The 122,565-nt window shown below is 34.6% G+C and overlaps 2 protein-coding genes across 6 annotated transcripts; both read left to right on the top strand.

Annotated features, from left to right (window-relative positions):
* Positions 1–8,252: 8,252 nt before the first annotated feature.
* Positions 8,253–27,325, top strand: LOC149771210 (uncharacterized). Of its 4 annotated transcripts, none has more exons than XM_089948726.1 (12): positions 8,253–8,360; positions 10,479–10,609; positions 11,640–11,781; positions 13,692–13,843; positions 15,461–15,499; positions 16,571–16,718; positions 18,818–18,954; positions 19,404–19,472; positions 22,459–22,869; positions 24,725–24,872; positions 25,954–26,062; positions 26,263–27,325. In XM_089948726.1, exons 2-12 carry the CDS (start codon positions 10,552–10,554, stop codon positions 26,374–26,376), a joined length of 1,527 nt encoding a protein of 508 aa, XP_089804852.1. In that variant the 5' UTR covers positions 8,253–8,360; positions 10,479–10,551; the 3' UTR covers positions 26,377–27,325. The 4 variants fall into 4 exon arrangements, with proteins under 4 accessions (XP_089804852.1, XP_089804850.1, XP_089804853.1 ...); XM_089948724.1 differs by having other exon boundaries at positions 15,461–15,505; XM_089948725.1 differs by lacking the exon at positions 8,253–8,360 and adding an exon at positions 8,373–8,762 and having other exon boundaries at positions 15,461–15,505.
* A 5,811-nt stretch (positions 27,326–33,136) lies between these two features.
* Positions 33,137–63,212, top strand: LOC149771209 (lysyl oxidase homolog 2-like). Of its 2 annotated transcripts, XM_089948733.1 has the most exons (10): positions 33,231–33,557; positions 38,271–38,389; positions 40,286–40,445; positions 43,761–43,912; positions 44,201–44,239; positions 45,303–45,450; positions 48,109–48,242; positions 51,082–51,150; positions 54,057–54,464; positions 62,832–63,212. In XM_089948733.1, the coding sequence occupies exons 2-10, from the start codon at positions 38,332–38,334 to the stop codon at positions 62,996–62,998; spliced, it is 1,335 nt and encodes a 444-aa protein (XP_089804859.1). In that variant the 5' UTR covers positions 33,231–33,557; positions 38,271–38,331; the 3' UTR covers positions 62,999–63,212. The 2 variants fall into 2 exon arrangements, with proteins under 2 accessions (XP_089804860.1, XP_089804859.1); XM_089948734.1 differs by lacking the exon at positions 54,057–54,464 and having other exon boundaries at positions 33,137–33,557.
* Positions 63,213–122,565: the final 59,353 nt, after the last annotated feature.

The following is a 122,565-nucleotide window of genomic DNA, read 5'->3' as shown; positions in this document are numbered from 1 at the left end:
AGAGGCGCATATAGAAGGCCATTGCTTTAGATTAAAGTATGATGTGCCATTTTCCAAACTAAGAATGACAAATTATCAGAAGAACATATACAGTCAAAGCTTAACCATAGAAACATGTATCACATATGTTAATTTGCATTGAATATGTTTGGAGCATTTGATACACGGATATATATTTTTATTTTGGAGCTTTTCCCTTTTAAAGACAGGATCAATACGGTTAGTAATGATGCAAAAAAAATTGCTAATTTCTTATATACACATACATTAAAAAAAACTTGGCTTTTAAAGTGTTAGTATAAAGCAAGTTGACATACCAATACTATTGGTATATCAAATAGTGATATATGCGCAATAATACCCATATATAAACATTCTGCTTGCTTTCGATTCTTGGCCTATACATCAGTGATGAATGTCCACTCATTAATCATTAGTGACGTATGGAAACAAAACCCACGATAAAATGTATTAAAAGTTCCCGTTTTCTAAATTAATTTAACATGGTACACAAATTCATAGCAATCCTTTATGTTTTCCGTTCCCCCTCCCCTCTTATGCATAATAGTAAAAAAACTCAGAAATCTAGAGTGTGTGAGAGAGAGAAAGAATTTGGGTTGGATGACTACCTTGAAACTGAACTTACCATGTAACCTACAAGAATAATGTTTTGTTGTAATGGGATGTGTACACTTTCCTTGGGATTTATCTACAGTGTTTATATATTCAGTGATAAAGACTCGCAATAGCCTGTCAACACTATACTGTAAATCTATTACGAGGAAACGCATATTGTAATGTATTTAAAGCATTGTTTTTATAGTTGCTGTTGTTTATTGAACCTATAATAATGTTTATTGTTAATTAAATACGACAATTATAAAGACCGCTATAACTGTCTCTCTTTGACTTCCTCTGGACCATCATAGCAAGATACTGGCGAAAATCCATGAAAAGACTAGCGTATAGCATTTTCGCAAATGACGATGATTCTGGTCTCTGGAGCTATGGATGATGGTAGAAGTTAAGCCAAACCGACCAAACGAAGAGAGAGAGAGAGAGAGAGAGAGAGAGAGAGAGAGAGAGAGAGAGAGAGAGAGAGAGAGAGAATTTTTTTTTATGATCGCTAGTAATACAAAGCAGAATAATGACTTAGATCAACTGTAAAAAAACATCAACATATTTTAATTACCTCTTGTCTATTCCTCACTAATTTCCATGCACCGGTACGTGAATGGCTGAGCGTTCGCTGTGTTCAAGCAGCTAACGATGTGTTTGTAGTGATCTACTTTCTTTATTAAAACCATCACTCATGCTTAAATCATAGGTGTATTTCATATTGAATTAATGTATGTAAGTGAAAAGAGAAACTCAAGATAGAAAACAATCAACTTATCAATTTGCAAAGATGATTGTGAATATCAACAAAAGCACAGAACTAAATTTTATAGCGGACATACTCAATTCACAGTTGCCAGTGGTCAATTTTAGCTCCGTTCAAAGGACAAATATATGATTTGTATGTGATATAAATGCAATACATGTATAGTATGTACGCTGTATCAATGATATACCACTCGTTGTATAAATGTTTCAAAAACTCTTTTGAACAAAATGCGCTTTCCTACTATGAAGAAAACTAACAAAATTAATTCTAACCTAAAACGCAAATGCAGCCACCATGGTGGAACAGAGAATGTGAAAAGCTAAAACATGAAAAATATGTACGATTACGTAAATTCCAGCTCACTAGTTCCAGTACTGATGCGAGAGGTTACAGAGAGTTCACGAAAAGGTTTAGATCACTGAGCGAGTTAAAAAAAAAATTACTATCAGATTGTCCAAAGTAAGGAACTGCCAATGCGATGGTGTTCTTTGCACGGACGATCACCATGTGCACATCCCAACAAAAGGCATTAATATGCATTAGCGATAGAGCAAGCGCACGTGTTTTAAAACCAAAATAACTTTCCGCAACTCAAAGCTAAGAAGTCGATCTGCATCCTGTACAGGATGCCACCGTAACGCGCTGTGACCTTACTGTACGGTAAGTCGTAGAGCAGGAGGTGCTTGCTGTGGTTGAGGATTGTTATGCCATTGAAAATTGGGTAATTAAACTCATGATTGACCTTTGTGCTTTAGACTGCGAGCAGGTTGCCATCAGATATTTTGTTTTGGATTGGAACTTTCCGTTAAGGAGCCAGACGACACAAAATATCTTTCCCTTTTAATGGCCTTACCAGACCAACGCGAATACTTTTCGGAGTTTCCCATCATTCATGTTGACGAGATTAAAGAAGTTCTGTGGCAACCGGTTCTTAACTGGAATCACTGAAGTCGTTGATCAACTGGATGTATGGGGCCATCCATGCGCTTTTTAGAAACATCGGTTCAGATTGAACGCTGGTAATATGCACCCGGAACTTGTTATAGAGCTGGTTACTGCGATTGTAGTCCACAAACAATACTTGTTCCGTAGATTGGGAACTAGATTGGTACAGCAAGGTAAAATACTTGTAATCTCGTTTGCCCAACCATTCTGATATTCACTCAGCCAGCTTTATCTAGCTAGCATCGTCTCTATATCCAAACGGCAGTATCTTGAGGATGTTTAAGACGTGCTAACGTTTAGTCAATTGCTCGAGGTTAGCGCTAGTCAGTGTCTGATGCGTGTCCATGCTCATGCGGTGTGAGCTGCAGTAATGTCATGATTTGAGACCATAGTCTTTTAGCAAAGCTTCCCTAAACGTCTGCCAGTAGGACAACGTCTGTCGTCAGAAAGAGATTTGTTAATCCTCGAGGTTAGAGTAGCTATAGCTCTTGCAAACATTTTGAGCATGCTTTAAATCCTTCAAAAATACATGACTGTAAAAGAAGTATGTTAGCGTAGTCTATATTTCCTCAAATCGTACCAGGCCATTCGTATACTTGTAGAGGTAAACGTCCTTGATGGTAAGACGACAAACGCTGTAGCTGGTCTTAAATCTCGGGGATATTAGCTGTCAGCTTTTGATAAACTGGGGACTATTCACAAACTATAGATGTTACCGCGAGAACGTAATATCTTCTTTCTATAGTGATCCTTCTTTATTTCTTTTTCAGTCTTTTCTAGTGACATGCATTTTTATGTAACTATCATGGTCTAGCAGGTCATGGACGCTCGAATGGAACCTTCAATTTGATTTCGTTTGTTCCCCTTTTATTGTTCTGGTTAAATCCACAGCTTGAGATTAATCGCGTTATAATGGCACTTTGTGCGTGACCCTCAGAATTAGCAGAGTAAGACACAGGTGTATGTCCGTAATATTTTGGTAAAACAGATAGTGTATGTGCCTTTGCTGCAACCGGAAACGTTAACTGATATGTCTGGATTTTGGAGCCCAAACTTGCTCATGCTGCTAAAGTTCGCAAAAAAAAAACAAAAAAAAAAGTTCCTTCAGAGTTCAACATGCCAACATGCTGGTTATTCACGTCTGTCAGCGTGATACTTTGCACGGCAAAGCACTGACATAATGGCCCGATGGAAACAGCGATATTCTGAATGTTGATTACACACCGATGCGGTACAAACGCTAGCATCCGTATACAGACGGGCCTCGAAAATGACGGTGTTGAAACACTCCAAGATTAGGCTTTATACACCTTGCAAAGGGTAATCCAGACACTTTCAATAATGTTAGCACTAGCTTTGTTTACAAGGTGCTCAATTTCGTCCACATTCAGCATTGTGATGGTTTGCCTCTATATTATACCAAAAGCGACACATCTTTGCAGCATTGCAATTTGTCACATTGCTATTACTTTTGCTATTAGCACTAACATAAGTTTTAAAACTTCACGTCCTCTGTGTTCATTGCCAAAAACAAAGCGAGCGCCAGGCACCAGTGTTAACATACATCCAGACGTTGTCTTCGGACTCATGCATCTGAGACATTATTACGTTATTTTCAATCTTAATCGCGCTGGATTCTCATCATCGCCTTACAATCCTTAGCAGGTTGTGCCACTCAGCGTACAACCTACGCTTGATGCACAGCATAAAGTTTAACTTTTCTACGAGCTGGAACTGGTCGTGCAACATGACATTGTAAAGTCGCATTGTAGTTCAGAATTCAATCTAGAAACGTTTTAAAACTAGTATTCCCTACACCGTGTCATTTTCGATTCCAGGGCAGTAATGTATCCTCCAGTATTCGGTTTAAGTCATGAACTGGTTCGTCCATGATCAGTGTTCATAAACTTCAGGAGTTTAATATGTACATATAATTTTTTTTATACACCTTGTCTGCTATATACTTTAGGTGGTTCAGTATCTTTTGTTATTATTATTATTATTATTATTATTATTATTATTTTATATATATATATATATATATATATATATATATATATATATATATATATATATATATATATATATATATATATATATATATATATTCCATCGTATGTGTTTAAACTATTTAGCATAGCAGTATCGCCCACATGCCCACAAACGTTGCCGGCTTTTAACCAAGCACATCTGTTACCATATGTTGTATGTGCATATCATCATCATCATCATCATCATCATCATCATCACTCTCATGACCTAGTGTGGTCGTCGAGGCACTGTGCTGCTGAACATCTGACCAATTCCCTCCACTTGTCTCGATCATGTGCCAATGCCTGTGTCTCCGCAAAACTTTTCCTGGTCCATTCTGTAATGTTGTCAGTCCACTTTATTCTCTGTCTACCTCTCCTTCTGCCACCCTGGACGCTGCCCTGCAGGACTGTTGTGGATAGACTGTTGGCTCTAGTGACATGGCCATACCATTTCAGCTTTCTCTTTTTGACGGTGGTGAAGAGGTCCGTATATTGGCTTACTTCGCGCATGATGGTATTACGCAGTTCTTCATTTGTGATGTGGTCCATGTAAGAGATGCCAAGGATGGTTGTGTAGCATCTCATTTCAAGTGACTGGATTCTTCGCTGTATTTCTGCTGTCAGGGTCCATGCCTCAGATGAGTACAAAAAGACTGAGATTACTAGAGCTCGCAATAGTCTGATTTTAGTTTTCAGACAGATATTCTTGTCTCTCTAGATGGGTCTTAGCTTTGACATAGCTGCCATTGTTTGTACTGCTCTTGACAAAATTTCTGATCTTGATCTCTCTTCGGCGATTATATAGCCAAGATATTTGGACTGGCTCACTGTTTCCAGTCCATGTCCTCTGACTTTAATCTTGGCTGAGATTTGTTTGCCACTATTTATCATCAGCTTTGTCTTATCTCCATGTCAAATCTGGACGATATTTCATCCAGGTTCTTCGCTAAAGTGGCAAGCTCGTCTTCACTGCCTGCCAGCCCATCAATGTCGTCTGCAAAGCAGAGGTTGGTGATGTTACGCCCTCCAATGCCGACTGTCCCACAGTGGTTTTCCAGGGCTTCGCTCACGATGCGCTCTAAGTAGATGTTGAAAAGCGTGGGTGACAGGAGACAGCCTTGACGCACTCCCACTGTTTTCTGGAACCAGTCCTGCACAGAACATTGGGCAATTACTGCACTGGTAGCCTTGGCGTACAGCTGCTTGATGGTATTGGTTAACGTTTGACCCATGTTATACTTCTTCATTGTGGCCCACAATGCCTCATGCCACACTCTGTCAAAGGCCTTTTGGAAATCTATGAACACATGATAGATGTCTTGTTGGTGTTGCGAGTACTTTTCGGACAGAACCCTGAGATTGAATATTTGTTCTGCTGTGCTTCTTCCACTCCGGAACCCGGCCTGTTCTTCAGCGATTATTTCTTCTGCTTGTAGTTTCAGTCTGTACAAGATGATCTTCAACATTACATTACTAGCAAGGCTGATCAAACTGATAGTTCTGTATTTTTGGCACAGCTGGAGATTGTCTTTTCTGGGAAGTGTTATAATCGATGACTGGGTCAACTGTGTTGGCCATTCACCTGTCTGCCAGATCTTGTTGCAGATTTTTGTTAGTAGCTCTTTCACTGATTCTCTCCCATTCTTGATAAGTTCAGCTGGGATGTTGTCTACACCAGCCTTCCCATTCTTCAGTGCTCTTATTGCTGACTCCGCCTCTTCTTTGAGAATGGGAAGTCATCATCATTTGAGGAGTTTGGAACTTCAAGCACCTCTGGGTCTCCTGTGGACTGATGGTTGTAGAGTTCTTTGCAATACTCAGTCCATCTTTCTGCAATGTCACTCGCTTCTGTGAGGCACTTTCCGTATTTGTCTTGAATGGTACTGACTCTTGGTTGTTTCTGTCTGGAGGGGTCTTTCACAATTTGGAATGCATTTTTGCTGTTATTCTTTATCAGACTGTTCTCCATTTCTGTGCACTTTTGTCCATTCCAATTTGCTTTTGCTTGCTCAATTTGTTTCTGATATTCTTGTTTATTTCTCGGTACCCCATTGCCCCTCTTTTGTGTCTGGTGTTTTTGAGTTCTCTTCGGGCATCACACAACTTCAGAATCTCTTCTGTAACCCAGGGTTTTTTCTTCGGGCGATGGAGGCCAATGATGTCCTTGGCAGCTGCTGTCATGACTGTGTTAAAGGTGTCTGTCATCTCATTGACGTCACCACCCATCACAAGGAGTGGAGCAAATTTTCCTTCAATTGTGGGTTGGAATGACGTGCAGATGTTAGTGTCCTTCAGTTGTTCAAGGTTGAATTTGAGCCTGGTATTATTTAGCTTGTTAATTTTCTTCAGCCTCACTCAGAAGTTCATAATCACGAGGTCGTGATCACTCCCAACATCAGCACCTGGGAATGTCCTTGTTTTTGCTCTATTGATGCCAGATCGGTAATGGTTTTGGACCAGTATGTAGTCGATCTGGTTGTGATGAGTTCCATTTGGTGACTGTCATATCCAACATCGTGAAGATTTATGTTGTCCCAGGGTGTTGGCTAGTACCAAGTTGTTATAACTTGCGAACCCGAGCATCCGTCTCCCTCTTTCATCGGTAAGCTCATTGCAAGAAGGTCCACAATGTTCTTCCCAGTCTTTTAGAGCATCTTTGCCATCGTTGGCATTCCGTTCTCCTTGGACGACGAGGATGTCCTTTTTACTGACCGTGTTTAGAATACCCTGTAGTTTGTTGTAAAACTCCTCTATTTCTTTATCATCATGATCGGTAGTTGGAGCATAGACTTGGATAATTGTGATGTTAAAGGGAGACACTTTCAGACAAATGTAAATGATTCTGCTAGATATGGGGCATCATTCAAGCACATATCCCTTGATGGCTTTGTTTACAAGGAAGCCTACTCCATTTATGGACTTGTCACACTCTCCACTATATTATAATATATGCTCATCTTCGGTTTGGTGTTTTGCTTTCCATCTAACTTCACAGAGTCCCAGAATGTGCCATGTATAGTGTTCCAGCTCATGTGTCAACTCTTGGAGTCTTCCAATTTGCGCCAGAGTTCTAATGTTCCAGGTGGCGATGGCAATGCTGTCTCTCGCTCTGATTTTATGCATAGTACCAGTAGCACACTTGTCACCTCCGTCTTGGTGGACAACGGCAGGCGCGGTCCTTGTTGCTCGGGGCGACGACCGATCTGGTATTGTAAGCTCAGATTTGTCCAGCATTATCAGTGTGTCTTGGGCAAAAGTCGTCTGGCGGAGCCCATCCTTCTTCAGACCAAGGAGTTGCCAGAAGGGGATGTAGTACATCGTCCGGCTGCCTTAGGGTCTCCACTCTGGATTTTCTTATAGGGTTTACTCCCTTAGACTTTGGCTAACCAAAGCCGACCTGCAAGGCAGCAGGAGACTCGTGGATGGGCGGGTGCGTCCATTTCCATAGCAGATAAAGCATCTGCCACTTCCCCAGCTATTTATATATAATTGGTGTGAAATAGATCTATATTATATTATGCATATCTTAGATCTAAATTAGTTTCTATATATAAATTTTGTGTAGCTTTAACGCAAAACACTCCCATTTGTCCAAAACGCATATCTGTGACCCCCCTCCTTTAAGTTTTCCCCTGATGTCAGTCAACCTGCTACATCCCAGTCTTCTCCTGATACACACCCTATTTGCCCTGATATAGTTGGCAGGGTAAAATGATTGTGATCTCCTAACGTAGTCGTTAACAGTCTAAACGTCTATTTCACACCTATTATGTATAAACAGTTGTTAGCAATATAATGAGCAACAATCAACATGTTCTGAAATAGGAAATGAGCAATCAGGAAGAGGAAATTGGCCGTTCGCTTTACATTGTGCCTATAACTATAAACTATAAACCGTGACTTTAGGATGCTGCGCAGTAAACATGTGTCGAAATTGAGTTCGTGATGTGAATGCTGGTTGTTCCTTTGGGAGCAATTATCAGAGAAGCAAATAGGTTTGTGACCTTTCTTACGCTTGTCGAATCGCTCTCACAAATAACTCAACCATGTTCATTTTATGTCAATATCAAAAGTGATACCTTTTAATACCGAAATTTCCAAATAGTTTCCATGTGAAGTTTGCACGGTTGTGCAATAAAAGTGGGAAAAAGATAGTCTCCGCATGTTATAAATCTGGCAGGATATTTAAGACAATGATAATGGATTCAATTTTTTATTTAACTAAAAAATATTGCGTTTCCGATATTAGTGTTCCTTGTATTCATAGTTTATAAAATCAGAATTGCACTTGCGGCAAAACAACATTTCATTGCGGACATTATTAGAGAGCGTGTGAAGAATTAACTCCTACCGTCAACAGGCTGATTCCGCTGTTGATTCTCGACTCCGTTAGAAACGTAAGTACGTGTATTTGTATGTTTCATAAATAAAATATATCATGTATTATATGCGTTGTATCATTGATATGCTATATGATGTATAAATGTTATATTGATATCTATACTTGGGGAGCCTTGTTTCCGTTTAATGAACGTGTATACATCTCTCTCTCTCTCTGATTAGTTCCGATCTTTCACACATTGTCGCATGCGTTGTAATTATTCATTCAATATAAATTAGCTTGATTGATGAAACTGTGATGTCCAGTGGTTGAATATGGTTCGCACAAGAGGCAGGCTCAAACAAACGAGTGATCCAGTGCTTTATTAATTAGTTAGCATCGTCGCAACTTGATGAACACATGAGATATTACCACTGCTTGCTAATTGCATTGAGCAAATGACGGAGTGTTTTGATCATAGGTGGCCCTGGCAAAGTATCTGAAACGAGGGGTATCTAAATTGAATTTTATCACTCGTAAGTCACTGTGTTAACTAATAATTGATGGTGCAAAGTTATGGACAGTGTAAGGAACAATCCATACACATTCACTTTAATAACCGACTAGTTTGGGGTTGTGGCATGCGTTGCCTCCCTTGATGTTGGTTGAACTATTTGGTCTTGATATGTCTTTGATTTGTGTTCATATAGGTGATACTATTTTTTTTACCTTTGAAGGAGCTGCAGTCTCTTACCATTACGGGGTTGTCCTTATTTGGGGTGTTTGAAATGGTTAACCCATGAAATAATACCTGCAGATATGCAAACGTTAACAGCCTAAACCAAGAACTTAAGTAACCATGATAATGTCTCTCGACGTAAAGCCTCAAAAATGCATGCGTACATTACCAAACAGTCAAATGCATTCAACTGTGAGAAATTAAAAAGAAGGAATTTAATCCAAGTGATTTTCCAGATTATATTTTGGTTTCAGGAACATATAAAATGTGGGACTGTAGATCAGGTGGATGCTTAACAGAGGAGACATTTTAACCATATATACATGCATACATACATAGATACATACATACATACATAGAGACACACATACGTAGAGACACACATTCATAGATACATACATAGATACATACACACATACATACATATACACACACATACATACACACACACACACACATACATACATGCATGCATGCATGCATACATACATACATACATACATACATATGAACTTAGTGGCATTTAGAGGTATCTAATCTAAAATGCGATTTGGTGTGAAAAAGCGACTATTCTATGTACAACGTATATACTCATAATACTTCTTGGAAGTTATCCTGTCCCCTGGGTAATATATCAACAAGAAATAGTTTTTTTTTTAAAACTGAAAATTGATGTAGATGATTATATTCATTATTCAGACATTAAGCATATTTCATATCGGAGTTTCCAAGTGGTTTCGAAGTGAAGATCTCATGACTTTGCAATAAAAGCCTATAATAAATATTCGCTAGATTGCCCTATTCTGACAACGTATTCTAAGTCTTCATGCTGAATTTTATGGATGTACTGGTTACATGCGGAATAAATTACGTTCTTCATTGTAAATTATCGTGCAATATGATACAGACTCTATGTTGATAGCAGGCTTGTGCTAATACTCTAATTGCTGTACTCCGAAATATCAGACTGACCCATTCGACAGCCGATTCTCTCAGGTATATAGGACACAATCGTTAACACGTTATATAGTTTTGCAATTCTTTGTGTTTTAGACCTTCCATGTTATTGATCTGTCTATCTGGACTACGAGGAAACTTCTGAAAGAAAACGCTATTGAATATCATCATGCAGATGATCTTCTTCGGATTCCTCTTTATTGTCATAAAAAAAGCTGTTGTAACAGGTATGAACATACATATGTAAAATGAACCACTCATTCAAGCAATTACGTGAAAATGGGTCATAATATTCATGGTTGATGTGTTATATAAGTGATCTGGCCCTGGAAATGAACGGATCTTTTCATTAGAGTTTAATCATATGAACGTAGTGTCGCAGCAACCCATTTTGAGCTGGGGGTATGCTATTGAAAATTCCTAGTCAGTAACATGTTATGTCTGTGAATTTTACTGTGTACTCCACTTTCTATTATGTATCCGATAAGAAGCAAAAGTTAATTTTAAATTTGATTCTCTGGTTAATATATAATGAGTTATTGTTTTTTAATGATGAAAATGAGGTTACGGTGTGTAATGTTATTTAAAGTACATTTTTATGTTCCTATACGTCATCTGATATTGAAAACATATTTTTCTCAAACTAACCGATGTTAGTGAATTAATTCCGAACTGAGGTAATCATATATTACCTATAGGCACCAAAAATGAAACGGAAACCGAAATGAGATGAAGGCGTTAATAAGAAAGTTTCATTTTATATGTAGCTAGGAATGCTTTTTATTAAATTGTATTTTTTTGGTTTAGAGTTTTTGAATTTGAAAGTAAGCCACATAATATTTTAGTCCTCAAAAATTTTCTTTAGTTTATTTTTGGAGAAGATTACTTTGAGGTATTCTAGTATCGAATAACACATGTAGTTTAATGTTTAGTAGGAAAATTATATTGTGGAAAACTACTACTGTACATTACACAGAGCAAATGTTTCGACTTAAAAAGGTATGAAACTACTCTCAGGTTAATCTGGAATGATGCATATCATTGCAAGAACTGTTTCACACAGAATGTTGCACTTGTGTGTGCATTTTATGAGTAAGAGTGTCTCTATTGGATACACATAATTTAAAAATAAAACATTGTGTGGATTAATTTAGAAGTTCGAATACTATCGAGATCAATTACACTTGAGACCAGAACTTTAAATTGTAGGGATTGCTCATTTAGGTGAGCACTATACGAAAGTTTATTTTCTATCAGCTGCAGATATTCGGCTGATCAATGGTGGAAATCCCCTCGAAGGTAAACTTCAGCTATTGAAGGATGGCTTTTGGAGCTCTTTTTGTTATGACTATTGGCGCCCAGAGAACACAAAAGTAGCATGCAGAATGCTTACAAAAAAGTACGTTGATCTCTAATTATATAAAAGGTGTATCAAGACGCTATATTTATTTGCTTCCTACTTTAGTATCGTAGGGTGTAAATGCATTAAATAGTTTAGCGTCATTGTCTGTTCAAAATGACATTTATTGTCATTTTGAATTTACAATTGATTCGTATTTACTTTAGACACTATATGAAAAATGGCATATCCTATTTCATTCGATTTTATTTAACCATGGAAATTGTAACCTTCTGACTATATTTGTGAATACTGTAGTGTTCTTAAACTCCATATCATCAATCTATATTTGATAAAATTTAATATTTGTTGTTAAAACTATAAAAAGATTACTGTTTAAAAACAGTCAAAACATTGTAACTTTAATATCTGTTGTTGGAAATTTGTTCAATGTGAGAACAACCATGTATTATCTTATAAAACCCTATAATAAATAACATCCTCTTACCCAACATTGTAAATGTTTGCTAAAATGTAGAAGCCGAAAACATTGAAAGCAATATAAATGTACAATGTTGCAATATTTAATAACGAAACAAAAATGTTTGAATATAGAATTCATTGACGCAAACAACAGGATAAACGGTGCAAGTAAAATGGGCATGTAGGAGACTTACAAACCTTTAAGCTTCAAAGGTACTTACTACTGAAAGAAATTTAATTCCAACCTGAAGATTTAATAACAAAAACAACGAATCTAAGTTTTGACTAAGGTTATACTCTTTTTAGCGAAAGCTGTGTGTTACTCCAATATTTAGTCGTGCATTTGCGTCTTCCTTTTACCTCCTCCATGCAGATATCATCTAAACATTATAGCATAGAACGGTGCCCATAAATGGTCCCATTCTGTGGGACCTTCTTTAAAAATGTATATATGTGCCAGTCTGTGGCAACATCTTTAGAAATGTATACATGTGCCAGTCTGTGGTAACGTCTTTAGAAATGTACACATGTGCCTTTCTGAGGCAACGTCTTTAGAAACGTATACATGTGCCATTCTGTGGCAACGTCTTTAGAAATGTATACATGTGCCATTCTGTGGCACCGTCTTTAGAAATGTATACACGTGCTATTATGTGGCAACGTCTTTTGAAATGTATACATGTGCCATTATGTGGCAACGTCTTCAGAAATGTATACATGTGCCATTCTGTGGCAAAGTCTTTAGAAATGTATACATGTGCCATTCTGTGGTAACGTCTTTAGAAATGTATACATGTGCCATTCTGTGGCAACGTCTTTAGAAATGTATACATGTGCCATTCTGTGGAAACGTCTTTAGAAATGTATACATGTGCCATTATGTGGCAACGTTTTTAGAAATGTATACATGTGCCATTATGTGGCAACGTCTTTAGAAATGTATACATGTGCCATTATGTGGTAACGTCTTTAGAAATGTATACATGTGCCATTCTGTGGCAACGTCTTTAGAAATGTATACATGTGCCATTATGTGGGAACGTCTTTAGAAATGTATACATGTGCCATTCTGTGGCAACGTCTTTAGAAATGTATACATGTGCCATTATGTGGGAACGTCTTTAGAAATGTATACATGTGCCATTCTGTGGCAACATCTTTAGAAATGTATACATGTGCCATTCAGCTTATTACATGAGCATCACTGCTCTAATTCTAATTTTAAAAATGAGGGAACATCCACTAATTACATTTGCAATACTTTCTTCCGACAGAAATATAATATTTGTTTTCTATCCTTAATTATTGAGTTATAGATACTGAAACCGGTGTAGGTTAAGGGCATTATCATCATTTTCACACTCGACATGTACTAAGATGGATTTTTATTATATTTTCCTGTCGTATTTCATGAAATTCCTTATTAAAACGCGGTTCTTGTGATGAAACGAAATGAGTGTTTAAAACAAAATTCATTTATCTTGTAGTACTTACAGGCAAGATTATTCATACCAACGGTGGGAGGGTGATTGCATGTATAATGTTACCTGCTATGGCAACGAGCAAGCCATCTACGAATGCATGACGGGAGTTATCTACAAACGCTGTTTATCGAACGAGGCTGTCGCAGTTCGTTGTGGTAAGCGATTTAATATGAATGCGATCATAATATGATAAAACATATCTTAACGCTACGACATAGCGTTCTGTGATAGTGATGCTTTTATCTTCTTCACTCAACGCTCGTTGACTGCACACAAAATATGTTTCATATTTCAATGATAGTTATTAGAATTTTACGTCAGTGATTTGCATCCTTTTTTACGAGTATTTAAGGTCAATGAAACTATCACACTACAATTTCCCGTTTCATAGCATAAGAACATGTTGTTTTAATACAAGATTAAGTTGCCACACCATTCTAACATCAAGTTTGCATGTCTAAATATTTTTCCTAATTTTTTTGTAAGCCATTGCTCTTCAAGGAATAAGCACAGCGCTTAACAGTAACGCTACACCATTTCTGTAGGTATAAATTGATTACAAATATTATACATGTGCACATTCAGAACCAAGAACACTATCATTTGATTTGAATGTCATAAAGGAATATTAGAAAGTCTATGTTGATGTATTTTACGACACCGGCTTCCATACATATGCAAGTAAATTGACAAGAGTATAGAAACATAGTTTAGTCAACATCTAAGCGGGCAGTTAGTCATCTAAGCAAACAAGAGCCAGTTGTACATCAAAGTAGTTTCAGCAATTAAATATCAGCCTTATTTGCCATTTTTAGAATGAACATACATTTGTTTTTTCTTTGTCATTTTGGGACATGTTCGTGAAGAAAATATAATCCACAAATATAGAATAATGTTTCAGGCTATTTCTACTTAAGTTATCTTCAATCATGTGCGTGATGTTTCACTGTTTAAAAGGAACAATCACTTGAAGAAAGAGCCAGAAATTGACACGGCCACAACAAATGAAATAATTATATTTCCTCAAGACTTTCGTATGGTGTAACGAATCAGTCATTTTGAAAACGTTGATTATATAGAGAAAATCCTTTTTTATGTACTTGATTGACTGTCGAAATAATTTGAAAGGGGAGAGCATGAAATGCTGAAAAGGAATCAAATAAAAAACATTGCCAAATTGTGTAAATTATTTTTCTATTGTGTTTTGGTTTGGATAGAAAAGGTTCCTCAAACATAAATAAAGGTTGTGTGCTTCGTGCTCCATGTAAGGATATCCCACTCTTAAAGGTAATTTAAGGTATATTATCCGTACATCTCTCTCTCTCTCTCTCTCTCTCTCTCTCTCTTTCTCTCTCTCTCTCTCTCTCTCTCTCTCTCTCTATATATATATATATATATATATATATATATATATATACAATAGCACCAGTAACATGTTAGCTATAGTTTGTTCCGTGCACGAACCAAACCCATGCCGCGAGTAACTGACTTTCGCCTAGCTCTCATCCACCAGTGCTCGAATCCACACGGCCATGCGCGCATCCCCAACGAAGGATTTATAATGTCGAAAATACAGACTAGCTTGCGAGGCAAACGGAATTTAACGCTCAGCTACATGGGCAACTTTATAGAATCGTATTGAGAAATGCAAAGTATATATATTATGTTATAATTTTAAAGTGACTCATATATACCAACAGAGTGTGAGAGTTCAGTGTTTAATTTCTCGTGCTTAAACTTCATAATGCTCTTCGGATTTTGTTGCATTTCAGGTGCGGAAAAAATTAGCTCAAGTAGTCCAAGTCTTTCGGGTAAAGGCACGTATTCTACTTCCTTTTGGAATGAAGCCTGATTTTTGTATGAATGGATAACACAATGAGATAATTATGAAACAGATCAAGTTGACTGCTGTTAGAAAGGACATAATATAGTTGAAAAACACATTTGCAAAGTGTGATACCGTTCTCTCGTTCTAACGTTAAGACTGCATCTGAAAGTACATTTAGTTACAAAACCTACAAGATTATTGACATATAAAATTTCTCCCCATTAACACTAACCATGCATCGATCTATGAACACAACGCTTAGTTCAATAGTTAAATGCTTTTAATATACAAAGGTTGCACAATCTATCAGAGAATTCTATGTGCTAATGCAGTTCCCCATTGTTTCGTAGGATGAAAAAAATATAGACATAAAATTAGTGAGGTAATCAATGACTTGTTAAATACTAACTTCAAGTAAATATTTGTTCATTGAGCAATAGAACGTCCAATTTAGTAATCATGGTAAAAACTATCACCGATGATGCTAATTAAATGTGAAGGTAAACGTGATGAAATATGAATGAAAATAATCTAAAAATAGGGAAACATAATTTATTATATCATGTACGATATCCAACAATAAGACTGTTGGCAAAATGCACTTTAGTATAAACATGTGAAAGACACTATTGGACAATGAGGAAAATATACAACTTCCATATCAATATCTGAAAGAGGTACACTAGAGGAAACGTATAGATGTTTGCATGGGCATGATTGAAAATGTAACAAATCAAGAAAAGGACCCTAAACGGGTAATCAGAATATTTGGCAATTATGAGCGTCCGAAAAAAAATCAATCATATTTCATATGTTTCTCAAATGCACACAAAGCAAGGTAACATGGAACGATTTATTTTTTCAGTCCAATATTTAAGCATATGGAAAGCTCTTTTGTGTTATTTTGGGACGCGCGAGTAAAGCTCCACCAAACATCATAAACAGGAAAATAATTTTGAGCCGCATAGTTGGACGTGATGAAGTCTGCTCTGTTTCAGCCCTAAGGTCTACTGTTATTTATTAACGACACATTTATGTTTTGTTTCGTTTTAAGGTATTGGTGTCCGTCTAGTTGATGGCTACACTCAAAATGAAGGAAAGATTGAAATTCTCGTAAACGGAACATGGAAAAGCGTGGCTAATGCTAACAATTCCTGGGGAAACAAGGAGGCTAATGTTATTTGCAGAATGCTCGGATACAGGTATTCAATTCTCTAGCTAAAGATTAATCCATCCATACTAATCCGATATGTTATTAAATTAGCAGCTTAAAAGACGTTATAATCAGAAAAGATCGTTAGTACTTTCCATCTGTTGCAGATAACAAGGATTATATTCTAGGATTTATAATATATTCAGCTTGCTTTTTAATCAAAGAACAAAGCTGCAAAGCATCATTGTATCAAACTAATGAAAAAAGAGACAATCCGAGTACAGCAATTTGTGACTTGAATTTTATTATAAGGGTTGCTTGTACCTCTCAGAGAACGTATAGTCGATTAGAATTTACGTAACTATCTTTTAAATTGTTTTTTGTTGCAGAAGACCTACTGGAATGATACTTACTTTTTGATAAAACAATTGTCCATCCAATAGTTCATTATTTTCATAATCTTTGTGGACAATGTAAATATTAGGATAGTCAGAGTTACTTCATTGTAATATTGGTATGCATATTAGATTTAGTTTATATCTGATTTAATTTAATTGTTATTTCTTTGTTAGTTTTAATTTTTTATTCCATTACATGCTTTTGTAATGTAACTTTATTTACTGGATTTGATATTGGTCAGTTGTGACTAATTTTTTTATTCTTCAAAGTAAACCACTAATAATAGAAACTAATGTATTTAATGCTGACTTAGTTCCTGACCTTGATTCAGAACCAGTAAGGGTTTTAGTAAACAATGTTTTTATATTTTTTATTCTTTCAAGGCCATACTTGGAGTACGTGACAAATAACAGGTGTTTATTGTTACAAACGTTTGGTTTTCCCAGAAGGATGAACTCTTGACCTTAGTCCGCGAATCTGTTTTGCGTTGTAGTTAGATTTATTACTGGTATTTTGCGAAAGAATAGTCATTAGTGCCTTAACACTTGAGACGTATAGGTGTTTTATGTTGTGTCATGTTTGGGCTAATTATTTTATTTTCTTCAAATTATTCTGAAGAAAAGTGATTCTTATCCCTAGAAATACTAGTGCTCTAAATTAATTCTTGCACAAGGACATTTATCGAAATTTGTATAGAATTAAAAAAAAACTGTAACAATATTTTCTGTGATTCAACAAGAGACTGTTGACAATAAAACACTTTACAAGTTTCAAGAGACGTCATCGTTTTCCATTTTGGATTTCACCGGAATTCGATCTCAGTTTCATTTAGGACTTTTTAATAATATTACTTCTATTTTTTAATTCTTTGATTAATTTTGAATTTGATTCGTAAAACCGTAATTTCTTTTTCTCATTTTTACTTTGTTGTTCTAAAGAAATAAATTATTTGTTAAATTTTACAAAGCTTGTTGTTTTCACTTTTTTCTTGTTACGTTTTGTACGAGTCTAAATACGTAACAATATTGTAAGTAAAAATGAAAGACAATAAAAGCAGATCATAAAATCCCAGAATATTTGTATAATATATTGAAACTAAAGACTAAAAGACAAAAAGCACATTCAAAAGAACATGTTTTTAAAGATTACGATACTCATGCATATATTTTACCACTCTATGGTCTTAAACTAAGTAACAGACAAAAGCAAAATTCAAAACGTTTTGTAGAATTCAAAAAATCCTTAATTTCTCTGGAGCACAAATTGAAATATTAAGAAATTAAAGTATTGTGAATTAAATCCAAGATGGTCCTAAAATTTCTAGCACAATTCCAAAGGAATAGAGTGTTTCAAACGAATTCCAGTGGTGTTCTGAATGCATTTAAATCTTTTATGTGCAGATGTGCCAGAAACCTTGAATGTAATAGTGTGTTTGATGTGCCAGTGACTGGATCTATCTACATATCTATCTATCGATCTATCTATCCATTGGTCACTCTGTCTTGCTATTTATCTATTAGATTATTCACAATCAAGTGAAGAACATTTCATACTGGGATTATACTTTATAGGAGACTAAAAAAATTAAGAAAATTACATTTTCAATGAAATAAAATAAACCTTTATCAAACTGAAACGAAAAAGGAGTAAACATTAGTAGCATTAATTATGTATATACATTCAACATAATATCCTTGAGATGCAATATGTTTACCACTTTTCATCAAGTTACATATTCTCACATTTCAGCACTAACAACGCATCTGGCTTTCATGCACCCACACTAATTCACGTTCAGTGCACTGGAATCGAAACTTCAATTGAGCTTTGTTCTTTCAAGAAGGGACATTACTGTGAATTGGATAGGCATGTTTCTCTATATTGTAGTAAGTTTCGAAGATATAGCAATAGTTACTCTTCAAATCTCATAAACAGCTTGAAAGAAAGATTTATAGAAATTTTGATAAAACAAAACAGACATCCATCGCCTTCGAATCATACAGAGTATAACGTAGAATTCACAAATGCAGGCCTTTAGAATTCAAATTAAATGGCCAAGGGTCAAGTGATATTTTCATTCATTTAAAGGTATTTGTAGATAACGTTTACGTTACCAGTAGATTATTATGATACATTTTTTACAGAACACCGGTTAATGGGACATGGACAAAGTTACATTTTGCAGTGTGGTTTTAGCAATACGTGCTTCAAATATTCCTTTACATAGCCGGGCAGATAGTATTGTCATACTTGAAATACCATTTAGCAAGCCTCATGTTTACAACACCCATGTCTTAAGGAATGCATTATAATACTTTGTTACTTACCATTCTAGGCTGTATCGCCACGATGTGCAATGGCAGTACTACTTACTGTGATCTAACCCTTGGTACATGTGAACCAGGTTGGTTTTAAATTGTTTGTTATAACTTTTTATTTATAGTCAAGGTATTGTGCCTTTTCTGAATTATGGGGAAAGTGAGCAGAAATTATTTGGAATGACAATTATTTTATGAATCAAACTCTTAATTCGAAAAACAAATTAATTTAGGCTCATTTTAAACGCCTATTGCCCACTAACACAATCCTTGCATAAATTAGTATTTGAATCCTATTTCGAGGTGTTCATTATTTCAGAATATCTGATCATCAGCAGCATGTGCAAAACTTCTAAAACAAAGTATGAATATTTATAAGCCAATTATGGAGAAACTATTCAATAGTGTTAGTCTATCTTGCGATTGTATAGAACATTACATGTATATTCAAAATCGACTTCTCAGGCTATGTTTAATCCAGCCTAATTCACAAAATTTTACCGTTAACATAAATGAAGAGTTAGGCTGTCCATAATCGTCGATTGCATTAACCATCGTAGCTAACTTTCGGTTTGCTATCATGTGTGACGTTATATTAGAACAAACCGAAGGGCCTTTGATTTAGAAGTGTATTGATTGCACATTCAAATAAAACCAGGAGCTTTTGTGCAGTATATGTTCACAAATTATGGTCACAAGCAAAAAGTACCATGATCTTTGAACATGTAGTTTTGATGCTTTATTTGTCGATGCAAATACTATTCGGGTATAGTGAAGAAGAAAGAGGTCGAAAATAACCATCTTCCTATTATACGGTTTGAAAGACAAACATTTTAAAGATCTTTCCAAGGAGGTCATATTGATTGTTGTCTTTTTTTCCAAACATATTAAAAGTACTCATGTCATAAATCGTTCTAAACGACGAAATAAAGAATTTAGGCATGTCATATAGGTAAATTAGAGATCGAGAGAGAGATAGAGAGGAAAAGATGAGGAAGAGGAGGAGAAATAATGTCCTCCTCTTTTATAGTGGGGAGAAACGTAAACTGCAAATCATATCTTTTATAAACCTTTTTTAAAAGATTGATTACAAAGAAATAAGTATACAAAATATCAAACAAAACGTGTCGAATTATATTATGTAAAGAGAGAAAGGCCTGCATTTAAAGAATGCGAAGTCCACTTTGCACAATTTAAAGAACTCTGCTTGTTTTATTACCAGCCATTGTCAATATTGGTTAAGAAAACTAGAGATCAGATGAACTTTTTTCTGCGCATAGTGTCTTATATAATACAAAATATAAAGCACTCACCGAGATCCAGCATCAGAGTTATAAGACAAAGTGTGTTCTTACTTTCTCGCCATATTTATTATCATATCGATTTTGGCTTTGGTTTTTATCACAGTCCATAAATGATCATGTTGAATGTAGGTGCAACCCTATTTGTGTTATTTCCTTTAATTTCCACAAGACTACGAATTTATAACTTACGACAAATTCCCTGCACTATAGGGTGTGCTTTCGCAAGTTCTTTGTTTAAGTTTGTTGTCACGTCTGCATTCATATTAGGGGCAAGTTATACATGTTCCATCTCTTTGTAAAGGTCACGCTTCTAACACAGGCATTCATTAACTATACAGTATACGTGTATAATAGGAAAAAATATTGGGTTTTCATGTATTACCAGGAATGTAAACAGTTCTCTCACACACTATATTATAATAAAGCTAGATACATGGCTTTGAACCTATATAATTTTGGATGGTTTCTGAGTGTTTAGTTTTCGCCCTGACGTGTGAGGACTAGTTTGCAAGCAATTACATACCAAACTGGTAGTTTTAGTGTGAGCGCCACAGTGAATATGCTTCGTTTCTTATATGCATTTTACATGCTGTCAATCTCTCTCTCTCTCTCTCTTTATATATATATATATATATATATATATATATATATATATATATATATATATATATATATATATATATATATATATATATATATATATATATATAATGTGTTTCCAACATGTAACCCTAGTAACGACATAGATAGATATATAGGTAGATAGATAGTGCACACAATCTGGCAATAGCTAATCCTGGTAGTATGTGCAAATATTATACGCCTGCTTAAATGTTTCTTCCTGCAATTATTGTCTTACAATGTCAACACATTGTGACAATGATTTTGCAACTCTCCTAGAGAGCAGTGGTGAACATATTTTCAAGAAAGCACTTAAGATTAAAACAAATGGGGAAATCCGACAGACAATTTAACATTCAAGCAGATGTAATGTGGTCTTCAGTATATTGTTCGTCATTCACTCGAATCAGGATGTCAACAAATCAGCCACTACGTCATGGTGGCACGTGCAGCTGTACTCGGACAACCAACTTTAAGACGATTTTAACCAGACCAAAAACTAATAAAAGGTGTAACATTATCAATATAATATTAAGAAAACCATTTACACACTGTACACGTTTACAATTTATGAAGTCAAACCGTTATCAAACTATATACGTTACTGAATGCAAATGCTACTAGCTTTACTCCACAGTACAGGGGAACCACAAAAGGTACCGGAACTACTTTAACTACCTAGAAGCATTTGGGTAGAAAACAAAACTCTAAAAGGTACCTAAAAATAACAAGAACATCTTGTTACATTGTCAGATGTTGCAACGAGCACTACGGTATTATTATTTGAGACATGGTATATTGTTAGAGGTGGCAAAGAACGATACGGTATTATTAGTTGAGACATGGGTTTGGGAATAACGTATGAGGCTTTAAATATGCACAAAATGTAAGTCTTACGGTTTTTAATTATTGTTTAGTAAATACATGCTCTGGAATTGGCAAGCTAGATTGCATATTGTAAGTTGGCTATCATCTACGAGGACATATGGTTAAGTCATAAGACAATTCATGGCTTAATCATCTTTGGATCTTTACTTTGAAGTATGTTAAATCAAACATTCGTAAATGACTGCAGTAAATTAAACATTTTCAATTTATTTGTATTCATTACGTGTGTCTAGTTTTATTTTTTATTTCGTATTTATAGCATGCTCACCAGGTCGTTACCTGTCTGGATCCTACTGTCATGCTTGTAATGCAGGAACCTTCCAGCCTGCATCCAACCAGAATAGGTGTTATTTATGTTCCTTTGGTAATTATCAAAATTTGACAGGCCAAAGTTCTTGTAAACCCTGTCCGGTTGGAAAATACAGTAACATGGTAGGAAAAGCAGAATGCGATGCTTGTCCTCCTGGTACATACCAAAACCAAACAGGGCAAATGTCATGCAAACAATGCGATTTGGCAACTTACCAAAATATATCAGAGCAAGCTGCCTGCATGGTGTGTGAACCGGGAAGCTACCAAAATTCGACTGGGAAAACGGCATGCATTCCCTGTACAGAAGGCAAAACCACGATCGGACCAGGATCTATCAACCAATACGAGTGTAACAAAAGTAAGACTTTCTGATACATTTTAAGCAATACATTAACGAATTCAATGATAATTGATATCTCATGAAATTAATTTCACTCAGTGTTTAGTAGAATTTTGTCCACATCTTGAAAAGTATAAAGTAATATACAAAACGACAGAAATATACCTTAGTAGATGGTTGTATTAGATATTAAGATCTCAGATTAGAACATGAAATAGGAACCAAATCATGAAAAATTCTGTACAATTCCAAGGCGTATCGTCTAATTGATAAGCTAATCCAGAGAGTCACCCTTCTAACCAATTTGTGCTTAAAAGTAGGCAAAAAATGTTGGTTTTGTTAATCAATTAGCTATGTTTGGGGTGTGTTTTTAATGTATTGCTTCTTATTTATCAGCTACCTATCTATTAAACCTTAAATCTAAAATACATGTATCTGTGTCTTCATTGTATCTTGCTATCTTTCTTTTTTCTTTTTTTCCTATCTGTGTCTCTGCCTCAGTATATATAGTATGTCCCTCTCTGGTTTTTCATGTTAGTTTTAATCCCTGTACAGTGTCTCTCATTTGTATCTAAGACCACTTGTTTTGTTTATGACACAATCATTAATCGCTCCACAACAATTTCAAAATGAAGTATAGTCACAAAAATTGAGCATTGCTTTTTAGAAATACATTGTACCGCCATGAAAATTATTTGTTTGTGTTCAGTTGAGAACTTAGCAAACGCTGGAGCTAATCGAAGCAGGCTTGGACTATTCCGCCAACGATCGGCACAACATCCAGGAAATACTATAATATTAGCCTGTGCATCATGCGTGTATTTCGGTTTCGAAAAGACGTCATGCGCAAGTCGCAGATCATCACATTGTTCGACTGGAATGATGTATGTGTGGACGAAACATTCCCAAGTTTCTTTACCTAAGCATAAACTCCTACGTCACATTTTCTTAATTGGACGCAGCCAATAATTCCGTAAATGTATCGTAGTGTTTTCGACATGGTTCTATTTAGGCTAGTGTACTTCAACAGGTTGCTTAGTTTTCCATATTTTCTAGCGACTGGAGCCTCATATGACAAAAGTAACCGATGCCAATGATATCTTCAGCATGGAAACTTTGATTGCTGACTTGTACCGTGACGGAACTCGTAAATTAGAAGTAATGTGAGAAATAATTTGCTTCCAACCAAAGGAAACAAGAAATTCGATGCAGTAGTCTGCCTCACCACAACACTTTCTTTCTACTGTTTCTTTTAAAATATGTAATGTGTCATAGTCATTGCGGATACGTCCATTACAACTGGATATATTGTCGAATGCACAAAGTATATTCTTCAAATGAAGCTCACTTGTGGGACACATTTCAGAGAAACGTGAATGTAGCTTGTGAATCCCTTTGAGTTGATTGATAGTTATCTGTTTGATTATAGTGTGCAGAAGAGATAGTGACAGATGGTCCATGAATTTCTTAAAAACTGATAATACGGCATTTTAATGAAACAAACCGACATGCTGCATGAAAAATATTAATGGAGAACAATAATTATTGTGTTTTTATAAAGCCAAACTCGTGTTGTATCAAGCAAACGGATGGTGCAGTGCATATAGTATGGAGTGGCACTCTCTATAAGTCAATCACGTTTACTCTTCTTGAAGTCATTTAACCGTATTCACAGAAACAGAAGTGAAAAAAATCAGTAAACAATTTTTAAAAATAAGCTCAATTATTATAAATATGTCAGTAGACCGAAACTCGATAATAAAAATTTGGTTCGGATTAACAAACGGAAAAGACACTGTCGTATATTTACTCTTTAATTACTTATAAAGCAGACAATTATCGTTGAGGGTGTTGAAATGTTATTTGCTTTTAGGGCAACGAGATGACCGTCGCCAGCAGACCAACTTTGAAATCTTCATAATTGGGGCCACACTTCTAGCTGTTGCAATCAGTTTCGATATAATATCATGCGCAATACTTCTGCGGCGGATGAGCTGGGACAATATTAAAGACAGAAACACGTGAGACTTTTTGAAGAAATTTTCGACAGTGTTTGAACATATTTGTTTTTTTCTGCAGGTTTTGAACATAACCGTAGTCCGATACTCCGAAGTTAATAAGTTCAGTATCGGACTAATGCATTTAATAATTTCGGTAAATCGTCTATTTCCACAACAACATCCCCTTGTATATTTCTTTTGCTGTTAGAAGTTCATTTATGAGCATATAAAACTGTAATGGTGAGAATATCGTTGAAATCTAATGTGTCCTCTATATTATAACATAGGAAATGTCCTTCTGTAGTATTTGTTTTTACATTTGGGTTAGATTTTTCTTCCCAAAAGTAATGCAAAGTAAATCCAAGAAGATTAGCGTTTCAATCATTTTGATCACTTTGAAGAAAACGTGTAATTGCTTGTAGTATTGTCTTTTCATAATATTTAAGTACAGCTTATTGTTTTATGTGAAACATTAATACTTTCACATAAGGTAAATCATTATCATTTAGGGCGGGGTGGGTAGGTAGCAGCAATCATGTAGGACATTACGATTGTAAATTTCTTTTACTAAGTAGCGCACATGTTTACATGCTTTTAATTCTTTACTAGAATCTTCTTTAAGGCTGATAAAGTCATTTATTATTATTATTGTTGTTATTATTATTATTATTATTATTATAATTATTATTATTATTATTATTATTATTATTATTGTTGTTGTTATTATTATTATTATTATTATAATTATTATTATTATTATTATTATTATTGTTGTTATTATTATTATTATTATTATTATTATTATTATTATTATTATTATTCACCTTCCTATAGTCGTGATAAAAGGAATCATGATAAGTCTTATTCGGTTTTTTTGCATGATGCTTATTAACTGGAATATTTGATGTCAACTTCTACTTTAAATATTCAAAAGCTGTGCGATCATTTGTTACTTTTTATTTGAAACGCCAATATAAACTGAAGAAACCCAAAATGTAGAATCAACTGCAGCATCCGTAAATTACAAAATAGGATATGTTGCAATTTAAAAATTGTAATCGTACTGATTTTCGGGACTTTATACTTGCTAGTCTCTTTGCAGAGAAATTAATCTATCATCTCTCAAGCAGAATGAATTTGGGAGCCAAAAGTCCATTAGACATGACACGTTGAATCCCTATCGTAGCCCAGACATGAAAGTCAGCAAAAGGGTACGTAAATACCTAATAATAAAAGGTAATAACAAATGACGATTACCTTGGAAGAATCACATTAGACTATAAATTTGATATATTCTTTTGTAAGTGTTAGTGAGGAAATCAGTTTTGTGCTAATTGTTTAAATAAATAGATGCTTCCTTTCTGACTCTAGAGGAAACAAGCTGTTCTAAATTAACATTGGATCATTCCAGGTATACGAGAATGCTGCACTCCATGCACGCCATGAAAGTTTGGACCAGGAATCAGAACAGTTTCAAGTCTACGCTAATACCGTCGATATGTATGATGTCATCAGTGAAGATTAAAGAGTTTAACTATACATCAACATCAAGATAGTGAATGTTATTATGTTTAACGGGTCGAATTCAAACTGTTTTAAGCTGAGCAATCTATTTGTGCATTTTGTCTGTGAGGTGGTTATGTGTTGAAGTGACAGTTTTGGAGAAGAGAACATTCCACTTTCTAATATTCTTGTTTTACTATCCAGCCAAAAAATGAACTATCTTTATAAGGGTCTTCGCAGACTCCCAGAACCAATATGGCAGCTAAGGTACGAGACACACTCTCATAATATGGAAATGGATTAGCAAATGAAAGGCCCAGTGCTCGCTCTATGCAACAGTTAAATGACATTAAAGATTATAAGGGACTGCCTGATCAATATAAACTAAAATCAGGATGGATCATACTTGTCCAGTTTCATCGTGTTTGGTTTTTGTTAAGTCTATTTCGCGCGTGGTCATATTTTCTTCAGGCCTTTTGGTTTTTTTTTGTAGTTTCAAAAACAAATTGTGTTATTATAATTTCAAATGTGTTTGCTAGCATTTATTATAAAACGTTTCTGAGTCAATGTCATTAAAAAAGGAAGAGATCGAGGAATATAGATCTTATATATGGATTATATTATAGTTTATGTATTATGAGTCTTTATATACTACCCTTCTAGTGTACTTGTATCAATATTTTCAATAAAAAGTAGTTCTATATTTTTGGCATCTCGGATTTTATGAGAATGCATTATTTACAACAGGTAGAATTTGCTGAGTTGTGTAGTAAAGCTAAACCTAGTAATTACCAAAGAGTGTCTAACTGTAGCAAACTTTTGTCAACTTCATGTAGGCACAAATGATTGTCAAATTTCAATAGCTAGGAAACAAAAGAATACTCAATAACATATGTATTTCGCAACGTTATTGAACAAACAATCTTATGGTCACCACATATTTATTTTTTATAATAAAATTATTATTATTTATACATATGTTTGTCAGTATTTGCCCAGAGTTATTTATTTCCTGATCTATCGTTGCTCGTTTCTTAATAAATGTATAGTCATTAAGAATTTTCATGGGTCACTTTACAAACGGGTTTATCGACTTTAACCCATAATGTGTAGTCTGAGTGAGACTAAATGATAACTAGAAAAAATATATGTAATTCATCCGACAACATTGCAGTTAGTCGTTAATTATGGAGTAAGCCTTTGGTCTTCCTGCCAAACAGACCACTTAACCGCAAAGTGACCATGCCTAATAACTACACGTCGATAGCAACAGCAAATACCTAGTACATAATTTCATTGTTATCTACATTCGAAAGAAACAATGCGTTAATAAGATTTATATGCGTTATGGTAGTTCATGACAAACCAGCAGTTAGGTCGCATTGACCAAGTTCCAAACGTTTTATCTTTTAACTTCAAATTTGGCAAAACGGCAACAAATTTAAAATGTGGAAACTGCCGATAGACATTCTTGTTGTCTACTTGTCAGCAAGCGCCTTTCGTATTTAATCATTCACAAATAAGACTGCATTTTTCTTGTCAACTGCAAGCATTTTTTATAATTGGTTTCATTATCATTGCATCTTTAATCTTGTGTTGATAAGTTTCATTTACAGAAATTAATATCTTGTAGCATTAATATTGATATCCTTATCGTTTCGTACGTGTAAAGTTTGTCGAGTATATCGTGCATGTATAATAGAAATTAACATATAATGGTTTTCTATCATATTAAATACATAAAGTGCCTTGAGGAAACTTAAAAGATTCTCCAGCAAAGATCGTTGACGCCATTCAATGGTGCCAGCATATTCGTTGCCCTAAAATGCTTCTGAATAAGAGAATGTGGGTTTAAACATCGTACCGCACTGTTTAATAAATTTGGCATGCTGAAAACCATGATTTATAGGCATTGTGATGAACACGTTCTTAGCTTGGAATGCAGAATAAGCCTTTATGGAATTGTCTACATTAATTTATGTTTAATATATATTTCAATACATTTATACGATAATGGTTCTATTTTGTCACTCTTACGAAACCATTTCTCATTACTACTAAGGAAATAGTGATTACGAGAAATAGTAAGCCTGGTTTTGAAACATCCATTGTTATTTAAATCATCATAATAACATTTGATTGTTTCTGTAGTGATCTAACATTATCACCAACATTTGCAAAATCATATGCGTATAAAATAATAAACATTCTGAAAGCATTTATCAAATTTAAAGACAATTACTTTCAGACTGTTCTATTTCATTGACCAAGTCTTTGATAAAAAGACTGAAAAAAGACTACCTGATGAATATCCGCATCTGGTTTAGATATTGCAAATAAGGCATCCTGTATGTGAGAAATCGCATGTTTTAACGCAGGAGTAACGGTTGGTATACATTGAAATTCAGACCTTCAAAGCAATTTACTATTATACCATTGCATATCTGACAAATTCTTAAATTTATTTGGCTGATATTGCCAAATGCCTTTGAAATGACAACAAAAGATAAACTCTATCTTTCATGTTTTCTTTTCATCGTTAATGTTTAACGGAGTACATTATGATTTGCTGAACTGGATTGATTTGATTCCTTACTATGAATAAAATGACTATTCGTTGCTGAAACAGAAAGATCGAAACTGTGTGGAGTTCAAATGAAATAGTATGGAACAGGACATAAAATCCGTATATGCCGAAACGTTAAACTACGGTAAATAGGAAAATTTCAAAAGTGTTTAGTACAGAACATTATCCGTTCGATAACTGATTCCTTCGGACTGAAAATTAAACATAAAGTTTGTTTCCTAGACCTGAGTCATCTAATACATACATACATACATACATACATACATACATACATACATACATACATACATACATATGGTCATGGAATTATGTATCATCATTTAATTTATAATATAATATATATTTAGGTCGTTTGAGAGTATAAAGTTATATTTTATATTCAATGGTTAGCCATATCGTAAAAAGTACATATATATTCGGTCGTAAGAGTTCAGTTCATGACGATCCTGTTCTCAGGTGAAATACAAACTAAGCGAGTGGAGAGTGATACACGAGTAATGAATATGGGTCGCGTCAACAAGAGTGGGAATCCAAAGTTCAATTGCCCGTGGGAAACTTGAATGCGTGTTGGGTTTGCTTTGTTCTTTTACCCAAGGTCAACCCCCTAGACATTGCAGGAAATCGATGAGATCATCCGAGATTTTATTTTATTTGAAAATATTCAGGATTTGGTTTTAAAAATATTTTCAAGATTTAAATTTTTGAATTTTTCATGTTTCAGAATATTGTTTGTTGATGATTGAAATTCATGATTAGAAATTCATTGTTTGAAATTTTAGTATTCTCTGGTATTTAGAATTAATAGCTGAGAATTAATAGTGAAACTAAGATGTTTTCACTCTGACATTCAAAGTAGAAAACTGTATAGCCGGTCCTACCCATGAGTAATTAGGGACTCATAAATTGACGTTTTCTTTAAACTTGCTAAACATTGTAATCTTGCTGAGGTGAAGCCTTTCAAGAAGAAATAAACAAACAAAAAAAGGAATCTCTTGATAGTTTATTTTGTGATCCAGAACGTTTGCGATAATAATGTTTATGGATAGAGAAAGATCACTCCATCTGGTTTGAGCAGGAGATCAAGTAAAATAAAGTTAAGACTTCAGTTTCGGCAAGAAATGCTAAAGAAGTTTGATAAGGAGAGAGAGAGAGAAAGAGAGAGAAAGAGAGAGAGAGAGAGATAGAGGCAATACAGTAAAAGGATTAGGGAAATACATAAAAGGAAGTAGGAGAGATAATCTTTAAGGTTTAGACCTTTCGTAGGACATACTGTCCTCAGACTATGGAGGAGCATGAGAAGGAAATGTAAATGCGAAGGGAAAAAGAGAGGTTAAATAATTTGGATTTATTGAAGGAGATGGAGTTAGAGTACATAAAACGAATGCAGGACCAAATGCAAATGTCACTGAACGCTTTAGGTTCGGGTCCGTTGGTCGAGCAAGGAAGCTGAGTTATAAAATCTTCTGCTTGAGAAAGAAAAAGATCTGATGATGACACACACATAGGTTGCAGAGTTCAAGAAATGTGTCAGTACTAATGTTAAAACTTACCTTAATGAGGAAGGGGTTGAAGCTTTAGAAAAAAGAACCTAGTACTGCTGATGATTGTTCACTAATTCATAAGGTTGCTCTCAACAGATTTTACTTAAGAAACCATTTCAGTCTCGTTTGAGTACTTGCAAACCTCAAACTGGTATATCTGTGAAGAACCAAAGTTCCGATAAGATGGATGACAAACCCTTATCTCTCTAAAGTGCTCTTGTAAGAGGAAAGGACAAGGCATTTCTGATTATTATAGTGTTAAATATAGTCAACATAATTATAACGGAGCAGATGCAAATGCGCATGCTTCTGAGAGGTCAAGGTTGAGTATTGGAAGAGATATTTGTGTGGGGGCTAGTATACCTCAGTATGACTTTGTTATACAGAAATACGAAAAATTCATGTCAAAGGATTCAGCGTCACTTGTTGGTATCTCAATATCACTTGTTTTTGATTTAGGTCAGGCTACCATAAGTAAGATATTAGAAGACACACGAGATTCTTAGAGTTCATTAAATAATTTGCACTTTTCTGATGAGTGTCCTAGTGAAAATGTTCTAATACAGGGATTAAATTGCCGATTTGTTAATAGTTCTCTCCAATGTGTTCAATTACCTTCAGACTTACTTCTGGGACTAGAGATTAAAGGAGCGCAAACATCTTCTCCCGGTGGGCGTTCATATTTACTAGGTAATGACCTAGTTGGAAATAACGTCGGCGCCAATCTAATTGTAACTGACAAACATTGTGTGGATCAACGAGCTGTTCCCATAGAAGTAGAAATTTCTTGTTTATTTCTAGCTCACTAAGTTACTTGAGCTTTGGCAAAGCATGTTCGTGAGCCTGAAGTTGTTGAATAGGATGTTATTCCTTTAGCGGAGACCTTTTTGGGTCAGGCTTTAAATTAGGTGACTTTTCCTCAACGTTAGTTAGGTCAGTCAGGAAGTATTTATCAAAGTGATACTCCTTTGGCTAAACATTGTCTTAAATCTAATCAGGGTGATAACACCAGTCACTAGTTATCTTAAAGGAAGAAGATCGAGATATATCCTGTTTGTTTCATAGGGATACACGTGAAACTGAAACCACACAAGAAGGAACTGGTTCCTTCTAGAATATTGGGGTTCTTATGGGGAATTGGATGCCTTTCGAGGTTCCCGCTGGTGACGAGTGTTCATTTAGCTATCAAATTGTTGTTCCTACCTCATATCATTAGGAAATCGTTAGTCTATACTTTGAAACGCCGTTGTCTGGTGGTTTAGGAGTAAATAAGACGTATCACAAGATCTTACATTATTTTTATTGACCGAAACATAAAAGGTGATTTTTCTAGGTTTTGCAGACCTTGTCATCCATGTCAAATGGTAGAAAGAAGCCCAATCAGAAGATACAAAAAGCCCATATGTCACCTATTCTTGCGTTTGACGATCCATTTAGAAGAGAAATGGTAGATTGTGTTTGTCCCTCACAAAGTTAGACAACCAAAATGCGTTAATGATTATGTATGCGTTCACAAGTTTTCCAAAAGCTATTCCTTTGAGGAACATTAAACCAGAGAGCGTAATTGTAGCTTTCTTAATTTGTGGGGTTCTTTTTACACGTTGTGGCCTTTAGAGAGATACAGGAAAAAAAACAAACAGACAAAGGTGTTTAGTTTTTGTTGTTTCTTGTAAAGGAATCTGTTCGAGGTTCTCTACATAGTTAGTAGTTTGGTCCGAATAAGGTTAGGAAGAAAGTTAGTGATCAACCCAACCTCCTATCTCTCTCCCTCCATTCCTCTCTCGATACCTACCTATATACATACAAACATGCATGATATGACCCATACTGGCAACTCAGATCGATACTAACATGTATCTAATTTGACAAGAAGTACAAGCCATTCGAGAAATCAATTAAAAATTCACACGAGGATAGTCCACTCACTGGCCTTGTTGGGACGAATTATCAAGTGTCAATTTAAAAGGCATGACTTTTGCATAACAACTATGTCGTTACACGAAGTAACTAGGTCCTAAAATCTTTTATCATGAAAATTGAAACACATTGAAATTGAAACAAATTGGTCATGTTGGTTGTAGGTTACTTTCATTGTTGTATATATATATATATATATATATATATATATATATATATATATATATATATATATATATATATATATATATATATATATATATATATATATATATATATATATCTATATCTATATATATATATATATATATATATATATATATATCTATCTATATATATATATATATATATATATATATATATATATATATATATATATATATATATATATATATATATATATATTTATATATATATGAAGACAAGTGCATTCATGTGTACATAAGTACATACACTTAGAAAGGTTGACGGAAGCTGGATTAATAGCAGCTACGTCGATTTGTCTTGACCAGATAAACAAACATATTTGGTATGCAGCTTTGCATTCTTGACGGGTTCTAAACAACAGGGTCGTATGTGTGTACCTACAGCTTTATTATTCACACCTCTCGTTTGTCAATGATGAGGGCCTAATTTAGCTAACATTAAAAGAAAGCATATATTCATATAAAGTGATATCCAGTTGCAAACTATTTGAATCATGTTTCGTTTTACAGATTAGATTAAGCGCGGCCACGTAATATTTACAAGAAAGGTTCAAAATTCAAGTGGAGTTTCTTGTTTCAGGAAGACGACCTCTCGAGTTATATATTATCTTCACTGATTCATATATAATGCAGCGTAATATAAAATGTACATTGCTTGTCTGATTATAAAGGCTAGTATATACCAGCCTAAAACAGCTTAACCGACGTTTGAAACAGACGTCATAGCTTTGTTGAATGATCATGGTTGGTGTCATATCAGAAGTATTGAGTTATCGATTTATTGTTTACATTGCTTTATATGTAGTGGCAGCAGATAAACAAGACCTGAGAAAGAGCGATTCCATATACCATATTTTGTGACTCCTTACTGATTACAAGTTATCTAAGACGCCAAGCATTCACTGTGTCGAGCTCAGGACTTCGCTGATACAGACAAGGCAGCTGTCAACAGGTTTGTCAAATTACATGCAAATAATATTTAATATTTCTGGATGGTGTGGGGTGGAGTTGCATATATCATTTGTTGCTTGTCAATACTTTTGGCAAATATCAGTTTGATTAAACTCGGAATGTATTGTACATTGTAATCATGGTAAATATAAACAGACTAATTAAGCATTATGCGGTTGCGAATACGATATGACTTCTAATGAACCCAGTGAGGTCTAAAAATGAAGTTGATGAATTGTGAAATAACAGATGCAAGGTTTCCATAATTTACATAATTAATGCTTGTATACATTTGTATACGTTTGAACGCTTAATTTAGTTTACAACATTTTAATTACCGGTTACATCTAGCAATCAAGATCATTTAAAAATTGCATTTTACTATTTCAATATTTGTACCGTTTTATCACATCTTATTCAGTAATGTATAATTAATCATTAAGTCAAGTTCTAAAATATCATCATCTGGTCAGAAAAGTTTAACATATGCTATTCCTGTGAATAATGATATCAGCATAAATAGTTCTCATTAGCTTGATTTTGGGTTGTGGTCGGGGAATAGAAGTTAAAATGCGTTCGTGATCTACCGGTTCATTACTGGGTTAACCACCGTACTCTATCTTAAATCACAAACAGGGGTTCTTCGAGACATTTTATGTTCGACGTTTTAATACGACAAGCAGTAATTGTTAGTTCCTTTGTTTGTCACGTCAAATAACATTTTTCTAGGAACCATTATATTGTAGAAAAAATGCGAGGGAGAGAAACAAAAAATGCAATATAAAAGATTATTTTATTATTTTTAATCAATCATTTCAATATATAAATCAGACTTATAGCCATTTTGAGAAACAATCATTCCATATAAGGGGAATGACATCGCCAAATCTTGCACATTTCTGAAGCAGACTGTAGAAAAACTACGATTCCATTCGCTTTAATTATTTAAGACCTTTCCATTTCAAACAATATCATCTATAGGAGGCAATATGTCAACCACACTCTTTTGTGTCAGATTGTGCATGATAGATTTGTTACTTAAACTTGGAAAATATCTTGTAAAATATATGATTCAACCAGTTTACCTCCGAAGATCATATCTTTCTACCACAGAGATGGCATTTCTGGAGATAAACTGCTTAAATCAGACATATTAAAATAATCTACTATTTTAAAAAAAAAAAGATCCATGTCTTCCAAATTTCTAGAGTTTAAAATGTGTACAGATTACCACTATAAATAGAATACAGTAGTTATTCTAATACAAGATTCCTTATAAATAAAACGCATCCCCCTTGTGTTCCACTAGTTAGAAATTCCTACCTTATCAAGGCTTATAGAACCGTATATATCCGTTATGATATATCCCATAATTGAAACAGTGTATGCGTAATCCAACTGCTGCTAGAAAAAACATAATAACTTACGAACGTTTTCAGTCCTTACGTGCGCGAATAAATAATAGTGGTATGTTGCTGGCTTGTTGCTGGGTTCAGAGTCTATTTTCAGACTGTTTTCGGCAGAATTTTTGGATGATGTTACTAATGCTAATATGTCTCTAATAAATATCCTCCTTTAGAACATGCACCTCCCTAGGGTGTCTATTAGAATAACTACGGTAATCTGCCTGCTTAGCTGCATTTCATTACTATTGAGCTCGTTTAGCACGAACCAAAGTAGACGGTCTGTGAAAAGCTTTTTTCCCCCTAACTTTGATGTTTTAGTTGGGCAAGAAATATATTTTGCATTTGATTTTCTGGTTGTCTGATAACATTAAAAAGAGTTTATGGACACTCCTCTGCGGAACTCATAACAAGTGAATGAGGATTATATGCTTTAAGCTGTTGATTATTTTGAATTTTACTTAGCTGTGATCCTGCATTACTTTTCGTCTTTTTCAAGGATCCAGCTCATGCTAATTTTCACATCTACATAAGTTTATAAATTGCCAATTTACAGTCTGGCATATAAGTATCACATCTGGGATACATCGTAGTATATTTGAAAATAGAAAACTGAGGTTTTCAAAACGTTTAAAGTTGTTGAAACGCACAAGTACTGAGGCTTCGTAAATGAGGATGAATATATACATGCATTTAATGTTGTGTGGCTTGGAGGTGAGGGCCATGTACACCAAGTCTTTTGCAAATCAGGGACAATAGAAAAGGACAATAAGATATCCATACAGGTTAAGTACCAACATTTAGATCTTATGGCTATTTAACTGCAGCTGCGCCTACGACTCAGTTCAGAGTGATTTCGAAATGGCAACCTGACGGTGCCCGGCACAATAACGTCGCCACTGGCTAGATTAGAAATCTGGGTACCAAAACTTGCATTTGGTTGATCACATTTGCTTTGTTAGTTTTACCGATGATACTCAAACACGCTTTATCTCGAGAGGTCAATGGACGAGTTTGTTGAATGAGGCATGGGTCACCTAGCTGAAACAATATAAACTATATTTATCGAGCCCCACAAAAAAACCAGACTGAAAATCATTAACAAAGAAAGGAAATGGAAGACTGCCTTATGAACCTTAAAGCTGATAAATAAATGAAAGGCTTATGTATATCGAATTTGCTCTAGATTACTGCATCCAGCAACAACCGATACAGAATATAGTGGAAACAACCGCACATACGACGTTAATGAGCTTACATTTGAAATAAGCTGATTGACAGACGCCGAGCTACTTACTGCTACGGTCCGAGGACAGGGTACTCAAGTAATCAGTGGCCCATGCACATGGCAGCCTTCAAATGAAGAAATCATTGGTCTAAACATGGCGGTTCAGATGGTCCGCGGCGCGCTTGAAGATAACCTTGCTAAGCTTACATAGCTCGATAGCCACATTACATTATATTAATGAAACCTTATCGAGACGACACGAGTCCAACCAACGAGGAAATAAAAGATATTAAGATAAAGATAAGAGGTCGCATCAAAGACATAGAAAACGAACGCATACCACAGCTAGAGGCTGTCTGTGTTAACCACGAATACCCTCGCAGCCCGATTTATTGAATTCGGGAACCATCACCACATTTCTTCACGTGGAATGAACCTTGTATAAAACCTGCAAGGAAATGTCAAAACACACAGAACGACTGCTTTCACTCGCACGGATTGTTCTCAACGAGCCACTAGCATACCATGTATCTTCACTGACGGAATACCGTGGGCAGTTATCGTTATTCAGTACGGAATATGAATCTGCTGAAGTATGCCGTGAACTATCCATGTCACTGTTAGCATTGTCATTTCTACTGGCAGCGTTGATAAATTGTTCTGCATGCGAAGATCCCTGTTCCTACAACGTCAGAACGAACTATTGTGAATGTCATTAAAGGTACAAGTGTAAATATTACAGCATCCAGTGCACATTCAACCTGCGTAAGAGCTTAGGTGTTTACCAGTGCCCCCTATTGTTCTTATGGCCGGTGTTGGTGTTTGGACCAACGTGGCGATGCGTCCATGTCCTTTAATCTTGGTGCTTTCTGAGCTCTGTCTTCAGCTCCTCAAGCTGCTTTTTCAGATCCATCCTCAAATAATCTTCCCCATTTCTCCACCTCTCCATGCACATATGTGCAAAAATGTGTAAAGGTCCTTCCTTGTTTCAGAGGAGGATATCAATCATACAAGTACGAGATTAGCGTGAATGCATGTATGACGCACTCAGCCTGGCCCTTCGAAGACACGGCAAAAGATGGGTTAATCGCGCGTGCAAAGGCTGATGATACGTAGTAAACAAAGAGACGCCCAGCTGCGATTGTACCGTAAGATGCGTCCAATGAGCGCGTCAGTGTCAATATCAGCAGTATAACGCTTGCAAGTCAAAATAGGGAAGCCAAGCAGGCCTGATTAAGAACAGTGACGGACGGGCAATATGGCATTGATCCAACCTTTTCCGTCTGCTTGTTCTCGTCAAAAGCAACGCTTTCAGAGGTTGGAGAAAAATACTGGTATTTCACCCTACTCGACATTGTTCGCCAAACATTTTCGCTGCGTGTCACAACATGCTGAATACGCGCAGGGAGGCTCAGTTTTGGAGTGTAATATATTGCGTAGCCTTCGCAGTTAGCACTGATAATTTGAAAGCGCTATCGCGTATCACTGGTAACATGCTAACAGGTGCCTGACAGATTGATGGCATAATCCCAAACGTCTCAATAAATTTGCAAATTAGCGATCTTGGCTTCCGGCACGAATACCAATGCTCTATGTTTTTGCAGCGTATGCGTGACGCTGCCTAGCTCATCTACACTCTGCGATATATCAATCAAGATTATAATTTACAGATGTCACGAAGTGTCTAGTTCTTAATGGACCGACAACAGATGCTAGCGTCCACAATGTTCATGGGTGCACACTTGGCGTGCCTCCTGTTGGTTCAATGAATTTTTTTTCCAAAAGAAGGCTCATCGAGGATGAACATTTGATTTATTGCCTATTCATCCACCACAACCTCGTTGTTGTTAGAGTTCGTTAAGGCCATTTCAGTACTAGACAAAGTTTCCTGAATATTCTTAAATCTACTATTTGTTTGATTTATACACTTAATTCTTATACGCCATATATTGCTGCACATGGTACTTAAAAATAAATAAATGCTATCTTCTTTCTCTCTCTCACTATCCGCCTCTGTCTGTCTATTTCTCTTTCTCTATCTCTGTATGTGCGCATGCATTAAACTTTCATTTTTTTTTTCCAGCAATATGTAAAAGGGATCGAAGAGAACAATTATAGACACAAAGAGCAGTTTTACTGGAAACATGACGAAACTATGTATAATTTGCATTTTATGCTACGTGATAGAGGACTGTGTATCAGGTAGGATATGTTAAGTTGAACGCTGGTTATTTGAATCGATCGTTCTTGGGGTCAATGAAAAGAGTATACAAACTCTAAAAATGTATAATACATTTAGCTGCCACACCTGCCAACTAAGATCTCCCGTCCTCAGTATATATATTGGATTCCGTATTTTTAATGTATTGTCATGCCCAATTAGACGAATCGTGTTTACGTTTGCAATTATTAAATGCAAAGAATACGGAATTGCAAAATTGCAGAAAACAATAACGAATTGCAAAAAAGGTTTGTATTTCTTAATAAGACATTAACCCACCGGGCACATGCTATAATGCGTGCATGAAGCAGTGACATATACCGATTCTTTTGTTAACAAACTTTTTTCCCTACTACAATAGAGTCATTTCACGAGTGGAGTTTGCTTGCTGAGTTAAGTTTCTAAAACAGAATATAAATTCCTAGTAAACTGTAACCAAGTAATACGATTTTGTTTATATGCATTCTCCTTTTATATCTAAAAAAATACTAAACTTTTCAGCAGGGGAGACAACCAAATAGAAGAACAATGAACATTTAAAATTAATAATAGACATACATTACTTGCAATGACTTGATCTATTATGTTTGTACAGATACATACACCAGTAAAGGGATATATATTCTAAGGAATACAAGCATAATCGGAGACCGGTCTCAAGCAAGTTTCGAAGAAATATTAAGCTGGCAAGACAATTTGCTGGGAAAAAGATGGAAATAAGTTGGTAAAATAAAATCGAGGCGATAGTAATCACACTATTTGCAAAGAAAGAGGAAGGTTGGAACTACATAAATATGATGATATTGACAGTTGTACTGTCTTCCGTAATGGGTCTTGGTTCTCTATCACTACGTGGCACGGACTATTGGACACTGGCTACCGATGGGGGGGGGGGTAGTGGTCTCTGTCTTTTCTGGGCGCCTTGACACAACAATTTCATATGGAATGCTCTTATTAGACGCCATCCTAAACCTATTGGAAGAAAATAATACGCCAAGCATGGCGAAAGATATATCTCCTCTTAATGGACATATCACTTTAGACACATCCTAGCAAAAGCAAATATAAAGTCATATGGTGAAGAAAATGCCTCCTAAGACCAGAATGAAAACCCATAGAAAATGCAAAGTGGAAACAATTCAGCCTCAGAGGAAAGGTCAACTATCCCTCTATCTCGAAAATGAAACTGTGGCCTCTAACTGGAATTGAATGTTAACATATACCACAATAGTGGCAGGCCAAAGTTCATTACTTTATGGCCAGATTTGGGTGTTTCCATTTTGTGTATCTTCAATTAGAAAAAGACCTTGTATCATAAACTTAAACATGTGCGTGGCTTTAGGTTTCAAAACATATGGTTGTGACCCAGCCTAATAAAATTTTGGAAACTAACAGGCAACTAATTAGGGACAAATACACACTAGAATAATGTATTTAAAATATGTCGCACACTAAAAGATGTACTACAATTTAAAAGAAAACGAACATGGAATTTAGCACAGATGATAAATTGACGGAACATTATATAAAAAATGACCAAAACTTAAATTATCAAGCTGACAAATAATTTTTGTCTGAGACTAAGTAAAATCTAGATTATATTAGAAACTATGGCTCACTGACCAAATCGCATGACGTACAATATCAGACGCTGAAGAAAAAAATAGGAATATGATACTATGATATGAAAAACTAACGTGTGGCTGATAGAGGTCGCAGATGTCCTATACTTTTTCATTTTTTATTTTATTTTATATATATCTTTATATTTAGATGAATAGGTAGATACGCAGTGGAATACGCTGACAAAATAACGTTTGCTTGTAACTTTATGTGGTTAATTATTAGCCAACTAAAATATTTTTCTACTTTCGTAGGGCTTGATATTCGTCTCACAGATCAGCTTGGCATTTCAAGATGGAGTAGTCCTGTAAACGGATATGCTGAGGTTTTTCACAATGGCTTTTGGATCCCTATTTGTGGTAACAACTGGAAAAACACGGGAGCCCAAGTACTTTGCAGAATGCTGGGATATAAGTGAGTGTCCTATTTCGATTCCGTACTAAAATTGCGCAACAAAATGAAAATGCCTATATATATATATATATATATATATATATATATATATATATATATATATATATATATATATATATATATATATATATATATATATATATATTAAATCAAAACGTTCACTAAGAATAATTGTTTTCAAAGGTCTTGATCACGAAAAAGGGGAGATTATTTACACCAATGGGAGCAATTCGAAACGTCTGTTTTTTTGTCAAGGAACATACACAGAGGTTTGTGGAACATAACTATCAATTAAATTAAGCTCTTTGCATGCAACATGATTTCATTCACCATCCAGTGACTAACATGGCAATATAATGCACTCATTTGCCTAAATAAATATATGGTGTAAACTTTTTTTTGCTTCAACAGCAGTACTGCTATAAGAGACCTTCTTCAATGGATATATCATAGTGTTTTTGTGTATTATCTAAGACTTCGTGGGGATATGATGGCATTAAATAATCCAAATTGAAAATCGCCTAACCAACAACCTTTGTATGGTTCGTTTTTCAAAAAAACGTTCTGAAAAAGTGTCAAAACAACTTTATCGCTCAGATTATGATGTTAATTATCGAACGACACAGCTGAACTTTAATTTGAAAAGTGTTTACATTGGCAATAATGGGAAAAACTACAATAGACTCAATCATTTTCAGAACGGTGGTAGAGACATTTCTTGGATTTAGCATGAAAGCAGCTCTGTTGATGCTAAGGAGTATTGTGTCTTTGTTTACATGATTGGATGGTACTTAATTGTAGTCGATAGTAGTCGTATAATACAATAGTACACATGATAAATAAAATGTTGATATTATTATGTGAGTAACGAAAGATGCTGATTTACATATTTAATTAATGATAACTTTATCGAGAAAACCCTGAAACCAAAATAGTTAAAAGAGTACGATATATTGAATGAATACATAATGTTTATGATTTCAGTAATTATTCAAAGTTATACAGGGCTATGTTTATATTAAAACTTGGATATCTTAAAGAATACCTCTAGGCAAATCTGCACCGATTGAACAAATAGAAATATGGATAAAATATAGTCACACGGTGACTCAGTCTATAAAGTAACTGATTTAGAATCAACCACAGAACTGTCAAAGCCTTATATAATACAGAAATCATTCATGAAAAGATTGAAATAACTTTTAACATATTTTAAAAAATAAACCGTCCTGTTCTAGTTATATTTTATGGGGGCATGTTGATAACAAATAAAGACAATTTATAAAGCACAATATATCATCTCTATGTTTTATTTAGTTACAAATGACCGTAGTTGGAGATGACGTAGGTTCACTAATAGTGGACTTTGTACAGCTAGATCAAAGTAATGCTTAGGACATGCTTACTCTAACGCGGAAGGTCCATTTGCTAACACTAATATGAATTATTTCTAGGAGTAACTTTAGTTATTGACTTCGTTGAAAGAAAATGTATGACTATGTTAGTTTCAGAACAACACGAGCTGTATTAGATTCACTCTATACCTGTATATTTCTCTGGCTATTGACTGCTGGTAATTTTGAATTGTTATTGGCTATTCAATATATGTAATTTTTAATATAACTAATTAGAACTTATTATTTCGTATATGTTTCAGATTGTTTAACCTCAATTCATATTTTGTTAAATTTTATAATTTTGAATTGCAGATCTGGCGCACACGTTATGAAATTAAACAGTTTTATATATTATAAACTGTCATAAATTTATGTAATATAAAAGCGTAAGTTGTTTTCAAAGATCATTTCGAAAATACATTCAGAGATATTTTATTGGTCATCTCTATGACCTTACGTTTTTCTGCGACAATGTCAGCTTATTATGACTAGCTGTTATCTCATTTAAGTCATTACTTTTTTGTGGAAACATCATTTGTGAATCTTTTTAAATACTTGATGCTTCTTTTGGATGTCATTAACAGACTCCGATTAAATAGACAAATCTAATTAAACATGTTCTGCACAATTTACAGCCATGAATAAAAATTACAAAACAATTAGATAAAGACCAGGAGTGACAAACTTATAGATATGCTTGACAATGCATATATGCATGGCGGGCTGGCTGGATTGATGTCGGCTTGAATATTTGTTTCCATGTTGGCAGACATACATAAATCAGGTATTGTCTGTTCTTGTCATATACGTTTACACCTGTTCTAGCAGTGAGTCATATCTTCATTTCAAATATCGTAACGGACAGCACACTACAGAAAATTGTCAAATGTGTTTCGTTTTAACTGATACGGTTTCGGAAGTTAAACCATATATTTGTGTATTTTATAGAAACTAAATAAAATTATCATTTTATTATTCAACTGGTCCTGTGGCCTAGTGGTGAGAGCGTCCGACTAGGATGCCAGTGGTCGTGGGTTCGAACCCCGGCAGAGTCATTCCAAAGACTTATCCAAAATGGTACTAACAGCTACTTCGCTGGGTGCTCAGAATTAAGAGGTTAGTGTTAGGACTGTTAGGACTGTTCGTCGTGGCGACAGGATAATGTGACTGGGTGGTTCGTCATGCTACATGTCTGCGGCATGATGCGCCAGTGCTAGACATCGCTATAAACTGTCACAATGCAGACATCGTGTTGTTAAAGCTACGTTAAAAATCCTAATCACACACACTCTTAGCCACATTTAGTCATCGTTAATCTACATTTCGAGGCAACTTCTTACAAACATGGAATTGTAGCAGAATTGCATATTCAATGGATTTATTGTCATATATTGCTACAGAATTAATATAGAAAAGTCTATAGATAAGATTCATAAAATATATGAATTAAAAAAGAACCACACCAAAAAACAAGCAAAACACAATGAATAAGCTGGAGTCAGCGATTCTAGACCTGCCGGAGACATCCCACTACTAACAAGAAAAATAACTTGTATTAGCTCAACAAGACAGTAATATGTATATCTCATGATCATTATTTATAATGTGTATTTGGCTATCTTTTATCGTTCTCTTTACTGAATCAAATGAGTGAAATATGGTATATGTATTGCAGAGATTTAAAAGTGTTCCCGGTATATTATCTTACATGGTCAAATTATATATTCAAATTATATATACATCAGTTCTTATTGTGTGAATGTTTTTTGAAAGTGTATTATTGCTCCTGATGTGCTCTTTTGTATGGTACGTGTATTTATTAATCGGTTAAACCGGCTGATTGTTCCAGAACATTCCATTTTAATAGCCCTGCTTTGCAATGTCGTAATCTTAATAGAAATCTCCTCGGTTCTTGCAGTGCCAGTTCTTATTCTGTAAGGGGCTCATCCATCAACTGTATTTACAATATCAGTTGTACTGGAACCGAAAAATCACTTGAAGAATGTATGGGTGGTATTGGTTATCGAAGCTGTATGTATTCTGACAAGACACTGGCGTATGTTCGCTGTGGTACGTAAGTGATGTTTCTGAACTGAAAAACTTAACGATTAGAGCTTTAATTCAATAATAGTATCTAAGTCTTTAGTTAATTTTCTAATATCCCCGTTCAGTAAGCTTGATTCAATTTTCTTAATATAAATATGTTACGATTTGTTTACTGACACTATTTAAGAAACACGTTCACTAGTTTCCTTTTCAATGTTGGTGAGTACTTTAATTTAGGGATTTTAATGAACTTGATATGATACACTTAAATCGTTACACTGTTTACTCTTTTCATACATTGTGTTTCTTTAGGATCGGGAAACAAGACATCTACAGACGCAAACCCAACAGGTAATTGGCTGCCATTTTAAGGGAACGTAAAAGACATTGAAGAAAAAAGACAATAATAGGTTTCCATAGTAAAAAAACAAACATACGTGGCATCATTTTAAATAATTTAGATGTAAATGTTACTTAAAATAAGCGATACATCATAAGATTGTATAAAAGAAATGCTGATTTTATGTAAAGGAGCATATTATGGGACTGTTGCAAATAGACTCTAGTTCTCTCTGTCTGGAAATATTTACATCAATAATGGTATTGTTATATCTATCTTGTATATACCGTCATGACAAAAGAGTTGCATCACTTTCTAAAAGTTATTGAGTAAATTATACGATTAGATCAAACTGCGTAGCATTTTCGATTCGATGAACATATATGTATAGGTAGGTAAATTATACAAATATTGAATCAGCTATATGAAGGTCATATGATTGTCTTCTTTTGTACATAATGTATGTAAAAAATTGACCAAACAACGCGCAAAAATAAAATTACTATATACTGCACTTTGATTGGTGGAATGAGCATTTGGGCTAAAATTTGATACATATGTTGGATAAATATATCTATAAATGCAGAGGGGCACAGAAGATTTGGTGTTCCATGTGATGGTAGGTGTTTCCTTTATGTACTATAAACATGTGACTATTGGTGAAAATTGATTGCAATTTGAACAGCGATAAACATATTCTAATTCCATAAAGTTATTTACGACTTCTTTACACAAAATACTTTTCCAGCTATAGTTACGTCTCTCAAGATGTACATTGCCCTTCTATTTAGGAATCCGTAGGGACTTTTTAGTGAATGATCAATAATGGTACCAAATAATTTACATGACCATCATTGGGTTGAACTATTTATCTTTTTGACAATATACGTAGGACCACTGCATTCGAGCGTCAATGTAATACCGACGAGGTCTACATATGGCTTCATGGGAAGGCTTACAGTAACTTGGGAGTCATTACTCTTTTGCCATAGGATACAATTATACAAGTTTATTCAAATGCGAATACGTCATAGAGTCTGTAAAATATCGGAATTGTATATTATTTCTTGTAAGGACTGGGGGTACGATTGGTAGGAGCTGCAGGTCAGTACGAGGGAAGAGTTGAATTACTTGCCCTAAATCAATGGATGAGTATATATGTTCCTAACAACACATGGAGTGACAGGGAAGCTGCCGTTGTCTGCCGAACACTTGGATTCAGGTCTGTTATTAGTAATATTTGTATGATAAAACTATTATAAAAGCGATATAGAAATTGCATATCTTATCTATGTATTTCAAATTTACTTTGTTTGAAATAGGACAGTGTCAGAAAATACAAGCGTCGATGGGCATGTGGGCATGTCAGCCGTGCTAAAAAATGTTTTCGGCAATGACAACTTTGTGAATGACAATATTGCCAGAAAATATACGTGTGTTGAATTGTAGTTATAGTTGTTGATGCTAATGAACTATAAAATCTATATCCCACTTGTCTTTAGTTGTAATTATGATTAAAAGTAATTACATATCCTTTGTCCCAATATATATGTGTTTTATGGAAGCGTATGGGTTATATATATTGCGGATGTGTGCTTGTTTGGTCCATAAGTTGGTTTGAGTGACCTTCATCTATCCTCACTCCATCAGCTTGTTTTTTTGCAAGGGTGTGTGTTCTTATGTAAATGTCTGTATTTGCCACGATCGCATGCTCCCATTTACCTCGTCCATTTTGTCTGCATTTGTGTTGGTCCTTAAATATGGTTGCTGCTCAGTGACAGTGTGCATTGTTTAAAAAGCATGGCTTCTGTTTCTTAGATTTGGATGTTGGTCAGTTGTGTTGTTCGTAGGTGTGTATGATAATCAGTTGGTGCGCATGGATGTCAGTGGATGTGGTTGCTAGTCGGTAGCATTGTATATTGGTTAGTAAGTATGAGTCTTGATTAGTAGATTAGAGAGCTAGTAGCTAAGACTGTAATTTGGGCAGTGGATATGTGCATTAATGGCTAGGTGACTAGGTGTATTTCCTAGTCAGTACCTATTCAGTACATGTGACTGCTTGTCAGTAAAACTGTGAACTGGTTAGTGCATAGGTGTTGGTCAGTGGGAGTAGGTTCTGGTCAGTAAGACTGTACATTGGTTAGTAAACGTAGAAGCTGGTGAATACTGTGGCGCGTTGTTCAGTAGGAGTAATTGTTGTTCACTAGACACAGTTGTTGGTCCTTAAAAGTGTATAAGAATGCTTCGGAAATTTGTAACAATGCATTGTCTCTTGACCCTAAATTTATTGTTTTGGATCCCGTATACCATACTAATGTAGATCCTATGAAACGTTTTAGCATTACGTTTGTCCTTTACCCCCATAACAGCTTCATGATGTTAATCCTATTGACTAATAATAAATTCCCACTGGCCCCATATTCAAAATGGAAGTTTTTAAAAAATTTTAATATCCAATTCAGAGCCACACTACTGCCATATTGATCCTACGGTAGCCTGTATAATTACCTACTTGAAATACGTTTTCTGTAATAAAGCCTGCCCCAGCAGATGCATTAAAATCTACTATATATGAGATGATGGCTATGGAAAATAAAGTGTCAATGCTTTCACATGATTCTAAAGATATACTAACCGGTTATTGAATTGGAAAATACTTGCATTGACACAAGAGTTCCATGGCCACTAACAAAATAATTAGTCCACTCGAAAACTTTTTGTAGAAACAATTAAATAACCTATAAAAATATATTTAAGATAATCACCACTACATCGTTAAAAAGCTGTATTTATATCAGACGTTGATTATTCTGTTAATAAGAAAGTATTTTATTATTAAAGAGAATGAAAAAATTGTAGACACTTTAGACAATAATGGGCGAACAAAATTGTGAACTATTAACTTTCTTGGTTCTGAATTGCACGTCTGTGACGATAACATTCCATATCTGATTATGCATTGTACATATGTTACCGACAATCAATAGACTTAGTACCCGCCGAAACTTGGGTAATATAAATTACAAATTTGTGTTTTCTTCTCTATGTTTCGTCTTTTTTACAATGAAACGACATGGAAGCTGTACGTATCTAATTTTGTAAATGTCTAATCTTATTGCTAACCAAACACAGAATGTTTTCTTGTGCTACGAATTTAGTAGAATGCCAAGCCAAGTCGCAAGGCATGGTAAAATATTTAGGACGTGATTCAGAATATTAAATACAACTGTAAACAGATTCGAGCAAACATTGTGAATCTTGGGCAGATCAGTAGAATTTCTGCCATTTTCTGAAGGAATGCGAGAGCTAAAATGTAGGGTAGGTGATTAAACGCTTGTTTCATTGTATTTCAACAACGATGTAAAGACATTTTCTTTCAAGAACTAAATGGAGATTTAAATTCAGTGGAGAGATTACCATTTTATTTTAAGATCATGCATGACTATAGTTGTCAATGCATTTTCAGAAATGGAAACTTATAAAGATAAAGAAAACTAATGATAAATATAGGCATATTTAAAATATCCATCCCAATAGAATTCTTCATTTTTATGTAGGTTTAGAAGATGAGTTGTAACTTACAATTAAACATCACATCTACAATAATCTGAAACATATTTACATTTTACTACAGTGCAAATTACAATACGTTTTATAATTTTATGAATGGAATTAATAATAATAATATTAATCTCTTACATGATTGCTCTCATCATGCAAAATGTGCTAAGGTAAGAGACTTAGTGCGCTAGTCCAAGAATTGTTACCTTTATGCCATATTGTATGCACGTGTGTAGTTTGAATTGGTTAACTATATACCAGTTATTATTATTATTATTATTGTTATTTACTTATTTTCTTTTTTTACATTTTCATTCAGCACCTATGACAGTAAAAGTTTAAACATATATTTTCTAAACAACGTGACGTGCTCTGGACAAGAAAGGTCGCTTGATCAGTGTATCTATAACACAGCTGTTTGTGAAAAGGGAACATTCGTTCGTTTACTGTGTGGTGAGTTTCATCATAACAATCCACTCACTACAAAACACCTGGTAATATTTTAGAAGGTTTTGTAGTGGATGTTAAACTGTATTTAAATGTTACATGGAAAGAAGGACACTGGCACTGCCACAATAGCTTTTTTTATCTCGGCTTTCACTATGTACAATGCAAACGAGGAGCCAGATTTCTATCATTTTGGCGAGGCCCCCTGGTTTTACCCGTGGGGACCCTTGTGAGCACGGCATTAGAAGTAAACTTTTAAACAAGTTTTATATGACATGAACTTAAAAGTTTCTTACATCGTTTTAAAATTACTTTCTCTGTATAGATATATTTTTAACAATTGCTAACCCTTGGGGCCCCTGTGAGAGCGGGGCCTGGGTCAACCGGTTTAAGGGAGGCCCTGCATGTACGAATAATTGCATGGGTTGCATATTCATTCGGCGATGTGAAAGTATACCCTCTTCTGAAACGGCTACTATATAATAAATAATTCTAAATACACCTTCAGATGCGTTGCAAAATAGAAACTAAACCAAGCTGAACTCTTTAATATTTATGGTAAACTCGAGCGATTAGGTAATGTCATGCAGGTGGGCAATATGTCTTAGTTTGACACAATATAGGTAGGTTGTGATAAATAGAGCTTGATTTGGTCCAGTGAATGAAATTTGATTGACTGTATGAATTCATGCAACTAATTTATGATGATGTTTGTATTTTGTGGATTTCATACTAAAGGAGAAAGTATTCACCTCAACCTGATGAGAAGTTTCATAACAAATCAATGTTATTTGTAAAAGAATTGCGATGTTCCACATTCGACATTTCAAAAAGGTGCTAGGCCTTTTCCAAATAAACAATCAATTAAAACTATTACTTTGTTTCTCAGGATTTTTTATTTCTAACAAACCAAGGCAAGAAGTGTCCAAGTCATTTTCACCATTTTTCCCAGTCGACCATGGTGTGTGCGTTTGTCACTGTACAATTTAAGTGATTTGTGTTTTGTAATTCTTTATTTTAACATATATACAATATTAGCTTATTACACTACCTTATATTTAATTTTATTCCGCTAAACGTTCTGCGAAGAATAGATGTATCGTCCCGTTCCCTAGTTTGCAATATATTGTTTGGACTAGGTGTGATACATTCCAGGTTCTTCATTCCATTACGTGATGAACATATTTGTAAGATACACAAGGCATCACTGATCCATATTTGACATAAAAAATGTCCGAAATCCCATCACTGGAACAATGTTTGTGACTTTGAACTCCATTTCACCAGTTCTCTTTATTATAATCAGTACGTCGGCATACAAAACCTTAATAGCTACTCTTTAATAGCAAAGCAACGTCCTAGAATAAGGAACATCCGGTTAGCGGCTCGACATTTAATAATAAGCTGATACAATAACATTAATAAGACTGGCGTAATGCATTATACACTTTCCTGTCGATCTGTCATTACTGTGAGCAGTCATTATCATTGTTTGGAGGTGGCCTTTTATTGGTATAATTTGTGCATATTTACACCAACAAAAAAAAATACTTTTGTCATACTACTTTTAGTTCAATCACCGTTCCCCGATTTTCATTTCTTACATTAATGTACGGGCCAACTTCATTTGATGAAAAATAAGCAGCTTTACTTTAATCGTACAATTTCGCAAAAAATTTAAATAATCTTGACACATGACTTATTCTGAACTATTTAATTGTATCATCTTGTATATTGTGGTAATAATAATAATAATAATAATAATAATGACAATAAATTGGAAATAAAACTCTTCTTCGGTAACTTCATGTTTTTTGATGATTCTTTGCAAATCTTAAGAAAAGAGTCATGTAGTATGAATGGAAGAGCTGAAGTCCCAAACAAGGCATTTAAAACAATTAATCGGGTTTGTTTTTCTACGTTCATAAAGCTAAATCTAATGTTGTCGCCTTACAGTTTTCTTCTTATACCACAGTGATTGTGTTTCCTGTGTTATTCATTTAGGTCTGAGAAGAATTCATTTCGAAAAAAGTTGTGAAAAAAAAATGCCTTCGAGATGTTAAATTGTGTCCCATTGACCTTTCTCAGCCATATATGTTTGTAGTATGTCCAACAGTGTAGCAGGCTGAAGTTGGTTCATGGGATGTTTGTCAAAACAAGGGATATAGCCTGTTGCAAATGTTTTTGCTTGATGAGTTTTCTGTTCCTTTGTACTGCGATTAGCCAGAATTTACCTTTGCTGTCATTATTGATTAACGTCATACTAGAGTATATTATTCTTATACTACCACTACCGCTACTAATGCTAGTCTGTCTGTGTGGTTCGAGTCTCGGATTTGGCCAATGTTGGTATGTGAGGAAGCTTGCCAGTAGCTTCTCATGGGTCGGTGGTTCTTTATGGGGTTTTCCAGGATTCTACCTCCACCATTAATACTGGCCGCCATGTATAGCCTATCGTGTGCTGAAAACTGGCATTAAACCCAACAGCAGCAACAACAACAACATTACTTCAACGAAGTCGACAATGTCATGGATCAAGCAATACTAATGGCGAAATTGTAATTAGAAAGCTCTGCATTCTCTCACTTCTCTGAAATTGTTTATGTTACTATCTTTCTCTCTGTGTTCTGAATTGGTTTTATTTTAATTGCTTTCTTGAATTATTTGTAAATATTTTAATATGATGACAAATAGAAACGGAGACGATACGAAATATTGGACCAGTTTGTATATGCAGGTATTTTCGTTATCTTTGCCCAATACAGAGATGTAGGATTATCTATAATTGTATAAATACATTTTGTGTACCTTACACATAAATTAAAATGACCGTATCTAATTCTAGGTTGTATTGTTTCCGGGTGCATTGGCAGTGGTAATTACTGTGATATTGTTCGTGACACGTGTGTGACAAGTAAGTATATACATATATTATTCTCCTATTTACGCTGAAATATGTGTAAATTATATCTCTGTTTGTTCTTATTTCTATGAATCAATTGATCCATTTACTTATCTGTCTTATACTAATTTGTAAGGCAACTTTTAGAACAGTACTAAATGTTGTGTTTACTTGAAGATCGGCACTCACGTTTGAAAATCAGCCAGTTGTTGTATCCAAATACAGCCATTATCAAATCAGGTCATGCCAGTTGTCGTCCAGGAATTTTGTTTCATACAGGAAATGGTTAGTTGTAAATCTGATACAGTTTCCAACGAGGCAAGGTCCCACAGTAATTTTGTTTCATAAACGAACATCAATAGTCTATGATTCGGATTGCAAGATACATTTACCATATTTGAAAAATATGATGAAAGCATTTAGCAGCCGTAATTTACCTGAGTTTTTATTCTAGTGGCAAAAACATGTTTTTCATTTGTGGCATGTTTTTTATATTGAAATATATTTTTCAAAAGAGGTCTTTCCTGATGTCCTTGAGCATGAAATAATTTTAATATCACACTTTCTTACCTCAGCAAGATACATGGTTCACAAACGGGAATTATACATAAGATAAATATTCGTAAAATATGTATAAAGAAAATAAATGCAATATTTGTTTATATCAAACATATCCAGTCTCCTGCTTTCCACCAATGTAGAACAAAATCTTCAACAGAAATATATGTGCCATATAATAACTATGTTGCAAAATGATATATATATATATATATATATATATATATATATATATATATATATATATATATATATATATATTCAATGTTATCTGTGACAAATGAGAGATAGCTGGCTGGTAATATTGATTTTATGTGTGCTTACATCCGAAAGGAAAAGGTTATGTAGGTAAATTTGGATGAAGACGACTTTCATTTTTGAGTTTTGCATCTCCAAAGTCGATAAAATTTAAATCGAAATAAAAACAATTACTAAAGCAGTTAGAGTGAATAAGTAAGTAATATGCAATATTATCTGCTACAGAGTAAGCAACGGCATTTAATTGCCAATTGTTTCATAACCGTCCGACCTACGACCTCACTGAAATGATAATTACAGCCTTAGTGGAAATCCTTAGAGTCTTGAATTCATGCGTTCATTAGACAGTCAATTTTGACTTTAGAAATTAACCAGACAAAGAGTAACCCCGTAGCAACGATAAACAGATGCTATATGAAACTTACCTAACCCTGTAATTCATAAGTTGTGCAGTTTTGATATAAAAAATCCAGGGATAGCATCTACAGACTGCGAGGTTTTAGGCATTTAGTTAAATCCACATGTAATCCTAATTCGTACTCTACGAACATTAAAATCTTGGTGCGCTGGTAAATGGCTCCCATCGCCTTTTTTGTAAGTACCGATTCCTATACCATCTCGACCATACACACATCACCAAAAACTGATGGTATAGAGTCGGTTGTAGAGGCATTCCTGCGTAGGAGACAAACCCACATGTCGACCTAGTAATTAATTATCATTAGTACACGGTCATTCCGGATTCATATGACAGATATCAAGATATGAAGAAAATATATAGAGGATTGAAAATGTACCCCAAATAGAACGGAAAGTGCTTTCCTTGAATTCTACAAGTGATCGCTTGATAATGACTATATATATATATATATATATATATATATATATATATATATATATATATATATATATATATATATATATATAGAAGGTTTTGTACAGAAGGCTTAACAGAACGTAGCAAAATGTGTCAAGTACTTCATGTATAATATTGGCTACATTATAAGCTTTTCAAAAGCACTTTCCCATTTGCACAGGCAGCATATCTTTTTTTCACGTTAACTGTTCTATTTCTGGTTTCAATCCATTTTTCACCTTTTTTTCTGAAACTCATTATTTCAACCTCTCGTGGCATTAGGCTTTGTCACTTTTGATGTCGTGTACATCAAAATTATATTGTGTTTCTAACTGTTGACCACATGGACGTGTTTCCTTTATAGTTTTCTTTTTAAATATTGAAGAGTTTAGTCTTATTTTAGGAATTTAATGAAACACGAATCATCTAGCCACATACTGTATAGCATTTCAAGACTAGGGGATGCCGAACGCACATGGTGTTGGTGTTAACAAATATTACATATTGCGTTGACGTAATTTTACCAGTTTCATGCATAATCCTTTCTTTTTAAATTTACTTTCTAGACTGCCTCAGATATAGTTTTTTATATTTTAAGTGACAATATTGTTATGATTCTAACAATGCCCATGTTTTATTTGATCGTGTGAATTTCCCTGTCCCATATCAGAAAATTATCAATTTTAGTACATGTTAAACACCAACAGTTTTCAAATGCAAATTTTTTCAAATGAAATCTAGGGTCAGGATATCACTGTAAAGCCCTGACGTAGCCATGGATTTAAACCAAGGACATAAAGAGCTCGACTTAGCCTCAAAAAGTACACTAATATAGTAAAATATTGATTGAAATACGACACTTGTTTAAAAAAATGCCAGTATCGTCTTCTTTCCGACATTGTTCCCACGTTAAATTATACAAGATGTATTTTGTATATTCACTAGAATTACGTTTGCCTATTATAAAGCAAGTATGAAATATGCATTGAGATTTCTTGCTGTTTGAAATTAATTCATATTACATCATTATTGTTGTGTATTCTACGTCCAGGATACAATAAGTGTACACTGCAAATATACTAAGGAACAGCGAAACATGCAACACGGACATGTATTGTTGCAAATATCTAACATACTAAATGTACAAAATGACATGTAAACGGTACTGTGTTAATAACCCCTCAAAGTAGATCAGAAATATTTAATTAGCATACATTTTGTTCAAAAGAATTATTCACATTGACAGAATGTTCACCGGGTTCCCGTTTCATTGGATACTGCGAGCCTTGTTTAGCAGGAACCTATCAACCTTTAGGGCACCAATATTCGTGTAGTCAATGTCCAGCTGGGACATACCAAAATAGGACCGGCCAAACTGTGTGTATTGCCTGTTCTAGTGGATCATACCAGGCCAATGCAGGTCAAACATCATGCGATATGTGTCTCGCTGGTACATACCAAAGTCAAATAGGACAGACTTCGTGTAATCCTTGCCCGGCCGGTACATACCAATATTGGTCAGGTCAAAAATCATGCCTTGCCTGTGAGTTGGGGACTTTCCAGAACTCAGCTGGACAGATCTTGTGCCTACTGTGTGGGAAAGGCATGACTACTGACAGAGCTGGGTCAGACTCGTACTCAGACTGCCACGACGGTAAGATTGTTTTTCTTTATTTTGTGTATGAAGTATGAGTTTCTTAACTCAGAGAAAAGAACAGCAATCTTCTTTGCATGATTTATTTTGCTCTTCATTATATTGCCAAGTAAACCTGATTCCGATGTTCGCACCGAGACAGATGGCATGAAAAAATGTGGCTTGTCGGCATCAATATAAGGTACAAACAACTAATTTAATTCCTATAAATCTCAATTTCGATGTTTTACAAGATGATTCTACTTTGTTGAAAGGTTTCCGCGAAGTTTCCTACGTTGCTGGTGAATCCATACCCCACCTCACTACCACCTAACATCGTTTATTTTAAATGGTTTTGTTGGTTCACTTTCAGGGTCAAAACAGAAGAGGCCGGCCAATAATTAATTGATATTCATTGATATTGCACAGCGTTGACATTTAATCATAGACGAATATTTTGATTTTCTTCTCTGTCTAAAGCGCTTTCCTCATTTGCATCGTTTAGAGTCCTGATATTAGGCTATAATACCAAAATTATACTGTCCCTCTCACATTTCTGTTTTGTTCTGTGGAAATATTCAAAAACTCCATGCAAAAGTAGAATTGCCATGCTTCAATCAGTCTTAATATAAAGTCACAGGCGCGGTGGAATAGAATAATGGTCGTTGCTTTCAGTTAAGACAATTAAATCAGATCGGATTAATCCAGAGGAACGAAAATTGACATGTATGTTCCTTGCTCTTGACTTTTAAAAAAATGCAAATAATTGTATGCTTAACCATGCAATTCAGGTCATTTTTCCTCCCCAAATCAATTGCAAACTAAGATGTTCACCGTGTTCACAGTAGTTCATAACTATTCTCACCAATATTCTTACCGTCAAAGCCATGCAAGAATGTTTAGTTTGGCGTATGTAATTTTGGAGTAACCCTCGTGTTCTGGATTAAAATATGGGCTGATCACACACCGTGATATACAGATTTATAATATGAATGTAAACGTGGAATGTACTTGTGTGATTGTTCTGGAGTTTGATTGATAGCCTCTGCAGTAGAAGATGTTACTGATTGGGCACATATGGTTTTTTATGGAAGCTCGAGTTAATTAATCTTGAGTTGTATAGCTGTACATGACATATTGAACTTTCAAAGTTCTTATTGTTCGTATGAGACGAACAAGGTATTGAAAATCGCAGATTAATTCAAATACTTATCGTTTGAAACTTTACCCGGTTTTCTCCGTATTTCTTGAACTTGGTTTACCTTTTCGCAATGCTGTTTTGCCTTATACTTATCGTTGAGTTTATTGTAAATTGCTATGATAGTACACTGTAACGCTGGTTTTTGTTTGTTTATCAGACAAAAAGAAGATTTCATTATGATAACACTAAATTAAAGACTGCCACGATGCTCCTTTGTAAGTTACAATGTATCGATATTGATTTAAAGTGTCCAGATTATACTTGTCATATGTGTGTGTCATGAGATGCAAAAGGGGATCAGGACTCCTTCCTAGTTAATAGTATTTACATTACCTAATTGAAAGAAGTAATGTGTTTAAAAACTCTGAGAGATATTGTCAGTAAATATGCGATAATAGCCGATTTTGGGCCCCCAAAAGATTCTTGTCAGTCACATAAATAAAATAGGTAAATCTGTCCTCCCAAAATAAGTGTTTATTTTCTTATTTAAGATCGCTTAATAATAATAATGAACTATTCAAACGCCAATGGTTTTCTCCTCTATTGTAGAAACTGTTTTATATAAGCCACACCTACCCTCCCGGCCATTTGTTGATTACTTTAAAGTCTAAGCTTCGAAACATACTTTGAAACTAATAATTTCAAAGTTATTTTTGACTCCTTATTGAAAACATTACATAGATAACTGTTTGAGTTAATCATCCGAACATGCAACAAATAGAAAGTAAGGAAGATAGAGCAATTGTTGTTAACATATAGCGCATAATTTAAAAAAATATACACTATTTTTAGTTAAAAGAAAACTTCTTAGGGCAGAAAATATACAATTTATAAATGGGCTTAAACATTTACTGATTGATATAAGAGGATTAATATTTAATATCACAATCGTTTCTTGTCTGCGCCATCGACATATTGCACACAAATGTACATAATTGACAATGTAAAATAACGAAGGGCTTAATAAGGGACCTTATGGTAATATAGATCTATTCAAAACTTCGATTATCTGCTTTTCACAACTTATTTTTAAAAAAAGAAATCACCAGATTTTAGATATATCGTTGCAGTAGAAGCAAACAAATTGTTCAATATTACTTTCCTTCCATAAACATTTGTTTGAGAATAGCTGCAATCAATAGCTTGTGTTAACAGTATCTCACGGAGTAGGTCTATTTTAAATCCCGTCTACGGATGGTTATTTACATTATGTGCTATAATAATTGATGAAATTAAAACAAACGAACACATACTAATGAAAATTGCATTTTATTTTACTAGATCGAGTGCTGACTGTATAACAGATGTATGTGATTAACACTATGCATATTATGATCCTATTTCTCTGGGTATTAATTTAAAGTAATTTAAAATCATTGGAGAGTACAATAAAACAAAACACGTTCAACTAAACATGGTACTGTAATCAAAAGTACACAGAGAGTATTTCTTAGCATCATTCCATTTTAAAAGACCGTTTAAGTAAGAAACGCATAATTGACTGCTCTTTATTGTTGCGAATATCATTCCTCAGTGCGCCTCTTCTATATTTATCTGCGCCCATCCAATTATTCCAGTTATTATCTGCTCTAAAGAATCTCCTGAAAATGCAGTAAAACCAGAAAAAGAAAATTCACGAATATCAATTGACATTTGAACGCCATTTGTGCGTAAAGAAACATAAGATGGCATTTTGTGTTAACGTGAAGTGACCGCCAAAATAAATTGTGTACCTACAAAAATAGTATGAATGTATGAGTTACTCATTTTGCGTTCATATCTCCGCTCGTTGGTATGAATCGCAACCGATAATGTTTATGTGTTAGATGGTCACAGTATCTTCTGTCAACAAAATTAACGTATTGTCGAATGCGCTGCTAAATTCTGAGGACTTCATAGACTGTAAAATCTGGCAGAATTGTTTTAAAAACCCAAGCTTGTTTAGAAGAAACATAACTGCTGATTTCACACTATTTATTGTATCAAGTGTATATATGTTTCAGTTAATATATAAATTACCAGAAGCAGACGATATGAAACACTGATTTTGTACGTAGTATAGAACGTGGCATCGACGACAGCTGATTAGGTAATGTCTACTGTAGAATAGAAACCTTTTCGTTAAAGTTAACGTAACCTGCATAAAATGCTAAAAGTTGTAGAGATTTCGACATAGCTAGTATGCTAAATGTCTTGAAGGTTTCATGTTGCTTCATAACTGAGGGTCTAGTTTAGTTTGTATAGATGCATTCAAGTCAGTTTCACTTTTCACATCTATCCACACTCTACCGATGACGTGATCGCGATCGCGATAAATATTTAAAAATAAATGCAGAATTTTAAATACTAAGATATATCTATATAAAAATTATATTAAAAAATCTTTTAAAATAAAGAAATTAAATTGTGGCCGTTTTATGAGGCTATTTACAGAGACCGAAAGTCCCTTGTCCCTTAACATTTGGAATAACTAAATTCCTAATCAAATTTTGGTTAAAGGTTTTGGAATTCATCCATTTTGGTGAGTGTATGGCATGTTGGATTCGATACCGTCAAATAAATGCCCTTGGCATCCGTTAATAACTTTTTGTCTTGTTCTGTAGGTGATGGATAAAAATTGGATTGGTGGTGAACAGCGAATTCGGAGACCTTTAATGTTACTAGTATACCATCTATGTTTTCCATTATCTAAAGTATAAGATTTTTTGACCACACATTTCATTAGTAACCAGGGTATAACGTATTTATCATACAGTTTAACAAAATACTTTGGAGCTTTGAGTTTCCCCATTCTTTAAGATGAGGATACGATAGCATATTTCCAGATAGATTGCAAGTTTTCAGAACGGATGGAGTTTTGAAACGAAATCTGAAATAGATACACCAATTCCATGTATGACATTTGGTGGATAATATATCATGTTTGGTTGAATACTAACGATTTATGGTGATATAGGTCCTGTAGAAGTGTCTCACTTTCATGTGCATAAATACATTGACATATAGTTTTTTAATATAGTCTTGTAACTTTATGAATCTACCTTTATTATTCTGCTGTTCAGTTGTTAATATATTTTTGTTTTGTACTTTGATTAAAGTAAAATTCTTCTCTGTGACAGTGTGCGTAGCTTGCAATTGATTCAGTGAACGCCGTTCATGGTCCTAGCTTGTGGGAATAGAATGCACCGATTTTTCCTTTGATAAGTAAGTTTCCAAAAGCTATTCTATACCCACAGTCTCATCGATAGTTGATTTGATATCGTCTCATGAATATCGCTTGTTGCGATATACTTTACCTGGATCCAATTATCATTCTCGCATAATGGTATTTTGGGAAGGGTTGTTTCAGAGGATTAGCCTTGATGTCAGCATTATTGTCCTTGATTCCTCGTACTGCTGAAGTTTTATTGATGATAACTGGATTAGGTGTGAAGAATACATTCCAAATAGTTTGGCCTCTAGCGCAAACTGTAATGTTTTGTTCTGAAAGTTATTAGATGTTTGAATACGATCTCTATATCCAGTTGGATATACAGCAAGGTGGTCTATTTTCTTCTCATGAACCAAAAATGTGAAGTTCGTGGGCCATACTTGCTGATTTATATTATAGTTATATAAGTAAATTTTGTATGAGCCATAAAAAAGATTCCCGTGGGCCAAATGTGACTGCAGTTAGACTACAGTTAGACCAACCGGATATGTAGGGCAGCAATCGCATTAGGCTTGCCAGTGAAGACTAGGAAGATTAAGGTTTCTCACCAACTATATATGACAGTTCATTTTGCACGTAAGATCTAGTAATCTTTTCATTCCGTTCTTGGAGTATGCTCATAACGCTTCACGTCCGTCTTTGTCAACAACAGTCTCCTGCCAATTGTTTCAGAGGTTTGATGGGTCATTGGCTACATTGATAAGCTCGAATTTGACAGGGTTACTATTTAAGGCTATTTGATATAAAGTTCACATTACTCGTACCATATTCGAGAACAAGGAATCTATATATTGTTAAATGTGTTGGTTTTGTACAAAAATCAATCTAAATTAAGTCATCTAGATGGCAGCTAAATTGAATGTCCAGGTCAAAGCTATTTCAATTATCTATATACTTGTTTGCATATTTGTACCTGTTTTGTGTGCGTGTCATCCACATATAAATATGGGAATGCACATACATATTATATATTTTAAACCAGTTTCTTTACATGCTCCATTATATTCCTTTAAGTATACACATTGTTCATTCCGTTGATCGCTGACAAAAGCCTATCTTAGGCTAGTATTTGCAGATGTTTGAAAACACTTTTTGGCTCAAATGGTGTTTAATTCATACAGTCGTAAGGTCAATTCCGCTTAAGGTATAGCACGGCAATATGCATTGGAAGTCAACATTTGCTATTCCATTAAGGCGTTTAGGTATTGGGCAATTAATGCTGAAATACAATCAGATATGGATGCAAATAAGACAAATGTAACACACTTGGAATTGTTGTTTCGTTATAACAACACATTTTGAAGAATATTTGTACATTAGTTAGTCTACTCTCCAGTATGTGTAAGCTAGTTGACTTGTATTTGAGTATTAGGTAGATGTCAGTCAAGTGAGAGAGATCTGTACCATTTGGACCTGATTTTATACTATTTTCTGGGACCTTGCATCTGTCGTATTATTGTTTATTTTGTTGTTTATTTTGAACAATGCTACTGATTATTTTCTTGTTAAAGATATAATATAGTCTAGCTAGCAAGCTATAAAAATGCATGTTCAAGAAAGAGAGTGTGCATTTTGAGGTCTTTTTATTCTATTCAAGTTTGGTCTTAGTTATTCCAAGGTCATCATTTTGACTATTTGGCAGATGTCACATTCCTGTCGTATTTGTATATTATGTTATAATGATGAGTAGGGATTGTTAAAATAAGGTAAAGCTGTATATGTTGAACAATGATGATGTATTAAAGACACTGTATAATCTCGCTAGCAAACACTTATAGCATGCATGATCCATTTCATTACCAGTTGTGGGGGAGTGGCTGGACTACTACAATAATGTATAGGTCGTTCAAGAAAGAGCGTACATTTGCTGTTCTTTCCTTCTAATTGGTTTTAGCTTAATTATCCCAATATGTCTTCAGACTACAGGCGGGTTCTTTGTGCAAGAGTTGACGACAAGCTTAATCATGAAAAAAGCTGCATTTTTACAATTAATGAAGGATTTTCGGACATAAATTATGTCTATTCTCGTTTCGACTAGGGGGCATATGTTGGGATTTCTTTTTAAGTAAAAAAAAAATGAATGTACCTTGGAATTAGATTGGGGCTCAATCAATTGATAATTGACCAGAGGAAATTAATTCTGTACATTACACTGCTGTCATCGAATAATGGTGTTTGAATACCCTAGTGATTGGGTGTGGATCCAGTGTGTGTTGGTTGAATAAGTGGACGGCTCCCCAGCCCTCCAGGAATATAATGACCGGGAGGTAACGATATGTCTTTTTTTAATAATGAAATCGTTAAAATTATGCCAAGGAAACGAATAAAATGCAGGAGCTTCCCATTCTGTAGCTGCCTGCTTGTGATGCCATATTCTGTTTATAATAAAAATTATCATCTATTTTATTATCACCAGGAATTATATACCCCTGACAAAAGCTTATTTGCCTACGCATCGCCTAGCCAACACACACCTCATAGTAATTATTTCTTGATCTGTCCTTGATCTTCGTTTGAAAATACATGTAGCGTTAGAAACGGTCGTATCTACATAAGCAGATTACAAAAGCCAAATTATAGTACTGCCTCATAAATAAACGAATCCAAACACGAAATGCATTTTCATCTCTAACAATGATTCTGAAATAGGTCACTGTACATTTTAGGTTTGTATAAGTGAATTCTAAATCTTGACTTTAAAGTGGAATGTTAGAAAGAAGAAGAAAGGAAATTCACCATAGACTCAAATGAAAATTAATATTAAAGTAAAGTGGCTGAACATAATGTGAAGAATATAAATATCTATATAAATAATTAAACAGGATGAAGACTATTATGACAGCCACCATTATTACATTCGGACACATCTTTCTATCTCTATCATTGTCGAGTAGCGCTAAAACAATCCTACCAGATTAATAGCATCTAGACACATTTTATAAGCCACTCAAACTAGAAACGTCGATAAAGAATCTACGGAGAGATTCTTTGGCGTTCTTGAGTTTGGTGAGAAAATCAACTTATATGTCCTCGTCGCATTAATCTGGATTCCAACACACGATGTATTAAAAAAAGACGTGACAGCTTCAAGCAATCCGAAAATATTATTGATAGATCTCAACAGTAAGACGGCGTAAAAAATATTTTTTGGCAACACGTTTCTGTTTAGTATACAATAACTATAACCTGTTCAATGTCCCTTATCAAAGCTAAACGGATTTAAAGAAAGCTTTAAACAGACGTACAGTCAAACTGTTAATTAGATGTTGACACTTTTTGGGAGACAAAGTTCCATGTACTTTTACATTTGCTGCGCCTACCTTGAGTTAACTTCTAAATTGAACTGACCAAGTTGAAACCATGATTACTCCCATTCATTACCTAATTCACAAATACACTAATAAACTACTAGTAAACACGCTACACTGGAGGTAATACATAATATATCTATATTATATATATATATATATATATATATATATATATATATATATATATATATATATATATATATATATATATATGTATGTATGTATGTATATACATGTTAGGAATCTAGTTGGATTTGGAACAAACAGTGAGCTAGAATTTGACAACATTTACGTGTATTATTAAAGCTCTGGAATTCATGAGGACTTTTAAATACTGCTCAAACTATCAGTTTGCATTCAGGGAGCTTTCGCATTATGCTTCCAGAGATGCAGATGTTTTGAGGATTGTATTATAATTGCGCTAACTAGAGCATACACATATTGTCCGATACGATCTAATAGTGGTGCATCCACTGACAAAGCGTTTTACCTTTTTAATTAATTTGTACTCCGCATCCGAACGTCCATACATAATATACATACATATACATATCCATCCATCCATCCATCAATCTTAATAGATAATGATGCATGTGTTACGTTTATAGCGATATATGTATAATCCCAATATGAATTTACAAATTGTATTCTTTATTTTCACTCAGAGCACCCGGCTAAACATGATGACCATCTTGGTCAGCTGCATATGAACCTCCTAATTATGGGTGGATATCTAATGATTGGTATCGCCGTTTTGAACATCATAGTGTGCATTGCCGTCATGAAGCGCACCTGCCTAAAATCGGGTAAACCAAGAACCCGGATATCGTAAGATTCATTAATTCAAGTTCCGGACTACCAGAAACTGTCAAAGCCATAGTCGTTAAGAACGACAAATGTATTAGCCTTTAATCTGAAGAAACACCATCACTTTTAGACAAATCAGATTAGTTATTGGATAATATAATGAACAATTCTATAAGAAATTTTGTTGAAATGTTTTTTGTTTTGTATATATATATATATATATATATATATATATATATATATATATATATATATATATATATGTCAGTGGTTTATTTTGCCACTTCTGTTATGTTTGTTAGTTTTTTCTTTAGTTCAGGGTTTTTCTATTTTTTACTTTTTCCTTTATGTTTTCGTTTGGATTAAACCATAAAGCATAGCTATATTGCTTCAAAGTCATCAAGAATAGTACCGAAACGGCCAAGATTACATATTCTTAAAAAGGCGAAAGAAATTATAAGCATGAAGAAGAGTTACGGAATAACCAAGAATACTACAGTTAATCTCTTTAGGACAACGGATGTTCATTTAATTATCTTGAATTTGCTAACAGAGTAGATTGCTTAAAGGCATAATATTTAATGATATTTTTATATATGCAGATCACTAGCTTTATATATATTTTCTTAATCTTGTTTCATAAAAAATGCCAGATTCAACATAATTATTCTGGAATGGCTCGTTGTGTTGAACAACATCCATATAGAAACAGCAAATACAACACTGCTCTAAAGACGATTTGATAAATACGAAGAATAATGCCCTAACCAATACTTCGTTAGCTATGAGTTCAAATCAGTAGCCTGCGCTGTTCAAGGACCGCTATTCAATTGACAAGCCAATAGTAAAAGGTGCAAACTCACATAAGAGTAAAGCGAGAAACATACACAACCGTTTAGAAATATATATGACACAAACAATTAATATGACTATTACAATAACGAGAGGTGTTAAAAGTATGTTTTTATCATCATGAGAGCTAACATAAACTGAAGTCGAAGAATAATAAGACCACTTCAGGGTAACCCAGGCAACTGAACTGCAACAAATGCTTCAAACAGAAGTAAACACGATATGCACCATTTCAAGTTATCCAGGTAATTGAACTGTACAAAAAGAAAAATAACAATTAAAGCTAGGAGCATTGTTATAAGTCTTTGGTCTGACTCAGCAGGGTTTCGAATCCGAGACCTCCTGCATACAAGTCGGACGCACTAACAACGTAGGCCACATGAGTTGCTATACATGTCGGTTTTGCTCACTCTTTTTCTCTCTGTCTCTCTCTCTCTCTGTCTGTCTCTCTCTCTCTCTCAATCTCTCTCCCTCTCTCTCATTCCACCTCAAACTATTTGTGTTCATTCCCAAAAGCTAAAGAAATCCAATCTCTGTTCAATTTGTTATTTAGGAAGATTTCTTTGGCTTTTGGGGACATTCGTTCACTTAATTATTTTAAAGCTCGATTCCCACTCCCATTTAATTCCGTACCCATGTTTATTCATGGGGATTTTGTTTCTTAATTCAAAAGGATATGGGTCAAAACTGTATTCATCTTTAAGGGAGGGAACATTTTAAGAGGCGTGATATTGCCGTTTTAGTCAATAATATTGTATCTGTCCACGCAACTAGGCAAACCAGTGTTGTTTTCAAACATCAAACCAAAGGAAACTATAATCTTTGTACTTTGTTTTTGTGGCTCTCATATTTCACTTGTTTTCAATAATTCTAAAATATCTAACATATATTTTCCCCATTTTTCACTTTTTTATTTTTGAAGCTGCTTCTAATATTTAAATCGTGTAATAAAATGTTGCAATCACATCTGCCTCTTCTCGATGCGGATAGGTGTTTTCGTGCATTAGAACAGTTTTGAAGACAAGGTGTTGGTGGTTAGTTAAACCGTTTTATTAATTTTTAAGTTTTACTTAAGTCTTGTATTTAATCTTGATTTGAAAAGTCTTATTATTCTTTCGTGACTTGATATTTATTACAGAAAAATCGCCAATAATAGAAAAGCAAAATGAAAACTTATTCAGCATAGAGACGCAAATTTCCATCAACCGAGCCTTTATCTTCTTTATTGAGTCTCCGGATTATAGTGCAACAAGAATTCACAACCTATAAAAGCGTTAAGGTTTTCTTTAAACACTCTTATTGCAAGGTTTAGAGGCTATGATTTTAATTTTAATGTCGAAGGTGTTTCTTGCAGTCATTATACTTCTAAATGTATCAATTTTCAAATATCTATGAAAACTTTGTCACATTAGTGATTGAAAGATAGTGGGTCAAAACTGAAAACATTTATTTCATTTCTCCAAAGTAAATGTGAAGTTTGTCAAGTTTCAAGACATTACATCACGCATATAAATTCAGCTCAAACATCGCCCATGATCTGACTATAGTATTTGTTCCGCCACGGTGATGTTGGTGAAGACCCGTAAACATGAATATGCCATTGGTATATCATTCAGTACTTTACTTTCCTGCATTAGCAGAAAAACATGTTGTGGTACTTCAGAAATTAAATATCTCAAAACTAAAATATATATCTTACATTATATACTTCAGTGTAAAACGTCGGAACGGTTGTAGTGAAGATTATAACATGCCATTTCAGGCTTCCAATTTCAGTTTTGGCCCGCACATCTGGTGTTTAATGTATCCTTATTTTGATGGGTTCTCTGCTAGGTTTTGATAATCATGTCCCATTTTGACAAACGTTATTACTGACTGTGTTTACCATATTGGATCCCATCTAACTATGTATATGATATTCAAACAGTTAGTGACTCATCATTTTTATATGCTAGAAAGAGCGGATGTATGTATGTCTGGAGTGGTTGAGGTGAGGCCTCCACTTGACGTTTAAAGTTAAAATTGATTAAACCATAAAATTATTGATAATACGCTTCGTATACCCAATTAACATACCTAATTATTGTCACCATTAGTTGCACAATAATTCTACATAAACAATGCTCCAACGTTAGCACAGTTATGATCTCTTACACGTCATTAATCTGTTTAAATAGGTCTTGTCTACGTTTAATGCATGTTAACCATTCTCTCAAAATTAACGTTCATAGGAACATTGAAAAATCGAGATCAAATATTGTTTTCTTTGCAGGAGACTTGTACCAAATGTGAAGCAGTGCTTTTTTGTCATTAAAATTTAGATGTTAACTGAATATACCTTAAAATGATATTATTTGTATCCAGTTATGTACCAGTTGTATATACCAATGTGCATGACACCGAAATGCATTATATAGGGTGTCTTACTAGATATATATAGGATTATTTAACTTACCTACTCTACTGATATATTATTACAATGATTTATATTTCCAAGAATATTCATATGTGTTCTTTGACTATTTAAACTGGTATAAAGGAAATAAAGTATAACCGTATAACGATTTTATTAAATGCTTAAATTAATTCTTGCAGCTGTTGTAAAAAATGATCGTTTCTGTTTAGATGCAACTCTAAAAATTTTCTACAACCTCTAGTTGTTTGACAGACAGGCAAGATACACAACTAGACAGACGTACATCGATGTGAAGGAGAACTCAGTTGCTAGGCAAGGAGAATTTAACACTCAGCTCTATACATAGAAAGAAGCATCTTCTTATTTCATAGGATCAAAAGGCTTCTCGAGCATAAATAACAATATTATAAGCTAGTTATGTAATTAATATAATTTTGGACAAAATAGCCTCGGTTAGCATTTGATTCTAATCTGAACTCAGATTAATAATATATTCAAATTCTTTCAAGCAGCAAAATTATATAATTTATTTTAATTAATAATATCGACATAAATTGGAATCTTATTAACTCGATAAATGAATACTCAAGTGGCCGATATTACGCGATACGTTTCTATTAAAGTTATGTATATATTAGTTGTGGATTAGGATAAGGCCGTCGGTATTTTCAAGCTGATAATCTGCTATATATAATTCCAGATTACATGTTATACAGATAAGTTTGTCCATTAATATGCTTGGTAAAAGATGATACAAAGTGAACAATGCAGTTTACAAATTGGATAAATTTTTTAAAAAACATTATAATAAAAGGCACGGTTTTTCCTCATCACAGAAGAACACGTCAATGCGAAATTTGTAGGAATATAAAGATATATACTTCAAAGTATCATTTGAAATTACTTGGTAAGTCATCCTAATGATTTATTGTAATTTCAAGACATACGTAACGAACAAATGTATGTATGTATGTATGTATGTATGTATGTATGTAGGTATGTGTGTGTGTATATATGTATGTATGTATGTATGACTGACTGACGGACTGACTGACTGACTTTATTTCCTCTTAAAAAGAGATTACATCAGATTAAACAAATTCAAGATAATACAAGATCATAAAATAGAACAGAAAATTGACAAAAATACAATAGTAATACTGTGTCAGCAACCGTATTGACAAAACGAAATATCTCAATACCTGCAAAAATTATGCAAATCTGCAATCATTTGGCGGAGCTAGGCACTGATCTTTTAACAAGTGCTTGATGATCATAATATTTCGAAAAGTTAATACGTCTATAGTGTTATGTGCTTAACATTAAGTTCGAGATAGTAACGAAAATGAAATGAAAAGCTTATAACAGTGTAATTCTATATGAAGTTTTTTTTTCTTCTTCATATGACGCATGTATTTATGCATATATGTACTTGTTTGCGCGTATGCGTGCGTGCATGCATTTATCTATGACTGACTGTCTAAATGACTTAGTTACCTCTTCAACAAAGAGTGTATCAGGTTGCTAAGATACATATTATACAGATCATAGGATTATGAGACACATCATAGACGAGAACGCAAGCATGATATATATCGTCAACTAATGCATTTACAAAATGAGATATATAAATACAGAAAACCATATAGAAATCTCTAGGAAATGAACATAAACAAATACATAAACAAACACATAAACAAATGCATAAACACGCACACAAACAGCTGTCATACAACAAAAATTTGCGGATTTGACAAGAAGACTTTGGCCTTTAATTATTTATTTTTAATGTTAATTTACGAGCATGTTAGAGCATGTTAGTTGATAGTAGGGCACACATTTTATTGTAGAATCAAGCTATGCTGTTTGCGGTCACCAACATGAGCCTATCTGATACATCATCGTCAATAGACGACATGCAGTCAACCCTGCTTCCAAGAAGTGTCTCCAACAATATATCGTCTTCTTGATTGAATAAGTTAACCCCGTCTCTCACTTGTAAAGAGTCAATCACTCTCTCAAAGAAAACGTTTCGTTCCTCAAGCAGCATTTCGCAGCCTAAAATAAGCTGTTTCGCTCTGTCGTCAGTCTCTTTTCCACATAGTTTGCATACCATAACTTTACCAACAGGCATGATATATAGTTTCCTTATTCAGAGAGAGGCCATAACATGGATGGAAATTTACGCCCAAAAACCATATATTAAATATGTATGTATGCATGTATGTATGTATGTATGTATGTATGTATGTATGTATGTATGTATGTATGCATGCATGCATGTATGCATGTGTATGTATGTATGTATGTATGTATGTATGTATGCATATGCATGTATGTATGTATATATGTACGTATGTATGTATGCATGTATGCATGTATGTATGTATGTATGTATGTAAGTATGTATGTAGGACGGATGTATATATGTATATATGTATGTATGTATGTATATATGTATGTATGTATGTACGTACGTACGTATGTATGTATGTATGTATGTATGTATGTATGTATGTATGTATGTATATATGTATGTATGTATATATGTGTGCATGTATGTATGTATATATGTGTGCATGTATGTTTGTATGTATATGTATGTATGTACGTATGTATGTATGTATGTATGTATGTATGTATGTATGTATGTATGTATGTGTGTGTGTGTATGTATGTATGTATGCATGTTTGTATGTATGCATGTATGTATGTATGTATGCATGTATGTATGTATGTATGTATGTGTATGCGTTTGTATGTATGTATGTATGTATGTATGTATGTATGTATGTTTGTACGTACGTACGTATATATGTATGTATGTATGCATGCATGCATGCATGTATGTATGTATGTATGTATGTATGTATGTATGTATGTATATGCGTTTGTATGTATGTATGTATGTGTGTATGTTTTTATGTATGTATGTATGTATGTACGCACCCACGCACACACGTACGTATCCATGTATGTGAGTTTGGGCTCACATTAACGTGTATAAATGTTAGTGTCTTTACCTGCCAGCAACGAAATTCTTCGTTTGACCTCATAACAGAATAAAAATAATATCACATGCACCCGTAGGAATTTATAGCTTACTCTACGATGTTCCACGATATTGTGAAAACCTAAACGAGGTTTTTGCATAAAGGTCAACAACGGCTAAGATAGAATATTAGGCCAACTATATATATGATCGTGTAGGTAATCCAGAAGATAAATTGTACACTTACAAATACATTTTAAGCATTGAACAATACAAATAAGCTGAGCCAATGACGTAAAATGATTGTGCAAGTGTCGCAGATGGCGACGATAATTACAAGCGGATACAGTTAAAGAATTTCTAGGATCTATTACCGCATTTTTAACAAATACCCTGTGCAAGTTCGTGTTGGATATGCTAATACAGATTGTGACCAATAATATGCGGATCGATTTATTTGCACACTTGCAGAACGATTATTGAGACATCATTATCCTCATAAATTGTCAATGAAAACTCGAACCACAGAGTGGTCTCACTACTGGGTAGGAGGACTTTCATAGCAGCATTGAATAATGAAAATAGATGCACATTGACTTAAAACCAGCTGATGCGATCCGACAAAAGTGCGACGTTTTCCACCGTTTGATTGTTGACTAACTTGTCCAAGGACGAATAAAACATTACAAAAAATAGTGCACTGCAGTTGACCCTGACGTAACATCATATATTTGTTCCACGTTATTGAGGAGTATGCTTATCGGTGAGATTTACGCCATGGCTATAGTTTGTATATCAAATGACTATTATACCCACGCATGATTTGAAATTCTTCATAGATGTTTGGGAAAATATTCGACTGTAGATTACTGGCGCTGTGTAAAAGGGAGTGATATGACAATAGTCATGTATACTTTTTATCGGTGTATTGAACATCTATTTCAACTCTTTTACATTAACTGACTGCGGTAATACCAAAGACACTTATCACCAGTCGTAATGATGTGATCGGGTAAATGGACCTGGTGTTGAACGCATTGAGCTTTAAGTTCAATCACGTAACTTTACTTTACTTAAGAATCCCCTTAACTGAATCCCGGCCACAATAACAACATTGTTAGTTCAGTTTTTCCTTCACACTTAACTGATTTATGACAAAATCCGCATGAGACTTATTTAGAAAATTGTTTAGTATGTTGTTGGATGCTTCTTGAAAAGCAGAGCTGGATACCTTTGCGTATCTTTCTGAAACCATGAGACATAAAAGGTCCGGGCAGATGACATAAGCGATTTTCATCTTTCGTTGCAGTGCATTAAATTTTATAATATTTATGCCCCGTCGTAGCATAATTGCTCACTACTGTTTTTCACTCATTCCACCACAGCAAAGATTATCGACATTGAGCAGTTATTGGGTGTTAAAGACAGGCATGCAACGTCTTCATGATATTTCTTACCCTTGTACTTGATGTGTCACTAGGAACGACAAAAAGGCTTGGATTGTCCATATTGTATATGTAGTTTATATTGTCCATGCTGTCCATATTGCAGGCAGATAAAAGCCTTTATCCCAAGTAACACGTTTACAGCGATACCCGTGTTAAGTGTTTCAAATGAGTTTCGTGCGGCCTTAGCGACCTGCTCAGAAAATTCGAAATTGTCAAATAATGAGTTCACGCAAATGTTTCCGGTATTTTCGAGGCTAGTCTTTATTATCACTAGAGATATGTAACCATGCTAAGATCGACCATTCTAAATATCGGTTTTAAAAATTCTTTACATTTATAAATTACTCTGGCGGAACCCAATCCGTTGTTTGTTTGCACTTGGACCCACGAAACCGTTGATATGGTGAGATATGTAGCTCGACTTGAGCATATAAAGACAATATCCATCCTGAACATGTATCGGTACATTCTTTCAACATTTCGAGAATTTTCGTGTGCAATTCCCCTCAGTTAAAGAGATGTTTGCCAGGTCATTTTTGTGGCCAATATTCAGTCAACGTAACCTGCAAGAACAACACCTAACACCTACAATAAAGTTTGCGTGATGTGGGTGACGATATTATAATTGTGGATGCCTGTGCAAACCACTGTACAGACTACATATTCTCGTTTGTTATCTCTTATGCAATCTCTAGCCACTTCAACGCTTTCGTTTTCTTGCATATACAATATATGTGCACCCAAGAAATGTTATCGAACGACAATTTACATAGCATATAAGCACTCAACATGGCCTTATCTAAAATATGTGCTCGTGGTATTTCAAAATCTAACTTGAGATAGTGACACAACGGAGAGTAATATGACATTTGACAACCTAGAGCGATTTAAGGTTTGTCATCAGGGACCTTCTGAAGAAATTTGGTTTAACAACACACACACACACACAAACACACACACACGCACACGCACACACACAAACACACCCACCAATGTTTTAGGTTTTATATGGACCAGCATCAAACACGGAGCTCAGATTTCGCAACATGATTTCATGACATTGTACCCGATTTATTCTTTTTCACTGGAAGGCCTGGAGTTTAGACAATCCTTTGTGAGCACGTAGGTTCAGGCAAGGGTAGGTGTGGCTGGTGGTGGTTATCGATTTATGCTGTCACACCTTCTGACAAGACTCTGCGATTAGAGGGTGCTAGTTGCCTATTGAGGGTCATTGATGCACCTATGGAAAATACATAATCGAACTTGTTAGGTATTTAAATAATATACATGTCATATCACGAACAAATGATCCGTCTTAGTGAATGGCAACAAGCAGCACATGTCTGACACGTAAATTACCTACTGGAGATGATTTGGGCAGACGTACATTTTACATCGTAAAGGTGTGGGAGCCTGGATCATATTTTGTTATCATAACTGGAACCAATGGCTCGTGGGGTCGAATGGGAATGCTGATAAATAAAAAGCATCAGCTTGTTTTTGATTTAGCACCAGTAATATCACAAATTAATAGGATGAGCAGTATTGTTATGGAATTACACATTAACCCAAACAGCATTGTTAGTCATTGGAGATTAAATTCAGTCTGAGTCACTCAACAGTTATCCAGAGGGGTATTTAACCGTCTTTACCAGTTTGTTTAAGATTAGTTTTCTAATTATATACGTAAAAGATTCTGACCGTGGTGATGGGGTTGCCGAACTTAAGGACGAGGAGTTGGTTCAGCGGGCAGCGGATACTAACATCACTAACAATAAAGTTCCAATTGTCGAACAACTTCTGCTTCTAAGTGGGGTTACCATACTTCTTATCAATTCACATATAATGTTATTAAGGTTCAAATAGAAATTAGCCGTTGGAATCACTCTTATATACCACTGCCAACTACAAGTTAACCTGAAATCATCGCACAGGCAAACGCCCAAACGTTGACCACACATCCAGGTGTCAAAGCACTTAAGGATTGTTTCTACGATGGCTAAGTGTTTCTTACCACTGTATCCATCATGGTGAATATTTTACACCAACATTGACTCTAGTGCGACAACGAACGTGAATAGGTAGCACTTACTAGCAAAGACTAATGTTAGATCCAAACGATACAGGCGTAATCAGTGTGCTTTAAATAAACAGTGCTAGCCCTCAGAACGCCGGAAATTTAATTAGTCCCTTGGAAGATATTTGCTATTATTATACAACTTATGTACCATCAAAAAGGTCAATTAGCAAGACGAGCCCCAGCATGGTCTGCCTTCTGTGCAACTGTAGTTCGCATTTGTATTATTAATCAAATTATGAAAGACCCCCAATGTTGAAAATAATAATCGAAGTGGAGGTACAAATCCGAGATGAAATCACTTCGAGAATCATTGTTTGTGAAATACAAACGCGTGTGTTCTGTTCGTATATGCTATGTGTGATCATGCTGTTGCAAAACGTTGTTGCTATTGGTGTGACTGGAATAGCAAAACCGATAACCATAACAGGCACACCAAACCGAATTTTTGCCGGGTTATGGCAATAGGTACCCATGTATCTGACACTGCTAGCAATCAATTTCGATACTTCTACATGCACGAGTAATGGTTTGTTCAGAACAGCTTAGAGCGGCAAAAAGCAACCTCAACACGATTAGTAAACTGTATTCGAGAGTGTGCTTGCCGATATATAAAATCATCGACAACTCCCACCACAATAACGAAACCGCATAGCGGATTTGCAATCAATAAAAGTCGGGTAAAAAGAAACAATATGTCACTGGCGTTTTTCTGGTCACTGCACTGCATTGCTTTATAATTTAGATGCATTCTTAGGCCATTTCGTTACCGTGGATTATTAATGCTAATATTCCATGGGTTGCAGAACGTGATTGCTTGCTTTCAAAATAAGGAAAAGTCATGGGAATAGAGGCTGTGTTCTATACAAATTATAAAAACTAAAATCGCAATTAAGACGCTACAGCGCCAAATCCTTAGCCTCCTATTTTCTTGCAGTCATATTAATAGTTGTCCAAAATCGTCCTGCCTACAACGGGCACTAAACACAATATATGCGACAGTTGCTTTAAAAGTGGAACGAATACATTCTTTGAATATTTCATATCTGTTAAATCCAGTTGGAATTGCAGATCATATTATTACATGTGATGATCGGATTCTTCACATGTACAACAACAAGTCGGCCAATAGTTTTTTTCTTTCTTCAAATGCTTATTGGTAGCTCCAGAACATTCCTCAAATATCAGTGGAGCTACAGAAAGGGTTTAGTTTCCATGCTACTCTTCACTACGAATCTTTCAAAAAGGTGTATTTCGACAGTTTGTTATTACAATTGTTTTACAGTTCAAGAATTATTTAGGAATCTTCATCACCACATACATAGTTTAAATAACGTGAACATGATCTCACTTCAGAATTTTTTTTGTCACTGGAATTATCTAATATAAAATACAAGCATACTATTAATGATAAGGTATGCACTAAACTGGATGATAATACAACAAAATCATTGTTGTAAGCGTGTATTGACAATACCAAACCCACAGATTTATAGTTAATTTTTAAATTCTTTTTCAACATTGAATATAATCTTTTGTTCGAGACTAGGCTGTCCTATTTTTAGTTTTATTACCTGAAATGTCATTCAGGTATGATACACGTTCCGTAAGTTTAGTTTTCATTCCACATTTAAATATGGTTATATACTGCTCTGCCACCGACCGCTGGTCGTAACTGATTACATATAGGTAGACCACGGGGAAGGCGTGACATCATCGAACGTGATGCAGTACATTTTATATTAGGTTAACAAAGAGATTATTAAGGGGCACAATATGTTTTCAAAGAAATATGAAACAAAACAACAGACGGAGATGTTGAATAATAGGTCATTGAAATGAAATATTCGCTGCATAAGAAAATCGAGATGCATTTAAATATCATCTGTCTGAACAACTACGATGTTACAGACAGCAGATAAATTATGCCACGTTATATGTCTTTAGGAAACTTGTTTAAGCTTTATTTGTGTTAATTCTGATGAACAGGTATGCTATTTCTATTTTCGTCGTCTTCATTCATACAATGAATTAGTTTCCAGGAATCATGAATTGATTAAAACTTTTTCACTATTTTCTCGCCGTCTTGTTTTACTTTAATTGCTTTGGGATTGTCCTTTAAAGATATGTTTCAATTATTCCGCTTGCTTGATGGAACATTTAGCTTCGTCTACGGCCATTGAATCTTCCATATTCTTCTCGTCTATCTTATTTTGTTGCATGTCTGAAGTAATCATTATTATCTTGAAATATAAATGCAGCACGTGACCATAACTTTCGTAGAAGAACGACAAACATCAGCCAGTGTAACAGGAGGCATTTTCTTGGTACGGATAGTATTCATTGAAGTTTGAACATTTGGAATAAAAGGTCGAGTTCGACATATCGGTACAATACAATTTAATTGTTTCGGAACAGAAGCAGGACAAGGATAACATGGTTGGGGTAAATGAAGTCTTTCAGGAGAATAAGAGATTTTAATAATTTGCTAAGAATGCAAATCCCCCCAACAAAATTTACGTAGAAGTTAATTCTCCCTTGAAGCTGTTAATTTATTTCAAATTGTCAAACCAACATTGCAAATTCGCCACCCACCGACCCGAAAAACCCATAAGTCAAAAATTAAACAAGACCTTGCCTATCATTTAATGTTCTAATCATGTGGCTAATTGACTCTGCCATTTTAAACAAATGTAAATACTATGAAATGTATCGCTTTGAATATTACTAGTACGTTAAATTAAATGTACGCGTCCTTGCAAGAGACAATTCTGCAGAGAATGGTTATGAAGTGAATTTGCTATTTAATCTACGTACGATAACAAATTGCTCAATCTTTTCTTCGAGAATGTCCGCTTAAATAAACATAAGTCTGTAATAAATATAGTCACTTCCTCTACAGTGACTGAAAACTGGAACTTTTTGAGTTTACCGTATAAGCGTAAGCGGCAGATCCAAGATTTCTGTAACTGACACTGTGAGTGGTCTCAAAAAAAAAAAACAAAAAAAACCAACTCTTGAACGAATTTCATCTCTGGACGAACCTAGACATGCCTGTCTTGTGCAGAAGGTTTGGATTTGGATTTAGATTTTTTTTTTAACGTAGCTTTAACAATGTTTCAGTCGTATCGCTACGATGTCTGCAATGTGGAAGTTTATGTGATGTCCAGCACTGGGACATCATGCCGCAGACATGTAACATGCTGTCCGACCCAGTCACATTATCCTGACACCAGGCCGACCAGTCCTAACACTAACCTCTTAATGCTGAGCGCCAAGCGAGGTAGATGTTCGTACCATTTTGTAAAGTCTTTGGTATGACTCGGCCGGGAATTGAACCCACGACCTCCCGCATCAGAGGTGGATGCTCTAACCACTAGGCCACTGGAGCGTGGAGTGGTAAGAGTTAGGAATGGTAATGTAAGGTAAAACTTGTAGTCTAAATTATGTGCCTACTGTAACTTTATCTCTGGACGAACATCGACGTGCCTGACTTGTGCAGAAGGAGTTTTCAGGCATGGTGGTTCCTCACCCTATCTATACTTATTCAGTTATAGATTCTGAAGGTAGATGATCATCAACAGATCACACCTCTTATCACACATGCACTGGAAATAAATGTGAATAGAAACAGATTTTCGTGTAAGGTGCAATGAAAGTGGCAATGGCTGTACTCTTACATGTTGCAAGATCCTTTATGCCCATTGTGCAGTATTATTTAAAAGTCCAAACCACAGATCTTAAGTGCATGTGGTACCCAAACAGTTTTGGATCCTATGACTGAATTATGCATTCGGACGATGTCACTGTAGCACCTCATGCGGACTAACTCGTCGATATAACAGGGCTCTAACTCATCGATGTAACACCGATAACTCCGGATTATTCCTACCACTTATTTTCGCTATTGGCGTTAAGAATTTGGTCTTGTCATTTACATGTCTATTTGAAGACAAGCAATATACGACCATCCTGCACATTTGTATTCAACATGACCTCCTTTCATTCTCATTCTCAAAATTGATTCGTTCGCTTAAGTCATCATGAGGGAAGCAGGTTCGCAAGTCTGTGCATATTTTCCAATACTCAGCCTCAAGGAATTGTTACGTCGGTTGACTTTGACAGCACATCAACTACTTCATCGGATCCTTAACAAATCCCATCAATCCAAACGTATTGTTAAAACAAAATAAAGTAACGTTTTTATGCTTGGCAGATGCACTCAAAGCAAAAACAAACCAACAACAAATAATTCTGAAATCTGATGAACACAACCATTTAGAAGGTATCGTTATTCGTCTGTTTTCGAATACAAGTGCGTGATTTAATTCACCTGAAAAGTGCACGCCATCATCCTCTCCATTCCAAGACACCGCCATTATTCCAAAATATGGAAAAGAATGGGACTCCCTCCTCAGTTAGATACAAAATGGAACGTTTTGTCAATACTGACAAATTCCAACCCTCCGATAAGGAAACATATCATTCTAAAATACCCTAAGAAATCATAGATACTATGTGTTAATGTTGTTTAAATATTTTAAAACAAACTGAACCTTAGGGAAAGGTGTAAAAAAAATACGGTTAGAAAACCTTCAAAAGACTTTTCACCAAATGGTAAAAAATAAAACACACATTAGTAAAAGAAACCCACAAACTGACATACCGGCTTGTTTGTTGTTTTTGTTGTTGAGTTTAATTATAGTGACCTGAGCACAATTGTGCATGTGCCACTTTTTCTGACTGCACCGCAGCCTGCTAGTTGTTCTTGGGGATGGGAATGGGGCCACCTCCTCCAGGCTTTTATGGGTTCAAGGAACCCTGATAGTTTGGCCTCAATCTGTGGGTCCATAAACGTCCTTTACAGTTGAATGATTAACTGTCATTAGTGGGAAGGAGAGCTTGGGAACGGTCCTGGTTGCTTTACATCGCTGGTTTCTTGCTGCATTTGCCTGGTGTTCCTTGCGATTTTTTTATTTTATTTTTTCAAAATGTTCTAAAAAGGAGGGGGTGGGTGTTCTATGCTGTTTATAGAGGTTGTTAGTAGAAATCATGTATGAAGAGAGATTTTCAAGGTTATTATGGTATTACTAGTCGAGGTGTTTTGGGTGTGCTTCCTACGTTATGTTATTTATAAGTTTTTAAATATTGCCTCTTTAAGTTATTTATTTATAATGATTTTAGAGATTGAATGTTATTTATACTTTATTTAGCAAGAGACCGGAGTCCTAGCCGATTACACGGTTCGTTAAGGGCTTCTAGGACCGGAGTCCTAGCTGATTACTTGGTTCGTTAAGGACATCTATGACATCCGACTTTGCGGTTTCCTTAGTTTTTGATAGGTGCTTCGTAAGTGAATTATTTATTAATATTTTTATAAACTTGAATGATATGTTATGGGTTGTTATGAGGTGGCTTCTAAATTTATTTAGCTAGTTACTGGGTCTTTTGGTTTTGTGGGGATAATAATTATATTTTATTCCTAAGTCCTGCTGAGTATATGAATTCATTTATATTTTTATATGCTGATTGTTTATTTTTATTAGAGTCCATAAGTAACTCAGGGTATGTGTGTGGTGATCCAATCTCTTTTTGGTTTTTGATAAATATTTTCCGAGCGGGTTGATATTTTGGGCGTATGTTGAATACGTGGTGTAGATCTTCGGTGGTGCGGCAGTTTAAGCAGTTAATGGTTGCTGGTTTGGGTCCTATAAACCTTCCAAAACTGCTTGCTAGTTTAGTTTTTCCAGTTATTATCGTGTTTATGGTTTTCTGTTCTTAATATGTACCCTTAGGAAGCTGTATGTTCCTATCTACGGTTTTTGGGGTTTCATGGTGCTTTTACCTTTTGTGGAGGAGTTCCAAAAATCTTGCCATGTTTGGTCTATACATGTTTTTTGCGAATCTTAGTGCTTCTGTAGAGCTATAATTAAGCTTGATAGAGTTTTGATCTCCTAGTTTTGGTTTGTGCAACTTTGTCTGCTGTTTCCCGTTGCCAGAGATTCCTATGTGCGACGGTATCCACATGAGCTCGACTAATTGATGTGCTGTGGTGATATCGTCGATTAATTGGCATGCTTTGTCGAGGAATTGTTCCCTAGAGTGTGTATTGCGATTTTAGATCGATTTGATAACGCTTAGGGAATCGCTTATAATGACTGGTTTAGGTATTTGGTTGTCTTTGATCCATTGAGGTGATTCAAGTATAGCCCAGAATTCAGTGGTGTAAATGGAGCAATAGTCAGATAATGTGGATCCCGTTTGAATATTGAATTCAGGGATGACTATTGCTGCTGTTATTGCAGGGTTGTTTGTTTTTGATCCATCTGTATATATTTTAACATAGCCCGGGTATTTTTGGTTGATTTCGTTTACCAGTACAGGTTTTAGTAAGTTTTCGTGTCCTTCTTTATTGCCTAATTTGGTATCTTCAATGTTAATCCTTGGTGGGTTTTGTAACCATGGTGATTTGTTCTGGTCTGTATTGTTTTTTACCTGTTTTTTTACTAGAGGTATCTTTTCTATTAGTTCAAGGATTACTTTGCCACTTGGTGTGGTGGGTATGATTTTGGGTTTGAAGACAACTTTACACTCGTTTATTGCTATTTTTCTGAGATGTTGACTGGGTGGGTATCTAATCGAAAGGAGTATCGGAGGAGCAGTTCTTGCCTACGTAATTTTAATGATAGTTCTCCTGTTAGTGTGTGTAGTTCTTCTAATGATGTTGACGGGAGTGTTCCTGTGCATAATAGTAAGGCTTTTCTCTGGAGAGTGTCAAGTTTTTGTAGTACAGGTTGCTTAGCCGAGTTATAAGCTTGGCAACCGTAATCCAGATTTGATCTAATTAGCGTTTGATATCTCGTGAGGTGGTTTCCTGGTTGGATTCCCAGTCAGTCCTTGTGATGTTCCTGGGTAATTTGAAATTTTTGGTACAATTCTGGGTGAGTTGTTGAATGTGCTGTTTGTATGTGAGGTGGTTGTCAAAGAACATTCCTAGGAATTTTACTACTGTTACGTATTTGATTAATTGATTTTGTATATAGAATTTTGGACAGATTAGGTTGTTATTTCGTTTGGGGGTGAATATGATTGCCACAGTTTTTTCATGAGATATTTCGAAACCCCATTTGTCCGCCCATCTCCTTATGTTGTCTAGGCTCTGCTGGATTTCTATAACTACTTTGTTATTGGCAGGATTTCCATTCCTCTATATGCCACTATCATCTGCAAATTGTGACAAGTTTATTTTTGTGGAGGCTGCATTGAGGTCAAGGTCGTTTACCATTAGGTTAAATAGTAACGGACTTATTACACTGCCTTGCGGTGTTCCATTTTCAAGTGAAAATTCTTCCGAATGGGTGTTGCCTATTCTTGTGGTAATTTTCCGGCTTGTGAGGAAATTTCCAATCCATTGAACAAGCGTCCAGTTATTCCAAAGTGGTTTAATTTGGTCATTAGTCCATTGGTCCATATTAGGTAGAACGCTTTTTCTAGGTCTAGAAAAACCGCTACGAGGTTGCGATCGGTTTTCATATGTGCGTTAAAAGCGAGTTTGACGTCTGTTTCCAATCTGAGAAGTTGGTCAGTGGTGGACCGTTTGTTCCGAAAGCCACATTAATTTATGGAGAGTAGGTTATTGGTTTCTAGGTGGTGTTTTAACCTATTTGCGATTATTGTCTCCATTATTTTGCAAGTGTTGTTTGTAACTGAGATGGGTTGGTACGAATTTATGTTGTTGGGATCTTTACCTAGCTTGGGAATGGGTATTACTATGGCCTGTTTCCATTTGGTGGGTAGTTGGCTTTATCCCATATCCTATTAAAGAGTTCGATTATGGCTATTGTTATATTGATATGTAGTTTTTCTGTAGATAATGTAACCTAACTGATCCTTACCAGGGGATGTTTCGTTTTTGGATCGTAGGTCTATCTCCCATACTGGCTTAACAAGGAGGATTTCTACCGATTCTTATAAGAACATTGCTAAACTTCCTGTTTCCTTTTAGGCTCTGTTGGGTTTTAAAATCAAATGAGCAAAAATATTTTTTTTTTACCAAGAAAATACTGAAACGAAGCCAGTGTTGTACATAGCTTTCAAAGAACGTTAAAAATATGCGGAATGTTTTACATATGAACACTCACAGTATGATCGACTGTTCGGGAACGTCACCTTCTACCAAAGAGAAAGATAAAAAATGCTGAGGATTGCGTTAAAACGAAATTCTCGTAGGTTTGACAGATGTCATTGATTTAACTGGATAACCGAATTGCTTCCTGTTACTGCACATATACGCGGACGTGACTCTGCCATCTTAAAATTGAAAGAAATGAACGGAAAAATGTAAGAAGTACATTTTTCTTGCCTAATTTACAAGCAAAACCAATTGGACGATGTTTTGAATTAGAAAAATATTCTTCTTCTTAATACACATGCTCATTTTTGAACAGCTGACGGTGTGTTGTTTGGCAGTCGATTGAGAAGAATACTGTATGACCATGCTTGTTCTCTCAGTTTATGGTCCCGTTTTCATTCACAACTTTATACCAAATCAGAGGGATGTTTTCCATCACGTCCCTGCATTCACATAGTACATAATGCGTTGACTGGTCTTGTCACCCTTCGTTGACCCTTTAACCGATAAAAACTTGACATGATTAGGAAAGCCATGGTGCACAGAAAGGATCGGAGGGATAGATGTCGTGCGCGAGGAAATGATTAATAAAAACTACATCAGGGACGAGTGACAAGGACAGCTGCAGAGAAAGAAACAACAAAGGAAATATCAACAACAAAACACCCAAGGAGGAGCTTAATGTAGAATGAAGACTGAGAACTTATCATTCCCTTTAGAAAAAGTAATTCATATGCTGTGGCTATATGTGGCCGTCCTGGCAGACGTTAAGGCCATGGACCTCTTACCATTTTCGAGAACCGCACAGTTCTTGAATCGATTTTGCAAAACACATTTCTGTATGAATTTTATTTCCTAACATGCTTGAAAATATTTTTGTATAAAAAATGAGTGTTTGTTGGGTATAATATGTTCTGTGATATATAGTGTGTTTGTGTTGGTATAGGTAGTGTGTTGATAATATTTCTCTAGTCTTCATTAAATCTATGTGCCAAAAAATGGTGTAGTTTATGTTCGCTGCATTTCTTTCTTCTTTCGCTGTCTATGTCTTGTTCGTATTTTGTCTCAGGTGGTATTTTAGTCAAGTCTGAAAATGAAATTGTACGAATCAAATATAAAAGCAGATATGTGGTGGCTATAACCAGTAGTGCTTGACTAAGACCACACGCAACTTTAGTGAATGATAAGTCTGCCAGTCAGTTGAGCCATAGTAAGCCAAAGGATCCCCCACATTCTTAGCCTTCACAACTGGAAAAGAAAAGCATAAACCACAGTTGGCTCTGTGTCAAAAAGCAGAATTGGTCGACTATATATTTGAGCAGATCAAGGAGTGGGGAATGTCAGTCCCACTAGATGATTTCAGTGCAGCGCATATTACACTAAAGAACAAAATAAAAACACCCCAAGTGTTGCCCAATGGCAACAGTGTGAGGGCCGGCGAAGAAATATACAAGAGCCATATTCCTCCATACAGTCCGGACCATCCGGAAAACATGCTAATAACTAGCATCATATCGCCAAACAAGACACAGGATAAGACCAAGTAGAAATTCATTCTACCTGGAAAATTTGGTCTTTTCGCGATTCCGCCTTCAAAGGTTTGATCTCAGGCTTTTTAAGGATTACATAATCAAAGTATAATCAGATCGCCTCATTTATTAAGGGTTTTCATTTGGATTGAAAACCAATTTCAATAAAGTTCAGATACCAGTGTAAAATAAAGCCTGAAAGTTTTATTAAATTCGAAACAACAATTCATTATGACACACATGCCTGATTTCGTTTCAAAGCATAGTGTCTTCGGAAAATGTATGTACATTTTGTACACAAAATTCCAGATTCAATTGCATAGGAAAATTTGCAATAGATGTGCGAGTCCTAGTTACAACCTTTGGGGTACACACAATAGGCAGAAGAGAATGACCCGAATTAGATAACTGGGCAATGTTTGACTTACAGTACGTCATTAGACCTTCGGAAAAGTTCCTACCCATGTTTACGTTCTCCATCCGGATCGCTTCTCCTTCTCCATGTCTATACATGCTAGAAAGTAATGGGCAGTGCACAAAAAGAGAAGACCAGAACCAGTGGTTGCATGCTGGATTGGGTGTTGTCTTGTGATTCACTAGTCCTCACACGAGACAACTAAATTAAGAAGCTTGTGGTGCAAGCATTAGCGTGTAAAGGAGCATGACTTTTTCCCCTCCCTAACCTCTCGCACAATGCCAAATAGACAAATGCTACGATCAGTCAGTGAGACAATCGTGCCATTCATCGCCTACTAGGCAATAAGAAGCAATAGAATGGAAAACAAACAACGCAAAGTGGGCAAGCTATTGCAGGCAATCAGCTTGATAGAAGATGTAGAGCTTAGAGCTCATCTTGGATCAGGTTCAAGAACTGGATTTCTAGCACAACGCCAAATAATCGTTTAAGCCAACCCAAATTGTGTTTTATGTATGTTTTGTGTATGCATATATTTACACTCTTGTTATTTTAAAACTCGTTTTTATTTTTCTCCTGTGTCTTTATGTATATAAGGCTAACATAGTCTGTCTACAAACACTCTTCCCCCTTCGTTTTATGTGATACTATATTTCTATATTAGATTGTGAGTGTGTGTGTGGTTAATATACTCTATGCTAGGGTTCTGAACAAAACAAGGAAATCTAAATCAAGGCTTTATACTATTATTCTCCCCCCTCTAGGCTATGTCGAGTGGAGAGACAAATAATGTAACCTCGTGACTCAAATTACGTTTTCTTGGTACAAACGCTGAAATAAATTATTTTTCTCACCCAATGTTTTCCAGCTAAATTAAAATAACCCATGCACTTTAGTTAGTAGATTCAAAACACAGGGTCCATCTGATACTATTATTGCTTCTCACTCAATATAGTATAAAGATCATTAGCGTTAATGAACATTTTGTTATGAAAATCTGAAATATTATCTAGGCTGGAATCTATATATGCCGCCTTTAGAAAAGGAAAAATAAATCAGTTAAATAAATAGTTGTTATGTGTTGGAAGCATTGCACAATGAGCGTCTGGAGCTGTGAGCTTTTGTTTATAATGCCCATTATGACTAATATGTCAATGTTGGTAGTGGGCTGACATATCGACCCTAAATACACAAGTTCGATGCAAGGGAAAAGAAAAACATACAAGTATTTTATATTACTGTATTATCACGTTTGATGGATGGATGTCATATGAACTTAAAAGTAAATAAGTAATGTATTTTAAACGGTTCTAACTTTCGTCAGTTCTAATTAGGAAAATGCTCTTTGGAAGGCAACAGTACGATACTATGCAATACAATATGCATGTTCTGTACATCTCTAACAAAGTCAGGAATTTTATAATTCGTGACTTTCTTGGACATTTATATTTTCTGTCCTAGAAATTTGGCAAGTGTTGCAATCACTACTGCAATGATACGCTGCATGGACATTTTTATGTGGAATAGTACATGGACTGATGATGACCCACGCTTGCTGGTAAGTGCGGGAGGTTCATTTGCAATTAGATTATTATATTTGATTCATATTGGGTGGATTGTCTTTAATATGCTCTCGCTAGAAAGGGAATCAACTTACTCAGAGCATAAAAATATAAGTGTAGTAGAAATACATCCTCAATGGATTTATATATAATACAAATAATTAAATTGATACATTTTGCAGTAACTGGTATGTATCTATTCATATAACATTCCAAATGTTTTTGCTATTATTAATTTCTCTATTTCTTTCGACTGATCTAACAATCCTGGGTTTATTCGTCACTTTGTCCGCCAAAAATATATCCCGCCACCAATGAAATATTGATAAGTTATTTTATTTCAAGACTTTATTTCTTTCATGAAAATAGAAATTTGTATTTGTAATTAAGTCTACCTTTGTAAAAAATGAGACCAGGGAGATCCCTTCCCTTGCTTTGCAGTTTTATTCCGATAGCAACTTATACAAAGGACATAAAGGCAGCAAAGAAAGCACAAACAGTCACTATAACAATATATATATATATATATATATATATATATATATATATATATATATATATATATATATATATATATATATATATAACAAGGGAAGTAAATCTCAAAAGCATAACCAACATAGCAATAGTCATCTTCCTCTTGCACCTTTATTTCTGTTTTGATGTTTTCGAAATGTATCCTATATCCTATGCATATTTTGCATATAAGGTAGGGTATTTAAACCAGATTTAACTCGCGCACTGAATTAAGAGTCGAGCAGTGTTTTTGAGATCATCGTGTATTGGGTAAGACTATATTTATACTATTTCTGATCTTTAACGTCTATAGTGCTTGCAAGTTTATGACCTTAATAGAAATTTCTTCAATGCTTACATCACTAGTTCCCATTTAGATAAACCTACTGACCAAAATTAACGTTCGTGCGTAAATGTCACTTGCCGAACTACTATTTGACTAAAATGACCTGGAGCTATAAGGGCGTTGCCTAGAGCGTTATCACGAGTTTACCCCTATTTTAGCAATGGGTTGTATCGCACAGAAAAGGGTCAGATAGTTATTCGTATTACATATACGACTTGCCACTTATGCTACTAAATACCTTTCCTACTAATTCGAACTGAATTGAGAAGGATAATCGGTCTCTGTGTGGTTATGCATAAAACATTAATTAAATGTCAATCGTTATTGATTATCCGAATTAAATGACGATAAATGGGAGTTTTAATATAAGGCAGTATAATGCCGACTCAATCAAACAGACATCTCCAGATTTATAGAGTTTACTGGCACACAGTTTTCCGTTCGTCATTCTCTGCTTTGTTTAGTTTAGCTTACATCTAGATGGATGGTTGACTAATTATAAACTCATCAGCTATTTCTTTCGTAGATTTCTTGTATCGAAGAGATCTTATTTTGTCAATTTGTGCGTTTGTCAACCTGGTTGGTTTAGGCATTTTATGTAAACTGTGTGAATCAGATTATAAAAGAGCTAGTAATGATATTGAAATGCTAAATGTAAGATCTGAAATTGATCATCTGAAGCCTGAGCTTGAAGAAAACAGCAGCAAATATCTCAACGATTAATCAGATGAGCGGGATTAATCAACTTGATATGCGAGATAAACGAGTAACCGAAAACATAAATAATTAATATTAGAAGGAATGAAACTGAGTACAATGAAAAGAAGATCCAAAAAAAAGAAGATCGAAGATATGAAAAATTGCAGAAAATGATAAAGAGGGAAGAACGAAAGATTGATTGAGCGGAAAGAGCACTTCAGATAGGTAAATATGCAACACCTGAACAATCTGTAGTAATTCAGAATAATCGAAAATAATTGACAACGATTCAAATCTGAAATAATCTGAATCAGAATATTCCAAATCGGAAATAATTCAGAATGATTCGAATTTAAAAAAAATCTGAATGATCAGAATGATATGAATCTGAAATAATCCAAAATAATAATAATAATAGTAATCCAGATTGATTCAAAAATATAAAATGATCCTCGATAATCTGAAATAATCCAGAATAATAATAATCCGAATCGGAAATAATCCTCGATAATCCAGAATAATCTGAAATAATCCAGAATGATAATAATAATCTGAATCGGAAATAATTCAGAATGATTCAAATCTAAAATAATCCTAGATAATCAGAATGATTTGAATCAGAATGAACTGAATCTGAAATAATCTATAATAATAATAATAATAATAATAATAATAATAATTAATAATTAATAATGATAATAATAATAATAATAATAATAATACACTGATTATTGAAAGTTTCTTTTTAACGTGATCGAAAACATCTGTAATAGGATAGTTCATGTTATAGCTGATCTCAGCGCGATTCTGAATAAGAAGCCCACATAGATCGTTCATGAAGAAATAACCTCGTTGAAGAACAGTTATTTTCAAATTTAATTTGAGAAGGAAATCTCTTTTAGATTTAAATTCCATAATTTTTTTTTTGTTAGAGATGTTCAAACAAATTATCCTGGAATTCATCTGTTATCTGTCATGTTGATGTGATTCAAATTTCACAAAAACAATTAGGGATGTTTATGTTCAGATAAAAACTCGTCAATCGTTGGAGGGATTTCTTTTTTATACCTTTTTTAGGAGATCTGTTTTTGTAATATGCCATTATTGTACGATATCGATCTCCACCGCAGTTAGTACAAATCTGATATAATCTTCGAACACCTCTATGACAAATCAGACATGGTTTTGGTCATGTTGAATGTTTATTTCTGAAGAGTGCTGAATGAGTCCCACAATAGTCCTTGTAACAGTTTTTGTTACACAGTTCAGTTGATCCTTGTAGGAGCCATTTACATATTTTCATTGACATTATATAATAGTTTATATTTAATTTTATTTTTAATTAAATATAATTTCAATAATATAAAATGCCCATGAATATTACAGCAACGAAGGAAACGCGTCACATGCTTGTAACAAGATTACTAAATGAGCCTACCAGATTAACTGGAAAAACCACAAAGAATCCAAAATCAAATGCTGATTTAGACCGTCTCCGAGGTAATATCATAGAGGAATCGTTCAAAAGGCATACAGTCCGTTTCCTACCAGTACTTGATCAAATAAGAAAAAAAAACACCACGATTAAAAATAAGTGTTGGAAAAAAAAAAAAAAACATACGACATGAACTATCAAAAAGCCTCGTTGAGGAATGTTACACTTTAACAAGAAAAACCACAAAGTATCCAAAAATCAAATGCTGACCTTGAAAAATTAGAAGACAAGATTTCATCATTGCGAAAGGATGTGTTAAATTTAACGTTAACCAATTCAACCTTTGATGGGTATGATAAAACATGCCAATTGGTTCCGCAAGAAAACCTTCAAAAAATCTCAAGCAAATAATCAGATTAATCCTGCGCGATAATCCAAGTATTAAACTAGTTGCAGAGTTCCACGTGCTATTTCAACATAAATTTGTAAAGCCGTATCTGTAACAAAAACCTCGAACTGTGATGGTTAACAATAATATTAGTGTACTCGCTGATCAAATAGTTCAGGAGAAAGATAAGAACATTGACGAGTACACGTCACAGGGTTCAGGATGGATTCTGATTGAAATTTTATGTGTACTAATACACGTACATAAATACAATCCGATGCGTGTTGGATCGTTCGTGGAGCTACAGTTAGTGATCAAAAACACACACTGCTGCATAAATGTAGTATCAAACGATGATAAATGTATCGTATGGAGCATTTTAGCAGCATTGTTTCCGGCGAATCAAAATCCAAATCGTGTTTCGATTTATATCAAATATGAGTCAAAATTAAACGTAAATGGAGTAAAATTCCCAACAAAAATAGAACAAATCAGCGCGATTGAGAAACATAACCCATAACTATTACCCGGAGGAATTAACGTTTTCGGTGTCGATAATAGCTACAAAATATTCCCGAGAAGATTGTCAAAGACCGCGAATAGGAAAACAATCAATTTGTTACTGTATATAAATCATTACGCGCTGATCAAAAACTTTAACGGATTAGCTGGAAAACAGTTCAACAGACACAAGGAGAAGAAATATTTTTGCTTCCGATGTTTATGGGGATTTAAAAACGAGGATCTCCTGAAAAATGATAACAACTATTGTATTCATCAGCAGCGAGTAACATTGCCGAGTGAGCGTGATAAAATTTTAAAAATCACAAACTTAAAGAAAAAAACTTGTAAATCCGTTCATTATTGTGTATGAGTTCGAGTCTGTTCTCGTTCCGATAGATAGTCCAGAATCAGGAAAAACAAATCACGTGCAGGAACACATTTCAGTATCAGTCGCGTACAAGGTTTCGTGCGTGAAAGAATCCTTATCAGAACCCGTCAGATTATATCGAGGAGAAGTTTCAGCAATTTGGTTATTGACAACTCTTTTCATGGAAGCAAATAAAATCTTTAAAAGTCTTTCGAATCCAGTCTGCATGAACACATGTACGCATGAACAGAAGCACGCTTATCTAACCGCTACGTGATGTCATATTTGTGAAAAGGAATTTGGTGACGTTAAAGCTCATGATCATTGTCATTTAACCGGCGAATACAAAGGAGCTGCTCATAAAGATTGTAATCTACAATTTCACGCGTTCAGTTTCATCCCATGTGTGGCTCATAATTTTAGAAGCTACGATGGACATTTCATCATGTCAGCACTTGGACATCCTGATATTGTCAAACGGTGTGATGGATGTAAAATAAATGGAATCCCAAATAATGTAGAAAAAATTATGTCAATAATAATTGGAAAACTTCGGTTCATCGATAGTCTGCAGTTCATGAACTCATCGTTAGATGCGCTCGTGAAAAATTGTAAAAGTTTTCCATCATTGGAAGAACACTTTGGCGATCGATCAGAACTAATGAAACAAAAAGGAATATTTCCATACGAGTATTTAGATCGTATTGAGCGTCTCGATGAAACATCATTACCCTGCCATGATAAATTTTAATCGACGCTGACGCTCGAAAACGTAACACAAGAAGATTTCAATCACACGCATCGAGCTGGAACGAGTTTTCACGTAGGACGATTGGCGATTATTTAGAACTATACTTGATCCAAGATGTGTTATTACTCAATGATGTCTTTGATAAATTTAGAAGAACGATCATAAATAAGTATAAACTAGATCCTTGCTAGTATTTTTCATCACCAGGATTATCATGGGGTGCGCTATTTAAGCTCACGCGGGCAGAACTAGAACTAGTGACAGACCCAGACATGTACTATTTTATTGTCAAAGGGATTCGCGGCGGAAACAGCGTTGTGATGAAGAAACATTCCCGCGCTAATAACAAATCCTACCTGATTTTGATCCCATCAAACCGATTAGTTATATCTTATACATTTAGCGAATACTCTATATGACGGGCAATGTCAGAACGAATGCCGTACGATTGTATCGGATGGGAAAATATTAGCAATTTTTAAAAGAACAGGGCAAACCTAACTTGAGACCTTGCCGAGGAGAATTTTACTTATTTCGTTGAATACGATGAGTCATTACACAATCTGCATAACGATTATCCCTTTTTGCTCCAGATACATTATTATCAAATAAGCAGCTGTCGCATCGTGTAGGAAAATCTTGTACTGTTTCTAAACTAGTTCCTAATTTGTTATTTAAACGGAAATATGTTTGCCATTACAGATTGCTCAAGCAAGCGATTGATCACGGTCTGATCGTTACAAAGATACATAGAATCTTGAAAGTAAAACAGTTACGTTGGATGGCTGATTATATCAAATTTAATACCGATATGAGAACGATTGCAAAAGCTGATTTTGAAAACGACTTTTTCAAGTTGATGAATAACTCAGGTTTCAGAAAAACGATGGAAAATATTAGAAACAGAGTTGATATCGAGATTGTACAACAAATTGGTAGCTTCAGAAAGGTTCGCGGGGAGAATACCTATAAGCAAGAATCTCGTTATGATAAAAATATAAAACAAATTTAGTCCTCAGTAAACCGATCTATGTTGATGCGTCCGTGTTATAAATATCTAAGTGGATGATGTATGATTTCCATTACGGATTTGTAAAAAACACGTGGCCGCTAGCAAGACTCTTATTTACAGACACGGATGCACTCGCATGTGAGATAGGTGACATTGATGACGTTTTCGCGGACATTAATGTTAACAAAGAAAAAATCCATTATCAGACGTTACGCGGACTGAATTTAACGATCCAACAAACAAAACTTTATTGGTAAAATAAAGGATGAGTTTTGTTTCGAACCAATTATCGAATTCGTAGAATTACGCAGCAAAATGTATTCAGTATTATAGTTAAACAACAAGAAAAGCATAATGAAGGCAAAGGGTGTTAAAAAATCTGTTGTAAAGCAAAATGTCATTCATAATCTGTTCAAAGAGGTTTTATTCGATGAAGAAAAAATCATGTTGCAATAATGTCAACCATAAGATCGTATCATCATCAAATCCAAACATAAAATTTACAAACAGTGGTTAGCTAATTTTGATGACAAACGATATTGCAAAGATGGTATAAACACATTCGCGTTAGTTCATTATACAACTCAAGCGGTTGAAAACGAGTAAAATTGATTGGATAAACAAAGATACGTTTCAGGATAAAAGAAGAAAAAATTGTTTTCATGGCGAAGCTTCAAAACTGATTTTTGACGATTGGATAAAAAACGTAAAATTGTTTTCATAACGAAGCCATCAAACTGATTTCTGACGGTTCCGTTAAATACATATGTTTCAGGATGAAAAATTCAAAATTGTTTTCCTGGCGAAGTCGCTAAACTGATTTATGACGGTTCCGGTAAATACGATGCAAAATGTAAATTGTTTTCATGGCGAAGCCTCCAAATTGATTTTTGATGGTTCGTAAACAACAAGTAAAATTATTTTCATAATGATGCCTCCAAACTGATTTCTGACGGTTCTGTGATCAATAATCAAGTAATCAAGCTCTGTAAAGAAGACCGTTATAAAGAAGAAAAAAAGTGTTATTTGTTATCATTAGAAGGTTCTATACTGATTGAGTGATTTATTATGTTAGATCGGTTATAAGACATTGATTCACTTATAGTAGTATATAAAAAGGGGGTTAAATATCAAACTTCATAAAATTGGCAACCATTTTAATTTCAGAGGCTTAAGAAAAAAGTGTGTTTTTTATTAGTGTTTTCAGGGCAATATATACCTTCTTCAGAAGATTTAGTGATTGATATTGGGACACCTAAAAATTGAGATAGAAGACTTTATTTGACAAAAAAAGGCTAGTTAGAATGGAAATGACCATTTTGTTTTCATAACCCCCTTTTTATATACTACTGAAGTCGCGTTGACCCGTTCTAGTATGTTGTAGAGATTTTAAAATTAAACTTAAATTGTACAATTAACAAATGTGAAACTCGTGTGCTGCGTGGTCTATCACGTATCTAGCAGAACTTACAATGTTCATAGTAAAAGAATATAATCAGAAATGGTAAATGGTATCTTACACATGTTTAGCATACAATTTTCGTAGTACAGTTCCCGTGATTGATAAATATCATGATTGATCAAAAAGCTCTGAATTATATAACATCGAGCTCAACATAAGAATTACAGTGTTAAATATTGTATCGTCCTACATAGTGTTACTAATCCACGGTCTTCAAATACGTAACAAGACCAAAAAAATTTAAAAGTCAAAACTATAAATGTATTTCTGTTACACAGACACGTGAATGAACTAGAACATAACGCACAGTATGTTGAATAAATTATTAAAATCCTAAACGTTCTGTCAATTCAAATAGTGCCAAGTAATCATAATACGTTCCAATGGTAATCTGATTGATAACTGTAATGCATTCATGTACCATTAATATATAAGAATCACTTTGTAATAAATCCAAAAGTCCTTTAAATGAATTCAAGGTATCCTCAATACAGCCATAATTCCCAATGTCTCTAAATGAATTCAAAGTAAATCTTACAGCTATTATATCCAAATAGTATTTGCATGAATGTTAGTGCATCATTATTCTAAAAGATTTAAAGTTAAATAAATGATTTAATTCCCACAATAGCTCTTACAAGTCCAATACTACTTTAAAGAATGCTCAATTCCGCACAATAATACTCATTTAGAAAGTTAACAAATCCAATAGCGATAATGGAATACAAGGCTTCATTTTATTCATTTTACGTATTTCAAAATACTCAAATCATTTAATTAGTGAATTGTTCCAGTTCTAGCCAATCAGGAAATATGTCAGCCTGACCTTGTACTAAAAGTAATAACCTTTTCGATCAAGCGATATTTACTTGCATTATTAAGTCTACTAAGCCTTGAAACTATGAATGAAACATCGTACGCACTATACTCGACTAATCTGAAAGTACACATAACGATATTAGAATATTACCATTAAAATGCATTAAATATTTGACTCTTACAAAAGCTGTTTAGTATAAAAATAATGCCTATAATACAGATATACGTAGCAACAGTAAAGTTTATTACTTCGACTGCAGAGTAGCGTTTGACAACATATTTCGCAAACTTTGAATATTATATGGTATTCAAAACAACAACTAGTTTTGACTATTATCCATATACTCTTGTATTATTACATCTAGTTGCACCCTTCTACCTCCTGATTCAGTCCACAAACTCTCTGTTCACGAACTATGAAATCATTGTGACAAAAGTTATTGACGTACATAAAATAATTAGCAGTTATGTTGCTACACTATATACTATAGTAGTAGCGGCGGCTAGATACAAGCTCTAGATTTCGTAATATCATTCGACATTATGAATTTTTTTTTAAAAAGTTGAACCTTTTAGTTTTTGAGAAAAAGATGTCGAAATGTTTGATCGAATCGAAAATGCTCTTCACATTTAGGGGGACCAGAGTGGCCGAGTGGTCTAAAGCACTCACCGTTACGGATCACTGCCATCTCACCTCTGTCTGCGTGGGTTCCTGTCTAGGACTCGGCAAATGAGGGTATGTGACAAACCTTGACAGTAGCTTCTCGTGGGTCGGTGGTTCTTTCCGGGGTTTTCTCGGTTTCTTCCTCCATTATTTTTACTGGCCGCCATGTATAGCCTATCCTTTGCTAAAAAATGGCTTTAAACCCTACAATAACAACAATAACAACAGCAAGAACTTCACATTTTTATAAACCATCTGTCATAAACATATACATAAGCTATCAATATATTATGAAAGAATATTTCCCTGAAATGAAGCAAGGCTAGTCTAATAATTCCGAATTAGGGAATGCATACTTTGCCAACAATTAGCCTTATGAAAGGAAACAGCTTGATTGGACGAGGTCATGCAAACACGTACACACACACGCATATATATATATATATATATATATATATATATATATATATATATATATATATATATATATATATATATATATATATATATATATATAATGAATTGTAATGGGCACTCATATGGTTCCCACGTATGACAGAATTTTCGTGGGACGACTCGAGTGAAAGCTTCTCAACATTATAAGCTGAATGACATTCTAAACCTTCTCTCTCACCAATATCTACACCCGACCAGCTGCCATCTTCAGCACGTAATACAACTATGCCTAACGTTATGTGCATTCTTACCACACCCGCAAGACAAATCCTGTTATTTTTTAAAAGTGATTCGGAGAGTTAAAGGGGAACCTTAACAGGAGAGGATGTAGAAGTCCCTGTCCTTAGGAGGCTATTAAAAAATTGATTCCTCAACAAAGCAACGCCGTCGCGAAATCTAAAACCTTGAAAACCAACCCCTTAGTGGTAACTTGCAAGCCTGTGCCCCATTCCTGCTTAGATCGTTCATAAGTATTTACACCACGTGAAGGGTATGTTGCAAGACGTTTCAATGGTTGCGTACCCTAGGCCTGAAAATCTCAAGACTATCTGGTACGTTTGAAACAATTCCACATATTCACACACACACACACACACACACATTCCGCTTCAAAATCAAGTGTTTCGTAAGTTGCAAACGTACGTCTGAACCGAATAGCTCAGAAGATTGAGAACAGGACTTAGACGAAATATCAAGAAGAAGTTAGGGTGTATAGTCAACAATTCACTATATCTTCTGATATGCAAGATCTCTGCCTCTCAACATGTTGGTAAAAACGTTGATTTTAGAGACGAATTAATTATCATAAAAGCCGAATTTGCAACAAGATCAACACGAAAATCACCAACACTACAACTAGGCATGATATTCATCTGAGTTCCCCGAGATGCTACCAATTGATTCAAAACTGGGGTGGGTAGACAGAGAACGCACTCGTAAGGAACTATGCTGTATAATACGATTGAAAATTGGAGAGTTCAGTCTAAATGAAAAAAAATAATAACTAACCTTATAGTTAAAGACTTATAAAATTTACAATTATCTGTATGCAACTTCTGCGATGATATTTACCCATGTAATTGATTTATTATTATTATTATTATTATTATTATAGTTCTTGACTATATTTCCGCTACAATATTCTCTTGTCAAAGTTGGTAAATGACCTTTACGTTTCGTCACGCTGTTTCCTACCTTTGTAAACAACCTGAAACGAGGTCAAGTATGTTGGTTCTACGTTTAATCGAGAACAACATTTTGTCCTTTATTGTTACCCAACTTTAATTTTTTACATCTCTTGCTATAAAGTCCCTTCCCATGTTATTCCAACATGTAGGAATCCAGAAATTGTCTCAGATATTGAGTATAGTGTGACTTTTGTGCATGCACACTTCCTATTCTCCTGACAAAGAAATTTTTTTGTTAGCTATAAACGTTGAGAACGGTGTATATATATATGTATACACATTCAAAATAACATGGCTTTTAAAGCAAATTGATATATCAATACAATTAGTATATCAAATTGTGATCCGTCCATGGCGCAATAATAAGAATATATAAACATTCTTTCAACTGCAGGCCTATTGATCAATGATGAATTTCCACTCAACACTCATTAATGACGTATGAAAAAAAGATAAAAATAATAATAGTCCCCGTTTTCCAAATGAAGTTAACATGGTACACAATTGCATCACAATCCTTTACTTTTCCCAATCCTGCTCTCCCCTATGACGCATAAGGGGCAACATACGCAAAATCTGGAGTGAGCGAGAAAATTAATGTGTGCTGGATGAAAACTTTAACACAGAACTTGCACCAAGTAACCTACAAGAATATGGTTCGTCGTAACGGTATGCTTACACTTTCCCTGGGATCTATCAACAGAGTTCATAATATCATTGATACATAGTCTGTCGACACTATAAATTAAATTTGTCGGTTACGAGGCACACATTCTGTAATGTATTTAATGTTTTGTTGTTTTTGTTTCTGTTGTTTCGTAAACCTATTATTATGTTCTAAAATCTATTATCATTAATTAAATATGAAACTCCAAACGGCGCCCCCCCCCCCCCCCACTCTCTCTCTCTGGACCATCGTAGGAAAATGCGGGCAAAAAATTCGTGAAAATACGAGCATTGGGAAGTTTGGCTTGTGTAATATAACTATGTCCCTGGACCTATGATTGATGGGAAAGTTTAGTCAAATCATCCAAAGTTAAAGGAGAGAGAGAGAGAGAGAGAGAGAGAGAGATGTATGGTGCACGGTATTAATGTTAATTAAAGCAGAATAAAGACTTAGAGCAACTGTCAATATATTAAAATATTTTAATAACCTCTTGTTGGTTCGTCATTCCACTTAGTTTCTATTCCACGCTAATTTCCATACGTCAGTACGCGAATGCCTGATCGTTCAGTGTGTAAGAATCTAATGTGTTTGTGTAGTGCTCTACTTTCTTCATAAAAAAAACAAACTTTCATGTTTAAATCATTAGTGTCTTATATTGTTTTAATCAGTGTTAATAAAAATAGAAATTCAGAAAGAAAACAATCAACTTATCAATTCGCAAATGTGAATTTGAACAACAAGAAGTCATAGAACTACATTTTGTAGCAAACACAAACGCGGGGATGTGGGGAGTTCATTCACGCGGTCAATACACAGTTTAAAGGGCAAATATGTGTTTTGTATGTGATATACATAATATATATGTATAGCATGTAGGCTTTATCAATGATATGTCACTCGCTGTATAAATGATTCATTAAAGGGATACTCGGCAAGCCTCGTTTCCTTTTAATAAAAATTTTATACATCTGGAGGTATATTATTGATATAGCGTACTTATTATACATGCGTATCTGAAGAATGAAAAGTTTAATTCTACGTATATTAACCAATACTTTAGAATGCTTTCTTCCAGTAGATACTTTGCCTAAATTCAAACTTAAGCCATTGCTTTTGTTAACATTATTAGCAAGTTTTTTCCATTTTATTTTAAATAGCGGTTTACTTTATTTAATATCAGAATTAAATTACACGAATTCGAAAGAATCATAGTTTAAATTCATATTTTCGATTTCGATATAGATTAAAATTCACTTTCAGTTTCATCTTAAATGATATCTATTTTAATAAGCATGGTTTCGCATACTGTTCAGAATAGTTATGTGTACACTATGATTGCGAGTGTCTCTGTTCAATTATCAATAACGCACACAAACTCTATATCGCGTATACTTTGTCTAGAGACTCGGTTACTTTCGAAAGGAAACTTTGTATGAACTTGGTGACCTTATTCAAGGTATGTTTACACCGAACACAGGCTGAATGTAGAATTGTCAGAAAACTCATTAAATTTCTTTCTTTTGCCAGGTATAAATATTCGGCTTACCAATGGTCAAAATCCCTTGTAAGGAAATCTTCAGGCATTAAAGGATGGTATTTGGAGCTGTGTTTGTATTGCCAATTGGAATGCCAAAAACACAAAAGTAATATGCAGAATGCTCACCAATAGGTAAGTTTGTTTCAAGTTGAGATGATATGTTAATAATTCTTTATGCAGCAGCTTTGATTGAAATATCTTTTGGTTTCTATGTATTGCTTCTGTGGCAACATTTTAAATACAATACAATTTCACCAAAAGTGTATGCATTAAAACATGCTGAAATAAATATAAAATAAAAATCATAGAACAGATAAAAGGTTGGTAGAAAGGTTTAAGTATTATTACTTTCACTATCTGGCTGATTCTACTGCGTGCAGATTTCCAAATAACCAACTAAATAACTAAATAAAAAAAGAAATTGAGAAATGCAGATAAAGTTTCCCTTATAAATATACATCTATACATGTGCTGAGGTTAAAAGTGATAGAATAAATATAATAACTTAACGAAATATTCTGACTATTAAACTACAAATCGAAGTTCATTTAAAATTTACATCTTATCATTTGGCCAACTTTAAGAGCATTTGATATGTGGTGTAAAATCCAAATGTATAATCGAATAACAATCGGGCATCCATTAAAGATAATTGTTAGATTCTCATTACCGTAAATATAAATTACAATGCCCCTTCCCCGCCCAAGACTCTATATCTACCTTTCCCTAAATGAATATGTTGATTAACAGAAGAAAGTCTGAATGAAGGCATGCATAAATGTTCCTACAACCACGGTAGCAAACCCCAGAATGTATGTCAAAACATTGATCTCATGGAGAATTCCCACATTATCGAAATATGTAATCAGGAAACAATGTACAGTCACTTTATAAAGTTCGTAGCAAGTAATCGAATTAACGGTAAAGGAAAATCTGCATTTGGTACATTTATAAGTCCTAAAATGTTCAAATTGAAGCCATTCGATTTTTAGGGTAGAGGAGTATACACAATCAATTCAAAGTGTTGACCACGCTTAAAGTATTTATGCAAACATAACGTTATATCGCAACGTGTAATTCAATGACCACATTTTATGGTCACACCTTGATCAATATATACGTTATTCTAATTCTAATTCACAAATACAGGAACTCCTTTACAAGAAGAAAGATCCGACAGAAGCAGTATGATGTTTTGTTTTCTTTAATCCGTACAAATTTGCATGCGAAATAAAATTCGCAATGCAGACACGATACATTTACAAACGATAACCAGTAGTTCTAATTTAAATATGTGAAACTTTATTCATCTATATACAACATTTCAGACATGTTTAGGTTGAGAAGAAGATCGACACGTTTCGTAGCTACAGGTAGTAAGTTGACCTTGGCCTTCAATATGTTTTGTCACATTTCATGAAATTTTGTATAAAAATGCATTTAATGGAATACATAGGGAGTGATATTTTAAGAATAATATTGATTGTAGCACGTACAATGAAGATTACGGACATAGCTACCAGTACATGTTTTGCGCTTATAATGTTACTTGCTCTGGAAATGCGTAATCCATCGATGAATGTATCAGGGCAATTGCCAATAGAGGCTGTCTCCAGCAGGAAACTGTCGCAGTTCATTGTGGTAAGTTATTAATTAGTTGGTACTCTACAAAACATATTTTGTAAACATCATATCACGTCTTGTGAACGCGATATCTTAATCGTAGTTATTTATATTTAGTTGACGAACACAAACAAATTTCATATTTCACATTTAATTGTCGGAATCTCCGTCAGTGTTATGCAGTCTTACACACACACACACACACACACACACACACACACACACACACACACACAGACAGATAGATAGATAGAAAGATAGATTCCAATCAGTAAATATTTAGTGAGGATACGCATATTATTTCCATGATAGTCATTTTCTATAACAAAGTGGATCATACTGGGCATAATATCAGATGACTAACATTCAAAGTTCATCATCTTTAAATTCTACAAAAAATGACGAGGTAGGTATTGCCTGTCATTGTTTGAGGAAAAGAGTTGATGCCATTAGTATATTGCTGTGTTTAAATTCAGATATGAATATGTTTCTTTCCTTAGGGGTTGAACGGTTGTAACGTTTGGATTATGTTTCAAAACTTATTTCTGTGTGATTTATCTTGGATTGAAGTACGATGGCTATAATCTACTCCCTTTTTCCATAGATCAAAACATATGAGCTCGATGTTTAAATCTCGTTGCTAAAACTGCATGCATGCTATCCAGATTATTTTATGTATTTAAGGCGAGGAAAAAATGATATCCAGTAATCCAAGTCTTCCAGGTAAATGCATGTGTTATGCTTCACCTTAGAATAATAATTTTATTTATTTTACAAATAAATGAATAACAAAAGAAGATCATATGAAACAATATGATTTGATTGGTCAAACAAGGATGATAAATAAAAGCTTTAAAAAGAAGCTTTAAAAGAATTTTACAGATTTTAACAGATTAATACCATATCCTTACGTTCGGTACCAAAACTGCATGTGAAATATACACCTTAAGTAATATATGTCTACATATTCACAGGAATCGCACATAGATGCTTAATTTGTTGTTCTAATTTAATATATTTAATAGATAGATACTTTTAACATAAAAAGTTGTGCAATCTGTTGGGGATTTATATTTCATGTATAATGACCAATTTTGTCTTACAATGAAGAATGAATTGCACACAAGAAATCAATCATGTAGAAAAGCATTTCTTAAACATCCATGAAAAGTATTTAGATGTTAGTAAATAACATAAATTCCAATTGAACAAGCATTGCAATCAATACTTCAATGAAGTACCGGCAGTAGCAATATGCCTTAGACATATATATATATATATATATATATATATATATATATATATATATATATATATATATATATATATATATATACTGGGTCATATCAAACAAGTCATCCGACTTTTAGAACAGATGGTCTTAATTTTAATAATATATGAAGACCTCGCTGGACAAAGAAACAGGTTTTGAATTATGCATGATTGAAAATGTTGTAATGTATTATTGTTGAAGATCAAAATCTCACAGGTTTAAGGAGGGAACTTGAACGTGTAATTATATTCATCTGTAAATACAACATCTGTATGAGCATCTACGGTATTGTTTCGTAGAATGTTAATATGATTGTCAAATCCACTCAGACTCACATAATAAGGAAAGTAGTAATCTTTTTGTCCAATGTTTAGGCCAACAAATTTCATTTTGTCTGGTTGCCTTAAGCAAGAGAAAAAATATAAACACGAAAAACAACCTTTGACAACATAGTCTGTCATAGAACGCCACCAAATCCTTTGTTGCAGGGAGTGATTCAATTGGTATGCTTTATTGTCTGGGGCAATTGATAATTTAAAATCCATTAATGTCTGTTTTTAAGGTATCGGCGTCAGTTTGGTTGACTGCTACACTTCAAATGTTGGAAAGGTTCAAGTTCTCGTAGACGGAACGTGGAGAAATGTCGTTAATACTAACAATTCGTGGGGAAACAGGGAGGCTAATGTTATTTGCAGAATGCTTGGATACAGGTATCTCAGAATTCTAATCAAATATTAACACGCTGCAGAGTTGGGGGTGGGTGGGTGGGGGGAGCATATCAACTGTTTTGAGAAAGAACCGCAAAAAGTCCGCCTGCCTGAAGAAGAAAAGGGATTCTGGCAGACATAGATGGGAACGTTTGTTTTATAAATAACTGAGCATTAACCATTGCTAATGTCAAGTGACCGTTGCGGCCAACAAAACGAGAAGCGAGAGGTGTGGTCGACCAGCCTTCACGTCTCTGGCTAAATAGCATCTGCATATCCTAATATGACAGTCCCTACTGGAGTTATAATTTTGCGCAATTCACTTTCATTGCCTTAATTACGGTCGGTTACATGGGTGGGCGCCTCCATTGACGGCAGTCGAGTGTTTGAATTCAACCCCATTAGAGTTCCTAGAGAAGAAACGAAACGACCAGGAATGCAGAGGTAAATAAAAGTATACATAGCAGTTATCCCTCACCCAGCTAATGACCCATCAAGGAAATGTAAAAAGGACCAGTACTTGTGTCGAATTTAATCGCACAGTAAATTGTATACTTCAGATCATGTCAGTTTGTTCAGCGAACATCCCATAACATACCACTTAATATCCCATCTATCATAAAGGGTTCTACCGTATTACATGATGCTTACATTATACATAGTTAAATTGACATTATAACTATGAGTGTTTACTTGGAACGCAGCCAATCCTGTCAGAGCAAAACGAGAATCGAGTGAAGCGGTATACACCCAAGCAAATTAATAATAGTAGAATAATATCAGGTATATAACGTTGGGGCTGTACAATAAGCAGGTACATTTTTAGCCAAAACTTTCTACAATAAACACGGTCATTTCTGAACATTTCTACATAAGGTATACTGCCGAGAATACATACGTAATACATGCATTTCTGCATTCATTCAAAATAACAAAATCCCTCTAACAGCATAACATTACGCCATTTATAAAAGCCTCTACGTAATGATACCAAACCGGGAAGGTATACAACGCTTGTGTGCTATCACGTAACTGAAGAACATGCTCCTTAGAGATAACTCAAATCAAATTTGAGCATGGATTTAACGCACTGTTGAGTAATTATATTGCCAAAACATATACCAGCCGCTGAATCTGTAGAAGCTGCGTAAGAAAGTATCAGCAGGCGAGTTAGGCCCTGGTAACCATGATGAAGCATCTGAACAATTACATTTGCTTAAGTGCAGAAAAGGTGGTGAAGCGGGGGGGGGGGGGGGGGTGGCAGGAGCCAAGGTCTTGCTAGGTGAATTGGCTTGCTATGCAAAACAGCCTTTTCCTAGATACCATACTACCGATGGATTATCTGATTACGATTCGTCGGACTACGACGATAAGTATTATGACCATTGGATTGCCACCCGTGCCTAGCATGACTAGGTTTATTAGACAAGAAAAAAAAGTCTTCTGTATCTGCCGCTCTCTGCGATCGGTGCTAGCAATTCACCGCGTCATAATTAGAGTTGTTCCATTGCTTTTCTGGGCCTAAATGTCACGTTAACAATACAGTATCATTCAAACAATATTATTTCCCTGGGTAGAGACAAATGGTGCCAGGTACATACACGCGTATTCTTCTTCTTCTTCTTCTTCTTATAATTATTATTGTTATTATTATTATTATTATTATTATTATTATTATTATTAGCAGTAATAGTAGTATTAGTAGCAGTAGTAGTTGTAGTATTAGTAGTAGTAGTAGTGATAAAATTAGTCGTTTAAAAGCTCCTTTTGAATTTTCGTATAGAAAACTGCTATATGAATTTCATTATGTAGTAAACACTGGAAATAATCGTTGAATAAGTCAGGTTCGATAAACGGAAGCCAACTTAGCCTAAACTTCAATTAATATTTTCGGAAAATACTTAAAACGGTTTCAGAGCATCCCCCATCCCTACAGACTGGGGAGGATGCTATAAGAAAAAATAATCATTTACCTCAATTATTTGCCCCTCTCCAAAACAAAGAAAAACAAAATGTTCAAACAATATCTAGGCTTTATCCAACTTTTAAAATAACTCTGTTACGATCAGGAGGTATAGAGCTATATCGACATACTGACCTGAGTATGGTGAACATAAGCACACTATTGCTTGCTTACGCATATTATATCTTTACGTACACAATGTCTGACATTCAGAAAACACAGGATTAGCTTGAATTAAAAACAAGCATTGCTTAAAAAGGCATAAACTCCTATGTCACATTTCCTTAACTGGACGCAGCCAAGAATTCCGTAAATGTATCGTAGTGTTTTCGTCATGGTTTTATTTAGGCTAGTGTACTTCAACGCGTTGCTTAGTTTTCCATATTTTCTGGCGACTGGAGCGTCATATGACAAAAGTAACCGATGACAAAGATATCTTAAGCATGGAAACTTTTATTGCTGACTTGTACCGTGACGGAACGCATAAACAAGAAGTGATGTGAGAAATAATTTGCTCCCCACCAAATTAAACAAGGGATTTGACGCAGTAGTCTGACTCACCACAATACTTTCGTTCTACTGTTTTTTTAAAAATATGTAATGTGTCATAGTCATTGCGGATACGTCCAGTACAATTGGATATATTGTCTAATGTACAAAAAGATATTCTTCAAATGAAGTTCACTTGTGGGACACATTTCAGAGAAACGTGAATGTAGCTTTCGAATCCTTTGAGTTGATAGTCGTCTGTTTGATTATAGTGTGCAGAAAAGATAGTGACAGCTGGTTCATGAATTTCTTACAACCTAACCATACGGCATTTTAATGAAACAAACAGACATTCCGCATGAAAAAATGTTAATGAAGAACAATAATTACTGTGTTTGCATAAATCCAAGCTCATGTTGTATCAAGCAAACGGATCGTGCAGTGCATGTAGTATGGTGTGGCACTCTGTACGGACCGTGCAGTGCATGTACTAGTATGGTGTGTCACTCTGTACGGATCGTGCAGTGCATGTAGTATGGTGTGGCACTCTGTACGGATCGAGCAGTGCATGTATTATGGTGTGGCACTCTGTACGGAACGTGCAGTGAATGAAGTATGGTATGACGCCGTACGGATCGTGCAGTGCATGTATTATGGTGTGGCACTCTGTACGGATCGTGCAGTGCATGTAGTATGGTGTGGCACTCTGTACGGAACGTGCAGTGAATGAGGTATGGTGTGACGGCGTACGGATCGTTCCGTGCATGTATTATGGTGTGGTACTCTGTACGGATCGTGGAGTGAATGAATTATGGTGTGACACTGTACGGATTGTGCAGTGCATGTAGTATGGTTTGACACTCTGTACGGATCGTGCAGTGCATGTGGTATGGTGTGGCACTCTGTACGGATAGTGCAGTGAATTAAGTATGGTGTGACACTCTGTACGGATCTTGCAGTGCATGTAGTATGGTGTGGCTCTCTGTACAGATCTTACAGTGAATGAAGTATGGTGTAGCATTCCTTATAACTCAATCACGTTTACTCTTCTTGAATTCATTTAACCGTATTCCCAGAAACAGAAGTGCAACAAAATCAGTAAAAAAAATCTAAAATAACATCAATTATTATAAATAGATCACATGACAGAACCTAGATAATACCACTTTGGTTCAGATTGTTAACAAACGGAAAAGACACTGTAGTATATTTACTCTTTAATAACTTATAAAGCAGACAAAGATCATTGAAGGTGTCGAAATGTTATATTGCTTTTAGGGCAACGAGATGATCTTCGTCAGCAGACCAACTTTGAAATATTCATAATTGGGGCCACTCTTCTATCTGGAGTGATCGGTTTCGATATAATATCATATCATGCGCAATACACCTTCGGCGAATTAGCTGGGACACAAGAAAAGACACAAACACGTGAGACATTTTCTTGAAATGTTCGACAATGTTTAATCATATTTGTTTCTTTATGCAGGTTTTGAAAATAACCATAGCCGGATATTCCGAAATTAATAAGTTCAGTATCGGACTAATAAATTTAATAATTTAGGTAAATCGTCTATTTCCGCAACAACATCCACTTTCATACTTCTACTTTTGTTAGAAGTTAATTTATGCGCGTATAAAACTGTAATGGCTAGAATATCGTTGAAATCTAATGTGTCCTCCGTATTCTAAAATAGAAATTGTCCTTCTGGTGTATTTGTTTTTACGATTGGGTGAGACTTTTCTTCACAAAGTATTGCAAAGTAAATCTAAGAAAATTAGTGTTTGCATCATTTTGATCACTTTGAAGAAGAACATGCAATTGGTTATAGCATTGTCGTTTTATAATATTTAATTACAGCTTATTGTCTTATGTGAACCATTGATAATTTCGCAGAAGATAAAGCATAATTATTTAGGGCGGGGTGAGTAGGTAGCAGCAATCATGTAGGACATTGCGATTGTAAATTCTTATTACTAAGTATCGCACATATTTACATGCTATTAATTCTATACTTAATTCGTCTTTAAGGCTGATAAAGTCCTTTACTATTATTATTATTATTATTATTCACTTTCGTATCGTCGTCATAATAGTTGGAATCATGTTAAGTCTTATTCGGTTTTATTGAATGATACCTATTAACTGGAATGTTTTGATGTCAACGTCTACTTTACTAGTCAAAAGCTGTGCCATCATTTGTCAATTTGTATTTGAAACGCCAATATAAACTGAAGAACTTCAAAATGTAGAATCAACCGCACCATCCGTAAATTGCAACATATGATATGATACAGTTTGTAATGGTACTGATTTTCGAGACTTTGTACAGAGACATAATCTACCATATCTCAAGCAGAATGCATTTGGGCGCCAAACGTCCATTACACAAGACACGTTGAATCCATCTCGTAACCTAGACATTAAAGTCAGCACAAGGGTACGTAAATACCTAATAATAAAAGGTAATAACAAATGATGATTAACTTGGAAGAATCACATTAGACTATAAAGTTGATATATTCTTTTGTAAGTGTTATTGATGAAATCAGTTTTGTGCTAATTGTCAAAAAGATAGATGCTTATTTTCTAACTTTAAATTACGACATTGTTCTTAATTAACATTGGATCATTCCAGGTATACGAAAATACTTCATTCCATGCACGCCATGAAAGTTTGGATCAGGAATCAGAACAGTTTCAAGTCTACGTTAATACAATCGATATGCATGATGTCATCAGTGAAGATTACAGAGTTCAACTGTATACATCTACATCAAGATAGCGAATCATATTATTTTTAACGGGTCGAATTCAAACTGTTTTAAACTATGCAAACTATTTGTGAATTTTTATGTGAGTTGGTTATGTGTTGATGTGAGAGTTTTGAAGAAGAGAACATGCCACTTTCTAATATCCTTGTTTTACTATCCAGCCAAAAAAGGAACTTTATAAGTATCATCGCAGATTCACAGAACCACTACGACAGCTAATGCACGAGACACACTCTCATAATATGGAAATGGATTCGCAAATGAAAAGCCCAGTGCTCACCCTATGCAAAAGTTAAATGACATTAAAGATTATAAGGAACTGCCTGATCAATATAAACTCAAATCAGGATGGATCATACTTGTCCTATTTTATCGCATTTTGTTTTTGTTAAGTCTATTTTGCGCGTGGTGATATTTTCTTCGAGCCTTTTGTTTTTTGTGTAGTTCCAAAAACAAATTGTGTTATATTAATTTCAAATGTGGTTGCTATTATTTATTATAAAACGTTTCTGAGTCAATGTCATTAAAAAAGGAAGTGATCAAAGAATATAGATCTTATATATGGATCATAGTATAGTGTATGTAGTCTGAGTCTTTATATAATACTTTTATATTTTACATGTATTAATATTCTCAATAAAAATCAGTCGTTCTATATTTTTGGCATCTCGGAATTTATGATAATACGTTATTAACAACATGTAGAATTTGCTGAGTGTAGTAAGCTAAAATCCAGCACTTAGCAAAGAGTGACTAACTGTAGCAAAAGTTCGTTAACTTCATATAAGCATACATGATTGTCAAATTTCAATAGCTAGGAATAAAAAATGGTCTATACCATATGTATTTCGGAACGTTATTGAATAAACAATTGTATGGTCACCGCATATTTTTTCATATAATAAAATTATTATTATTTCTACATATGTTTGTCAGAAGTTTACCAGTTATTTATTTCCTGATTTATTGTTGCTGGTTTGTTAGTAAATGTATAGTCATTAAGAATTTTCATGGGGTCAGTTTACAGGCTGGTTTATTGACTTGAACGCATAATGTGTAGTCTGAGTGAGACTGAATGATAACTAGAAAAGATATATGTAATTCATCCGACATCATTGATGTTTGTCGTTATTTATGGAGTAAGCCTTGGGTATTTATACCAAACAGACCAGGAAAACCCAAAGTGACCATGCCTAATAACTACACGTCGATAGCAACAGCAAATACATATTACATCAATGCATTGTTATCTACATTCGAAAGAAACGATGCATCAATGAGCTTCAAATGCGTTATGGTAGTTCATGGCAAACCAGCAGTTAGACTGCATTGACCAGCTTCCAAATGTTTTATCTCATGACTTGAAATTCGGAAACACGGCAACAAATTTAAAATGTGGAAACTGGCGATAGACTTTATTGTTATTTACTTGTCAGCAAACTTCTTTCGTTTTTAATCATTCACATACAAGCCTATATATACACATGTTCTAGCAGTGAATCATCTCTTGTTTGCAAATATCGCAACTGACAGCACACCAGAGACAATTATGTCAAACGAATTTCGTTTTAACTGATGCGGTTTCAAAAATGAAACCATATAATTTTCTGCATTTTTATAGAAATTAAATGAACTGATCATTTGTATTATTCAACCGCTCCGGTGGTCTAGTGGTGAGAACGTCCGACTAGGATGCGGGAGGCCGCATGTTCGAACCCCTACCGAGTCATACCAAACCTTATCCAACATGGTACTCACAGCTACCTCGCGGGCTGCTCAGCATTAAGAGGGAAGTGCTATGACTGGAGACAGGATAATATGACTAGGTGGGACATCATGCGACAAGTCTGCGGCATGATGCGCTAGTGCTAGACAACACTATAAACTGCCACACTGCAGACATCGTATGGTTAATGCTACGTTAAAAATCCAAATCACACACAAACTCACAACACAATTTATAATGTGTGCTTGTTTATCTTTTATGGTACTCTTTACCTAATCAAGTGAGTAAAATGTGGTCATTGTACTGCAGAAATTTAAAAGTGTTCCAGATATATTATCTTATAGGGTCAAATTATATATACATCAGTTCTTATTGTGTGAATGGTTTTTGAAAGTGTATTATTGCTCCTGATGTGCTCTTTTGTATGGTACGTGCATTTATAAATCGGTTAAACCGGCTGACTGTTACAGAAATTTCCATTTTAATAGTCCTGCTTTGCAATGTCGTAATCTTAATAGAAATCTCTCGGTTCTTGCAGTGCCAGTTCTTATTCTGTAAGGGGCTTATCCATCAACTATATTTACAATATTAGTTGTACTGGAACCGAAAAATCACTTGAAGAATGTATGGGTGGTGTTGGTTATCGAAGCTGTGTGTATATTGACATGACACTAGCGTACGTTCGCTGTGGTACGTAAGCGATGTTTCTGAACTGAAATACTTAATGATGAGAGTTTCAGTTCAATACTAGTATCGAAGTCTTTTGTTAATTTTCTAATATCCTCGTCCAGTAACCTTGATTAAAGTTTTAAAAATTTAAATATGTTACGATTTGTTTACTGACACTATTTAAGAAACATTTCACTAGTTTCCTTTTCAATGTTGGTAAGTACTTTAACTTAGGGATATTAATAACTTGATGTGATACACTTAAATCGTTTACTCTTTTCATACATTGTGTTTCTTTAGAATCGTGGAACAAGACGTCTACAGGCGCAAACGCAAGAGGTAATTGGCTGTTATTTTAAGGGGACGTAAAATACACTGACGACAAAGACAATAATAAGTTTCCACAGTAAGAAAACAAGCATACGTGCAATCTTTTTATATAAATTGGGTGTAAATGTTCTTTAAAATAAGGGAAACATCATAAGATATTATAAAAGAAATTCTGATTTTATGCAAAGGTGCATATTATGGGACTGTTGCAAATGGACTCTAGCCCTCTCTGTCTGGAAATAAATACATTGCTATGTTTATCTCATATGTATCGTCATGACAAAAGAGTTGCATCACTTTCTAAAAATTATTGAGTAAATTATGCGATTAGATCAAACCGCATAGCATTTTCGACTAGATATAATAGGTAAGTCAATAGCACAAATACTTGATCAGTTATAGGAAGGTCATATAATAGTCTGCTTTGTATCATAAGTAAGCCAGTATGGGAAGTAACCAAAGTGACCAAAAACGCGTAAAAATAAAATTCTTATATACTGCGCTTTGATTCGAGCAATGAACATTAGCGCTAAAATCTGATACAGATGTTGGATAAATATATCTGTAAATGAAACTGGACACACAAGCTTTGGTGATCCATGTGATGGTAGGTGTTTCCTTTTTGTACTATAAATGTGTGACCATTGGTGAAAACAGATTGCATATTCTAATTATATACAGTTATTTACGACTTTTTTTTACACAAATTACTTTTCCAACCATAGTTACTTCTTTCAAGATGAAACTTGCCCTTCTATTTAGGAATCTTTAAGGACCATTTAGTGAATGATCAATAATGGTACCAAATACTTTCCATGGTCCTCACTGGGTCTAACTATTATTCCTGTTGACAATATATGTAGGACCATTGCATTAGAGTGTAACGGAAATACCGACGTGTTATACAGATGATTTCATGGGAAGGCTCGCAGTAACTTGGGAGTCATTAATCTTTTGTCATAGGATACAATCATACAAGTTTATTCAAATGCGAATACGTCATAGAGTCTTTAAAATATCGGAATTGTATATTATTTCTTGTAAAGTCTGGGGGTGGTATTGGTAGGTGCGGCAGTTACGTACAAGGTAAGAGTTGAATTACTCGCCCTAAATCAGTGGATGAGTATCTATGCTCCTAACAACACGTGGAGTGACAGTGAAGCTGCTGTAGTTTGCCGAGCACTAGGATTCAGGTCTGATATTAATAATATTTGTATGACAAAATTGTTATAAAAATGATATAGAAATCGCATAGCTTATCTAAATAGTGAGTATTCAGATCAACTTTACTTTGTTTGAAATAGGACAGTGTCAGAAAATACAAACGGTCGACGGGCATGGTGATATTCATTATATGTGAGACGTGCTAAAGATTGTTTTCGTCAATAACAACTTTGTGAATGACAATATTGCCAGGAAATATGCAACATGTGTTAAATTTACCTGAGTTTTTAATCAATTGGCAACAACGTTTTTCATTTGTGTTATGTGTTTTATATTGAAATATATTTTTCAGGAAAGGTCTTTCCTTATGTCCTTGAGCATACAATAATTTTAATTTAACACTTTCTTACCGCAGCAAGATACAGGATTCACGAACGTGAATTATACATAAGACAAATATTTGTAAAATATGTATAAAGGAAAGAAATACAATACTTGTTTATATCATACATATCCAATCTCCAGCTTTCCGCCAATGTAGAACAAAATCTTCGACATAAATATATGTGCCATATAACAATTATGTTGCAAAATGAAATGTGTGTATTCAATATCATCAGTGACAAATGAAAGATAGCTGGCATGAAATATTGTTTTTATTCTGTGCTTACATGCTAAAGGAAAAGGTTCTTTATATACATTTGGATGAAGACGACTTTAGTTTTTGAGTTTTGCTGCTCCAACTTCGATAACACTAAAATCGAAATAAAAAAAAACTCTAGAGCAGTTTGAGTGAATAAGTAAGTAATATGCAATATTGTATAGTCAAGAGTAAGCAACGGTATTTAGTTGCTGATTGTTTCATAATCGTTAGATCTCCACCAAACCTAATGTTACTAATGGCAGATTTCACGTACACTGGAATAATAATTACAGCCATCGTGGAAATCCTTAGACTCTTGAATTCCTTCTTCATTAGAGAGTCAATTTTGACATTAGAAACTAATCGGAAAAAGAGTAACCCCGGAGCATCGATAAACAATGCCTGTAAGAAACTTACCTCCCCTTGTAATTCGGAAGTTGTGCAGTTTTGATATAACAACTCCAGGGGTAGTATCTACAGACTGCGAGTTAGGCATTTTAGCAAATAGTTACCTCCACATGTAATCTTATATATATATATATATATATATATATATATATATATATATATATATATATATATATATATATATATATATATATAACCTAGCAAAATGTGTCAAGTACTTCTGCTACAATATTGGCTACAATAAAAGTGTTTCAAAAAACATTTACACAGGCAGCATATCTTTTTCTCACGTTAATTGTTCCATTTCCGGTTTCAATCCATTTTTCACTTTTATTCTGAGACGCGTTATTTCAACCTCTGGTAGCGTTAGGCTTTGTTACTTTTCATGTGGTGTAAATCAAAATTATATTGTGTTCCTAAGTGTTGGTCCAATGCAGGTGTTTCATTTATAGTGTTCTTTTTACATATTGAGCTTTCCATTATCTATATATGTTGAAATTCTGTTGTCATATCAAAATTTACGTTACCACTGTTTCCTTAACAGGATAAGTTTTGATTGACCACGCATTTCATTAGTTATTATGGTATAACGTGTTAAGCATAGAGGTAAAAAAAATACTTTGGAATTGTGAGTTTCCCCTTTCTTTAAGACGAGGATACAATAGCATATTTCCAGATATATTGCAAGTTTTCAAACCGGATAGAGTTTTGGAACAAAAGCTGAAATATATACATCAATTCCACGTGTGACATTTGGAGGATAATATATCATGTTTGGTTGAATACAAACGATTCATGGTGATATAGTTCCTGTAGTAGTGTCTCACTTTCCATGTGCATTAATAATTAAAATATAGTTTTCTAATATAATCTTGCAACTGTATGAATCTACCTTTATTCTCCTGCTGTCCAGTTGTTTATATATTTTTGTTTTATACTATGATTAAAGTACAATTCTTAGCTGTGACATTCTGTTTAGTTTGCAATTGATTCAGAGAACGCCTAACCTGGTCCTATCATGTGGGAATAAAATTCAGCGATTTTTTCTTTTATTAGTAACTTTCCTACAGCTTTTCTATACCCAAGGTCTCATCGCTAGTTGATATGATATCGGCTCATTAATATCGCTAGTTGATATGATATCGGCTCATTAATATCGCTTGTTGATATGATATCGGCTCATTAATATCGCTAGTTGATATGATATCGGCTCATTAATATCGCTTGTTGATATGATATCGGCTCATTAATATCGCTTGTTGATATGATATCGGCTCATTAATATCGCTTGTTGATATGATATCGGCTCATTAATATCGCTAGTTGATATGATATCGGCTCATTAATATCGCTTGTTGATATGATATCGGCTCATTAATATCGCTTGTTGATATGATATCGGCTCATTAATATCGCTTGTTGATATGATATCGGCTCATTAATATCGCTTGTTGCGATACGGCTTAGTTGGATCCGATTATCTTTTTTGCATAATGGCATTTTGGGAAGGGTTGTTTTAGAGGATTAACCTTGACATCAGCATCATAATTCTCTATTACTGGTACTGCTGAAGTTTTATTGATGAGAACTGAATTAGTTGTAATGTATACATTACAAATAGTTTGGCCTCTAGCGGAAACTGTAATTGTTTGTTTTTACAGTCATTAGATGTTTGAATACAATAAATGCAACCAGTTCGATATATAGCAAGGTGGTTGATCTTCTTCACATCCGTGGGCCAAATGAACCAAAAAGTTCGTATAATGGTGATTATATTATAGTGATATAATTAAATTTTGTGTGAGCAACACAAAATATTCCCGTAGGGCAAATGTGTCTGCAGTTAGGCTGCATTTAGACCAACCGGATATATAGGGCAACAATCGCATTAGGATGACCAATCAAGACTAGACAGAATAAGGTTTCTCACCAACCATATCCGACAGTTCATTTTGGACGTAAGGTATAGTAATCTTTTCAGTTCGTTCATGGAGTATGTTCATGACGTTTGACGTCCGGTTTTGTCAACAACAGTCTCCAGTCTATTGTTTCAAAGGTTTGATGGGTTGTTTGCTACATCGATAAGCTCGAAGCTGACAGGCTTACCATTTACAGCTGTTTCAAATAATGTCCTGATTACTCGTACCATATTCGAAAACATGGAATCTATATATTGCTAAATGTGTTGAGCTTGTACAAAAAACAATCTAAATTAAGTGATCTAGTTGGCAACTAAATTTAATGTCCAGATCGAAGCTATTTCAATTATCTGTACACCTATCTTCATATTTATACATGCTTTGTGTGCATGTCATCCACATATTATATATTTCAAACCTGTTTCTTTCTATACATTCTTCATTATGTTCTTTCAAGTATACACGTTTTTCATTCCATTGAACACTTACAAAGCCAATCGTAGGTCAATATTTACAAATGATTGTAAACACCGTTTGGCTCTAATGGTGTTTATATCATCCTGTCGTAAAGTGATTTAAGCTTAAGGTATAGTACAGCAATATGCATTGGAAGTCAACATTGGCTATTCCAAAATTGACATTAAGTCATTGGGCAAATGATGCTGAAACACAATCAGATATGGATGCAAATAAGACAAATATAACACAGTTGGAATTGTTATATCAACACATTTTGAAGAATATTTGTAAATTAGTTAGTCTACTCTCCAGTTTTTGTAAGCTAATTAACTTGCATTTGACTATTAGGTAGATATCATCCGAGTGAGAGAGATCTGTAACATTTGGACCTGGTTTTGTACTGTTTTCTGGGAATTTTAAATTTGTCGTATCGGTACATATTTTGAACACTGCTAGTGAGTATTTCCTTGTTAAAGACATAATATAGTCTAGCTAGCAAGCTATAAAAATGCCTTCAGACATTCATAACAATTTTACTTTGTTAGGTGGGTGAGGGGATTGACTGCTGCAAGCATTTATATGTAGTTCAAGAAATAGTGTGCATATTGTGGTCTTTTTATTCTATCAAGTTTTTTCTTAGTTATTCCAATGCCATCGGTTTGATTATTAGGCAGATGTCATATTCCTGTCATATTTGTACTTCGTGTTATAATGATGAATTGTGAATGTTAAGATGAGGTATAGCTATATATCTTGATCAATGATGATGTATTAAAGCCGCTGTATAATCTCGCTAGCAAACACTTATAGCATGCATGCACCATTTCATTACCAGTTGTGTTGGAGTAGCGTGACTACTACAATAATTTATAAGTAGTTCAAGAAACAGTGTACATTTACTGTTTTGTCCGTCTACGTGGTTTTAGTCTAATTATTTCAATATGTCCTCAGACAACAAGCTTGTTATTTGTGCAAGTGTTGAAGACAAGCTTGATCATGGACAAAGCTGAGTTTGTACAATTGATGAATGGTTTTCGGGTATAAATTCTGGTCCAGTAGCGTTTCGACTGGGATGCACAGGTTGGGATTTGTTTAAGTTCAAAAATGAATGTACCTTAGAATTATTGTGGAGCTTTATCAATTCATAATTGACCATGGAAATTAATTATGTACATTACAAAGGCGTCATCGAATAATGGTGTATGAATACGTTAGTGACTGGGTGTGGATCCAGTGTGTGTTGGTGGAATAAGCTGACTGCTCCCACGCCTTCCAGGACAATAATGACCAAGAAGTAACAATATATTTTCTTTATAATTAGACGTTCAAAATTATGCCATGAACATGTAAACACGTAAAATGCAGGAGCGTCCCATTCTGTAGCGGATACGTTTGTTGTCTGCTTGCGAGGTCATATTGTGTGTATAATGAAAATTGGCATCTACTTTATTATCACCAGGAATTCTATACCCCTGACCCAAGTTTATTTGCTTATACGCTGCCTCCCCGACATACACACACACACACACTCTCTCTCTCTCGTAGTAAGCATTATTTCTTGATCTGTCCCTGATATTGGTTTGAACATATATGTAGCGCTAGAAAAATACTTATTCACATAAGCAGAGTACAAAATCCAAAGTGTGGTCCTGCTCATAAATAAACGAATCCAAACACGACATGCGTTGTCATATCTAACGTTGATTCTGAAATGATTTGTGTACGTACATTCTAAATCTTGACTTTAAATTGAAATGCTAGAAAGGAGATGAAAGAAAATTTACCGTAGACTAGAAATGAAAACTAATATTGCAGTCAAGTGATTCAACAGAAGGTGAAGAATATAATATGTATTTATATAATTAAACAGGAGAAAGAATATCATGGCATTCACTATGCAGCATTATGACATTCTGACAAACTCTTCTACCTCAATCATTCTCGAGTAGCGCTAAAAACAATCATACCAAGTTAAATGCATCTAAACATATTTTATAAGCAACACATGCTAAAAACGTCGATAAAGAACCAACGGAGAGATTCGTTGGCATTATTGAGCTTGGTGAGATCGACAGCTTGTATGGCCTCTTTGCGTTAATCTGGAATCCTTCGCACTGCCGATGTATCGAAAAAGACGTGGCAACTTCAAACAATCCGAAATATTATTTGTAGAACTCAGTAGCAAGGCTATGCAAAACTTATGTTTTTGGCAAACCTTTTTTTAGTATACAATAACTATTACCTGTTCAGTGTCCCTTATCAAAGCCAAACGGATTTAAAGAAAGCTTTAAACAAACGTGAGTCTACTTCTAACTGAACTGACCAGGATGAAACCATGCTTACTCCCATTTATTACCTAATTCACAAATAAATTATTAATAGACTACTATACACGTCACACTGGAGATACTGCCTAATATAAATATATACATGCAAACATATATATATATATATATATATATATATATATATATATATATATATATATATATATATATATACACACACACACATATATATATATATATATATATATATATATATATATATATATATATATATATATATATATATATATATATATATATATATATATGTATATATATAGATGTATATATATATATATATATATATATATATATATATATATATATATATATATATATATATATATATATATATATATATACTTAGAGAGATTGATACATGCTAGGAAACTAGTTGGATGTGGAACAAACAGTGAGATAAAAGTTTATAATATTTACGTATATTTTTAAAGCTCTGGAATTCATGAGGAATTTTAAATTACTTCTCAAACTATTAATTTGCATTCATACAGCTTTGGCATCATACTTCCAGAGATGCAGATGTTTTGAGGATTGTATTATATTTGCGGTAATCAGAGCATACCCATATGTCTGATATGATCCAACAATGGTGCATCTACTGACGAAGCGCTTTACCGTTTCAATTAATTTGTACTCCGCATCCATACGTCCATACATAATATACATACATATATTTAGTCATATCCATGCACCCATCCATCCATCCATCCATTCATCTTAATAGATAATGATACATGTGTTATGTTTATAGCGATGTATGTATACTGCCAATAGGGGCCCCGAGTGGCCACGTTGTCTAAAGCGCTCTCTGTTACCAATTACTGCCATCTCACCTCTGTATGCGTGGGTTCGAGTCTACGATTCGGCCACTGTGGATATGTTAGAAAGCTTACCAGTAGCTTTTCGTGGGTCGGTGGTCCTTCCCTGGGTTTTCCCGGGTTCATCCTACACCATTAATACTGACCGTTATGCATAGCCTATCGTGTGCTGAAAAAATGGCATAAAACCAACAACAACAATACTGCCAATATGAATTTGCATAAATGTATGTTCTTTTTCACTCAGAGATACCGGTTAACACGATGACCCTCTTGGTCATCTGCATTTGAACTTTATAATTATGGGTGGATCTCCAATGATTCGTATTGCAGTTGTAAACATCATTGTGTGCATTGCCGTCCTCAAGCGCATATGCCTAAAATCGGGTAAACCAAGAACCAGGATACCATAAGATACAGTCATTCAAGTTTCGGACTTTCAAAAATTGTCACAGCCATCCTCGATATAAAAGACAAATGTCTTGGAATGTTATTTAAATAAACTCAATCACTTTCAGACAGATCAGATTAGTTATCGAATAATATCATGAACAAATGTACAACAAATTCTCCTGCAATGACTATTTTTTGTGTCAATGTCAATGGTTTATTTTATTACTTCTTTTAGGTTTTTTATACTTTAGCTTATGGGTTTTCTATATTTTACTTTTCTTTTATTTTCTTTTGCATTAAACCATAAATCTTAGCTATGTTGCTTCAAAGTCATCAAGAACAGTACTAAAAAGGGCAAGATTGCATCTTTCTAAAAAGGCTTATTTTGTGGGGAAAGAAATTAGAATTATAGAAAAGAATTACTGTATAACCAAGAATGCTACAGTTAATATCTTTAGAACAATGGAGTTTTAATTTTCCCATCTTGAAGTTGCTAGCAGGGCAGATTGCTAAAAGTCATAATAGTTGATGATATTTTTTATACATGTAGGTCACTATCTTTACATATTGTTTCTTAACCTTCATTCATGAAAAATTAAAGATTCAATAGAATGGTTATGGAGTTGCTCGTTGTGTTGAACAACATCAATTTAGAAAATTATCCCAAATAACAAAGCTCCGTAGACGATTTTCTAAAGACGAAGAATTCTGCACTAACCAATACTTCGTTAGCTTTGAGTACAAATCAATAGCCTGTACTGTTCAAGGATCGATATTCAGTTGACAAGCCAATAGTAAAAGGTGCAAACGTACATAAGAATAAAGTGGAAAATATACACAACCGTTAAAAAATATGTGACACAAACACCTATTATAACTATTACAATACCGAGGGGTTAAGAATATATATTTTTATCATCATGACAGCTAACTTAAAATTAAGTCGAAGAAAAGTAAGACCACTTCAGGGTAACCCAGGCAATTGAACTGAGTAAATGATTCCCCTCCCACTTCATTCAGCATTATTTTTTTTAATTTTTTTTCGGGGATTTCGCTTCTTACTTTAAACGTATATGGGTCATAAATGTCTTTATCTTCAAGGCAGGTACGTTTTAATAGGCATGATATTGCATTTTTGCCAATGATATTGTATTTGTCTAAGCTTAGGCAAAACCAGTTGTTTCTAAACATCCAACCTAATGAAACTATAGTCTTTGTACTTTGTTCTTGGAACTCTCGTATTTTTATTGGTTTCATTAGTTCTAAAATATCTGACGTACAGTTTCCTTTTCTTCAATTATTTTTTTATGTTTTAAAGCTTTTTCTAATATCTAAATCATGTAATAAAATGTTGCAATCACATCTGGCATTTCTTGATGCGGATAGGTGTTTTTGTGCATTTAAACAATGTTGAATACACGGTGTTGGTGGTTGGTTAAACCATTATATTAATTTTTCGAAGTTTTACTTCAGTCTAGTCTTTAATCTTGATTTGAAAAGTCTTATTTTTCATTCATGACGTAATATTTATTAGAGCAAAATCACCAATAATAAAATAAGCTAATTGGAAACTGTTATTCAGCATAGAAATGCATGTCTCCATCAGCCGTTTGGGGTTTGGTTCAATCATGCAGCCTTTATCTGCTTTATTTAGTTTGGAGTGCGACAAGAATTCACAACCTATTAAAGCGGCAAGGGTTTCTGAAAGCAACCTTATTGCAAGGTTTAGAGGCTGTGATTTTAATTTTAATGTCAAAGTTGTTTCTTGCAGTCATGATATCTATAAATATATAAATCTTCAAATATCTATTAAAACTTTGTCACATTAGTGTTTAAAAGATAGCGGGTCAAAAAATGAAAATAGTTTTCTCCTTTCCTCCAAAGTAAATATGAAGATTTTCAAGTTAAAAGACATTGTATAATGACTATAAACTAGGTACAAACATCAATTATGATTTGTCCTACCAGGGTGATGTTGGTGAAGATTCGAAAACATGAATATGACATTAATGTATCATTCGGTGCTTTACTTCCTGTCGTACTTCATAAATAAAATATCTCAAAAGGAAACAAATCAGACATCATACACTTCCGTGTAATACGTAGGAATGGTTTTGGTGAAGAGTATATTATGCCCGTTTCACCCTTCCTACTGCAGTTTTGGAGCGCACACTTGGTGTTTCTAGAATCATCATTTTGATGGGTTCTCTGTTGGACCTTTGATAATCATGCTTCGTTTTAACAAACGTTATTGCTGACTGTTTTTATCCTATTGCTTTTTATCTAACCATAATATGCCAGTCAAAGAGCTAGTGACTCGTTATTTTTTATATGCTATCAAGAGCGGATGAATGCATGTCTGGAGTGGATGAGGTGAAGCATCATGCCCTCCAACTTGACGTTCAAAGTTATAATTGTTTAACGCATACAACTATTGATAATAAGCTTTGTATACACAATTAATATACCTAATTATAGTGATCATTCGTCGCACTATAATCTAATATAAACAATGATCCAACGTTAGCACAATCACAATCTCTTACACATAATTAATCTGTTTAAAGTGGTCTTTTTTCGTTTACTGCATATCAACCATTCTCCCAAAGTTAATGTTTATAGGAACATTAAAAACTAAAGTTGAAATATTGTTTAATTTGCAAGAGATATGCACCAAATGTGAAGCAGTGTTTATTTTTCATTACAATTTACTTGCACACTCAATATACATTACAATGCTATTATATTTATCCCGTTGTGTGCCAGTTTTATATACCATTGTGAAGGACACTGAAATGCATCATAAGAGATATCGGATTATGAAACTTACCTACTCTACTGATATATTAGTACAACGATTTATATTTCCAACAATATTAATGTGCATTATTGGCCTAAGGAAAATGAAGAAATACCGTATAATGATTTTATTATATGCTTATATTGTTTCTTGCAGCTGTTGTACACAATGGTCGTTTCTGTTTTGATGGACATCATATACTTTTCTACGATCACAAGTTATTTGACAGACAGTCAAGACAGTCAACCAGACAGACAGCTATTTAGATAGATAGATAGAGAAAGATATATATATATATATATATATATATATATATATATATATATATATATATATATATATATAGATAGATAGATAGATAGATAGATAGATAGATAGATATAGATAGATAGATATTTAGACAAATAGATATATAGATATACAGATAAATAGATAGATAGATAGATAGATAGATAGATAGAGAGAGAGATAGATAGATAGATAGATAGATAGATAGATAGATAGATAGATAGATAGATAGATAGATAGATAGATAGAGATATTGATATTATCTAATGCCGATAAACAAGCTCACAATATATTCGTTATACGCTTGTCCTCACAAAACAGACCTGAGCAAGGTTTACGTATATGACTCTATGTGAAGGAAAACTCACTTGCTAGGCAAGGAGAATTTGACACTCAGCTCTATTAATAGAAACAAGCATCTTCTTACTGCATAGTATCAAAATGCTTGTCAAACATAAATTACCATATCATAAGTTAGTTATGTAATTATTATAGTTTTGCACCAAATAGTCTCAGTTAGCATTTAATTCTAATCTGAATTAAAATTGCAAAATATTCATATTCTTTGAAGCTAAATCAGATCATTTATTTTAATTTAATATTATCGATATAAATTGGATCCTTATTAACTTGATAAATGAATAGTCAAGTGGCCGACATTACACGATACATCTCCAATCGTATATATATAATTGAGAAATTATTGATTATGGATTATGAAAATCCATCAGTATTTCCTAACTTATAATCTGAGAAACAGAAGCTTAATATGCTATACTAAATAAAGAATAAGTCAATTCTGGTGGGTTTTTTTTATAGACAAATGAATTCAATAAGACGGTAGAGAAAACAATGGAGTATTCAGTTCCAACAGACCCTACAACAAATAGATAAGCAACATTGAACTATGATACAGGGCTTTTTGGGTCAGGTGTCAATGTTGATAATCGGAACAAATTCGCATTCACAATAAAGCAGTATTGCTTCTTAGGAATATCAATTCAGCCATACCAATATTATCACAATAGCCGTCTTGGATTTGTATTACACTGCTTCGTCACAGCCGCTATTCCGCACGAATCTTTCATACTTTGCAAGCAAGCCACAAACGTTTTGTTTCAACTCGTAGACTATTATCATTAATGATCCACGAAAGTGAAGTGGCCCAAGCTAGCAGCTGACATTGTCCAAGATTGACAAAGACGATTAACAGGCAAACAACTATTGTCACTCAATTCCTCTCAAGTCCCATTACCAGATTTTCAATCAGTGAATCTGACAGTTGTTGTTGAACGGCTTCGCTAATAATTTTTTATGCTGCAGCTGAAATAGTTTATATTGATGGTAGCTTAACTGCTCTTGGTGGTGCTTCTGCAAATAATCTCCATAATTGATCTCGAGCGATTGAGCCGCTTGTAATCCCGGTTTCTCTACATCCGATGTACAGCAACTTTTTTGAAACTATCATATAGTCCTATTGTAATTTGTAATTCGTTTAGCGACTGGTTCGGATACCCCAGAGAGCACCTTTGGTGCGGCTCTGAACAATCCACGAACAACGTCACCAGTTTCATAATATGTAGAATAAAGGGGACTTTCTCTCCTTAACATCGTTCACGGGTCTTAGGACCACTTACTGTGATAAGATTAATTATAAGGTCGATATTTGTTGTACAATTATATTGCAATGTTTACCTCGAAGATCTACAACGTGTCAGTCTTGATCCTCAAGAGTAAAACGAATATGTATCAACCTATTATTTTGACACGAACGATACAGTTTCCGCGGCATAATTGATTTTAAATCACTTTTTTTCTGTAGTTGGTCAAAACCGTAACATTATTAAACCCTTAACTGTCACGCCTGTCATTTCAGACATGCTTTCTTAACTAACACTGATGGTTTAAACAGGTTAAATTTCGTCGTTTAGGTAAGACTTTGGCAACTAAAACCTATTCTCAACAACGGTTGTCCAATATTAACCAAATGTTGCGGTGATTCAAGTGCGGCAACGGAGCTGAGTATGGAATCACATTAAAGTATATAAATGTAAATGTCTTTACCGGTCAGCAACGAAATTCTTTGTTTGACCTCATAACTGAGTAAAAGTGATATCATTCGGACCCGTATGAAGTTATATAATACTCTACGATGGTCCACGCTTTTGTGAAAACACAAATGAGTTATTCGCATAAAGGTCACAACGGTTGAGATCGGATAGTAAGCCATTTGTAATAGCCTTATAGCGACGCAAGTGCGATGTGAAATGTGCGTTAATTCCAATGCACTTAGAAGTGTACAAAAAGTGACAGTGAGTTTAGGTTTCGTTGATGCGATTGTGATCATCCAGGTAGCGATCATGGGTTTGCTCGAGTTCGGTTAGCCATACAGTCATATGGCTAATTACCTATCACTACCCACAATTTTTTACGTAGTTGATTTTATGTCCTAAAACATCTAATGTTGTTCATCAGAATGATATCTTAATTCTTCCACATGATCGTATAGGTTATCCACAAGGTAGATTGTACACCTACAAATACTTGTTAACCATTCTTTCAAGC

This window comes from Sinohyriopsis cumingii, unplaced genomic scaffold (assembly GCF_028554795.1).
Source record: "Sinohyriopsis cumingii isolate HCF-2022 unplaced genomic scaffold, ASM2855479v2 utg002039l, whole genome shotgun sequence".
Classification (NCBI taxonomy): domain Eukaryota; kingdom Metazoa; phylum Mollusca; class Bivalvia; order Unionida; family Unionidae; genus Sinohyriopsis; species Sinohyriopsis cumingii.
Note: the sequence above shows the minus strand (reverse complement) of the source record. Positions and strands in the feature narration are given on the sequence as shown.

What these genes read in the sequence shown, in the direction of transcription:
- LOC149771210 (XM_089948724.1), top strand. Translation starts at nt 10,552, where the DNA reads ATGCAGATGATCTTCTTCGGATTCCTCTTTATTGTCATAAAAAAAGCT. An exon ending in TGCAGAATGCTTACAAAAAA is followed by an intron (nt 11,782 to 13,691) that starts GTACGTTGATCT and finishes TTTATCTTGTAG; the next exon opens with TACTTACAGGCAAGATTATT. An exon ending in CCTTGGTACATGTGAACCAG is followed by an intron (nt 19,473 to 22,458) that starts GTTGGTTTTAAA and finishes TCGTATTTATAG; the next exon opens with CATGCTCACCAGGTCGTTAC.
- LOC149771209 (XM_089948733.1), top strand. Translation starts at nt 38,332, where the DNA reads ATGACGAAACTATGTATAATTTGCATTTTATGCTACGTGATAGAGGAC. An exon ending in TACAGACGCAAACCCAACAG is followed by an intron (nt 44,240 to 45,302) that starts GTAATTGGCTGC and finishes ATTTCTTGTAAG; the next exon opens with GACTGGGGGTACGATTGGTA. An exon ending in GTACTCAGACTGCCACGACG is followed by an intron (nt 54,465 to 62,831) that starts GTAAGATTGTTT and finishes ATTTTCACTCAG; the next exon opens with AGCACCCGGCTAAACATGAT.